The sequence below is a fragment of the Pleurodeles waltl genome, chromosome 2_2 (assembly GCF_031143425.1).
Source record: "Pleurodeles waltl isolate 20211129_DDA chromosome 2_2, aPleWal1.hap1.20221129, whole genome shotgun sequence".
Taxonomy (NCBI): domain Eukaryota; kingdom Metazoa; phylum Chordata; class Amphibia; order Caudata; family Salamandridae; genus Pleurodeles; species Pleurodeles waltl.
Window position 1 is genome coordinate 1,134,475,387 of NC_090439.1, and position 144,179 is coordinate 1,134,619,565.

Genomic DNA, 144,179 nt, shown 5'->3' on the forward strand with positions numbered 1-144,179 from the left:
AGGACATGGGGGCTGTAGTGGTCTGCATGGTGATTAGATTCCATGTAGTGATCGAGTGGGTGGTGTCTGTGGCTGGGCGGAGGTTGTTGAAGTTGAAGTTGGTGAGTTGGGGGTTGAAGTTGTTGTAGATGGTGGCTATCTTGCTGTGCAAGTGGTCTGAATAGGGTGTCGCAGAGTTCTTGGGAAGGGTGAACTGTGTTTTCGGTGGCTGATGGACAGGAGAACTATCTGACTATATTGAAGTGTTCCTTTGTGTGCTTAGCACTTGTTTCGACACAATTGGTGCTGCCAAGATGTATCATCTTGTAGCCTTCAGGAGTTGCAGTGGTAATGTTCCCGGGGGAAGAGGAGGAGTTGAGCCAGGTCTTGGCGATTAAGATCACATCAGAAGTGAGGGTGGTGATGGTGTTTGAGATTTCTGTGGCATGTTTGCAGAGGGACCAGGTGTTGAGCAGATCGCACTAGAGCAGTTCCGGGGTGTTCATGGTCTTTTGGGTGGGTGTGGCGAGGGGTCCTGTGCTGGCGGGCGGTCCTGCTTTGCATGTGAAGGGTCGGCAGGCAAATGGTCCTTCCGTAGATTGGGGAGAGGTGATGCCACAACTGTTGTTGCCCAGAGCTCGGCGGTGGAGCATCAGTGGGTGGTTGGAGGGCCAGGGTTCCTGGTGCTGGTAGTGGTCCTAGGAGACGAGCTTGCCTTCGACTAGATATAAAGCAATACTTGATCTTATGTGCATTTGTTTTCATGCACAGGTGTGAGTCAATCAAATACCTTCCTAGGAAGAAATGTCCACGACATTGCAGTACTCTGTGAGTGAGAAATAAGCAAATAATGATTGTTTTTGTGATGCACGGTGCCCCCACCACATCATTCGTTGTAACAGTAAACAGTATCTCACTACATAGTGTGTTGCAGTTCTAGAGCACTGATATAGGAGTCATGTCATGTTATTATAAAGTTTTGGGTAAATACTTTAGTAGTAATGCCAGGCTGCAGATCTCAAAGCGGTAAGACACCTGTTACTTTTTATTGTTCCGGGTCTGCAGGGTGACCAGCCCACCTTCGTTGCTTGGGGTCTGCAAGGGTTGTGCTATTCCTGGTCTCTCCCTTGGTTTTACCCCGTGTCTGGAGCTCATGGGTGGGCGCCATTCACCAGGCGTGGCTTCTGTTTTCACCACCCTGACGCCATCCTTTGCCCAAAACCCTGGTTTCAGGGTATTGTTGTCTGATTTGTTGTATTTGATGACGTAGAATGTGCGCAGTTCATTTGCGGATTTCTGGGAGTTGTAGTCCCCCCAATGGCTCTTACCATTTTTACAGCTAAATCAGCAGCATATTTGCAATTTGTCAGTCACCCTGTTATTGGATGTGGGGCTGTAGAAATGTGTTTAAATCTCCGCCAGCATTCAGTCTGAACAACATTTGTTCAGAAAAACTTGTATGAAAGGTTTCAGCCTCTTGTCCCCACGCCTTCTAATTCTAATCGTACTTCTGCAGACAAGAGTCTCGAACCTTTCATACTGTATTGCCTTGTGGTTTCCACCCGCAGAGCCGAGCTGCACCCAGCAAATCTTTATGTCTTTCGAAGAAATTGCACACTTAATAGAAAAGAGAGCCAGAGTTTTGGCTCACATACTAGAAGAAGCAGCCAAAATATATACATTGATCAAAGTAACAAAACACGTGGGTACGACAACTGTACAGAGCGCCAATATCTCAAACAATTGAAATACTTCATGAAACTAGAAATAAATCAAGATTGCATGCTGTTCCTCTAATGCAGTATCACAAGGTAGGATACATACCCAGGGGACTAACAGTGTCATTCAAACCCACCTTGAGTCCAACAAATAAATATAGAAAGGCGGCACGCGATTTTGAACAAATCTTCATTTAATTTGATTTTGTTGATTATAGAAGAATTGGAAAAGGTATTTGAAAACTTAGAGCAAGAACTAACACAAACCAAACACGAAATAGTGAAGCGTTTGGACGAGAATGAGTGGAGACGTCCTTGGGGGATTTCAGTGGAAAACTAGAAACATATAAAACAGAGATCAGTGATTACAAATTCAAGAAATTCAAGCAAGATACAATAGATTACAAGGTGGACGAAGTTTACACCTATGCAGAAATATACCCGAAACAAACAGAAAACAAAATACAGAGACATAAGAAGATAACAGAGCGTCTGAAGAAGAAACAGGTCTCATCAAACAAAAAACAGACACCCCTGGGAATAGTGTACCAATGGTATCAGGTTCGTCCGAACGTGGAACTAAAACGAATAAGGATCCTACTTTTTTAGTAATAATTCCAGCTGCAAACCACGAGCAAGAAACAAGAGAACAAGAAAAACAAGGCGTGGAAGAAGAAAGACAAATAAATGAGAGAAACCTATGGTGCAATACTAAAGTTTAGTAATAAGCATTTCACGCTGTGAATTCAATGAATATCAAATGACAATTTTATCCAAAGGAACATCATTTGTGCTAACTTATAAATCAAATCCTCTAGAAACTGAAATCAACATATTCAAGTTTATGAGAAATGTACAACTGAAATATTTTTTCAAAACTCTGGTGTAGGAAAGTACCCTCTTTTTGCCATGGCTACCCCCATTTTCTGCCTGTTGTCAGTGTGAATGACTGTTTTCACTGGGATCCTGCTAACCAGGACCCCAGTGATTATGCTCTCTCTCCTTTAAATTCGGTCGTTGCATACTGCTACCCAGTATTTCACCCACAATTGACATACTGGTGCTCCCTTATATGTCCCTAGTATATGGTACCTAGGTACCCAGGGCATATGGGCTCCAGGGGATCCCTATGGGCTGCAGCATATCTTTTGCCACCCATAGGGAGCTCATGCAAAGCCTTCTGCAGGACTGCTATTGCAGCCTCAGTGAAAAGGTGCATGCACCCTTTCACTGCCATTTACACTGCACCAGGTCACTTATAAGTCACCCCTATAACAGGCCCTCCAGTCCTGAGGGCAGGGTGCAAACTATCTGTGTGTGAGGGCACCCCTGCACTAGCAGAGGTCCCCCCGTGACCTCCAGGACACGTGTACTGGACGTAGGTCACTACCTAGGTGTGGGAAAGTACCATCTTGCCTGGCATGTTACCCCCATATTTCACTGTATATATGTTGTTTTAGTTGTATGTGTCACTGGGACCCTGCCAGCCAGGGCCCCAGTGCTCATAAGTGTGCCCTATATGTGTTACCTGTGTGATGACTAACTGTCTCACTGAGGCTCTGCTAACCAGAACCTCAGTGGTTATGCTCTCTCATTTCTTTCCAAATTGTCACTAACAGGCTAGTGACCAATTTCACCAATTTACATTGGCATACTGGAACACCCTTATAATTCCCTAGTATATGGTACTGAGGTACCCAGGGTATTGGGGTTCCAGGAGATCCCTATGGGCTGCAGCATTTCTTTTGCCACCCATAGGGAGCTCTGACAATTCTTACACAGGCCTGCCACTGCAGCCTGAGTGAAATAACGTCCACGTTATTTCACAGCCATTTACCACTGCACTTAAGTAACTTATAAGTCACCTATATGTCTAACCTTTACCTGGTAAAGGTTGGGTGCTAAGTTACTTAGTGTGTGGGCACCCTGGCACTAGCCAAGGTGCCCCCACATTGTTCAGGGCAAATTCCCCGGACTTTGTGAGTGCGGGGACACCATTACACGCGTGCACTATACATATGTCACGACATATGTATAGCGTCACAATGGTAACTCCGAACATGGCCATGTAACATGTCTAAGATCATGGAATTGTCACCCCAATGCCAATTCCATGATCCCCGGAGTCTCTAGCACAGACCCGGGTACTGCCAAACTACCTTTCCCGGGGTTTCACTGCAGCTGCTGCCAACCCCTCAGACAGGTTTCTGCCCTCCTGGGGTCCAGCCAGGCTTGGCCCAGGAAGGCAGAACAAAGGACGTCCTCAGAGAGAGGGTGTTACACCCTCTCCCTTTGGAAAAAGGTGTCAGGGCTTGGGAGGAGTAGCCTCCCCCAGCCTCTGGAAATGCTTTGATGGGCACAGATGGTGCCCATCTCTGCATAAGCCAGTCTACACCGGTTCAGGGATCCCCCAGCCCTGCTCTGGTGCGAAACTGGACAAAGGAAAGGGGAGTGACCACTCCCCTGACCTGCACCTCCCCTGGGAGGTGCCCAGAGCTCCTCCAGTGTGCTCCAGACCTCTGCCATCTTGGACACAGAGGTGCTGCTGGCACACTGGACTGCTCTGAGTGGCCAGGGCCAGCAGGTGACGTCAGAGACTCCTTCTGATAGGCTCTTACCTGTGTTGCTAGCCTATCCTCCTTCCTAAGTAGCCAAACCTCCTTTTCTGGCTATTTAGGGTCTCTGCTTTGGGGAATTCTTTAGATAACGAATGCAAGAGGTCATCAGAGTTCCTCTGCATCTCCCTCTTCACCTTCTGATAAGGAATCGACCGCTGACCGCGCTGGAAGCCTGCAAAACCGCAACAAAGTAGCAAAGACGACTACTGCAACCTTGTATCGCTGATCCTGCCGCCTTCTCGACTGTTTTCCTGGTGGTGCATGCTGTGGGGGTAGTCTGCCTCCTCTCTGCACTAGAAGCTCTGAAGAAATCTCCTGTGGGTCGACGGAATCGTCCCCCTGCAACCGCAGGCACCAAAAGACTGCATCACCGGTCCCCTGGGTCCCCTCTCAGCACGACGAGCGTGGTCCCTGGAACTCAGCAACTCTGTCCAAGTGACTCCCACAGTCCAGTGACTCTTCAGTCCAAATTTGGTGGAGGTAAGTCCTTGCCTCCCCACGCCAGACTGCATTGCTGGGTACCACGTGATTTGCAGCTGCTCTGGCTCCTGTGCACTCTTCCAGGATTTCCTTTGTGCACAGCCAAGCCTGGGTCCCAACACTCTAACCTGCAGTGCACGACCTCCTGAGTTGTCCTCCGGCGTCGTGGGACCTTCCTTTGTGACTTCGGGTGAGCTCCGGTTCACTCTTCTTCGTAGTGCCTGTTCCGGCACTTCTGCGGGTGCTGCTTGCTTCTGAGTGGGCTCCTTGTCTTGCTGGGCGCCCCCTCTGTCTTCTCACGCAATTGGCGACATCCTGGTCTCTCCTGGGCCACAGCAGCATCCAAAAACCCTAACCGCGACCCTTGCAGCTAGCAAGGCTTGTTTGCGGTCTTTCTGCACGGAAACACCTCTGCAAGCTTCTTCACGACGTGGGACATCCATCCTCCAAAGGGGAAGTTCCTAGTCCTCTTCGTTCTTGCAGAATCCACAGCTTCTACCATCCGGTGGCAGCTTCTTTGCACCCTCAGCTGGCATTTCGTGGGCATCTGCCCACTCACGACTTGAGTGTGACTCTTGGACTTGGTCCCCTTGTTCCACAGGTACTCTCGTCTGGAAATCCATCGTTGTTGCATTGCTGGTGTTGGTCTTCCTTGCAGAATTCCCCTATCACGACTTCTGTGCTCTCTGGGGAACTAAGGTGCACTTTGCACCCACTTTTCAGGGTCTTGGGGTGGGCTATTTTTCTAACCCTCACTGTTTTCTTACAGTCCCAGCGACCCTCTACAAGGTCACATAGGTTTGGGGTCCATACGTTATTCGCATTCCACTTTTGGAGTATATGGTTTGTGTTGCCCCTATACCTATGTGCTCTCATTGCAATCTATTGTGACTGTTCATTGCTTGCATTGCTTTCTATTGCTATTACTGCATAATTTTGGTATTGTGTACATATATCTTGTGTATATTTGGCATCCTCATACTGAGGGTACTCACTGAGATACTTTTGGCATATTGTCATAAAAATAAAGTACCTTTATTTTTAGTATATCTGTGTATTGTGTTTTCTTATGATATTGTGCATATGACACCAGTGGTATAGTAGGAGCTTCACACGTCTCCTAGTTCAGCCTAAGCTGCTCTGCTAAGCTACCCTTTTCTATCAGCCTGAGCTGCTAGACACCTCTTCTACACTAATAAGGGATAACTGGACCTGGTGCAGAGTGTAAGTACCCTTTGGTACCACTACAAACCAGGCCAGCCTCCTACATTGGTTGTGCAGCGGTGGGATAAGTACTTGCAACTACTTACCACTTTGTCATTTTGTACTTTTCATAAGGGAAAAATATACAAAACAAGTTCAGTGTATGTACACCTAACCAAAAAGTTTTGCTTTTCTTCTCTTACTCCTTTGCTAAGTGCTGAAAAGTACCTCTAAAACTTTCAAAAAGTTTCTTAAAAGTTTAACAAGTTTTTTTTCTGTACCTTAAAAAGTTCTGAAACTTTTTCTTTCTTTTTCTGTCCCTTAAACCTTTTTCTATCATGTCTGGTACAGGTCAAACTCTGGATCTGACCAGCACTGCTTATGACCACCTTAGCTGGAAAGGTGCAAGGAGTCTCTGCATTGATAGAGGTTTAGGGGTAGGGACGAATCCCTCTAGAGAATTGTTAGTTAATATGCTCATTGAACATGATAAGACCATAGCTGGCACATCTGGTGAGAGATTAGCTGATGGTTCACACTCTGATTCTGGGGTACCCCCAGTAAAAGTGTTAGATGGGACCCTTCCCAACCTGCCCCTTAGCAGGCCACCTAGCAGGGCTGGTACTGATGTGAGTTCTCATCATAGTATAGAGGTTACTCCTTTAGGCCAGGTTGTTAGAGTGCCATCTGTTAGGGACAGGTCTCCCTCTGTCCATTCACACCATTCTTCTGTGTCAAGGCATGCCCAACCCACCCTCCCTGAAGACAGAGTGTTAGAAAGGGAACTCAATAGATTGAGAGTGGAAGAATCCAGGCTGAAGCTCAAAAAGCAACAGCTGGATTTAGACAGGCAGGCATTTGACTTAGAAAAAGAAAGACAGAGGTTGGGGTTTGGACCCCATGGTGGCAGCAGCAGTATTACAGATAGTAATCCTGTAAAAGAGCATGATTCTAGGAATCTGCGCAAGATAGTTCCCCCTTACAAGGAGGGTGATGACATTAACAAGTGGTTTTCTGCACTTGAGAGGGCCTGTGTTGTACAGGGGGTCCCTCAAAGGCAGTGGGCTGCTATCCTATGGCTATCTATCAGTGGAAAGGGTATGGATAGGCTCCTTCCTGTGAAGGAAAGTGATGCCAATAATTTTACAGTTCTTAAGAATGCACTCCTAGATGGTTATGGCTTAACCACTGAACAGTACAGGATCAAGTTCAGAGAAACCAAAAAGGAGTCTTCACAAGACTGGGTAGACTTTGTTGACCATTCAGTGAAGGCCTTGGAGGGGTGGTTACATGGCAGTAAAGTTTCTGACTATGAAAGCCTGTATAACTTAATCCTGAGAGAGCATATTCTTAATAATTGTGTGTCTGATTTGTTACACCAGTACCTAGTGGTCTCAGATCTGACCTCTCCCCAAGAATTGGGAAAGAAGGCAGACAAATGGGTCAGAGCAAGGGTGAACAGAAAAGTTCATATAGAGGGTGACAAAGATGACAAGAAGAAGGATGGTAAGTCTTCTGACAAGGGTGGGGACAAATCTAAAAATGAGTCTTCATCAGGCCCACAAAAACACTCTGGTGGGGGTGGTGGGCCCAAATCTTCTTCAAATCAAAATCAAGTAAAGAAACCATGGTGCTATTTATGTAAATTAAAAGGCCATTGGACAACTGACCCCAGTTGTCCAAAGAAAAGCACCAAGCCTCCCACTACCACAAACCCTACTGCTACAACTAGTGCCCCTAGTAATAGCAGTGGTGGTGGGAGAAACCCTACTAATAGCCAAACCAAGGGAGTAGCTGGGCTCACTTTTGGTAATTTAGTTGGGGTTGGTCTTGTTAGGGAGACCACAGAGGCTGTGTTAGTCTCTGAGGGGTCCATTGATTTGGCCACCTTGGTTGCTTGTCCCCTTAATATGGATAAGTACAAGCAACTTCCCCTAATAAATGGTGTTGAGGTTCAGGCCTACAGGGACACAGGTGCCAGTGTTACCATGGTAATAGAGAAACTGGTCCACCCTGAACAACACCTACTTGGTCACCAGTACCAAGTGACTGATGCTCATACCAACACTCTTACCCACCCCATGGCTGTTGTGAATCTCAACTGGGGGGGGGTTACTGGTCCAAAGAAAGTTGTGGTTGCCTCAGATTTACCTGTAGACTGTCTACTAGGGAACGATTTAGAGACATCAGTTTGAGCAGAAGTGGAGTTGGAGGCTCATGCAGCAATGCTGGGCATATTTATGCTTTAACAAGGGCTCAGGCCAAAAAGCAAAAAGGACAGGGTGACTTGGATCCTGGAAGAATGGGCCAAGTGCTCCCTAAAGCTAGGGTTAGTAAAGGTAAAACACTACCTACTATCCCTCCCTCTACAGTGGATTCAACTTCTGAGGAAGAAGAATTTCCACCCTGTGCAGAACCTTCACCAGAGGAGCTGGAAGCAGACACTGCAGAGCTTTTGGGTGGAGGGGGGCCTGCCAGGGAGGAGCTGAGTGTGGCACAGCATACCTGTCCCACACTAGAGGGTCTAAGACAGCAAGCTGTCAAACAGCAAAATGGGGATTTCAGTGACTCTCACAGAGTTTACTGGGAGGACAACCTCTTGTATACTGAAGCAAGGGATCCAAAACCTGGAGCAGCCAGGAGATTGGCGATTCCTCAGCAATACAGAGAGTTCCTCCTAACTCTAGCCCACGACATTCCCTTGGCTGGACATTTAGGGCAAATGAAAACTTGGGACAGGCTTGTCCCCTTGTTTCATTGGCCTAGAATGTCAGAGGACACAAAGGAATTTTGTAAGTCCTGTGAAACCTGTCAAGCCAGTGGCAAAACAGGTGGCACTCCAAAGGCTCCCCTTATTCCACTACCTGTGGTTGGGGTCCCCTTTGAAAGGGTAGGGGTTGACATAGTTGGCCCCCTTGACCCTCCTACTGCTTCAGGCAATAGGTTTATTTTGGTGGTAGTGGACCATGCCACCAGATATCCTGAAGCAATTCCTCTAAGGACCACTACAGCTCCTGCAGTGGCAAAGGCCCTCCTGGGGATCTTTTCCAGGGTGGGCTTCCCAAAAGAGGTGGTATTAGACAGGGGAAGCAATTTCATGTCTGCTTACTTAAAGGCCATGTGGAAGGAATGTGGTGTGACATACAAGTTCACCACACCCTATCATCCACAAACAAATGGACTGGTTGAGAGGTTTAATAAAACTCTCAAAGGAATGATAATGGGACACCCTGAAAAACTCTGCAGGAGATGGGATGTCCTGTTACCTTGCCTCCTTTTTGCTTACAGGGAGGTACCCCAAAAAGGAGTGGGCTTCAGCCCCTTCGAACTCCTATTTGGACACCCTGTGAGAGGTCCTCTAACACTTGTGAAGGAGGGTTGGGAACAACCTTTAAAAGCTCCTAAGCAAGACATAGTGGACTATGTACTTGGCCTAAGATCTAGGATGGCTGAGTACATGAAAAAGGCCAGTAAAAACCTTCAGGCCAGCCAAGAGCTCCAAAAGCATTGGCATGACCAAAAGGCTCTTCTGATTCAGTACCAACCAGGGCAAAAAGTGTGGGTATTGGAGCCTGTGGCCCCAAGAGCACTCCAAGACAAATGGAGTGGTCCCCACATAATTGTTGAGAAAAAGGGAGAAGTCACCTACTTGGTTGACTTAGGCAATGCCAGGAGTCCCCTTAGGGTGCTCCATGTCAATCGCCTGAAACCCTACTATGACAGGGCTGATCTCACCCTGCTCATGGCATCAGATGAAGGACAGGAAGAAGAGAGTGACCCTCTCCCTGATCTCTTCTCTTCCACAGAACAAGATGCTCTAGTGGAAGGTGTAGTTCTGGCAGATTGTCTTACTGCTGAGCAGAAAGACCACTGCATAAATCTCCTGGGTCAGTTTTCTGAACTCTTTTTCTACTGTGCTAGGCACCACTTCTTGGTGTGAGCACACTATAGATACTGGAGACAGCTTGCCTGTCAAAAGTAAGATCTATAGGCAGCCTGACCATGTCAGGGACTGCATAAAACAAGAGGTTCAGAAAATGCTTGAACTGGGAGTGGTTGAGCACTCTGAAAGTCCATGGGCCTCTCCTGTGGTACTTGTACCAAAACCTCATTCCAAAGATGGAAAGAAGGAAATTAGATTTTGTGTAGAGTACAGGGGTCTCAACCAAGTAACTAAAACTGATGCTCACCCTATACCCAGGGCAGATGAGCTAATAGATACACTGGCATCTGCCAAGTATCTAAGCACCTTTGATTTGACTGCAGGGTATTGGCAGATCAAGTTATCAGAGGATGCAAAAGCAAAAACTGCATTTTCTACCATTGGAGGGTACTACCAATTCACAGTAATGCCTTTTGGGTTGAAAAATGCACCTGCCACTTTTCAGAGGTTGGTGAATACAGTCCTGCAAGGATTGGAGGCTTTTAGTGCAGCATATCTAGATGATATAGCTGTCTTTAGCTCCACCTGGGATGATCACCTGGTCCACCTATGGAAAGTTTTGGAGGCCCTGCAAAAGGCAGGCCTCACTATCAAGGCTTCAAAGTGCCAGATAGGGCAGGGGAAAGTGGTTTATCTGGGACACCTGGTAGGTGGAGAACAGATTGCACCACTTCAAGGGAAAATCCAAACTATTATAGATTGGGTTCCCCCTACAACTCAGACCCAGGTGAGAGCCTTCTTAGGCCTCACTGGGTATTGCAGGAGGTTCATAAAGAACTATGGCTCCATTGCAGCCCCTCTTAATGACCTCACATCTAAAAAAATGCCTAAAAAGGTATTATGGACAGCTAGCTGTCAGAAAGCTTTTGAGGAGCTGAAGCAGGCCCTGTGCTCTGCACCTGTCCTGAAAAGCCCCTGTTACTCCAAAACATTAATTGTCCAAACTGAAGCATCTGAATTAGGGGTAGGGGCAGTCTTATCACATCTTAATTCTGAGGGCCAGGATCAACCTGTTGCTTTTATCAGCAGGAGGTTGACCCCTACAGAAAAGCGTTGGTCTGCCATAGAGAGGGAGGCCTTTGCTGTGGTCTGGGCACTGAAGAAGTTGAGGCCATACCTGTTTGGCACTCACTTCATTGTTCAGACAGACCACAAACCTCTACTTTGGCTAAAACAAATGAAAGGTGAAAATCCTAAATTGTTGAGGTGGTCCATATCTCTACAGGGAATGGACTATACAGTGGAACATAGACCTGGGAGTACCCACTCCAATGCAGATGGACTCTCCAGATATTTCCACTTAGACAATGAAGACTTATCAGGTCATGGCTAGACTTATTGTCCTTCGTTTGGGGGGGGTTGTGTAGGAAAATACCATCTTGCCTGGCATGTTACCCCTATATTTCACTGTATATATGTTGTTTTAGTTGTATGTGTCACTGGGACCCTGCCAGCCAGGGCCCCAGTGCTCATAAGTGTGCCCTATGTGTTACCTGTGTGATGACTAACTGTCTCACTAAGGCTCTGCTAACCAGAACCTCAGTGGTTATGCTCTCTCATTTCTTTCCAAATTGTCACTAACAGGCTAGTGACCAATTTCACCAATTTACATTGGCATACTGGAACACCCTTATAATTCCCTAGTATATGGTACTGAGGAACCCAGGGTATTGGGGTTCCAGGAGATCCCTATGGGCTGCAGCATTTCTTTTGCCACCCATAGGGAGCTCTGACAATTCTTATACAGGCCTGCCACTGCAGCCTGAGTGAAATAACGTCCACGTTATTTCACAGCCATTTACCACTGCACTTAAGTAACTTATAAGTCACCTATATGTCTAACCTTTACCTGGTAAAGGTTGGGTGCTAAGTTACTTAGTGTGTGGGCACCCAAGTGCCCCCACATGGTTCAGGGCAAATTCCCCAGACTTTGTGAGTGCGGGGACACCATTACACGCGTGCACTATACATATGTCACGACATATGTATAGCGTCACAATGGTAACTCCGAACATGGCCATGTAACATGTCTAAGATCAGGGCTTGGGAGGAGTAGCCTCCCCCAGCCTCTGGAAATGCTTTGATGGGCACAGATGGTGCCCATCTCTGCATAAGCCAGTCTACACCGGTTCAGGGATCCCCCAGCCCTGCTCTGGTGCGAAACTGGACAAAGGAAAGGGGAGTGACCACTCCCCTGACCTGCACCTCCCCTGGGAGGTGTCCAGAGCTCCTCCAGTGTGCTCCAGACCTCTGCCATCTTGGACACAGAGGTGCTGCTGGCACACTGGACTGCTCTGAGTGGTTAATTCGTTTTTCTTCATCAGTTATAGCAGGCTCTTTTTTGAGTGGTTTATAGATTGAGAACCTAAGTACAATGAAAAAGCAGGGCATTCAATCATGTAGTTGTGGTCAGACTTTTAGAAGACGATTTAATGACATCAGGACAATTCCCCTTAACTCACTTGCGCGAAAAAGTGGACAGTTTTTTTACTGTGTGGTTTTTTTTACTGTGTGGGTTATTTTAGTTGCAGGGAGGTGTTTTTGTAAAGAATTTATAGCTGAGACATGAGTTGCGTTTAAATTGGTTGTGGTAATCGAGTATAACAGTTGGTGTTAACAGTAAGGGAGGCGTAGTACTCTATTCCAAGATGGCGGCATGTTCGTCTAACGAAGTTAGATCATTCTCCCATAATCCTATGGGAGCGGTTACTAGTAGAGACGTTGGCCCGGTTAGAGCGCGGTTTGTCACTAGGCAACGGGCGTAATATGGCGGCTCGATTTTCCTAAACGAGCATGTAAGGAAGGCAGCTCCAGCGGCGCACACGGATAAAACGGTAATACGATCACGAAGTATTACAGGTCAATGACCTTGAGGAATGTTAATATGAAATCCACGAATGGTTACAGCAGCGTTGCGTTTCGCTTTTTTATGACAGGGAGCCGAGTGGTAGAGACGTTGGCCCGGTTAGAGCGCGGTGTGTCACTAGGCAACGGGCGTAATATGGCGGCTCGGTTTTCTTAAACGAGCGTGTAAGGAAGTCAGCTCCAGCGGCGCACACGGATAAAACGGTAATACGATCACGAAGTATCACAGGTCAATGACCTTGAGGAATGTTAATAAGAAATCCACGAATGGTTACAGCAGCGGTTCGTTTCGCTTTTTTATGACAGGGAGCCGAGTGGTACAGCACTCAGCGGACTTGAAATGAGTGACAATAAACAGCTGTGAACAGCGTGGCAGTGGTCTGATGAAAGAATAGACTCTGGTTGTCTGATTTAAACCCTTGGCATTAAGGTAAAGAGATGAGATTGGTTTAAACCTATAGTCTTAATGAAATAGAGGAGATACAAAAAGAATTGAGGGTATCTCTAGAGATAGTGCAATAGTTATTGTTGAGATAGCAGACATTAAATGAGTCTGGAAAGATTGTGCAAAGTGAGTGATACCATCTAATAAAGTGAATATTGTTTCCTAATAAATATAGAGCTTATTAAATATCATATAGTCTGGAGGCATGTACATATATATATTTTTTAACTGTTATATTTATTATTTATTGAAATGGGGATTTGCATGTTTTTGTTTTTAGAACCATTATTGCCCTTTTTCCAGTCCTGAGGAGGCCTTAAATCAGCAGGCCGAAACGCGTCGACCTTTTTGTTTTTGCAAGTGTATTGGGCTTGTTAAATAATGCATTTTACTGTAAATATTTGAGATGAACTTTATCATGTTTGTGGGAAAGAAATGCACAAATTGTTGATAAATGTTTGCATGGAAAAAAGCCTAGTCACTGAGCATATAAAAGTGGATCACATGTGAAGTTAAAACAGTGACTACTATTCAAATTTAGAGGGCATCAGTTCAAGATGTGTCTTAATGTGATAACTCCTAGGGTGGGTTTATTATGTGTATGTTGTTAAGTATCATTTGTTGTAATGTTATTTTTGTTAGATACGTATTTGTTTTGTGTCACCATTATTCCTTTTTCGCTCTTTGAAGTATTTGATTGAAATGAATTTGGAGAAAATAATAAACTCAATAATAACAGAATACAGGTCTGTTCTTATATAATTCATTTTTGAATTGGTCCCTACCTGCCACGTCTGTTTTTTCTACATTCTGAGTGGCCAAGGCCAGCAGGTGACGTCAGAGACTCCTTCTGATAGGCTCTTACCTGTGTTGCTAGCCTATCCTCCTTCCTAAGTAGCCAAACCTCCTTTTCTGGCTATTTGGGGTTTCTGCTTTGGGGAATTCTTTAGATAAGGAATGCAAGAGCTCATCAGAGTTCCTCTGCATCTCTCTCTTCACCTTCTGCCAAGGAATCGACTGCTGACCGCGCTGGAAGCCTGCAAAACCACAACAAAGTAGCAAAGACGACTACTGCAACCTTGTATCGCTGATCCTGCCGCCTTCTCAACTGTTTTCCTGGTGGTGCATGCTGTGGGGGTAGTCTGCCTCCTCTCTGCACTAGAAGCTCCAAAGAATTCTCCAGTGGGTCGACGGAATCTTCCCCCTGCAACCGCAGGCACCAAAAGACTGCATCACCGGTCCCCTGGGTCCCCTCTCAGCACGACGAGCGTGGTCCTGGAACTCAGCAACTCTGTCCAAGTGACTCCCACAGTCCAGTGACTCTTCAGTCCAAGTTTGGTGGATTTAAGTCCTTGCCTCCCCACTCCAGACTGCATTGCTGGGTACCGCGTGATTTGCAGCTGCTCTGGCTCCTGTGCACTCTTCCAGGATTTCCTGCAGTGCACGACCTCCTGAGTTGTCCTCCGGCGTCGTGGGACCTTCCTTTGTGACTTCGGGTGAGCTCCGGTTCACTCTTCTTCGTAGTGCCTGTTCCGGCACTTCTGCGGGTGCTGCTTGCTTCTGAGTGGGCTCTTTGTCTTGCTGGGCGCCCCCTCTGTCTCCTCACGCAATTGGCGACATCCTGGTCCCTCCTGGGCCACAGCAGCATCCAAAAACCCTAACCGCGACCCTTGCAGCTAGCAAGGCTTGTTTGCAGTCTTTCTGCATGGAAACACCTCTGCAAGCTTCTTCACGACGTGGGACATCCATCCTCCAAAGGGGAAGTTCCTAGTCCTCTTCGTTCTTGCAGAATCCACAGCTTCTACCATCCGGTGGCAGCTTCTTTGCACCCTCAGCTGGCATTTCGTGGGCATCTGCCCACTCACGACTTGAGTGTGACTCTTGGACTTGGTCCCCTTGTTCCACAGGTACTCTCGTCTGGAAATCCATTGTTGTTGCATTGCTGGTGTTGGTCTTCCTTGCAGAATTCCCCTATCACGACTTCTGTGCTCTCTGGGGAACTAAGGTGCACTTTGCACCCACTTTTCAGGGTCTTGGGGTGGGCTATTTTTCTAACCCTCACTGTTTTCTTACAGTCCAAGCGACCCTCTCCAAGCTCACATAGGTTTGGGGTCCATACGTTATTCGCATTCCACTTTTGGAGTATATTGTTTGTGTTGCCCTTATACCTATGTGCTGTCATTGCAATCTATTGTGACTGTACATTGCTTGCATTGCTTTCTATTGCTATTACTGCATAATTTTGGTATTGTGTACATATATCTTGTGTATGTTTGGGATCCTCATACTGAGGGTACTCACTGAGATACTTTTGGCATATTGTCATAAAAATAAAGTACCTTTATTTTTAGTATATCTGTGTATTGTGTTTTCTTATGATATTGTGCATATGACACCAGTGGTATAGTAGGAGCTTCACACGTCTCCTAGTTCAGCCTAAGCTGCTCTGCTAAGCTACCCTTTTCTATCAGCCTGAGCTGCTAGACACCTCTTCTACACTAATAAGGGATAACTGGACCTGGTGCAGAGTGTAAGTACCCTTTGGTACCACTACAAACCAGGCCAGCCTCCTACACTAGGTCCAGCTACATAATGGTAACTCCGAACATAGGCATGTTTGATATCAAACATGTTGGAATCACACCCCAAGGCTTTTGCAAGCATTGGTTGTATGATTCCATGCACTCTATGGGTCCCTTATAGGAGCCCCAGTAGGTGGTAGACTGAAGTGGTCCCTATGGTCCTGAATCTTACTGTCCAACTTTGGTGGAGGTAGGAGCTTTCCTCCTTACGCAAGACAGTACTCATGTGCACCGCATGTTTTGCAGTTGCCAAGGCTTGTTGACCTCCTTCCACGAAGTTCTTCATGCACTGTGCAGCTCCAGCCCCCAGCACTCTATCCTGCGAGGCACATCTTCCTGAGTGGTTTTCCGGCGGCGTGGGAGCCTTTGTCGTAGTGCTGCATGGGCCTCCTTTTGCTCCTTTGTCCCCGTGCTGTGGGATGCCTGTTCACGTTGCCTGGTCTTCTGTGGGCTCTCAGGGTTGCTGAGAGCCCCCCTGAATCTCCCTCCTGGGTAGAGTCCACCAGGTTCCTCTTGGTCCCAAGCAGCGCCATTTTCCACTGACTGCAAGCTTTGCATGTGCCAAGGCTTGTTGGCCGATTCCAGCGACGCAAACCAGACTGCAGTCCTCCATCCGGTGTGGGACATCATCTGCACCAACCATCTTCTTGGGTGCAATACTGACTGTTTTTCCTCACCTGTGGTTCTTCTTTTGCACCTTTATCCAGGTTAGCAGGGGCTCCTGTTCTCCCTGGACTCCTCTGTGCTTCTTGGACTTGGTCCTATTCTTCCACAGGTCTTCAGGTGAGTTTCTCCTGGTTCTTGCATAATCTGCTTTCTCGTGTCTCTGTGTGTTCTGGGAACGTTCCTGTACTTTACTCCTGCTTTCCTGGGCTCTGGGGTGAGTTTTAGTACTTACCTTTGGGGTTTTCTAGTACTTCCAGCGACCCTCTACACACTACAATTGCCTAGATGGAAAACCGACATTCGCATTCCACTTTCTTAGTATATGGTTTGTGTTCACCCAGGCCCATTTCTAACTATTGTGATTTTCACTATTTGCACTGTTTTCTGTTTTTACTCCTGTTTTTGCATACTAGTGTATATAATTTGTGCATTACTTACCTCCTAAGGGAGTATAGCCTCTATGGTATTTTTGGCATTTGTGTCACCAAAATAAAGTACCTTTATTTTTGTAATACTGAGTAGTCTTTCAGGTGTGTGAGTACTGTGTGACTAAAGTGATATTGCATGAGCTTTGCATGTTTCCTAGATAAGCCTTGGCTGCTCAGCTACAGCTACCTCTAGAACGTCTGGCTTCTGGACACTGCCTACATTTCACTAATAAGGACTGGACCTGGTATAAGGTGTAAGTACCATTGATACCCACTATAAACCAGGCCAGCCTCCTACATTGGTAGTGCCGGGTGGGATAAGTACTTGCAACTGCCTTATCTACAGGAAAGACAACACTATACCTAGAGCTATACAAATATACCTAGTACAGGGATCTAGTCTCTTACTTTCCTTTCCTAGAGATTAGAGGTTAGGTAGGTTAGGTTCACCCTGCACCACCCAAACACACACAGCGTGTCTACTGCTGGCCCTAGCTCTGAGGTCATGGGTACTCCCTGTGAGGGCATGACCTTCAAGGAATTGAAGGGGCTTTGTGCAGACAGAAAACTAGATGTGGGGAAGAATCCAAACAAGAATTTCCTTTTGAACCTCTTTCTTCAGAATAACCAGGAGCATGCTGATGGCCAGAGGGAGGAGGAGGGAGATTCTGACCCCATTGAACTAGATAACAATCTTCCAGGTTCAGGGTTCTTCCAAGGATCTTATACCTAGCAGACCCACTAGTGTAGCTGGTAGTGGGAGAGGAAGCCACACAGTTAGGGTTACCTTTACACCTAGATGTCAGATCACTAGGGTCACAAAAGCTAGGGAAAGATCCACCTCTGCCCATTCCCATATCACCTCAGAGTCTGAGAGATCCAATTGCACAACTCCAGGAGATGACTCCATAGATAGGGAGCTGAGGAAGCTGAGACTGGAGGAGGCCAGACTGAGGCTGCAGCAGCAACAGCTACCCCTACATAGGGAGGTCTTGGCAGTGGAGTGGGAAAGGCAAATGTTGGGGTTAGTATCCCATGGTGACAGCAGCAGCAGTTTCAGGGATTATAGAGTCAGGAAGGACTCCATTGATTCCAGGAACCTGCACAAAACGATTCCACCATACAAGGTGGGGGATGACATCTGCAAATGGTTTGCTGCACTTGAGAGCACCTGTAATGTTCAGAGGGTCCTTCAAAGGCAGTGGGCTGCTATTTTCTGGTTGTCCTTCTCTGACAAGGGGAGAGATAGCCTTCTCACTGTCAGAGAAAAAGATTCAGATAACTACAGTGTTCTTAAGACATCACTCTTAGATGGTTTTGGTCTCACCACTGAACAATACAGGATAAAGTTCAGGGAGACAAGAAAAGAGGCCTCACAGGACTGGGTTGACTTTGTGAACTGTTCTGATAAAGGTTTAGAAGGCTGGTTAGATGGCAGCAACGTGTCTGACTATGAGGGCTTGTATAATCTTCTCTTGAGAGAGCATATTTTAAATAACTGTGTGTCTGACTTGTTGCACCAGTACTTGGTAGACTCAGAACTGACCTCTTCCCAAGAACTGGGAAAGAAGCCAGGCAAATGGGTCAGAACAAGGGTGAGCAGAAAAGCTCAGGACAAGAAGAAGGATGGTAAGTCTCATGACAATGGTGGGGACTAAGATAAAAACAAAGTTTCTTCATGAGGCCCACAAAACTGTTCTGGGGGTGGATCTAAATCCTCTTCTAACAACCATCAGAACAAAAAGCCTTGGTGCTGTATCTGTAGGAATAAAGGCCATAGGGCAGGAGACAGTTCTTGCCCTAAGAAAAGCACCAAGCATCCCACCACCACAACCCCCACTGCTTCAACTAGTGCCCTTAGCAACAGCAGTGGTGGTGGAAAAATAACACTACCAACAGTCAATCAAAGGGTGTAGCATGGCTCACTCTGGGAAGTGTAGTGGGGTTGGTTTAGTTAGGGAAACCACTGAGGCTGTTTTAGTCTCTGATGGTGGCATTGATCTTGCCACCCTTGTCGCATGTCCCCTTAATATTGATAAGTACAAGCAACAACCCCTAATAAATGGTGTTCAAGGTGAGGCCTACATCAACACAGGTGCCAGTATCACAATGGTGACTGAAAAACTGGTGCTCCCTGAGCAACACCTACTTGGTCATCAGTACCAAGTTACTGACGCTCATAACAAAACTGCTAGCCACCCCATGGCTGTTGTGAATCTCAACTGGGGGTCCTGAAAAAGTTGTAGTATCCACTGACCTACCTGTAAAATGTCTACTGAGCAATGATTTGGAGACTTCAGCTTGGGCTGAAGTGGAGTTGGAGGCCAATGCAGCAGTGCTGGGCATTCCAGGGCACATCTTTGCTCTTACCATGGCTCAGGCCAAGAAGCAAAGGGGACAGGGAAACTTGGATCCTGGAACAATGGACCAAGTGCTCCCAAACCTAGGGGTAGAAAGGGCCAACCCTTGTCCACTATCCCTCCCTCTCCAGAAGATTCCCCTTTTCATGAGGAGGAGTCAACTCCTTGTGCAGAACCTACACCAGAGGAGCTTCAGGCTGACACAGCTGAACTCTTGGGTGCAAGGGGGCCTGCCAGGGAGGAACTGAGTGTGGCACAGCAAACCTGTCCCACTCTAGAGGGTTTAAAACAGCAAGCTGTCAAACAAGAAGCAGGGGATATCAGTGTCACACACAGAGTTTATTGGGAGAACAATCTCCTTAATACTGAGGCAAGGGACCCAAAACCTGGTGCTACCAGGAGACTGGTCATTCCCTTGCAGTATAGGGAATTCCTCCTAACTCTTGCACATGATATTCCCCATGCTGGACATCTGGGGCAAAGTAAGAATAGGGACAGACTGGTCCATCACTTTCACTGGCCTCACATGTCAGAAGACACAAAAGAGTTTTGTCGCTCTTGTGTCACTTGCCAAGCCAGTGGCAAGACTGGTGGCACCCCGAAGGCCCCCTTAATCCCACTGCCTGTGGTGGGGGTGCCCTTTGAAAGGGTAGGGGTTGACATTGTTGGCCCCTTGACCCTCCAACTGCTTCTGGAAACAGATTCATCTTAGTGGTAGTGGACCATGCCACAAGATATCCAGAAGCCATCCCCTTAAGGACCACTACAGCCCCTGCAGTGGCAAACGCCCTCCTGGTAATATTTTCCAGGGTGGGCTTCCCTAAAGAGGTAGTATCAGACAGAGGCAGAATCTTCATGTCTGCATACTTAAAAACAATGTGGAAGGAGTGTGGTGTAACCTGTAAATTCACCACACCCTATCATCCACAGGCAAATGGACTGGTTGAGAGATTTAACAAAACTCTCAAAAGCATGATCATGGGACTCTTTGAAAAACTCAGAAGGAGATGGGATGTCCTTCTGCCATGCCTCCTTTTTGCTTACAGGGAGGTACCCCAGAAGGGAGTGGGCTGCAGCCCCCTTGAGCTCCTTTTTGGTCACCCTTGTTAGGGGTCCACTTGCACTTGTCAAAAAGGGATGGGAGCAACCCTTGAGGCACCCTAAACAAGACATTGTGGATTATGTGCTTGGCCTACGATCTCGAATGGCCGAGTACATGAAAAAGGCAACTAAAAACCTTCAGGCCATCCAAGAGCTCCAAAAGCAATGACAAGACCAGAAGGCTGTCCTGACTGGGTACCACCCAGGACAGAAAGTGTGGGTATTGGAGCCTGTTGCACCAAGAACACTCCAGGATAAATGGAGTGGTCCACACCTTATAGTGGAAAAGAAGGATGAGGCCACCACCTAGGCACTCCAAAAAGTCCCTTAACCGTACTTCATGTGAACCGCCTGAAACTTTACTATGATAGGGCAGACTTGACCCTACTCATGCCCACTGATGAGGGCCAGGAAGAAGAGAGTGACCCTCTCTCTGACCTCTTCTCCAACACTGCAGCTGGTGGCTCAGTGGAGGGGGTTGTTCTTGCAGACTGCCTTACAGCAGAACAAAAGGAGGACTGCAAAAACCTCCTAGGCCAATTCTCTGAACTCTTTTCACTTACACCTGGTCAGACAATCTGGTGTGAGCATACCATTGATACTGGAGACACTTTACCTGTCAAAAGTAAGATTTATAGGCAGCCTGACCATGTCAGTGACTGTATTATTAAATATGAAGTTCAGAAGATGTTGGACCTAGGAGTGATTGAGTACTCAGATAGCCCCTGGGCCAGCCCAGTGGTGCTTGTCCCCAAACCTCATAGTCAAAATGGTAAAATGGAAATTAGGTTTTGCATAGACTACAGAGGGCTCAATACAGTTACAAAAACAGATGCTCCCCCTATACCCATGGCAGATGAGCTGATAGATACACTGGCATCTGCCAAGTATCTGAGCACTTTTGATTTGACTGCAGGGTATTGGCAGATCAAATTATCAGAAGATGCTAAACCAAAAACTGCTTTTTCAACCACTGGGGAGCATTATCAATTTACAGTTATGCCCTTTGGTCTGAAAAATGCAACTGCCACTTTCCAAAGGCTGGTGAATACTGTCCTCCAAGGTCTGGAAGCTTTTAGTGCAGCATATCTAGATGATATTGCTGTCTTTAGCTCCACCTGGGATGACCACCTGGTCCACCTTTGGAAATTTTTGGAGGCTCTGCAGAAGACAGGCCTTACTATCAAGGCTTCAAAGTGCCAGATAGGGCACGGGAAGGTGGTTTATCCGGGACACCTGGTAGGTGGAGAACAGATTGAACTACTCCAGGGGAAGATCCAGACTATCTTAGACTGGGCTCCCCCCACAGCACAGACCCAGGTCAGAGCCTTTCTTGGTCTCACTGGGTATTACAGGAGGTTCATTAAGAACTATGGCTCCATTGTTGCCCCTCTTAATGACCTCACTTCCAAGAAAATGCCCAAGAAGGTATTATGGACAGCCAGCTGTCAAAAAGCTTTTGAGGAGCTTAAGCATGCTATGTCTATTGCACCTGTCCTAAAAAGCCCAAATTACTCAAAAAAGTTCAGTGTCCAGACAGATGCTTCTGAACTGGGGGTTGGGGCAATGTTATCACAACTAAACTCAGAGTGCTAGGATCTGTTGCTTTTTTCAGTAGGAGGTTGACCCCTAAAGAAAAGCGCTGGTCAGTCAAAGAGAGGGAGGCCTTTGCTGTGGTTTGGGCTCTGAAGAAGCTTGAGACCCTACTTGTTTGGGACTCACTTCATAGTTCGGACAGACCACAAACCTCTCTTATGCAATTGAAAGGTGAAACCCCAAAATTGTTGAGGTGGTCCATTACCCTACAGGGGATGGACTTTACAGTGGAACATAGACCTGGGAGTAACCACTCCAATGCAGATGCACTCTCCAGATATTTTCAGTTAAACAATGAAGACTCATCTGGGCATGGTTAACCTTATTGTCCCTTGTTTTGGGGGGAAGGGGGTTGTGTAGGAAAGTGCCATCTTTCTTGGCATGTTACCCCCAAATTCTGCCTGATGGTCAGTGTGTTTTGACTGTGTCACTGGGATCCTGCTAGTCAGTACCTCAGTGCTTATGGTTTGTGCCCTGCTTGCCACTGCACTTGCACTGTTTTCTAAATTGTCACTGGAGTCCTGCTAATCAGAACTCCAGTGCTCATGCTCTCTTTGTTCTAAATGTATCACTATAGTCTAGTGACTCCATATTCCACTCCAAATTCCACACCAAATTGGCATAATGGACCCTCTTATAAGTCCCTAGTATATGGTACCTAGGTACCCAGGGCATTGGGGTTCCAGGAGCTCTTTATGGGCTGCAGCATTTCTTTTGCCACCCACAAGGAGGTCATACAAACACTTCTTCAGGACTGACATTGCAGCCTGAGTGAAATAGTGTAAGCACTATTTCACAGCCATTTCACTGCACCAAGGGTCAGATGTAAGAAAAAAGCCTTTTGCGAATCGGTAAATAGTAAATTTTGAGAAATTGCTATTTCTGATTCGCAAAATGCTATGTATCATATTTGCGATTTGGTAATAGCGATTTCTTAAAAATCGCAAATGCTATTACCGAATCGCAAATTGCGATACAGCCCCTATTCACCCCTATGGGCCTGTAGGGCCATATTTGCGATTTTTTTGCATTTCCCAAATAGCGAATTTCTAACTGGAATTCGCAATTTTGGAAATGCAAAACTCCAGGGTGCTGCTCTGCAGCACCCCAAAAAGTTTTTGGGACATGTAAGGATACACATGCCAAAGGGGCATGTGTGCGTTACATGTCAATTTTAAAAATGCATTTTTAAAATTTGCACATGGTTACCACCAAGTTTTACTTGGTGATAATTGTGATTCCTTAATGCCAAATTCGCATTAAGGAATTGCTTGATACATGTGGTTTAGAAATCATAAATAAGGATTCCTTATCTGCGATTTCTTATTTAGAGAATCGCAATTTGCGATTCTGTAAACGGGGTCGCAAATTTAAGGAATCGCTATTTTAGCGATTCCTTAAATTTGCGTTGCAAATGACTTTCATAAATACTTAAAGGCAATTTTGCATTCGCAAACGGGCATTTGCACCGTTTGCGAATGCAAAAAGGCTTGATACATCTGGCCCTAGGTCACTTTTAAGTCACCTATATTTCTTACCTTCAGACCCCGTAGGCTAGGGGCATAGTACCTGTGTGTGAGGGTACCCCTGCACTGGCAGAGGTGCCCCCACTTCGTCCAGGCCCATTTTCCCAGACTTCATGAGTGCGGGGACGCCATTCTAAGTGTGCACTGCATATAGGTCAATACATATATGTAGCTTGACAATGGTAACCCTGAATATGGCCATGTGAGGTGTCAAGGAACTGGAAATTGTACCCCCATACCAATTCTGGTATTGGGGAAGCCAATTCCATGCACCCTGGGGGCTCCACCATGGACCCCCAGTACTGCCAAACCAGCTCTCTGAGGTTTCCACTGCAGCCCCAGCTGCTGCCACCTCACAGACAGGCTTCTGCCTGCCTCGGGCTTGGGCAGGCCAATCCCAGGAAGGCAGAACAAAGCATTTCCTTTGGGATAGGGGCGTTACACCCTCTCCCTTTGGAAATAGGTGTTACTGGCATGGGAGGGGTTTCCTCCCAGAGCCTCTGGAAGTACTTTGAAGGGCACAGTTGGTGCCCTCCTTGCATAATCCAGTCTACACCAGTTCAGGGACCCCCAGTCCCTACTCTAGCACGAAACTGGATGAAGGAAAGGGGAGTAACCACTACCCTGTCCTTCACCACCCCAGGGGTGGTGCCTAGAGCTCCTCCAGAGTGTCCCTGAGTTCTGCCACCTTGTTTTCAGGATGTTCAGGGAACTCTGGGAGCATCTGAGTGGTCAGGGCCAGCAAGTGACGTCAGAGACCCCTCCTGATAGGGCCATACCTGGTTAGGTGACCAATCCCCCTATAAGGGCTATTTAGGGTCTCTTCTGTGGGTGTTTCCTCAGATTCGGATTGCAAGACTCCAGCAGGACTCCTCTGCATCCTTTGCTTCACCTTCTACCATCGGATCAACTGCAGAACTGCTCCAGGAACCCTACAACTTGCAACAAAGTATCCACGTGGCTACTGCCACAGCTGCAACAGTTTCCAGGTTGTGCACGCTCTGAGGACTGCCTGTCTTCATCCTGCACCAGAAGAACTGAAGGAATCTCCCATGGAGCGATGGAGTCACTTCCCTGCTTCAGCAGGCACCTTACTGCAGCTACGACCGGTACTCTGGGTCCCCTCTCCTGACAACGAGCGTGGATCCTGGAACACAGGTGGTGGGATCCCTTTGTGTAGTGCTGTGATGACTGCCATTCGCAACTCCTTTGTCCCCATGTCCTGGGACTGCTGTGGTTGCTTCCTGGTCTTCTGAGGGCTCTCTGAAGTGCTGAGAGCCCCCTCTGTTGCTTCAGTCTGCGTTGAGACCCCCAGGTCCCTCCTGAGCCCAGATAGCGCCTTTTCCTGCCAAACGTGTCTTTTGCGTGAGCCAAGGCTTGTTGGTGGAATCCAACGATGAAAACCAGCCTGCATTCATCTCTTCTACGTGGGACATCTCTTACACCAAGAAGTAACCCGCAGCTGTCTTCTTTGGTGCATTTCTGACTTTTTCTTCCAACCAGAGGTTTCATTTTTGCACCTTCATCTGGGTTAGCAGGGGCTATTGTTCTTCCTGGACTCTTCAGCTGTTCTTGGACTTGGTCTCCTCTCTCCACAGGGCTTCAGGTCCAGGAATCCATCATTGGTGTATTGCAGTCTTGAATGTTTTTTGCATTACTCTCTATCACGACTTCCAGAGTGTTCTGGGAACGTTTCTGTACTTTACTCCTACTTTCCTGGGCTCTGGGGTGGGTTCTATTAATTACCTTTGGGGTTTTCTAGTACTCCCAGCGACCCTCTACACAGTACACGTGCCTAGGTGGGAAACCGACATTCGCATTCCACTTTCTTAGTATATGGTCTGTGTTCCCCCAAGCCCATTTCTAAATATTGTGATTTTCACTATTTGCACTCTTTTCTAACAGTTTTACACCTGTTTTTGCATGCTAGTGTACATAATTTGTGTATTTACTCACCTCCTAAGATTCTCCATGGTATTTTTGGCATTTGTGTCACCAAAATAAAGTACCTTTATTTTTGTAACACTGAGGCCCTTATTGCAACCCTGGCAGCCGGTGATAAAGCGGTGGTAACACCGCCAACAGGCCGGAGGTAAAAAAAAAAAATGGAATTATGATCACGGCGGAAACCGCTCACACAGACAGCCATTTTAACACACCGACCGCCACGGCAGTAGCAACAAGAACCACGGCGGGAACCGCCAACAGCCAGGCGGAAGACAATGTACCACTCACAGTAATATGACACACCTATCCAAGACCTTTTACGGGGCGGTACCAACAACATCAAAAGCACGACGGAAACAGAACACAGAAGGGAAACGACTCACCTCTGGACACTCAGGGAAGAACCACGCCGCCATGGAGCCCAAATTGCAGATGTTCCCAATGCAGGTCTACCTCCTTCTTCACCATGAATACCAACGCCAGCGAAGACGACCACGGTGAGTACTGCCGCCTAGCACACAAAGGAGGGGGGGAGGAAAAAGAGAGTGACACACACGAAACACACGACACCCCCACCCCCAAGACCATACACTCAAACAGATGCAATAACATTACATATCCACCCCGTAGCCCTCAGAAATAATGCAAGGACAAAAGGAATAGATTCAAGTGAGTGTAATAAGATAAAATACTAGAAATACGTCCTTCAAAATCAAAACAGTATATACATATATACAAATGGAGGGACACTGCCCAGTCCACAATGTCCGTCGGCCACAGGGCCACATCACATAGGCAAAGGCCCCACTTGACTCCTGCTTCAACACGGAGACAACACTGCAGGGGCATCAGGTCAAAAATACACAGGCTCCTCAGGGAGACAGGGAACGGGGGCACCTCAACCGGAAGATGGTACAACACCATTGGTCCTGGAGGGGCCAACATGCCCAATACTCTGTCCTGGGGAGGGCAAAGCCACAGTGTCCCAAGTGGGTGGTTTGCCCACTGCTTGGTCCTGGGGAGTGCAAAGCTACAGTCTCTCAATTGGGTGGTTTGCCCACTGCTTGGTCCTGGGGAGTGCAAAGTCACAGTCTCTCAAGTGGGTGGTTTGCCCACTGCTTGGTCCTTGGAAGTGCAAAGCCACAGTCTCTCTAGTGGGTGGTCTGCCCACTGGTTCTGGAGGGGGCTTTGTGCCTAGTGTGCTTCATCCTGGCAAGGAGGGGGTGAGTGGATGCCTTCTTCCACTGGTTCTGGAGGGGGCTTTGTGACCAGTGTGCTTCATCCTGGCAAGGATGGGGTGAGTGGATGCCTTCTTCCACTGGTTGTGGAGGGGGCTTTGTGCCCAGTGTGCTTCATCCTGGCAAGGATGGGGTGAGTGGATGCCTTCCTTCACTGGTTCTGGAGGGGGCTTTGTGCCCTGTGATGCAGATCTTGGGGAGTGCAAGGTCACAGTCTCTCACCTGGGTGTCAGATCCACAGGATTTGCAGGGGTCAGGATGCATTGCAGTCCATGGAGGCAGGACTACACACTGCCCAACAGCTGCTCAGTGGTGGCAGTGGCGGTGCTGGTGGCGGTGCTAGCAGTGGTGGGAGGAAGCTCAAGCCCATCCCCTGCAGCCTCGGATGGCTGCCCACTGGGGCTGCTGCTGCTGGCACTGCTGCAGGCAGTGATGCTGGTGTCGGTGCTGGTGTCGGGGATGCCAGTGGTGGGGGACTCTCCAGCCCTTCCGCTGCTGAACCGCCATGGTTGGTGGTGGGGGCTCAGAATCAGTCCCAGCACCAGGCCTCCTGTCCTTCCTGCCTGCAGGTGCAGGCCCTTTGCCCTTCCCCATGGCAGCTGGTGGTGCATCCTTGCCCTTTCCCTTGGCAGCTGGAGCAGGCACACTGCCAGTGCTGATGGGTGGTTCCCTGGAGCCTCTCACACCTGCAGTGGCTGCCAAACTACTGTGGCCGTGGACTGGGTGGCTGAGGTGCTAGCCTGGGTTCTGACCACCCTGGCCTGAGATGAAGGACAGGGGCAGGGGTAGGGAAGAGGTCAACGGAGGAGAGGAAAAGCTTCTTAGGGAAACTGGGGTGGGAAGAGGGTGAAGGTTTGGGAGTGGAGGAAGAGGGAGTTTTTGTTGGAGGTGTCTGCTGTGTTTGGGTGCAGGTGCATGGGCTGGATGCTGGATGCTGTGGTGAGGTGGATGGCTGTTGGGTGTCTGAGTGTTTGCGTTTGTGTACTTTATGAGGAGGGGGCACAGACACAGTGGGAGAGTGTAGGAAAGTACCATCTTGCCTGGCATGTTACCCCCATATTTCACTGTATATATGTTGTTTTAGTTGTATGTGTCACTGGGACCCTGCCAGCCAGGGCCCCAGTGCTCATAAGTGTGCCCTGTATGTGTTACCTGTGTTATGACTAACTGTCTCACTGAGGCTCTGCTATCCAGAACCTCAGTGGTTATGCTCTCTCATTTCTTTCCAAATTGTCACTAACAGGCTAGTGACCAATTTTACCAATTTACATTGGCATACTGGAACACCCTTATAATTCCCTAGTATATGGTACTGAGGTACCCAGGGTATTGGGGTTCCAGGAGATCCCTATGGGCTGCAGCATTTCTTGTGCCACCCATAGGGAGATCTGACAATTCTTACACAGGCCTGCCAGTGCAGCTTGAGTGAAATAACGTCCACGTTATTTCACAGCCATTTACCACTGCACTTAAGTAACTTATAAGTCACCTATATGTCTAACCTTTAGCTGGTAAAGGTTGGGTGCTAAGTTAATTAGTGTGTGGGCACCCTGGCACTAGCCAAGGTGCTCCCACATTGTTCAGGGCAAATTTCCCGGACTTTGTGAGTGCGGGGACACCATTACACGCGTGCACTATACATAGGTCACGACATATGTATGGCGTCACAATGGTAACTCCGAACATGGCCATGTAACATGTCTAAGATCATGGAATTGAGACAATTCCATGATCCCCCGAGTCTCTAGCTCAGACCCGGGTACTGCCAAACTACCTTTCCCGGGGTTTCACTGCAGCTGCTGCTGCCAACCCCTCAGACAGGTTTCTGCCCTCCTGGGGTCCAGCCAGGCTTGGCCCAGGAAGGCAGAACAAAGGACTTCCTCAGAGAGAGGGTGTTACACCCTCTCCCTTTGGAAAAAGTTGTCAGGGCTGGGGAGGAGTAGCCTCCCCCAGCCTCTGGAAATGCTTTGATGGGCACAGATGGTGCCCATCTCTGCATAAGCCAGTCTACACCGGTTCAGGGATCCCTCAGCCCTGCTCTGGCGCGAAACTGGACAAAGGAAAGGGGAGTGACCACTCCCCTGACCTGCACCTCCCCTGGGATGTGCCCAGAGCTCCTCCAGTGTGCTCCAGACCTCTGCCATCTTGGAAACAGAGGTGCTGCTGGCACACTGGACTGCTCTGAGTGGCCAGTGCCATCAGGTGACGTCAGAGACTCCTTCTGATAGGCTCCTTCAGGTGTTGCTAGCCTATCCTCTCTCCTAGGTAGCCAAACCTCCTTTTCTGGCTATTTAGGGTCTCTGCTTTGGGGAATTCCTTAGATAATGAATGCAAGACCTCATCAGAGTTCCTCTGCATCTATCTCTTCACCTTCTGCCAAGGAATCGACTGGCACTCTAACCTGCATTGCACGACCTCCTGAGTTGTCCTCCGGCTTCGTGGGACCCTCTTGTGCAACTTCGGGTGAGCTCCGGTTCACTCCACTTCGTAGTGCCTGTTCTGGCACTTCTGCGGGTGCTGCTTGCTTCTGAGTGGGCTCTTTGTCTTGCTGGACGCCCCCTCTGTCTCCTCACGCAATTGGCGACATCCTGGTCCCTCCTGGGCCACAGCAGCATCCAAAAACCCTAACCGCGACCTTTGCAGCTACCAAGGCTTGTTTGCAGTCTTTCTGCACGGAAACACCTCTGAACGACTCTTCACGACGTGGGACATCCATCCTCCAAAGGGGAAGTTTCTAGCCCTTGTCGTTCTTGCAGAATCCACAGCTTCTACCATCCGGTGGCAGCTTCCTTGCACCCACAGCTGGCATTTCCTGGGCATCTGCCCACTCCCGACTTGATCGTGACTCTTGGACTTGGTCCCCTTGTTCCACAGGTACTCTCGTCAGGAAATCCATCGTTGCTGCATTGCTGGTGTTGGTCTTCCTTGCAGAATTCCCCTATCACGACTTCTGTGCTCTTTGGGGAACTTAGGTGCACTTTGCACCCACTTTTCAGGGTCTTGGGGGGGGCTATTTTTCTAACCCTCACTGTTTTCTTACAGTCCCAGCGACCCTCTACAAGGTCACATAGGTTTGGGGTCCATTTGTGGTTCGCATTCCACTTCTAGAGTATATGGTTTGTGTTGCCCCTATCCCTATGTGCCCCCATTGCATTCTATTGTGACTATACATTTTTTGTACTGTTTTCTATTGCTATTACTGCATATTTTGGTATTGTGTACATATATCTTGTGTATATTTGCAATCCTCATACTGAGGGTACTCACTGAGATACTTTGGCATATTGTCATAAAAATAAAGTACCTTTATTTTTAGTATATCTGTGTATTGTGTTTTCTTATGATATTGTGCACATGACACTAGTGGTACTGTAGGAGCTTCACTAGTCTCCTAGTTCAGCCTAAGCTGCTCTGCTAAGCTACCTTTTCTATCAGCCTAAGCTGCTAGACACCCCTCTACACTAATAAGGGATACCTGGGCCTGGTGCAAGGTGTAAGTACCTCTTGGTACCCACTACAAGCCAGTCCAGCCTCCTACATTGGTTGTACAGCGGTGGGATAAGTACTTGCAACTACTTACCACTTTGTCATTTTGTACTTTTCATAAGAGAAAAATATACAAAACAAGTTCAGTGTATGTACACCTAACCAAAAAGTTTTGCTTTTCTCCTCTCACTTCTTTGCTAAGTGCTGAAAAGTACCTCTAAAACTTTCAAAAAGTTCTTAAAAAGTTTTAAAAGTTTTTTTCTGTCCTTTAAAAAAAAGTTCTGAAAACGTTTTCTTTCTTTTTCTGTCCCTTAAACCTTTTCTATTATGTCTGGTAGAGGTCAAACTCTGGATCTGTCCAAGACTGCATATGACCACCTTAGCTGGAAGACAGCAAGGAGTCTCTGTGTTGAAAGAGGTTTAGGGGTAGGGAAGTATCCCTCTAGAGAACTATTAGTTAACATGCTCGTTGAACAAGATAAGACCGTAGTTGGCACTTCTGGTGAGAGATTAGCTTACTCTTAAAGAAAGTGATGCCAATAATTTTACAGTTCTTAAGATCTTAAGAATGCACTCCTTGATGGTTATGGCTTAACCACTGAACAGTACAGGATGAAGTTCAGAGAAACCAAAAAGGAGTCTTCACAAGACTGGGTAGACTTTGTTGACCATTCAGTGAAGGCCTTGGAGGGGTGGTTACATGGCAGTAACGTTTCTGACTATGAAAACCTGTATAACTTAATCCTGAGAGAGCATATTCTTAATAATTGTGTGTCTGATTTGTTACACCAGTACCTGGTAGACTGTGATCCGACCTCTCCCCAAGAATTGGGAAAGAAGGCAGACAAATGGGTCAGAACAAGGGTGAACAGAAAAGTTCATACAGGGGGTGACAAGGATGGCAAGAAGAAGGAAGGTAAGTCTTCTGACAAGGGTGGGGACAAATCTAAAAATGAGTCTTCATCAGGCCCACAAAAACACTCTGGTGGGGGTGGTGGGCCCAAATCCTCTTCAAATCAAAACAAAGAAAAGAAACCATGGTGCTATTTATGTAAAATAAAAAGCCATTGGACAACTGATCCCAGTTGCCCAAAGAAAAGCACCAAGCCTCCTACCACTACAACCCCTGCTGCTACACCTAGTGCCCCTAGTAATAGCAGTGGTGGTGGGAGCAAACCTACTAATAGCCAATCCAAGGGAGTAGCTGGGCTCACTTTTGGTAATTTAGTTGGGGTTGGTCTTGTTAGGGAGACCACAGAGGCTGTGTTAGTCTCTGAGGGGGCCATTGATTTGGCCACCTTGGTTGCTTGTCCCCTTAACATGGATAAGTACAAGCAACTACCCCTAATAAATGGTGTTGAGGTTCAGGCCTACAGGGACACAGGTGCCAGTGTTACAATGGTAATAGAGAAACTGGTCCACCCTGAACAACACCTACTTGGTCACCAGTACCAAGTGACTGATGCTCATAACAACACTCTTAGCCACCCCATGGCTGTTGTGAATCTCAACCGGGGGGGGTTACTGGTCCAAAGAAAGTTGTGGTTGCTTCAGATTTACCTGTAGACTGTCTACTAGGGAACGATTTAGAGACATCAGCTTGGGCAGAAGTGGAGTTGGAGGCTCATGCAGCAATGCTGGGCATTCCAGGGCATATTTTTACTTTAACCAGGGCTCAGGCCAAAAAGCAAAAAGGACAGGGTGACTTGGATCCTGGAACAATGGACCAAGTGCTCCCTAAAGCTAGGGTTAGTAAAGGTAAAACACTACCTACTATCCCTCCCTCTACAGTGGATTCAACTTCTGAGGAAGAAGAATTTCCACCCTGTGTAGAACCTACACCAGAGGAGCTGGAAGCAGACACTGCTGAGCTTTTGGGTGAAGGGGGGCCTGCCAGGGAGGAGCTGAGTGTGGCACAGCATACCTGTCCCACACTAGGGGTCTAAGGCAGCAAGCTGTCAAACAAGCAAATGGGGACGTCAGTGACTCTCACAGAGTTTACTGGGAGGACAACCTTTTGTATACTGAAGCAAGGGATCCAAAACCTGGAGCTGCCAGGAGATTGGTGATTCCTCAGGAATACAGAAAGTTCCTCCTAACTCTAGCCCACGACATTCCCTTAGCTGGACATTTGGGGCAAATGAAAACTTGGGACAGGCTTGTCCCCTTGTTTCATTGGCCTAGAATGTCAGAGGACACAAAGGAATTTTGTAAGTCCTGTGAAACCTGTCAAGCCAGTGCCAAGAAAGGTGGCACTCCAAAGGCACCCCTTATTCCACTGCCTGTGGTTGGGGTTCCCTTTGAAAGGGTAGGGGTTGACATAGTTGGCCCTCTTGACCCTCCTACTGCTTCAGGCAATAGGTTTATCTTAATGGTAGTGGACCATGCCACCAGATATCCTGAAGCAATTCCTCTAAGGACCACTACAGCTCCTGCAGTGGCAAAGGCCCTCCTGGGAATCTTTTCCAGGGTGAACTTCCCAAAAGAGGTGGTATCAGACAGGGGAAGCAATTTCATGTCTGCTTACTTAAAGGCCATGTGGAAGGAATGTGATGTTACATACAAGTTCACCACACCCTATCATCCACAAACAAATGGACTGGTTGAGAGGTTTAATAAAACTCTCAAAGGAATGATAATGGGACTCCCTGAAAAACTCCGCAGGAGATGGGATGTCCTGTTACCTTGCCTCCTTTTTGCTTACAGGGAGGTACCCCAAAAAGGAGTGGGCTTCAGCCCCTTTGAACTCCTATTTGGACACCCTGTAAGAGGTCCTCTAACACTTGTGAAGGAGGGTTGGGAACAACCTTTAAAAACTCCAAAGTGGACTATGTACTTGGCCTAAGATCTAGGGTGGCTGAGTACATGAAAAAGGCCATTAAAAACCTTCAGGCCAGCCAAGAGCTCCAAAAGCAATGGCATGACCAGAAGGCTGTTCTGATTCAGTACCAACCAGGGCAGAAAGTGTGGGTCTTGGAGCCTGTGGCCCCAAGAGCACTCCAGGACAAATGGAGTGACCCCACATAATTGTTGAAAAGAAGGGAGAAGTCACCTACTTGGTTGACTTAGGCACTGCCAGGAGTCCCCTTAGGGTGCTCCATGTCAATCGCCTGAAACCCTACTATGACAGGGCTGATCTCACCCTGCTCATGGCAACAGATGAGGGACAGGAAGAAGAGAGTGACCCTCTCCCTGGTCTCTTCTCTTCCACAGAACAAGATGCTCTAGTGGAAGGTGTAGTTCTGGCAGATTGTCTTACTGCTGAGCAGAAAGACCACTGCATAAATCTCCTGGGTCAGTTTTCTGAACTCTTTTCTACTGTGCCAGGCACCACTTCTTGGTGTGAGCACACTATAGATACTGGAGACAGCTTGCCTGTCAAAAGTAAGATCTATAGGCAGCTTGACCATGTCAGAGACTGCATAAAACAAGAGGTGCAGAAAATGCTTGAACTGGGAGTGGTTGAGCACTCTGAAAGTCCATGGGCCTCTCCTGTGGTACTTGTACCAAAGCCTCATTCCAAAGATGGGAAAAGGGAAATGTGATTTTGTGTTGACTACAGAGGGCTCAACTAGGTAACTAAAACTGATGCTCACCCTATACCCAGGGCAGATGAGCTAATAGATACACTGGCATCTGCCAAGTATCTAAGCACCTTTGATTTGACTGCAGGGTATTGGCAGATCAAGTTATCAGAGGATGCAAAAGCAAAAACTGCATTTTCAACCATTGGAGGGCACTACCAATTCACAGTAATGCCCTTTGGTTTGAAAAATGCACCTGCCACTTTTCAGAGGTTGGTGAATACAGTCCTGCAAGGGATGGAAGCTTTTAGTGCAGCATATCTAGATGATATAGCTGTCTTTAGCTCCAGCTGGGATGATCACCTGGTCCACCTATGGAAAGTTTTGGAGGCCCTGCAGAAGGCAGGCCTCACTATCAAGGCTTCAAAGTGCCAGATAGGGCAGGGCAAAGTGGTTTATCTGGGACACCTGGTAGGTAGAGAACAGATTGCACCACTTCAGGGGAAAATCCAAACTATTATAGATTGGGTTCCCCCTACAACTCAGACTCAGGTGAGAGCCATTTTAGGCCTCACTGGGTACTACAGGAGGTTCATAAAGAACTATGGCTCCATTGCAGCCCCTCTTAATGACCTCACATCTAAGAAAATGCCTAAAAAGGTATTATGGACATCAAACTGTCAGAAAGCTTTTGAGGAGCTGAAGCAGGCCATGTGCTCTGCACCTGTCCTGAAAAGCCCCCGCTACTCCAAAAAATTCATTGTCCAAACTGATGCATCTGAATTAGGGGTAGGGGCAGTCTTATCACAACTTAATTCTGAGGGCCAGGATCAACCTGTTGCTTTTATCAGCAGGAGGTTGACCCCTAGAGAAAAGCGTTGGTCTGCCATAGAGAGGGAGGCCTTTGCTGTGGTCTGGGCACTGAAGAGGTTGAGGCCATACCTGTTTGGCACTCACTTCATTATTCAGACAGACCACAAACCTCTACTTTGGCTAAAACAAATGAAAGGTGAAAACCCTAAATTGTTGAGGTGGTCCATATCCCTACAGGGAATGGACTATACAGTGGAACATAGACCTGGGAGTACCCACTCCAATGCAGATGGACTCTACAGATATTTCCACTTAGACAATGAAGACTCATCAGGTCATGGCTAGTCTTATTGTCCTTCGTTTGTGGGGTTGTGTAGGAAAGTACCATCTTGCCTGGCATGTTACCCCCATATTTCAATGTATATATGTTGTTTTAGTTGTATGTGTCACTGGGACCCTGCCAGCCAGGGCCCCAGTGCTCATAAGTGTGCCCTATATGTGTTACCTGTGTGATGACTAACTGTCTCACTGAGGCTCTGCTATCCGAACCTCAGTGGTTATGCTCTCTCATTTCTTTCCAAATTGTCACTAACAGGCTAGTGACCAATTTTACCAATTTACATTGGCATACTGGAACACCCTTATAATTCCCTAGTATATGGTACTGAGGTACCCAGGGTATTGGGGTTCCAGGAGATCCCTATGGGCTGCAGCATTTCTTGTGCCACCCATAGGGAGATCTGACAATTCTTACACAGGCCTGCCAGTGCAGCCTGAGTGAAATAACGTCCACGTTATTTCACAGCCATTTACCACTGCACTTAAGTAACTTATAAGTCACCTATATGTCTAACCTTTAGCTGGTAAAGGTTGGGTGCTAAGTTACTTAGTGTGTGAGCACCCTGGCACTAGCCAAGGTGCTCCCACATTGTTCAGGGCAAATTCCCCGGACTTTGTGAGTGCGGGGACACCATTACACGTGTGCACTATACATAGGTCACGACATATGTATGGCGTCACAATGGTAACTCCGAACATGGTCATGTAACATGTCTAAGATCATGGAATTGTCACCCCAATGCCATTCTGGCATTGGGGAGACAATTCCATGATCCCCCGAGTCTCTAGCTCAGACCCGGGTACTGCCAAACTACCTTTCCCGGGGTTTCACTGCAGCTGCTGCTGCTGCCAACCCCTCAGACAGGTTTCTGCCCTCCTGGGGTCCAGCCAAGCTTGGCCCAGGAAGGCAGAACAAAGGACTTCCTCAGAGAGAGGGTGTTACACCCTCTCCCTTTGGAAAAAGGTGTCAGGGCTGGGGAGGAGTAGCCTCCCCCAACCTCTGGAAATGCTTTGATGGGCACAGATGGTGCCCATCTCTGCATAAGCCAGTCTACACTGGTTCAGGGATCCCTCAGCCCTGCTCTGGCGCGAAACTGGACAAAGGAAAGGGGAGTGACCACTCCCCTGACCTGCACCTCCCCTGGGAGGTGCCCAGAGCTCCTCCAGTGTGCTCCAGACCTCTGCCATCTTGGAAACAGAAGTGCTGCTGGCACACTGGACTGCTCTGAGTGGCCAGTGCCAGCAGGTGACGTCAGAGACTCCTTCTGATAGGCTCCTTTAGGTGTTGCTAGCCTATCCTCTCTCCTAGGTAGCCAAACCTCCTTTTCTGGCTATTTAGGGTCTCTGCTTTGGGGAATTCCTTAGATAACGAATGCAAGAGCTCATCAGAGTTCCTCTGCATCTCTCTCTTCACCTTCTGCCAAGGAATCGACTGCTGACCATGCTGGAAGCCTGCAAAACTGCAACAAAGTAGCAAAGATGACTACTGCGACCTTGTAACGCTGATCCTGCCGCCTTCTCGACTGTTTTCCTGGTGGTGCATGCTGTGGGGGTAGTCTGTCTCCTCTCTGCACTAGTATCTCCGAAGAAATCTCCCGTGGGTCGACGGAATCTTCCCCCTGCAACCACAGGCACCAAAGAACTGCATCACCGGTCCTCTGGGTCTCCTCTCAGCACGACGAGCGAGGTCCCTTGAACTCAGCAACTCTGTCCAAGTGACTCCCACAGTCCAGTGACTCTTCAGTCCAAGTTTGGTGGAGGTAAGTCCTTGCCTCCCCACGCTAGACTGCATTGCTGGGAATCGCGTGTTTTGCAGCTACTCCGGCTCCTGTGCACTCTTCCAGGATTTCCTTTGTGCACAGCCAAGCCTGGGTCCCCGGCACTCTAACCTGCAGTGCACGACCTCCTGAGTTGTCCTTTGGCGTCGTGGGACCCTCTTTCGTGACTTCGGGTGAGCTCCGGTTCATTCCACTTCGTAGTGCCTGTTCCGGCACTTCTGCGGGTACTGCTTGCTTCTGAGTGGGCTCTTTGTCTTGCTGGACGCCCCTTCTGTCTCCTCACGCAATTGGCGACATCCTGGTCCCTCCTGTGCCACAGCAGCATCCAAAAACCCTAACCGTGACCTTTGCAGCTAGCAATGCTTGTTTGCGGTCTTTCTGCACGGAAACGCCTCTGCACGACACTTTACAACGTGGGACATCCATCCTCCAAAGGGGAAGTTTCTAGCCCTTGTCGTTCTTGCAGAATCCACAGCTTCTACCATCCGGTGACAGCTTCCTTGCACGCACAGCTGGCATTTCCTGGGCATCTGCCCACTCCCGACTTGATCGTGACTCTTGGACGTGGTCCCCTTGTTCCACAGGTACTCTCGTCAGGAAATCCATCGTTGTTGCATTGCTAGTGTTGGTCTTCCTTGCAGAATTCCCCTATCACGACTTCTGTGCTCTTTGGGGAACTTAGGTGCACTTTGCACCCACTTTTCAGGGTCTTGATGGGGGCTATTTTTCTAACCCTCACTGTTTTCTTACAGTCCCAGCGACCCTCTACAAGGTCACATAGGTTTGGGGTCCATTCGTGGTTCGCATTCCACTTCTAGAGTATATGATTTGTGTTGCCCCTATCCCTATGTGCCCCTATTGCATTCTATTGTGACTATACATTTTTTGCACTGTTTTCTATTGCTATTACTGCATATTTTGGTATTGTGTACATATATCTTGTGTATATTTGCTATCCTCATACTGAGGGTACTCACTGAGATACTTTGGCATATTGTCATAAAAATAAAGTACCTTTATTTTTAGTATATCTGTGTATTGTGTTTTCTTATGATATTGTGCATATGACAATAGTGGTACTGTAGGAGCTTCACTCGTCTCCTAGTTCAGCCTAAGCTGCTCTGCTAAGCTACCTTTTCTATCAGCCTAAGCTGCTAGACACCCCTCTACACTAATAAGGGATACCTGGGCCTGGTGCAAGGTGTAAGTACCTCTTGGTAACCACTACAAGCAAGTCAAGCCTCCTACAGAGAGGACACAGGGGACGTGTGCATGGATGTGGGGGTGGTGACTGCCAGTGATGGGTGTGTAGTGATAGGCATGCTGGTGATGGAGGTAGTGGATGAGGATGTAGTGCATGCAGGTGTGGGTGGAGACACTACTGGGAGGGGGGTGGACGAGGAGGAGGAGGGGGACACAGTGGAGGCAGTGGATGTTGGTGCGTCTGCATCTGGATGGTGTTTGTGTGAGTGCCTGTGGGATGATGTGTGCTGCTTGTGTTTGCCTGCGCCACTCCTGTGTGTTGTCCTGGGTGCATGCTGATCTGAATGTGTGCTTGGGATAGGTTGGGGTTGAGGGGAAGAGGACTGGGCAGAGAAAGTTGGAGGGGGGAGGCTAGAGACAGGAACAATGGCTGCCATCAGGGAGGAGGTCAGAGCCTGGATTGATCTCTGTTGGGCCGCAATGCCAGAGTGAATGCCATCCAGGAATGCATTTGTTTGTTGCAAATAGCCTGCCAGCCCCTGGATGGCATTCACTATGGTTGACTGCCCAACAGAGATGGATCGCAGGAGGTCAATAGCCTCCTCACTCAGGGCAGCAGGGCTAACTGGGGCAGGGCCTGAGATGCCTTGGGCGAAGGAGATGCCCACCCTCCTGGGTGAGCGGGCGCAGGGAAACTTGCTGAAGGGCTGCTGGGAGGGCGGTGCTGGTACAAGGGGTGGTGGCTGTACCTGTAGTTGGGGTGTCCACCACCACCAGGGTAGTTTCCATCGGAGGAGGTATCACTATCCGAACTGTTCCCTCCTGTCTCCACCCTGGGGCTCCCCTCATCCTCTGTCCCACTGGTGCCCTCGCCATTGGTGGATTCGGCCTCATGGGCCCTGTGGGATGCAGCTCCCTCCGTCGCCGGTGCCTCTGCTCCTCCTCCAGATGATGCTAGTGCACATAAGGACAAGATGACAAAACAAAAAGTGGGGGGAAGAGACAGAGGATACACTTGGTCAATGGCAGCAACAACACCTCTGTTGGTGTACACAACACACACACACAGGGAACATCCCTACGCACTAGGCAATGCACTACCAGTCACAATGCTAGTCACCAGGCCATGGACTAGCGCCAATTGCAGCATACCTGAGACCCACAGAGCCCTACCCAGTAGTGGATGCCTACTAGCTTGGTTGGAGGTGGTGTTTAACAGAACCTACCCACCATGGCACCTAACCTGCAATGTCCGCCCTGGCCTAGGGGCACCCACAGGCCCACATCTCCCCCCTCGAAGACCAATGTGAAACTGTACTCACCCCCTTGTGGTTGCTGTGATGCCCTCAAGCGCCCATCCATATCCGGATAGGCCACTGCCAGTATGTGGACAATCAGGGGGGTCAGGGTTCGACGGGCACCCCTTCCTCATTGGGAGGCCATCCACAGCTGGGCCTCTGCCATCTTCCGTGCCCAGCGTCTCCGGTCCTACCACTGTTTCCGACAGTGGGTGCTCCGCCTGCCATAGACCCCCAGGGTCCGCACATCCTTGGCAATGGCACGCCATATACCCTTTTTCTGGCGGGCGCTGACCTGCAGAGAAATAAACATAGAAAAAATGTATCAGTCATACCGTCCGGCCTGTTACACTCATGGCCCACCATATCCCTCACCTCCCCTTATGCACAGACATTGCCCACCATACATGCAGCACGCTGCCCAGGACCCTTCCACCCCCCTCTTACACGAGGCCCTCACACACAGCACTCCATGCATTCATGCCCCATGCATCATGCTCACAGTGTTCTCACCTGTTGGTCTGGAAGCCCATACAGCATTCGGTACTGGGGTAGGACCCCATCCACCAGACTCTCCAACGCCGCAGCGGCGAAGGCAGGGGCTCTTTCCCCAGTGACACGAGCCATGGTCCGTTCCAGACACAGGTCACAGCAGCACCTGCAGTGTAGGTCCTCTCCTGTTGAAGGTCAGGTAGCAAGTAGTGAACAGATAGAAAATGGCGGTCACGTCCGCAGCGGTGCGTACCGTCACCGTCGGCGTACATCACCATTGGCCACTGTAACCCATAGGGCACATAGACAACCAATGAGGAGTTGCACGGCGGTACTTGTCCGCCTACCGCAACGGCGCACAACGTCAGCGGCATTACCTCATTTCCACCTGTTCATCCACACCGGACTGGCGGACGCCATTTCAGGGGGGGACAGGCCATGGCACCTAACTGCGTCACAGAAAACTTAGGCACCATTTGGGCCTATCCAACAACATACTGTTTCAGTCACAACATGCAATGCAGTGTACATTTTGGAAATGTGGAATACTGACAAGATGCCAAGTAATACACAGGGTCCCTAAATTGATAAGGGGAGAGATCTAGGGAAAAGTACCAAAGGTAAGAAACATCTCTCTCCTAAATCCTACAAAAAACTCAGCTCAGTGCCAATGATCACAAAACTGTAATATCAAAATCCAAATTTAATCACAATATTCATAAATATCTAAACTTATACATCTATTGAAATCATTGTTCAACATAACACCCCACTATAATTAAGTCAAACAAACCTTAATCTAAGACAGACAAGACCATACAACAAACACATTGACATAAATCACGTACACATATCACGTAACATATCAATTCAAACATAGGAACATAGTTAAACTATAATTCAAATCATAATAAATGTCTCAAGGAATAAAAGAAAGCAAGAACAACATATATACAAGTACTCATGATCGTCCTTCAAATGTTGACTGACTTAATTTGCTGATGTTAGTTCTACGAAAGTTCACAGACTTTATTCAATCCACTGCATCTTGAGAGCGAGAGACCTTTCGAACTCCCACTCTCAATTCAACATAATTAACATCCAAGTGGTTTAGAAACCACCTGTTGTTCTTGCTTTCTTGTAATATAGGGGATGGCTTTAATCATGTTTTTTCAGTACGTTTTTCTGTTCCTTTATTATTCGATTAGATTCATTATATATTTTTTTCAGATATCCTTTAATAAATTGTATTGAATATTTGTTGCTTGTATATGTATTGTTTTTTGTCCGGTTTTGTTTTGTCTTTTGTGATTAGCTCTGTATTCAGAGCTGAATGGGGATTCTGGTTATTCTGGAACCCATAGCATGAAGCGGGGTTGTTTTCTTCTTTATTTGGATTCATTGTCCCCTGTCCCACTTCATATCATATGTTGTTTGGGGAACCCGGAGTTTTCTTGGAATTTGTTCCCACAGCAGTGCTGTTTAGGGTCTGATTTTGATTGCTGTACGTGTTTTGTGTTTGTATCTGTTTCTGTTTTAGTTAGTGTGCCTTTTTCTCTCTTGGCTTCTTTTTTCTCTCTTTCTTTGCCTGGTTTTCTCTTGGCTTTCCTGGCCTTTTTTCCATCATGGGCTCCTTGAAAACATTTGGTTTTTCAGACGACCAATTTTTAGCGTTGGTTGGTAAAGAGATGGGTGATGATTTCACCAGTAAGGTAACTGGGAAACAAGATGAGGATGGATTTACATTGGTCAATCTTAAAAAGAAAATGAAGAGGATTGAAGCCCATGCCAATTTCATTTTAGAATATCTAAAGGCTGGTGTAATCCCAATGGGTCTTAGAGTGAGGAACATCCATGGGATCTTTGCAGAGATCCGTAAGTTTCTGGAGAAATGGTCTCTGATAGCGATTCATTGCTCTAGGGACTGGATGATGCTGATCATAGAAACAGCAAGAGAAATGATCAGTGCTATTGAGAATTAAATCCAAGAGCTCAAGACTAAAATCAAACAAAAATGCTCCTTCGAAGAAGCTAAAGCCAGCTTAGAAAAGATAGAGATGGGAATAGAAACATTTCAGGACTATTTGATCAAAAGAAAGACAGACAAATTTAGAAAGGATTTACGTCTTTTCTCACAAGAAAGAGCTTATCCATATTTGAAACAAAATTTTTATACAGAGGAGCCCAATGATGGCTTTAATACCAACACCCCTGTATATAGAAATCAGAGAGTCATGTTTTCGGATACCTCTGAATCCGATGGTGAAGGAGGCTCTAACAGGCATGACCTTACACAAGACAAGGCAATAAGAACTACTGATTTTTTAGACAACCGAGGGAGGTGGAATGGCCCCAGGGGGAGATCACAGAACAGACGGAGGGGAAGAGCTTACCATCAGCGAGACCAGTCGCATCAGTTTCTGCAAACACGGAGACATCAGTATTGGAAAACCTAAATGTAAATAAGTCATTACCCATCTTCAATCTTTCTAATTTTCAGTTACAACAAGTAGACTTGGATCTCCTCAGCAAAGGGCTTTCTTTTGTTCCCAGTCAGAGAATTGATAAATTCGAAATCACAAAAGACATCCAGGCATTTTGTAGGAAAATCAGGCTTAATAAGTTTTCAAAATAGAGAGCGCACAGATGACCACAGCCTAGTGAAATTTAAACCTTTTACGACATTTACCTCAAGTTTAGACCAAATAGGTCCTGAAGTAGCTATTTTTTAAAGAATTATCTATGATAAAATCAAAAATGTCCTTAGATATGTTCCACCTCCCGTGGATAATCTTACTTATACACAAAGAGAATCCATTAAGAATCTGCAGCGGAACAAAGACATTACAGTCAAGCCGTGTGACAAAGGAGGAGGTATTGTACTCTTGGATACGGAGCATTACAAACAGAAGATGAAAAAGATGTTGGCTGTACCGGAACACTAAAAAAAAATAACAGATAATTCCCAAACACGGATTGGTCATAAAATACAGGCGGTCTGTGAAAGGGGCATTAGAGATGGGAGCATCTCCAAATGTGAAGAGGATTATCTGATAGTGAGTAAACCCAAATTACCGGTGATATATGGGGTACCGAAGACCCATAAACAAGTCCATGACCCCCCTCTTAGGCCTATTGTGTCCACCATTGGCTCGGCCACTGAAACCTTACCTAAATATATTGATTTTTTCCTTAAACCATTGATTATCCATTTTCCCTCATACGTCAAAGATACTGGCCACATGATAACACAAGTTGAAGGGCTTGCCTTCAATCCTGCAAGTTCGTTTTTAGTTACTTTGGATGTAGAAGCCCTCTAAACAAACATCCCACAACGGGAAGCTTATAAGACGGTCAAAAATCTTTTGACAGAGACTAATTCTGTAGTCCCTGTAGACTTTGTTCCTAATTGTTTAGAGATAGTCTTGCAGGAAAATGTTTTTGAGTTCGATGGAACTATATATAGGCAAATTAAAGGAGTCAGCATGGAAGCGGCGTGCGCTCCTAGCAATGCGAACATTATATGGGTCAATTTGAGACAAAACGTATATACAATGAAATGGCTCCTTTTTTTGAAAACATCTCTCAATGGGGCCGATGTATAGATGACATCTTTTTCATATGGACAGGTGAAGTAGACCTCCTTCAGGAATATATTGAGTGGCTTAATGCATGCGATAATAAACTTAAATTCACTCCGCATGTTAACAACAAAAGGATTGAATTTCTGGATATCCTCATATTTGAAAAAGAGCAACATCTTCAAGTCACATTATACACCAAGCCTAAAGCTAGAAATACTCTTCTGCATTTCAATAGTTATCATCCGAGCAGTCAACAACAGAATATTCCATTTAGTCAGTTCCTCAGGATTCGTAGGAATTGTAGTACCATGCATGAATATGACAGGAATGCCATGACCATGAAGGATAATTTTCTGCAACGGGGTTATCCCCATAGGTTCATTCGTGATGCATATAAGAGGGCTAAATATTACAACTGAGAAGCCGTCTTTGTTCCACATCAAAAAGTCAAATCAGACAGGATGGTGTGTGTTATCAGACATTCTAATATGAACAACAAGATACAAGGTATCGTAAACACACACTGGAACATCTTCAATACTAACAAAGAACATGCTCCCCTTATGAAACCCATGTTTGCCTACAAAAGGAACTCTAACCTGAGGGACAAGTTGGTTCAAGCAAGGCCTAATAAAGGCAGTGAGTTCTTACAAAGAAGCATTTCAGAAATCAATCCCATCTTAGGAAATCATCGATGTGGGGTATGTCATGCCTGCGCGCATGCCGTAGTATCAGACTCTTCGTTATATAACAAAAAAGTGCAAACATCATATATCTAATCTTGTGCTCTTGTGGATTAGGATATGTGGGTGAAACAGGCAGACAATTCAGGCAACGATTTAGTGAGCACAAATCAGCCATCAAAAATCATCGTTCCCAAGCTCCATTAGTAGATCACTACTGGGAAAAGGGTCACCAATTTGATGACCTAAAATGGACCATTTTAGAAAATATTTCAATGTCCCAGGGTTACTCTGATAAATATAGAAAGAAACGAGAGGTCTTCTGGATATTCCTGTTAGATACTGTGAATCAAGGACTTAACGAGAGGATCCCGTGGGAAAATGCCTTCTTTTAAGGTCTCTTCCTAATAGCACGATTATTATTGGCACACAGTGGATTCCTAGGTGCTTTTTTCTGTTGCTATACTCTTTTTTAGTTTTTCATGTAGTTATTGTATGATTCATGGTCTATCTGGCTTTCATGTTTCAGTATCTGTACAAGTTGAATATTTGATAAAATTTTTCTTGGTAGTGTTTATTATTTAAGTAATTTTCCTCTACACAGACAGAGTGCTCACATTTGGCTTATTAGTTCCTGGTCACTGAAAGATGGCGACCATGGATTCTTTTAGTCTTCTCTCTGGCAGGACGTATTTTGTCCGCCTTCGTTTTCCATATACGTGTTGGTATTTTGGAAGCGTGCCAGCTGCTCTGATAGTTGAGTTATGTTTTTTCAAGTAAGGTATTTTTAGCCTCCTGGTTCACTTTCCATCATATTATATTTACCGCATAGATATGGCGGTATCATTATTAGTCCAGTTCTAGCTTTTGTCCTGCTTTAAGATGGCGCCTATGTAGTTTCTTTATCTTTTCAATGGTAGGACGCACTTTGTCCGTCTTCGGTTTCTATCTATTTGACGGCACCCCGGAAGCACGTTTGTAGCTCTAAGAGCCGGATAATCGGTTTTAAAACAGTTCCGCTGCTGCCTTTCCTTTTTCTAATTCCACTGGGATCCAGATCTACGCAGCGATAACTTTAACAATGGGGCCCATAATACCAATACATTCTGGCATATAATGTGAAGCAGGTGAGGTACCTTCGACCGCTTTCGTGGTTATTGCCATGTTTATTTATTTTCTTTGGATTTGTGATTAGCTTGGAACACATTTTCCTTTTAGATTTACGGCGTCTATTGTATTTTAGACTAGGTTATTTTTAACTTGCCTTCGTGATCGAACAATACCTCTCCTACGTGCATATCACTACCTCGAGAGAATTACACGTGGGATTTCAGCGATAAAAAGGAAATGCAATGAGGTTTAGGTGAGATATTGCTGCCTCAAAATTATTTTGTTAGTTTCTGTGAGGATGAGGCATAGAACATACTTGTATCATCCTCGTTTGATATTTTTCCTTTTGTAGACACTGCAAGTCCCTCTGATAGGAGACCCCTCAATCAATATTTGTTACATCCATAATGGAGCTATAACAGCCTCCCAAGTAAGACCTCTTGACTCTTGTCCTGGTACTCCTATGTGTTATTATGCATGTTCACCCAGGTGACATCTTCTTTGGAATAACAGGAGCCACTTTGGGACACTATGATTATCATTTCTGTATTACCCTTTGGTTTTCCGGATTTTTTCCACTCAATGGCAAACACACTTAATCATGAGATTGTCTCCTTGACTATTATGATTCTGCACATTGCATGATCATCGTGGTTGTATTAGATATGGCTGACACATACACTTTTGAGATCAATATTCTTAGTGGAATTTCATGTTTTTTCTTTTTTCTTTTTCTCACTTTGTATTGGGTTTATTCATTATTTTGTTGTGGTTTCTTTTCTGTTTTGTTCTTGTCTTTTTATTGTTGTTATTGTTGTCTATCTCATGGCTGTCTGGTCTTTAATGTTCAGTCAATTTATATAAGTATTTTTATTTAAAATATAATAATTTGTTTATCATAGGTATTTAAATGAGAATTGCAATTGTCCCCCCCCCCCGGGATAATTATTGATATTTAAATCCGCTGTGTGCCCTGATGAAGGTGCGTGTCCTGTTTAGGTCACTCTTCACCGAAACGTACGTCGGCACTTGCACACTGGGACCAAGATTTCGGATTGGATGGATGTTCCACCACAGCTATAAAAGAAATTAATCTAAGAGACTTTACATCAATGTACAAAAGAAATATTGTTTTTTTGTCACTATACTTGATTTGCAGTTTATAATTTTGATTAATATTACTAGGAGAAACATTGTTACGCTTCTGTTTTCGTTTGACCCTTCTTAGTATTTACGTGTATTTTTATAGTGTGATTGAGCTAGTATGATTGTGAATTTCTCATGTTTTTTAATATAGGGGGTGGCTTTAATCATGTTTTTTCAGGACGTTTTTCTATTCCTTTATTATTCGATTAGATTCAATATATTTTTTTTTCAGATATCATTCAATAAATTGTATTGAATATTTGTTGCTTGTATATGTATTGTTTTTTGTCTGGTTTTGTTTTGTCTTTTGTGATTAGCTCTGTATTTAGAGCTGAATGGGGATTCTGGTTATGCTGGAACCCACAGCATGAAGTTGGGTTGCTTTCTTCTTTATTTGGTCCCTGTAATGGTGAACACACTGCTGATTGATGTGTCCTGGGGAGGTATGGGACTGTGCCTGGGTAACCTACTGTCTGGAGGTCCCTGATGGGCCAGGTTGGTCATCCTGATCCAGGCATGCAGAGCTGCTGTCATCACTGTGGGCCTCTTCTGGTGGGGGGGTGGATGTTGCTGGCACCTCCTCTCCGGTGACGTTGGATGGGGAACCTGTGGGGATGTAAATGCAGTGTTTTGTTTCTGCGTGTGACATCTTGTGCATGGGTGTGTTGCCCTGTATGGTTGTTATTGCCCTGGCAGCTTCGGCTTGTGTGAGTGGTGATTTGGTGGGCTAGGTGATTGTCTCAAGTGTGCATGCTTTGGTGATGGGTGTCCATGCAGGTCTGTGATGGGTGTCCATGCTTTGGTGTTGCATGCAGGGCTTGGTTGTGGGAGGGGTGGGTTGTAATGGTGGGGTGTGTGGGAGGTGGTGGAGTGATGGGAGTGAGGGTGAGGTTGAGGGTGGGGTATGTGATGGCATGCAGGTAGGAGGGTGATAGTAATGGAGAGTTGACTTACCAGAGTCCAGTCCTCCTGCTACTCCTGCCAGGCCCTCAGGATGCATAATTGCCAAGACTTGCTCCTCCCATGTTGTAAGTTGTGGGGGAGAAGGTGGGGGTCCACCGCCAGTCCTCTGTACTGCTATCTGGTGTCTTGCTACCACAGAACGCACCTTCCCCCATAGGTCGTCCCACCTCTTCCTGATGTCATCCCTTGTTCTTGGGTGCTGTCCCACGGTGTTGACCCTGTCCACTATCCTCCGCCATAGCTCCATCTTCCTGGCAATGGATGTCTGCTGCACCTGTGATCCTAATAGCTGTGGCTCTACCCGGATGATGTCCTCCACCATGACCTTAGCTCCTCCTCAGAGGATCTGGGGTGTCTTTGTTGTGCCACGGGTGTAGTGTGAGTGGTGTGTGTGAGGGTGCGTACGGTGATATGTTGGGGTGTGTGCTGTGAGGTGCGTGGATGGTGTATGGGTGATGGTGTTCTGTGGCTCTGGTTCTGTGGGTGCTCTTGGTGTGTCTCTCCCTCAGTTGTCAATTTTCTTGAGTCGTAAAGGGTTGTGGGTAATGTGTGTGTGTGTTTTATAGTGGTGTGGGTGTGTGGGTGTGGTGTGTGTATGTGTGTCAGTTGTGTGTTATTCAAAATGTCCAATGTGGTGTTGTTTTGTTAGTGTGTGTGTATTTTGAGCGCAGCAGTATGTACCGCCAATGGTTTACCGCGGTTGAATGTCCGCTGCAGTGATTCGTGGGTCATATTGCTGTGGGCGTAGTTCTGTTGGCGTAACTGTGTGGGTTTTGCTACCGCGAGTTTTTCACTGACCTTAGGGCTGGTGGACTTGTGTGTGTGTCTGTATAGTGTCGGATTGCTAAGTGTGTGTCATAATATCGATAGCGGTAAACCGCGGCTGTGGCAGTATGTTGGAGGCAGTCGGCATGGCGGTAAGTGGGACTTACGGCCAATGTCGTAATGAAGGCCTGAGTGTTTTCTTTCATGTGTGTGAGTACTGTGTGACTACAGTGGTATTGCTTGAGCTTTGCATGTTTCCTAGTTCAGCCTTGGCTGCTCAGCTACAGCTACCTCTAGACAGCCTGGCTGCTAGACACTGCCTACATTTCACTAATAAGGGATAACTGCACCTGGTATAAGGTGTAAGTACCATAGGTACCCACTACAAACCAGGCCAGCCTCCTACGTCTGTAGGGACAACAAATCCTAAAATATGATTTGGAATATAAGGAATTAAGGGCCTGATTTGGATCTTGGCGGACGGGGTTACTCTATCACAAACGTGACGGATATCTCGTCTGCTGTATTAGGATTCCATTATATCCTATGGAAATTGTAATACGGTGGACGGAATAAGTGAGGTATCATTTTTATCGGGAGACTTGGGGGAACGCTGGGTAGAAGGAAATTTGTGGCTCCTCTCAATAACGGTAATGCTTGTGACAGCGTAACCAATCTACTGAGATCTAAATCAGGCCCTTAAGTCTTAACCTCTTAGCTGCTGGGCCTTCCCCCCCCCCCGTGCTGAGCCCTTTTTTGGCTATTTGGGGTAGTTCGCGCTTAGGCCTTCATAACTTTTTGTCCACATAAGCTATCCACGCCAAATTTGCGTACTTTTTTTCCAACATCCTAGGGATTCTAATGGTACCCAGAGTTTGTGGTTTCCCCTGGAGGAGACCAAGAAAATAGCCAAAATACAGTGAAAATTTCGTTTTTTCCCAAAAAAAGGAAAAAAGGGCTGCCGAAGAAGGCTTGTGGTTTTTTCCCTGAAAATGCCAGCAACAAAGGGTTTCTGGTGCTAAAATCACTATCTTCCCACCTTTCAGGAACGGGCAGACTTGAATCAGAAAACCAAATATTTCAACACAAATTTGGCATTTTACTGGGACATACCCCATTTTTACTATTTTTGTTGCTTTCAGCCTCCTTCCAGTTAGTGACAGGAATGGGTGTGAAACCAATGCTGGATCCCGGAAAGCTAAACATTTCTGAAAACTAGACAATATTCCGAATTCAGCAAGGGGTCATTTGTGTAGATCCTACAAGGTTTTCCTACAGAAAAAGACAGCTGAAATAAAAAAATATTGAAATTGAGCTGAAAACAAAAGCCATTTTTCTTTATGTTTTACTCTGTAACTTTTTCCTGCGATGTCAGATTTCTGAAAGCAATATACCGTTTTGTCTGCTGGACTCTTCTGGTTGCGGGGATATAAAGGGCTTGTAGGTTCATCAAGAACCCTAGGTACCCAGAGCCAATAAATGAGCTGCACCCTGCAATTGGTTTTCATTCTATACTGGGTATACAGCATTTCATTTGCTGAAATATGAAGAGTGAAAAAGAGGTATCAAGAAAACCTTTGCATTTCCAAAATGGGATCAAGATAAAGTTTTGAGGAGCAGTGGTTATTTGCACATCTCTGAATTCCGAGGTGCCCATACTAGCATGTGAATTGCAGGGCATTTCTCAAATAGACGTCTTTTTTACACACTCTCTTATATTTGGAAGGAAAAAATGTAGAGAAAGATAAGGGTCAATAACACTTGTTTTGCTATTCTATGTTCCCCCAAGTCTCCCGATAAAAATGATACCTCACTTGTGTGGGTAGGCCTAGTGCCCGCGACAGGAAATGCCCCAAAACACAACGTGGACACATCCCATTTTTTGATAGAAAACACAGCTGTTTTTTCCAAAGTGCCTACCTGTAGATTTTGGCCTCTAGCTCAGCCGGCACATAGTGAAACCTACCAAACATGTGCATTTATGAAAACTAGAGACCTAGGGGAATCCAAGATGGGGTGACTTGTGGGGCTCTGACCAGGTTATGTTACCCTGAATCCTTTGCAAACCTCAAAATTTGGCTAAATAAACACATTTTCCTCACATTTCGGTGACAGAAAGTTCTGGAATCTGAGAGGAGCCACAAAGTTCCTTCCACCCAGCGTTCCCCCAAGTCTCCCGATACAAATGATACCTCACGTGTGGGTAGGCCTAGCGCCCGCGACAGGAAATGCCCCAAAACACAACATGGGCACATCCTATTTTTTTCACAGAAAACAGAGGTGTTTTTTGCAAAGTGCCTACCTGTGGATTTTGGCCTCTAGCTCAGCCGCCACCTAGGGAAACCTACCAAACCTGTGCATTTCTGAAAACTAGAGACCTAGGGGAATCCAAGATGGGGTGACTTGTGGGGCTCTGACCAGGTTTTGTTACCCAGAATCCTTTGCAAACCTCAAAATTTGGCTAAAAAAACACATTTTCCTCACATTTCGGTGACAGAAAGTTCTGGAATCTGAGAGGAGCCACAAATTTCCTTCTACCCACCGTTCCCCCAAGTCTCCGGATAGAAATGATACCTCACTTGTGTGGGTAGGCATAGCGCCCGCGGCAGGAAATGCCCCAAAACACAACGTGGACACATCCCATTTTTGGACAGAAAACAGAGGTGTTTTTTGGAAAGTGCCTACCTGTAGATTTTAGCCTCTAGCTCAGCCGGCACCTAGGGAAACCTATAAAAACCTGTGCATTTTTGAAAACTAGAGACATAGGGGAATCCAAGATGGGGTGACTTGTGGGGCTCTGACCAGGTTCTGTTACCCAGAATCCTTTGCAAACCTCAAAATTTGGCTAAATAAACACATTTTCCTCACATTTCGGTGACAGAAAGTTCTGGAATCTGAGAGGAGCCACAAAGTTCCTTCCACCCAGCGTTCCCCCAAGTCTCCCGATACAAATGATACCTCACTTGTGTGGGTAGGCCTAGCGCCCTCGACGGGAACTGCCCCAAAACACAACATGGGCACATCCCATTTTTTCACAGAAAACAGAGGTGTTTTTTGCAAAGTGCCTACCTGTGGATTTTGGCCTCTAGCTCAGCCGCCACCTAGGGAAACCTACCAAACCTGTGCATTTTTGAAAACTAGAGACCTAGGGGAATCCATGATGGGGTGACTTGTGGGGCTCTGACCAGGTTCTGTTACCCTGAATCCTTTGCAAACCTCAAAATTTGGCTAAATAAACACATTTTCCTCACATTTCGGTGACAGAAAGTTCTGGAATCTGAGAGGAGCCACAAAGTTCCTTCCACCCAGCGTTCCCCCAAGTCTCCCGATACAAATGATACCTCACGTGTGGGTAGGCCTAGCGCCCGCGACAGGAAATGCCCCAAAACACAACATGGGCACATCCTATTTTTTTCACAGAAAACAGAGGTGTTTTTTGCAAAGTGCCTACCTGTGGATTTTGGCCTCTAGCTCAGCCGCCACCTAGGGAAACCTACCAAACCTGTGCATTTCTGAAAACTAGAGACCTAGGGGAATCCAAGATGGGGTGACTTGTGGGGCTCTGACCAGGTTTTGTTACCCAGAATCCTTTGCAAACCTCAAAATTTGGCTAAAAAAACACATTTTCCTCACATTTCGGTGACAGAAAGTTCTGGAATCTGAGAGGAGCCACAAATTTCCTTCTACCCACCGTTCCCCCAAGTCTCCGGATAGAAATGATACCTCACTTGTGTGGGTAGGCATAGCGCCCGCGGCAGGAAATGCCCCAAAACACAACGTGGACACATCCCATTTTTTGACAGAAAACAGAGGTGTTTTTTGCAAAGTGCCTACCTGTGGATTTTGGCCTCTAGCTCAGCCGCCACCTAGGGAAACCTACCAAACCTGTGCATTTTTTAAAACGAGAGACCTAGGGGAATCCAAGATGGGGTGACTTGTGGGGCTCTGACCAGGTTCTGTTACCCTGAATCCTTTGCAAACCTCAAAATTTGGCTAAATAAACACATTTTCCTCACATTTCGGTGACAGAAATTTCTGGAATCTGAGAGGAGTCACAAATTTCATTCCACCCAGCGTTCCCCCAAGTCTCCCGATAAAAATGATACCTCACTTGTGTGGGTAGGCCTAGCGCCCGCGACAGGAAATGCCCCAAAGCACAATGTGGACACATCCCATTTTTTCACAGAAAACAGAGGTGTTTTTTGCAAAGTGCCTACCTGTAGATTTTGGCCTCTAGCTCAGCCGCCACCTACGGAAACCTACCAAACCTGTGCATTTTTTTAAACTAGGGACCTAGGGGAATCCAAGATGGGGTGACTTGTGGGGCTCTGACCAGGTTCTGTTACCCTGAATCCTTTGCAAACCTCAAAATTTGGCTAAAAAACACATTTTCCTCACATTTCAGTGACAGAAAGTTCTGGAATCTGAGAGGAGCCACAAATTTCCTTCTACCCACCGTTCCCCCAAGTCTCCGGATAAAAATGATACCTCACTTGTGTGGGTAGGCATAGCGCCCACGACAGGAAATGCCCCAAAGCACAATGTGGACACATCCCATTTTTTCACAGAAAACAGAGGTGTTTTTTGCAAAGTGCCTACCTGTAGATTTTGGCCTCTAGCTCAGCCGGCACCTAGGGAAACCTAGCAAACCAGCGCATTTTTGAAAACTAGAGACATAGGGGAATCCAAGATGGGGTGACTTGTGGAGCTCTGACTAGGTTCTGTTACCCAGAATCCTTTGCAAACCTCAAAATGTGGCTAAAGTAACACGTTTTCCTCACATTTCGGTGACAGAAAGTTCTGGAATCTGAGAGGAGCCACAAATTTCCTTCCACCCAGTGTTCCCCCAAGTCTCCCGATACAAATGATACCTCACTTGTGTGGGTGGGCCAGGTGCCTGCAACAGAATAAGGCCCTAGAGATAGAGGGGATAGCACAGCGAGTTGATAAGGACATATTCCTCTTTTATACATCTTTAGGCTGACTCTGCTTTGGGGACCTACACAAGTGAGGTGTCATTTTACTTGGGAGACTGAGGGGAATGCTGGGGAGTAGGAATTTTGTGCTGGAGCGGTGATCGTACAAACGAAAGTCAGGAAAATATTCTTTTTTAAGCAAATTTTGAGGTTTGCAGAGGAGTCTGGGTAAGAAAATGTTGGGGATCCACGCAAGCCACACCTCCCTGGACTCCTTGGGGTGTCTAGTTTTAGAAAATGCCCAGGTTTGGTAGGTTTCCCTAGATGAAGGCCGCACCCAGGACCAAAAACATAGGTGCCCCCCAAACACAGGTAGTTTTGTAGTATATCATTTTGATGTGTCCACATACGTCTGTGATGTGCCAAACACTAAAATTGTGAAAAGAAACGCACTTAGGTTATGTGAAAAAGACCCCTCACCCACCAACCAAGTTGGTGGCATGCTTCATCGTCGGGGTCCCACCCGAGGCAGCTAGCGTGTCACAGGTGTGTTGCGACGCCTGATTACAGTGGAGCAGGTTTTGTCATTTTTACCACACATACTGGTTGGATTTGGCACGAGGGTGAGAGATGGTTCAGTGGATCAAATAAAAGAAACAGGCCCATCTGCCCCCAAGGGGGGCAGAAATGGCCAACAGTTCAATGCCCCCCTTGGGGGGGTGCCCCTTGCCCAAGGGGACGCCCCCACATAAATAAACCCTGGTGTTCTAGTGGTTTCTGCCCCCCTTGGGGCAGATCAGCCTAAAAATATTAGGCTGATCTGTCCCTAAAGGGGGCAGAAATGGCCTTGGTACAGGTGCCCCCAAAGGGGGGGGTGACCCTTGCCCAAGGGGCCGCCCCCCCCACTAACACACACACACACACACTATCCCTGGTGTCTAAGTGGCTTCTGCCCCCCTTGGGGGTAGATCAGCCTAAAAATAATAGGCCGATCTGCCCCCAGAAATGGCCACAATAAAGATGCCCCCAAAAGGGAGCGACCCTTGCCCAAGGGGCCGCTCCCAAATACAAGCATTTACAAAATAGTTTTAAAAAAAAATAATCCCTGGTGTCTAGTGGATTCTGCCCCCCTTGGGGGCAGATCGGCCTAAAAATAATAGGCAGAAATGGCCACAATAAAGATGCCCCCAAAAGGGAGCGACCCTTGCCCAAGAGGCCGCTCCCCGATGCACCACTTTAAAAAAAACACCAACAAAAAAATCCCTGGCGACTAGTGGGCATTCCTGCTGCCCGATCGCAATGCGATCGTGCAGCGGGAATGCTCAAAGAGACACCGGGGGAAAGGAAAAGCCTTTCCTTTCCCCCGGTGCCTCTTTGGCCCAAACTCCCCACCCGCCGGAGGAGAAACTTACCTGTTTCTCCGTGGATCGCACTGGAAGCAAATGGCTTCCAGTGCGACTGGCACTGGGTAATGAGGTCAGCGCGCGATCGCGCGCTGATGTCATTACGGGGGGTGTGGGTGGAAGGGGAAGGTCTTCCCCTTCCATCCCCGCCTTGGGGGGGTGGGGGCGAACCCCACGGAGTTAGCACTGTGCCGCGGGACGTAACCATTACGTCCGCGGCACAGTAGGGGTTAAGATAATGAGGTCTACTTGAAATTGCATTATAACCTTACCAGAGTTCCAAAATGTTATTGGAACATTTTTGGCTCAATCATTGAATGACAGATGGATCACTGAAAAACCTGAAAGTTTTCTACTAACTACACATCCAAAAAGACCACGGGCCTGATTTAGAGTTTGGGGGTCGGGTTACTCCATCACAAATGTGATGGATAGCCTGTCCGCCGTAATATGATGTCCACAGGATATAATGGACTTGTAATACAGCGACTGGGATATCCGGCACCTTTGTGACAGAGTAACCCCCCCTGCCAAACTCTAAATCAGGCCCCACATTTCTACATGTTACCTAAAGTGCATCAGAACCTTAACAACCCTCCTTTCAGATCAATAGTAGCTGTATGTGGATCTATATGTGAACTAATGGAAAGATATCTTGATTGGTTTTTGCAACCAGTTGTACAGAAAACTAAATCATACATAAAACATACACCAGATTTCCTACACAAACTACAGTCTATCAGTTTCACCAACGAAAGGGAGACCTGGTTTTATATTATTGATGTAAACTCTTTGTAGATATCGATACCACACAACGAGGGAATTGAAGCAGTGGAATGAGATTTACTGCAAGCAAACAGTATTAGAGCTAACAATTATTTTACTGGAACTTTTAAACACTTTACATTATTCCACAGTTACTTCCAATGGCAAAATGAATATTACCTACAACACAACTGCATTTCAATGGGGATACCCCAGTTATGCTAATATTTTCATGTCCAAATTGGAGCAATAATTTATTTTCAACATGGAGAATTGCATGGGACATTTAGTAATGTGCGTAAGATTCACAGATGATATATTCAATGTTTGAAATGGAAAATCTCAAGGACTGGAGAAATGTAGAACTGACCTAAATGAAAAACATCACAGTATCTAATCCACCTATTAACAATGCCAAATGTCTTTCTAAGATAAGTTAATAGTGCTGAAAGGGGACAATTTAAGGACTGTATCTTCAGGAAACCAATGAACAGGAACAATGTTTTACATTACTAAAGCCTTCACCCTAAACCCTTAAAAATACATTGGCCGGTCTCCCATTCACTAGACTAAAAAGAATGACATCAGACCTTGTTTTTTTTTTCGGAGATGGAACAGATACAAGAAAAGATTTCACATAGTGCTTATCCTGATCAGATAATGAATAAATTCAATCGATGAGAGTAACCACTAAAAACAGAACACAATTCCTGGAAAAGTCTAATAAAGAGACCAAATTCAGATTTTCTATGAGTAGTTTGCACAGCAAGATAATTTTCAACAGAAGGTGGGTAACGCTACAAAAGGAACAAGACTTTTGCAACCTATATAAAGACACCTAATTGTATGCTTTTCAAAGATCACACAATATCAGCAAAATGTTTGGTCTTTGGTCAACAAACAAAAAATACTACACATCCAAAGAGTTTAAAGGTTCCAAAAGAGTTCAAACTGTGTGTACTGCAACAACATGATACACGGTAATAATGTGGTCCATCCACAAAAAGGTTATCAGATATCCCTTTAACAGAATGTGGAAGGTGACACTACAAACTAGATAAACACACTTAAATGCCCATGCAGACTGTTGCACGTGGGCAAAACCGAATGTAAAATGAAGACAAGAATTTCAGAATATAAGAGAAACATAAGGAACATTAACAATAAATCAAGTGTGGCCACACATTTCAAGGACAAAAGGCACAATGGTACACAAATACAATTTCAGATACTGGAGACAGTCGAATATGCAGATAGCATTGCTTTGACGAAGAAACTATTCTCGAGGGCAATGTCGCTGAAGGGCCTTCACACTACAACCAAAGGAATGAATGACCATATAGAAATAACCAGTTTTATAGGAAAAACAGCAGGCAACTTGAACATTGTATGGTGTCATTGAAATGTTAGCCAGAACATGTTACAAGAATTAATTGAAATGTTTTGTTCAGCCAATTTTACTATAATACAACTAAGTTTGTAGTAGTAACAATACTTTGATGATGTAAGCATAAATTGTCAACAGGCACTCATTCACTCTAGGTTTCATCTCATATTAAGATACATTATGTAGGAATACAACTAAGTAATATAACTAAGTAACCAACAATCATGAGGACAACATGAACACAACACATGTTGATAAATGTGATCGTTGTTGGCATTCCTGTTTCCAGGTTTGGTACCTAGGTAGAAACTATCATATACACACACACAGTCTTTTTCCAATAGGCCTAACAGAGTTTGTTCATCATTTCAATATGGCCACTATGCTATGGTGATGCTGTATTGACACATTACATTAGGATGCGATTCTACGATGCACATCGGAAGTGATGCATGAACCACATGGAATGCATGTTTTTAGGTTGAGCGCCCAAGCGCTCTGACGTGTTGTAATCTAGCTGTGGGCTTCTAACCACACCCACTGCATGCCCATCACTATCACTCATTCATGGGCTTGCCTTTCAAAAATCCTTTGTTATCATTGGTAAATGGTTTACGTTTGACCCTCCTTGGGGCAGTTTTGTTACCGCTTTGGCCATCGACCCTGTTACATGGATAATTGCATGTTTGCTGATAAGTTTGACTGCAAGCAAACTTCTTTTTCCTTTTGTGTGTGGACGTAGGAAGAAATGTTAACCTTAACATTTAGCAATACAGTTATACTATGATGCTAATAGTGTGACACTGTTACTCACGCATATTTGCCTATGGTGCATAGCTATGTCCTATTGACACATATGTTACTTGAAGTCAAGGTAATAAAGGTGCTAACTACAGAAATACATAAAATTGAAGTGGTGTTGTCATTACTTACATCAGAAATGGTTGCGCGTGATCCCAGCACGTCTTAGCCTGCCCTCTGCAGCACTGCTCCTGTCTACTGAATGAAGGGGTGGTAAGGGATCACCATCCACATCTGAGTCCGGCTCCGTAGGTTCCACAGGTATGCCCCTCGTTGTAGCAATGTTGTGCAACATAGCACACGTAGCCACAATTTTGCAGGTTGTGCACCTCCACTCTTATGGATGCAACTGAAGTGGCTCTTGAGCAGTCCGAAGGTCCTCTCCACCACACTGCGGGTTGCCCTGTGTACAGCATTGTACCTCCTCTCGGCTGGTGTTGCAGGGCTCAGGTAGGGCATCAGTATATAGGTCCACACTGCATAGGCACTGTCTCCTGGAATGAAAAAGAGAGTAAAATGAGTACTTGTGATATCTGACGTCACATTTACATCAATGCAACATTGTCAACTATCAAATTACCCAGTAGATATTCTTCGCCAAACTCCCCAGCTAGTAGTCTTGTGTGAATTCCGCTGTGGCAAAAGATGTAGGAGTCATGTGTGCTACCTGGGTATCTGACCACGAGATCGGTTATGATGTTGGAGGCATTGCTAATCACTTGTATGTTCATGGAATGATGGTTCTTATGGTTCCGATTAACATACTCGGTAGCCGATGGGGGACACATTGCTACATGTGTCCAATCGATGACACCTATGACGTGGGAATTGGGCAATCTGGTAGAAATCAAATTTTGTCTGTAGTAATCCCTGTGGGGTGTTGGGGAATCTTATGTGCTGTTGTATTTTGCTCACATAGAATTGAGGAATGCAGTGAAAAATCGTGAGAGAGCACTCTGTGAGACCCCTCCTGCTGCTGCTATGACCCCTTGATAGCTCCCTGAGGCTAAAAGGTTCAGGGTGCATAATACCTGCACATGAGTGGGTATGCTATTGGTCCTGTGTGTGTTGTGCTGCAGTATGAGTTGTAGATCAGCTATCAGGTCAAGTATCATGGCTGAGCGCACCCTGTACTTATCATATATCTCCTCCTTTGTCTGGTCACAAAGAGTAATGCGCACTCTGAAAATGCGCTCCTGTCTCCTCCTCCCTCTCCTCAAATCTTCCAGGATCCTCATCCTCCTCGCCATCACATAGAATGCAGCCATTGTGGAAAAGAGGCTGAGTCATTCTGGGCCTCTTTATATAGGTTGCACCTGGTTACCACCTGATTTCAATTTGTGGTAAATTGCATGTGCAAAAGGCCATTCTGCGAATATTCGCTATTTGCACATTTTTGATGCATCGCATTAAGACATGATTTTGCGTGTCGCAATCTGCGTATCGCAAATAACAACATGATTTTGCGAATCGCCATCTGCCATTCGTAAGTCTAGGTCGGAATTTTCATAACGCGGATAGCGATTCGCTAAATCATGCCACTATTTGCGATACGCAGATTGTGACACACAAAATCATGCCGCAGTCGCAAGGAAGCGCTATTTTAGCGATTCCTTATTTTCGCACTGTGAATGTCTTTCATACATCGTATTTGCCATTTTTGCATTCGCGAATGGCCGATTTTTGCGATTTGCATCGTTCGCAAATGCAAAAAAGATTGATACATGTGGCCCGATATCTCTGATACAAAGCGCAATCAAGCATGACAGGTGTTTGACTCGTTAAAACTGATGCTTGAGTGTTCGACTTTTGATGACTCCAGTTGAAGCGGAATGTGTAGTAAACTTATATACAAGGAACAGTTTAAGTATAAAGCATGCCACCCGAGGGGCAGTGTAAATGCACATGGCAGTTAGTGAAGTATTAGAGGGCCTATTCGAGTTGGCCTTGGCCAGTTAGGAAGAGGAGCGTGCCAGTATTTAAATCATATGTTGTCATGTCATACAGCATAACAAGTGAGCAGGCAGCAACCCGAAATGCTGTAAGTGAACGCTTTAAATACTTGTAAAACTCTACAATACTGTACATGGTAAACATAGACAAGATGTTTAGGTGAAGATAAGTACTATTTTTAAATGATGTGTTATATAGTATTGTTTTGTGATTTGATCAATGTACCCATAGTGAAAATTGTTATTGATTTTGGTTTGATTTAGTTTGTACTGTAGGACCAGTGTTGCCCCGAAATGCTTTGTGGCACTGGTGTAACAAAGGTCCCCGCAGCCCCCGATCCAAGGGGACCCCCTCAGCACACTGTGTACAGACCCTGGCCTGAGAGCTCCTGACTGAGTCCAGGGGGTGGTGGGGCCCTCATGTACTTTGCAGGGGGGAGGCCTGAAGTTTCATTACACCACTGCTTTGGGGCATAAAAGAAAAGCAGTAATTTGACAAATTGTTACGACTATGGAATTATGCTCAATAATGATGTATATAATTATTTTGAGGAGATGCAGTGACATTGTTTATTTGTGTTACTATGTAAGCCCTAAGCATCCTAAAAATAATTCACCACTCCCCATTGGCTGCCGTCCATTATGATGTATGTGAAAGGAATATCATACTAAGGAAAATAAATATTGTACTGAGGAAAATGAATATTGTTCTGAGAAAAATAAATATTGTACTGAGGAAAATAAATATTGTACTAAGTAAAAGGAATATTATACTGAGGAAAATAAATATTGTTTGAGGAAAAGAAATATTGTACTGAGGAAAATAAATTAACTCAAAAAGAACGGTCACCCGGGGTGGTGCCAGCTGGAGAATGATCAGTGTTGTTGACCATTCCTAAAAATTGATTGCAGCAAAATGTTACTGATTTCAGATACTTTGTTTAGCTCAGTTTCTGCACGATGCAGAGGTAGGGTCATATGTTCATCGGGTAGGTTTGATTCCACATCGATTTTGAAGGTTATAACAAGTATAAGGATTGTCCATTTGAGGTCAGCTACTGTGTGGTTGTCTCCTAAAAATGTCTCACCCGTGGGGTGTGTTGTAGTGTGTGGCCGTGCAAGCCTGACCTATCCGGTCGCCTGGTGCCAATGCAACCCCTCCCTTGTGGGCACGAATGTTAGACTGATGATGGTTTGAACATTGAGCCAATCAACTGTGGACCGTCTGCTTGTTCACCTGAAGTTCTGAAGTTCACTGTCCCAGCATTCTGGGGGTGATTTGACCAACCTTGGAGCTGAGGAGCTCCTCCTGTTCCAGTTACTACTTGAGTCTCTGCTTTCTTTTCAGTTCTTCAACTGATGAGCAGTGAACAGAGGGGAGCTTCCCGTGCTTATGGAAAAGCGTCCAACAATTAAAGGTCCTATTCTGAATCAATGACATGTTTTTACTTTAACCCCCGACATCGGTGCTGTTGGTATCCACCTATGGGTGCGCTTCTTCAGACCATGATTTTGTAAGGCATTTTCCTTGGGGATGTGATGCATGAATTATTGTTTATGAAACATGTGTATTGTATGTATTTTTTAACGTTGTGGCACTTGCATGTATAGTTTGCAGTGATTTTAACTAATCGTCCAAATACATTTTCTAATCTAAATTAAAGTCTCAGAATTAATAAACATGGGTGATCCACACAGCATTTTCTAATTTTCACATACAAACTGTACATTATTTCAACATGCATTCCCCACTATTGGGAAGTCTTTAAAATTGAGGCACATAGGTGATGTGTATACCACCTAACAATTGATATTTACAGGGAAATATATGTCCACTCACCAATTCAATCTGGAGGCTGATTACTTAAAGTAATCCTACTGCTAATGTATCTTGCAACACAAATCATTAATGCTTACATAACTGTAATCTTTTTTGTTGTTTGCTACTTGCGGGTAGCTTTATTATACATTATATGTAGCCATTATTTTGTTTTTTGCATATTGTCATTTTTATCTTACTTGGTATCCTTTCCTTCACCATGCAAGGTGTACATCCTCCACCTCATATCTTAGGCTTACCAGGCAAACCTCTGGTGGAATGGTACAGGTTTCTCAATGTTTATCTTGGTGCAATTGATGCTCAATGTTACAGCAGAACAGGAGAGATTAATTTGGAAAATTGCTTTGGAAGAGCAGGATATTAAGAATATGGGCACCTTCCTGTGAATTCGACACTTTCACAGGTCAACTTATAGCTGTCAAGTGTCACAACAAAGCGACCTAGGAAAAACTTCTTTCATTTAAAAAGCTTTATCTGAAGCAACTCACGCTGCTTCAACAAAAGAGTCGTCGCTGGCAGAGGTAAAGTATTAGAAAACATTCAGAGGAGTCAGTTCTCTATATCAAAAGCAAAATTCAGGCCAACAACACATTATGGGCCTCATTATGAGGCTGGTGGTCTTCAGACTGCCAGCCCTGCGGTGGCGGTCAGGACCACCTCTGCTGTGGCAGTCCAACTGCCATATAAAGACCCTTGTGGTCAGACCGCCTGGGTTCCTTCAGCACCGCCGGGATCGGTGATCCTGACAGCCTGGTTGACGGGGAGATCGTAATCTGCCAGGGCAGCTCTGCATGCAGCACTGCCCTGCGGATTATGACCTCTTTCTCCACCAGCCTTTTCATGGCGTTTTCACCACCATGAAAAGGCTGGCAGAGAACAGGTGCAGGAGGCCACAGGGAGGCCCTGCAATGCCCATGCACTGGGCATGGGCACTACAGGGGTCCCCCTGCCTGGCATTGTCACAATGTTCACTGCCAGCCAGACAGTGAACATTGCGAGGGTGCTGGTGCACCCTGCGGGATACAGCATTGCCGCCGGCTCGATTACAAGCCGGAGACAATGGTGTAGCCTAGCGGGACAGCCCTGATAGGTCCGGCAGGGTGGTCACCACTATGGCGGTGCCACCCTGTCGGGAGTTTGGCAGACAGGCTTTCCCATCCGCCAAACTCACAATAGGGCCTATATTCCTCAACTAAATCTGAAGATCATACCACTCCTAACAGATTTCATGCCTGCTTCTGTTGTGGATCTCCTCGTCATGCTGCAAAGTTAAAGTTTAGTCCATCAATTAGGAAAGTGTGTAACCATTGTGGGGCTGTTGGTCACTTTTCTAAAACTTGAATGAAAAATAAGTTTTAAGTAAATGAAGTTGAAGAAGCCCCTGAAGACAATCAATCAATCAGGAATTTGTAAAGCGCACTCCTCACCTGTGAGGGTCTCAAGGCGCTGAGGAGGCGGGGAGAAGGTGTGGACTACTATGAACTACAAACCAGCCTTAAGGATTTGGTGTTGAATATTGGCTCATCTGACTTAAAATCCTTTGACAATCCTACAGCTGATATAGTTTTAGGAGACCATGTGATCTAATTATTCATGGATTCTGCAGCTAGAGTCACCTTCCTCACATACAGCATTTTAGAAAACGCTTGGAAGAATGAACACCTTGAGAGACCTGATATCAGAACTGAATTCTTTCAAGGCTCTAAAATTGATTTCACTGGTTATTTCTATTCTGCTATACTGTATCATAACAACTGTATCACTGGCAATGTCACCCTCACAGTTCAGATTTCATTTACATACTGGATGTTCTATAAAAATATTGCTGCAAAGGCATTGGAGGGTTTCTCACATACTCTGACAGCATGACTAGAGCATGAATGGAAGAAAGTCTTGAATCAAAATCATTGTGCAAGAGAAAGTAGATGCCAAATATCGGGCAAGATGACCACTTTTTGTCTAAGATATGGTTGTCAAAAGGGGAGGGCATAATGTTCCGTAATAGGTGCTCTTTCAAGACCCACAGTTAGCAGCCCACACAGGGGCAATCCTGGAGACAAGCAGAGATACCAAGGCCACACTGCAACACAACATTGCTGCAGTGGCTCTGAACTTGGGGCCTTGGTGGGTTGACCCTAAGAAGCTTACGGAGAGGGTTGGTGAAATGGAGTCCTCACTGGCCCACTTGAAACTTGCACTTTCAGAGGTGAGTGATTAGGTACGTAAGATGGAGAGAATCATGGCCCACCTCAGTATCGTGTGGAAAATGCAGAGGGCAGGTCTTCGCACAATAACATGAGACTGGTGGGGCTTCTGGAGCGCGTACACGGACCAAACATGGAACTAGTTCTGGAAAACTGGCTCTTGTCTACAGTCCTAGAGGGCAAGGCCTCTATTATGTACACTGTTGAGAGAGTCCACAGGGTTCCAGGCTGGGCTGCAGTGGGTGGGGTGCCACTTTGACCGCAAGACTGTTGAACTTTCGAGACGGTGACAACATTTTACAGGTGGCATGTGCCCATGGACCCTGGACACAGTGGTTCTATGAATATGCATCTGGATGAAACCGACGTGGTGCAACAGCTGAGAAAACCCTTTCTTGCAGTGAAACACCACCTGAGAACATTAAACCCTAAGTACGTCTTATTCTTCCTAGCCAAGTTGAGTAGAATCATTGACTGGGATGGTTCCCATTTTTTCAACATTGGCTGCAGAGGTCTGGAGCTGTCTGGAGGCAATGGTATACCCCACCCAAGAGAAAAAGGAGTAGGACAGCCCAAGGGAGTGGCAGAGAGTGTAGCCTAACTGGAGACCTCACAGGCACTTATCTCTGGCCCTGTCGAGGAACCATGCCGAGACAGAGCGGGTCAAAGTCGTGGCAGAAATCCAACAGAGACAATCACTGGCGAGAAGCAATAAATGGGCCCCATTGCTGAAAGACTCGGAGTGCTAGGGGAGTGATACTGGGGACTCCCAGTGGGACTTAGAAGAAGCAGTGCTCCCAATTGTCACCCCATTGATGGCAAACATATTGGGTTAATGAATCTTGGACAGAAGAGGGCCCCAGGGCTGCAAAGACTTGGAACAGGCCCAGGGCCATGACTGGTGAGCAACTAGTACTATTCACTCCACAGGGTCATGCCCCCCATTGGTTGTATCCTTGTAGCAGTGTGAATTGTTGGGTGCGATTTGTTCTAAATAGTGTATGATTTCATTCATTTGTGGCAACAGACCACCTTGGAACATTGGGGTGGTGGGTATTTTTAAGCCTGCAGCTCAGGAGTGTGCAGAGGGGGCTTTGTGAGCGGCTGTGGGAGACACAATGGCTCAAGATCACTCTAAGGAAGGTCTAGGGGGCTGGCAACTTTTGGCACAACCCAGAAATAGCGGAATGCACACGTTCTGAGGACCTTGGGTTTAACCTTAACAATACTCTCCTGGAACTTGAATGGCATGGCTAGTAAGCAACAATGGGGCAAGATGTGGAAGACATCTCTAGACAAGATCCAGATATTGTCCTAATGCAGGAAACCCATCTTGTGGGCAATTGCTGTGGCTTCCTGAATTGGGGCAGATACAGGTCATTAGCTCATGTAGGGTTTGTCAGAGGGTCTAGAGGGGTGGGAATCCTGCCTGCAAGCCCCTCCTGCTACATGTCATGCAGTTATAGGTGGATGACCTGGTGCGCTGGATTCTGGTGCGCAGGTCCTGTGCTCACCGTCACTGGAATGAAGCTATCCCTGCCTGATGAGCCCCAAATAAGCACTAAACTGGTCCTGGGTTGCTTGTGTTCTGGTTCAGGGAGGACCTGAGCTGGCAGCTTGGGGTGACTGGTCCCATTTCAGCAGGGTCAAGACTGATTTGCATATGGCTTGGTCGAAATGGAGGGGGCATACTGGGTGAAAAACGATGGACGAGGATATGGCCTGAGTGCTTGCCAGTGACTGAGATTAATTCAAGCATTCCATCCATCACTTTGGTTTTGAAGCCCTTGTTTTTGACATAGCAAATGATGAAAGTGTTGATACATCCTCCCCAGGCAGGGGAAGCATATTGCCTATATCCCTGAGCTGAATCACGTAGCCCCTGACACAGAAGTATGGCGGGAGGAAAAAAGATTTTCCCTTAGACATTTAGGGGGTCATTCCGACCCTGGCGGTAAAAACCGCCAGGGCCGGGGACCGCGGGAGCACCGCCAACAGGCTGGCGGTGCTCCCTTGGGCATTCTGACCGCGTCGGTACAGCCGCGGTCAGAAACGGAAAACCGGCGGTGTACCGCCGGTTTTCCGCTGCCCTGGGGAATCCTCCATGGCGGCGCAGCTTGCTGCGCCGCCATGGGGATTCCGACCCCCATACCGCCATCCTGTTCCTGGCGGTTTTGGCCGCCAGGCACAGGATGGCGGTATGGGGTGTCGTGGGGCCCCTGGGGGCCCCTGCAGTGCCCATGCCAATGGCATGGGCACTGCAGGGGCCCCTGTAACAGGGCCCCACCAAGATTTTCAGTGTCTGCCATGCAGACACTGAAAATCGCGATGGGTGCAACTGCACCCGTCGCACCCCTTCCACTCCGCCGGCTCCATTCAGAGCCGGCATCCTCATGGAAGGGTGTTTCCCGCTGGGCTGGCGGGCGGCCTTCTGGCGGTCGCCCGCCAGCCCAGCGGGAAACCCAGAATAGCCACGGCGGTCTTTTGACCGCGCAGCGGTATTCTGGCGGTTCCAGCCAGGCCGGCGGCTTCCGCCGCCGGCCGGGGTCAGAATGACCCCCTTAATCTATTTAGCATGAGCAATGACATTTGGGTGGTGATTGGGAAATGGGGATGAGTCAGGAGATTTAGGGCTCGAATACGAGTTTGGCGGGCGGACCGCTAGACCGCCGCGGTGGCAGTCCCAGGACCACCAACGTCATAAGCAGGCTCTTAGTTGCTGAAGGGACAGCAGTCTCTAGGCAGACTGGGCCTTTTGCCTTCACTTGAGTGGTCCATCCAGGAAGCCTGATGAGCACCAGTTGCAAAGCGTTACGCTCATTATACTTGTGTTATGGGTACGCCTGCTTGGAGCCATCTATACAGGCATTTAAACAATGACTACATTTAATATTAGAGACTGACGGACAAAGAGAGTGTAGATGGAGCTGTTTGAATGGTACGCTTGATCACCACGTTTTCAGTATAGAAAATCCATGTTTTCTGACCCAGTTCAAACTAACATGACAGCCAAAGAAAACCACACCTACAGGGAAGGTGAACTTATGGAGAATTATCTTGAATGGAAGAACATGAAAGTAGCCTCAGGTTCCAGGCTTCAGTCTGCTCCTGAAAGGGAGCATTGTTTGCAGTTTTTGTAGCAAAGCAGGAGCCCAGCAAAAGTGACCCCTCCTCGCCCATTATTAATAAAGGTATTTAAGATACCAGTGCAGGGATGGAGTTAGACACATGGACCGGTTGCTGAGGTGAGATGCTAAAGAGCTGAATTCCGACTACTGACCCTATGACAGCATAAGGTATGTGGGAAAGATTGGCATAATGATAGCTACAACCATTACATACTTATTGGGTAGAGAGTAGAGGAACAGATTAAGGAAGTGTGAGGAAATAATACTGGGGTCTTTTTAACCTTTGCCCTACTTTGAATATTATATGCTGAGTTGTTTATAACAATCATAATCAGTCTCAACACTTCTTATGTAGGAAATTAATGATTAATAAATAATCACAAAACTGTAAAATACCAACTTTGGGTGCATAGTGATTTGTGAGTGAGGTTGCAGGATTTCATCGCCACCTGCAGATGGGAAACAGATTCCTTTACTACGAGTGCCTTTTTTCACACACATTGATAAGTATAAGTAAGTATCGGTAAGTGTTTGTTTTCCCTTTTTTTATTTATATTGTATTTTAAATGTATTTTTCGACATTAATTTTAAATATATTAAAGTGTTTTACATATATATATATATATATATATATCTCAATAATTGAGAATGAGATTTTAGGAGTGAGATGTAAGGGATATAGGGGTCATGGGTGGGGAGGTTTAGTAATATTCGGGTTTCAACTGTGATAGCTGAGTATTAATATGTAATCATTTGAAAATAATTATAATATTAGTGAAATAATTCATGCAAATTAATTTAAAAAATATCAACATTATGTTTAAGGAGTGGGATGTAAGGAATTTAGGCATATCGGACAGGGAAGTGTATAAATACTCAGGCATAAACTCTAATACCTGAGTATTAAATATGTCATCAATTTAAAAATAATTTTATATTATTATGTGCAAAATAATTTTAAAAAAATCAAAATAACGTTTTAGGAGTGGGATGTAAGGGATCTCGGGGTTATAAATGGAGAACTGTATTAATACTTGGGTATCAACTGTGATAGCTGAGTATTACTATTACATATATATAATCTATTTAAAAACATTTTTAATGTTTTTAAAACAATATTAGCAAATTATTTAAAAAAAAAACAAAATAAAGTTTTAGGAGTGGGCTGTACGGGGCATGGGGTGATGGGTGGGGAAGTGTATTAAATCTCAGGTATCAACTGTATCAATATTCTAGAGTATTTACAAATATATATATAAAAAAATGTAAAAACACATACAGGGTGATAAATAGTACAACGGGAAAAAAAATCCCAAAAATTAAAAATCAATGTAAAGTTGTGATATTTCAAATAAGATTAAAAAACACAATTCATTTGTAGTAAATGCTTTATTACAATTACTAACTTTTAATAACAATATAAACAAAATATAATATTATGTATATATATTTTTTTAAATATAAAACTTTTTTTAAATGAAGTCAAGTATATTTGTTTACATAGTTAAAAACTTTCTGATGTTTTTCCATTGATTTAAATGAAACCTTTTGTCCTTTTCTTAGTTTTTACTTTTGCAGCTTTACGTAAACAGTTCATTGTCTGTTTCTATAGTTAGTAGAGCAACACAGTCAAGATTGGAAGCAAGAAGGAACTGCAGTCAGGTAGGAACAATTTAAATTACTTTTTTAGACATACTAATGATGAAATTTATTGTAACGAGAGTTGGGGGAATGAGATAGATGTCATTTATGAACACGATATAGGTTCTTTGAGTTTTAAACAGTTTTATGCCCCAGTACAGGTTGTTTTCGTATGATCAGGACGGTTGTTTTTTTTTTTTACATAGTTTTAAAAAAGGGAGGAAAATCATGCTGACAACTGTTTTAAATCTAGTTGAATCTAGTTGAATCAAAAGCAACTTTATACATTGTTGGTGTCATATTTGTTATCGTTTTTCAATTTTCAAACAAGAAGACCATGTTTCTGACACAAAAAATCTGGAATATTGATTTTGTTTTTGTTTATTCATTTCATGAAAAAAAAATGTTTGATTTTTATTGATAACATGAACAAAGGAAGTCACATCATAGTCAGCATAACAATACATTCCCTTTTTTTTCTTTCTGTTCTTTATTATATTTGGTTTGTTTACAACTTTTTGATTCAGTAGCACCACCTTTGCCACTCATAGAACAACCGGAGTTGTACAGGTTTTTGTTGTGGGTAGACATACATCTCATAGTCATATGCTGTCTTATCTAACAAGTATCCATCAAGGGGTCGTAGATTTGCAAGTTGATAAGTGTCACAACTAAATATGTTTGTGACTGAGTACGAGGATGACTAACTGGGGGAAGAGAGAACTGGGGGAGGAGGGAGTCAGGGAGCACCAGCGTACAGCATGGAGAGAGCGTGGAAGCAGCATTGAGATGGCGGTGTACACATGCCTGCATGTGGGTCAGGTAGAAAAGACCAATCTTTTCTAAATTCGTTAGCCTTCAGATAAATCCTTGGTTCATCAGTGACAATTAAGTCTCTCGGGCCGCATTACCCCTAAGATAGTCAGTCATTATTGCTCCATGGAGTATAGTTTTTGTTGGACCTGGCTTTTTGACAGGGACATCCCCAAACTTTTTGCCTCCTTCCTCCTATTTTTTCTGACCTGTTGTTGTTGGCTTTTGACCTCTGGGCACTTTACCACTGCTAACCAGCGCTAAAGTGCATATGCTCTCTGTGTAAATTGTACTACTGATTGGTTTATCCATGATTGACTATTTAATTTACTTGTAAGTCCCTGGTAGAGTGCACTAGGGCAGGTAGATTAAATGCTACTAGTGGGCCTGCAGCACTGGTTGTGCCACCCACCTCAGTAGCCCCTTAACCTTGTCTCAGGCCTGCCATTGCAAGGCCTATGTGTGCAGTTTCACTGCCACTTTGACTTGGCATTTAAAGGTACTTGCCAAGCCTAGAACTCCCCTTTTTCTATACATAAGTCACCCCTAATGTGTGCCCTAGGTAACCCCTAGAGCAGGGTGCTGTGTGGGTAAAAGGCAGGACATGTACTTGTGTGGTTATATGTCCTGGTAGTGTAAAACTCCTAAATTCGTTTTTACACTACTGTGAGGCCTGCTCCCTTCATAGGCTAACATTGGGGCTGCTCTCATACATTGTTGAAGTGGCAGCTGCTGATCTGGAAGGAGCAGGAAGGTCATATTTAGTATGGCCAGAATGGTAATATAAAATCCTGCTGACTGGTGAAGTCGGATTTAATATTGCTATTCTAGAAATGCCACTTTTAGAAAGTGAGCATTTCTTTGCACTAAAACCTTGTTGTTCCCTTCAATCCACGTCTGGCTAGGTTTAGTTGACAGCTCCTTATGCATTCACTCAGACACACCCCAAACACAGGGTACTCAGCCTCACTTGCATACATCTGCATTTTGAATGGGTCTTCCTGGGCTGGGAGGGTGGAGGGCCTGCCCTCACACAAAGGACTGCCACACCCCCTACTGGCACTCTGGCAGACAGGATTGAACTGAAAGGGGGCTTGGTGCATTTCTTAGACACTCTTTGAAGTCACCCCCACTTCAAAGGCACAACTTAGTATAAAACAGGGCCTCTGCCCTACCTCATCAGACACTTGCTGGAGAAGAAACCTGAACCAGAAACTACATCCTGCCAAGAAGAACTGCCTGGCTGCTCAAAGGACTCACCTGTCTGCTTTTCTACAAAGGACTGCTGCCTTGCTGTTGGCCTGCTGCCTTGCTGAACTCTTGTCTGGCTGTAAAAGTGCTCTCCAAGGGCTTGGATAGAGCTTGCCTCCTGTTCCCTGAAGTCTCAGGACCAAAAAGACTTCTCTCGTCCTCTTGGATGCTCGGTGCGCCGAACTTTTCGACACACAGCTTGTTCCACGGCAAGAAAAACGCCGCACACCGATGCTGATCGTCGCAACGTATTCGGGACGACCGAAACTTTGACACACGGCCTCGCAAGGACAACGCCGCCCGACTTCCCGGGAGAAATCGACGCGACGCCTGCCGTGAGATCAAAACTTTGACGCACGGCCTCGCAAGGACAACGCCGCCCGACTCCGCAGGAGAAATCGACGCGACGCCTGCCGTGAGATCGAAACTTTGACGCACGGCCTCGCAAGGACAACGCCGCCCGGCTTCCCAGGAGAAATCGACGCGACGCCTGCCGTGAGATCAAAACTTCGACGCACGGCCTCGCAAGGACAACGCCGCCCGACTCCGCAGGAGAAATCGACGCGACGCCTGCCGTGAGATCGAAACTTTGACGCACGGCCTCGCAAGGACAACGCCGCCCGACTTCCCAGGAGAAATCAACGTGACGCCTGCCGTGAGATCAAAACTTCGACGCACGGCCTCGCAAGGACAACGCTGCCCGACTCCGCAGGAGAAATCGACGCGACGCCTGCCGTGAGATCGAAACTTCGATGCGCAGCCCCGCAGAACGACACGCAGCCGGAAAACAAGCAGGAAAATCCACGCACAGACCCGGGACATCTGGTACTCCCCGCGAACCACAGAAAGAGACTGTCCGCGCGCCGGAAAACGACGCACGACTCCCCGCGTAGAAAATAACGACGCACGTCCGTGTGTGCTGAGGAGAAATCGACGCACACACCAGTTTTCCACGTATCTCTTCTCCTGTGGCCCTCTGAGGAGATTTTCCACCAGAAACCAGGTACTTTGTGTTTGAATGAGACTTTGTTTACTTTCTAAAGACTTAAGACACTTTATATCACTTTTCAGTGATATCTTTACAAATTCATATTGCAACTTTGATCGTTTTGACCTGAAGATACCCAGATAAATATTATATATTTTTCTAAACACTGTGTGGTGTATTTTTGTGGTGTTATGCTATGGTGTTGTATGATTTATTGCACAAATGCTTTACACATTGCCTTCTAAGTTAAGCCTGACTGCTCGTGCCAAGCTACCGGAGGGTGAGCACAGGCTGATTTTGGATTGTGTGTGACTTACCCTGACTAGAGTGAGGGTTCTTGCTTGGACAGAGGGCAACCTGACTGCCAACCAAAAATCCCATTTCTAACATTGGTGATCAGCGGTGAAAATAGGATTTGTGTTTGTGCAGTGACATACAATAGCTAAGTATTTCACTACCTACCCACAGTTGAAGGTCAACTTGATTTTTCATCTTTTTTTTGGCTTTTGGTTCTCTGATGTCCTCCTGGATATACTATTGATATTTTGGACTTTGGATTTTGGTTTTTGCTGATAAGATCTTATCAGAATGGGATTGTGTACCTACTCATTCTTTGTTCGTACTGACCACCTCACTAAGGCTGACCTAAGGAAGCTTTGCAGAAAATGGGGCCTTCCTGTAGCAAGGAGATCTACTAAGGCGGAGATGCTACATAACTACATAGTCTGGGGGGAGGAAAGATGGGCAGAGAGAGAGGCAGCAAGAAACCAAATGACTAAGTACCCCTCAGATGAGGAGGAGGACTACGCACATGAGGAGGAAGACTGCTCACATGAGGAGGAAGACTACTCAGGTGAGGACAGTGACCCAGAAATAGATGAATGGCTCCGAAGTCAAAGGTGACAGGAGCAACAATTAGAGGAGTATCTTGCAGAGGTTGAGGCAAAAAGACTCTTAGCCCTGGAAGAAGAAAAGATTGCAGCTCAAGAGCTGAGCTGTAAAGAGCTGAAACTGGAGGCCGGAAGGGCTGAGTCCAGTTCAGATGGTGGCAGCAAAAATCTTGCATCTAGTACTGCTGAAGAAGGGCACAAGCCCAGAGATGTGGTGCCCAACTTGAAGAAGGGAGTTGACACACCCCAGGCGGTTCAAGGGTATGAGGTAGCTCCCATTATGCACAGGGTCCCTGAGAAGGATTGGGGAACTGGCACAGGGAGTCATATTCCTACTGGGGGGAGGGACACTTTACTGACTCTAGCAGAGAGTGACACAGAAAAGGGTTCCCCCCTGGTGGACGTCCTGGATATAGAGTGTAGAGACATCCCAGAAGAGTATGGGTTGAGTGTCAGGGACAGACAGATACTGTCTCACCAGTCTCAGGAGGGTGAGGTAGAGTGCTTTTCCAAGGTTGAGTTACTGGGTGGTTGGGTGAAGGGTACTGTGGTTAATACATGTGAAGGGCAGAGTGATGTAATTGCTGGAGAGCATATGTCTGGTCCTTATTTTCCAGAGCTACGCCAACACCAGGTGGAGTGTGAGTTCTCTGACCCCAGGGAACTTACAATGGAGGCAGACTTCTGGGTGAGTACCAGAGAGTCTGAAGAGGCATTTGGGGGTGCTCCTGAAGGGAGTGGTCTAGGTGGTTCCCAACCGAGTGTGGTGGGAAAGGATTGTAGGTCCCAGGTCCTAGAGGGTTCCATGAGGGAACACCAGGAGGGAAGCCTAGCCTGTACCGTATGGCCACCTTTTGAGGGAAGCCCCGCAGTGTCAGAAGAACTTGGGGGGGTGACTGTAGCCAGCATCCCAACAGTTCTGGTGTCTGGCAGTACCCCTCCTAGTGAGGGGGTGCAGAAGTCCAGACATAAGGTTGAGAGGGGGTTGCAGACCCCAGTGGAGGACCTTGAGAGTCAGGGGACAGCTCTGAGAGCAGAGCCCCCCAGGAATGACCCAGGTGAAACCGTTTCTGGTTTGGGGGAAACCCAGACACTGCCGGATGGGCAGAGGTCGGGAGACCTGCGCCAACCAGACTCTTGTGTGGCCCTTGGGGTCGGTGTGTCCCTTGTGGGGGGTGAGAGTGCCCCCCAGGAAGTCCTGGCATGCCAGGCAAAGATTCAACCTCAGGGTGGTGACTCTGGGTTGGATACCCAGGTTCAGAGGTTAAACTCTGACCTGGTGGGAGGTAGATGTGCCTCCCAAGAAGTCCTGCTGTGCCAGGCAATTGTCCAACCTCAGGGTGTTGACTCTGGGTTGGATGACCAGGTTCAGAGGTTAAACTCTGACCTGGTAGGGGGTAGGCGTGCCCCCCAGAAAGTCCTGGCCTGCCAGGCAATTGCCCAACCTCAGGGTGGTGACCCTGGGTTGGGGAACCAGGCTCAGAGGTTAAACTCTGACCTGGTGGGAGGTAGGTGTGCCTCCCTGGAAGTCCTGGCCTGCCAGGCAATGGTTCAACCTCAGGGTGGTGACTCTGGGCTGGCTAACCAGGTTCAGGGGATAAACTCTGACCTGTTGGGGGGTAGGTGTGCCCCCCAGAAAGTCCTGGTGTACCAGGCAGTTGTCCAACCTCAGGGTGCTGACTCTGGGTTGGATAACCAGGTTCAGAGGTTAAACTCTGACCTGGTGGGGGGTAGGTGTGCCCCCCAGAAAGTCCTGGCATGCCAGGCAATTGTTCAACCTCAGGGTGGTGACCCTGGGTTGGAGAACCAGGTTCAGAGGTTAACCTCTGACCTGGTGGGAGGTAGGCGTGCCTCCCAGAAAGTCCTGGTGTGCCAGGCAGTTGCCCAACCTCAGAGTGGTGACTCTGGGTTGGATACCCAGGTTCAGAGGTTAAACTCTGACCTGGTGGGAGGTAGGTGTGCCTCCCAAGAAGTCCTGCTGTGCCAGGCAATTGTCCAACCTCAGGGTGTTGACTCTGGGTTGGATGACCAGGTTCAGAGGTTAAACTCTGACCTGGTGGGGGGTAGGTGTGCCCCCCAGGAAGTCCTGGCGTGCCAGGCAATTGCCCAACCTCAGGGTGGTGACCCTGGGTTGGGGAACCAGGCTCAGAGGTTAAACTCTGACCTGGTGGGAGGTAGGTGTGCCTCCCAGAAAGTCCTGGTGCGCCAGGCAATTGTTCAACTTCAGGGTGGTGACTCTGAGTTGAATGGCCAAGTTCAGAGGTTAAACTCTGACCTGGTGGAGGGTCAGTGTGCCCTCCGGGAAGTCCTGGAGTGCCAGGCAATTGTTCAACTTCAGGGTGGTGACTCTGAGTTGAATGGTCAGGTGCAGAGGTTAAACTCTGACCTGGTGGGGGGTAGGTGTGCCTCCCAGAAAGTCCTGGTTTGCCAGGCAGTGATCCAGTCTGAGGGTACAGACCCTGGGCTGGAAGACCAGGTTCAGGGTGTCCCCCCGCACCTGGAGGGAGGGGCTACTGATAACAGTGCCCCTACCATGTTGTCTTCTGAGGAGGCCACTCCTAGTTGGAGGGTGCTGGACCCCAGAAGGGAGGGCAGGGGGAGGGAAGCCTCACCCCGGGCCCTAGTCCTGTCGCGTGGGCTCTCATTATCCTAAATGAGACTACTGGATTTCTAGGCAGCAGGATCGATAACGGTGTGGGGGACTGAGTCTGACCCACGTGTAAGGAACTCTGTCACCCTAAATCCGGTTGTTGCTCCAGCAAACTAGCAGTGCCTCATTTCTCCCACGGGGAAGAAATGATTGGGCAGCCGAGCGCATGACATCTTTGGAACTTCTCAGGGAAGTCGTGGTCACTCAGATCCAAACCAACTCTCTCATTCACAATATGGTCTCATATACAAATGACAGAGACAGTATAAGTTTTATATAATATTTTAATAAAACGACTGTATTTTAGATATTAAGGCGTGAGCCGCAATAACCAGAACAATACAACATAGTAGGATTGATATAGTAACCAGGAGAGTAAAACATAGAAATAAAGCTATCATAATTCCTAACCGTTTCTACTCTCCCTCTGCTTGTTCTATTTAGAGCACAGCATGTTAAGCTTTCAGCTTGCCTTTCTGTATCACTAGGAAGACGGACACACTCATACCTGAGCAAAGGCCTGTGATCTGGTTCAGCATCTGCAACGAGGCTTTCAGCGTCTAGTTGTGGTTCCCTGGTCGGAATCTCCCTCTTGCATGTATTGGGACAAGGAAGTGATTTTATAACTAACATGTCATTGTGATCACAAAATGTTCCTACGCAGGAATGGCAAGTCTAGACTCCTACCACGTCTATCGGCAATGTACCAGACTGTATCCTTGACTAAAGCACAGAGTGAATATGTTATGAAGAACTCCAGTGCTGAAGTAGGCAAAACAGTGTGATATGAATAAAAAACAACACCGTAGAACTGGCTATTCTGTAAAATAACAGTACGAAGCCTAATAGAAAGCATTTAGAGTAAAGTGCACAGAGGCTCTAAGCTGTTAGCAAATGAATAAAATATATTTAGGGCAAAGTGCACAGAGGCCTAAGGCCTGAAGCTAATGCGCAAAATATACGTAAAACTGACCACACTACACCCTCCCCTTGTCGGTAGCAAGTGGTTCTAACAACATAAAAAGAAAACATGACCTAAATTTAAACCCAACATTTCGACAAGATGAGAAGACAACAAAGTCATAAATTTAGGAAACATGTGACGATAGAGCGAATTGCAATATAGTGTCAATTTAGTCGGGAGAGAAAGAAAAAAAAATCCAATTGTCAGACAGAAGCAATAGAACGTAGAAGCTCCTCCACTTCGAGATATGTCAATATCGGAAGATCCACGCCACAAAGTACCATGGAGCAGGTGTGTTCCAAAGCCCCAAAACCATTTAGGGCGGCACCCCGTGTAGTGCCAAGGAAAGAGACAAAACCATCTTCCTCCAGGAAGGGAATCTCATAATCCGCTTCACGAAGCAAACGCAACCGTAGTGCACAAGTCTGGGAATGAGCCCTAATCGGGAACATCAACAGATCAAGATCAACCACTGGAGAGCGCTGCAGTGAGAGACAGAAAGCCAGTGCATGTTCAAACGAGCACCAAAGGCATCGAAACACGGGTTGCACACAATCCAAAACCGGTCGGAACGACAAAGACCAGTCACACTCCAAAGGAGCCAGGAGTGTTGCTCCAAAACGCTGCATCATGCGTTCACGACACAGCTGCGCTGACGGGAGCAGCAATACAGGATCTCGTTGCGGCGGGACAGCCATTGCGAAAAAATAGCAACAACAGCAAAACTCCAGCCAATAAAGCCAAAGTAATTGGGAAACCCCCAAAAATGCTTCCGAAAATAGAGTGTATAGCCGAAGGTATCAAACCGAATATGGAAGAGAAGGTGTGAACGAAACCAACACCAACGGCTTTGAAAAAATGAGCAATACCAGCAGTGCTGGATGCATTAAATATACGTCCCACAAGTTCACCGAAGTGACTCGGAAAGTTAGTATTCAAAAGGGACTGTATCTCCGCCGATGACCTTGCCACTTGAAGTGCGTAGGTCTCGCTAGCAGATGTAAGGGCCACATGCTTTTGAAACAATAAAGCTTTCAGCCGACTCAACTTGTCGAAATCAACCTTGGAAGTAGCAATATGAGGCCAGATGTCCGCTACCTCCCTAAATTCAGTAGGGGAAACAACACATTCCCGCAGCACGTAACAGCCTTGTTGACGACAACGACGTAAACTATTCCGGCACGCATGCCACAGCAGCGTTCGCTGTTAAGAACAATGTAACTGCCGTTAAAAAGAACCTGGAAAGTGTTTTTAATTACCGGGACCGGAACTCCCTTCAGATAACAAGCTAAGTTAGCAATCGAAGCATTACACGCTCCGTGCAAGGACAGCTGTTTACAAACCATGGAATGGCTAACAGAAGCTTCGCATTCGCTACCGCTAAGAAAAACTTCCCGCAAACCATTAACACATCTGTACTGAAAAGGAAGCTCCCACACCTCGTGTATGTAACTGTCACCCAATAGTTCATATCTACCCACCGGAATGTGCTTCAAACAAGAAGTAAATTGCAGAGTGGAGATAGGCAAATTAATAACCCCATGAATCAACCACTCAGCTGACGGAATCTCAGCCACCGTAAAAGGCAGTTTCTCCAACTTTTCAATATTTAACATAACATACGTTGCTTCCTTCTTAGCCATCAATTGTTGTTGACGAGTTAAATTAAAGGAGATAAAGATCTCTCTGGCACGAATGTGCTGCCATGGAACGCGACCCGCCTTCAAGGTCTGAAGAGTCCAACCCAGCTGCATGATAGATCGTGTCTGACTCTGCCCATGATATAAAGAAGACATGTCTGATTTTAAAATGTCAATAGCAGAAGAGACAATGTTGTCAATCGTGTAAACACGGTCAGAAAGGGTATGCATGCCATTATCAACAACAGACAAAGTCTGCAGCAGATTTTCCTGATCAATCTGTCTTAACCGGGCTGCAGCCTCCTGCTGGGAAAGTTTCCAAAACTCATTATACACTTCGTATAAGAACCGTTTTCTCCGGGGCACCTTGGGACCCGATAAGAAATCTTGTAAATCAGTACCATTAGACAGTAACTTGAGGTGTGACTTAACTGCACCCAGCGTGGAGTACTTCAACCACTGCTGACAAAGTTTCCCCACACTGTATGTAGTTATTATATCAGCATGTTCTGGTGAAATGTAACAAGGGTCTGCCCTACTAGTCCTGAACCCCCCAGAAGAGGTAACAAAACATTGATGACACTGATTAGTGTCTACAGGCCACAATAACCACCCGCCCGGATGTAACGATGAAGCGTTAAGCGTACCATTCTGGACCCAATGCATAAATTCACTAAAAGTAGCATTCACATAGTGCTGCCAGTTATTTAATTTAGAAGGGACAGGTATACTAAGCAAAGTCAATTCTCTAATCGACGCCAAGCCCAAACAACTAGTCGTTTGTACTGTGCCATTGAGGAAAATCATTTGCACAGGGATAATGCATGCTCGAAATAATGTATCTCTGCCTTGCATCTGCCAATTTTTCGTACCCCAAACACTTTTCAAGTCAACAGTCTTCAACCAGTATTCATATCCTTCGACCGAAAGTTTAGATACAAACGAATTAGAATACAGTAATTTAGTATCGGTCAACAAAATTTGCTTATTAGAATACGGTGTCACTTTAAAATAGTAAGACTTAGCATTTTGCTGATCATGCCCAGAAAAATATGCAAATTTATCATTATACGTTTTCGAACTCCCTTGTGGGGGAGTCGAGCAATGTTCCCATTGTACATAATTAAAGATGGACTTAGGGCTACTCGCTTTGTGAATAAAGTGGTGTCCATAATAGGTGTAGCAAAACATATCACCATGATTATCTCTAAATTGGTAAGTATCTTCATCGTCATAGACAGTATAATATTGCAAATCTTTTAGCATAGCATCTACTGTCTTCACATCCCAATCATCAGAAACAATGCCTGGAATAACAATATCATTCATTGATAACTTAAGGACATACGGTATTTGAATCAATTCAGTGGGACCATATATATCAAACATTACTTTATCCCACACAATCCCATCCGGAATTGGTATTGCAGAAATGTTCACATTGGATAAGTCTCTTCGAACCATATGAGACGAAAAATGTGGTCTCAACACAGTCTCCACGTGCTCAATGTCTGATCGATCAGGAAGAAAATGACCATGTATTACCAGAAAAAAGGTAACCACAAATCCCAACCATAAAAAAAAAAGTCAGTACAGCCATAAAAAGCCACAAATAGTTCCAAGGAACAACAAAATATGTACGTTTAAGCCAACTGAGTAGCTTACGTGGACCTCGGATTGAAGACAGCGAAGACGAAGAGCTGGATACAGCCGCATCTGCGTCGTTGAAGCAGCCAGAGGCAGTTCTTGCAAAAGGTGCAACAGTGAACAAGGAAGCTGATGGAGGTTCTCTCCTAGGTACGCTATAAATCACATGTTCAGAAACATCAGTAGAACGTACAGAAACTTGAGAAAAAGAATCGATATCAATCGTTGACTGTGGAACAATCGCAAGATCATCTTCCACCCTCCCCAAGCTCGGAGAGGAAACAGGGTCGGTGCAAATCACCTGCAGCGGGACTTCTTCCCCAGTAGTGAGAGGGATGCCGGAACTACTGGGTGTCCCTCTTGGTCTGCTGTGCAGAATCGGCCACATGTTGTAACTTGACATTATCAATGGAAACAAAACGATTTCCTTTGGCCCCTTGCAGCGGCGGCAAAATCACAGTTCTCGTGCCGCTCACCCCCAACACCGAGACAGGTGCTCTATAAGAAGGACCAAATTCTTTCTTTACTGCGACCTTTTCACGCACTAGATCCCCAATCCTGGGTATCCAACCAGTAGGTGTTACTGGCTCATCCTTAATTCCAGAGGAGGCAGCACTCGCAGAAGAGTTATCTTCACGAAATTGGTGTAAATCCTGCAAAACAGTGACACGATCATTTATGTCAAAGGGCGTATCTGCCGCCTCCACACCAGGACCATCTAGATCAGGAACATACATTCGTGTTCCGAACAGGCACTCATATGAAGTACGACCCCCCAGTGACCTTCTAGGCAAGTTATTAAGTGCTCTCTGTACTCCATACAGGTGGGCTAGCCAACTACGACCCGTACCTATAACCCTGGCTGTTAAGGATTGCTTTAAATCACAATTTAAACGCTCCACGACAGAATTTCCCTCGGGATGAAATGGAGACGAGAATTGGAGTTGGACCCCCAACGAAGCCATGGTGTCCCTGAATGCCTTAGAGGCAAAAGCAGGGCCCTGGTCCGAATGAAAAGCCGCAACTGCAAATGTATCGACAAAGATACGCAAATCTTTAATAACAGTCCGAGCGTCAGCCGAGCGCTGTGGCCAGACCCACACAAATCTGGAGCACGAATCTACAGCAACCAATATGTATTTGTATGCACTATCTGGTGTCAGTGGACCACAATGGTCCAAGTACACACATTGTAATGGTCTATTTGATATCAGAAGAGGAGTCTGCTGCGGGCGTCTAGCCGACGATGCTTTAATTTGTTGACAGACGTCACAACAAAGGACATACTGCTTTGTCTCCTTACAGAGACCAGGCCACCAATAACGGGCCTGTAAAAGTGAAATCGTGGCAGCCACACCAGCATGCGCAGATGCCACCCCCTCATGTGCTGCAGAAATTAATCGAGGTCTCTCAATCTTATTCGGTAACTCACGTACACCAATGCCTGGAATATTAACAACAGCATTTAGTGCACCACTCAAGCAGTAACTATATTTAGAAGGGAATCCTTTAGGAAATTGTAGGAGGCTGGACTGGCTTGTAGTGAGTACCAAGGGGTACTTGCACCTTGCACCAGGCCCAGTTATCCCTTATTAGTGTATAGGGTGTCTAGCAGCTTAGGCTGATAGATAATGGTAGCTTAGCAGAGCAGCTTAGGCTGAACTAGGAGACGTGTGAAGCTACTACAGTACCACTTAGTGTCATATGCACAATATCATAAGAAAACACAATACACAGTTATACTAAAAATAAAGGTACTTTATTTTTATGACAATATGCCAAAGTATCTTAGAGTGTACCCTCAGTGAGAGGATAGGAAATATACACAAGATATATATACACAATAGCAAAAATATGCAGTATAGTCTTAGAAAACAGTGCAAACAATGTATAGTTACAATAGGATGCAATGGGGAAACATAGGGATAGGGGCAACACAAACCATATACTCCAAAAGTGGAATGCGAACCACGAATGGACCCCAAACCTATGTGACCTTGTAGAGGGTCGCTGGGACTATTAGAAAATAGTGAGAGTTAGAAAAATAACCCTCCCAAGACCCTGAAAAGTGAGTGCAAAGTGCACTGAAGTTCCCCTAAGGACAAAATAGTCGTGTTAGAGGAATAATGCAGGAAAGACACAAACCAGCAATGCAACAACTGTGGATTTCCAATCTAGGGTACCTGTGGAACAAGGGGACCAAGTCCAAAAGTCACAAGCAAGTCGGAGATGGGCAGATGCCCAGGAAATGCCAGCTGCGGGTGCAAAGAAGCTTCGACTGGACAGAAGAAGCTGAGGTTTCTGCAGGAACGAAAAGGGCTAGAGACTTCCCCTTTGGTGGACGGATCCCTCTCGCCTTGGAGAGTCGTGCAGAAGTGTTTTCCCGCTGAAAGGACGCCAACAAGCCTTGCTAGTCGCAAATCGTGCGTTTGGCGTTTTTGGACGCTGCTGGGGCCCAGGAGGGCCCAGGAGGTCGCAAATTGGACCTGAAGAGAGAGGGGACATCGAGCAAGACAAAGAGCCCTCACTGAAGCAGGTAGCACCCGGAGAAGTGCCAGAAACAGGCACTACGAGGATGCGTGAAACGGTGCTCGCCGAAGTTGCACAAAGGAGTCCCACGTCGCCGGAGACCAACTTAGAAAGTCGTGCAATGCAGGTTAGAGTGCCGTGGACCCAGGCTTGGCTGTGCACAAAGGATTTCCGCCGGAAGTGCACAGGGGCCGGAGTAGCTGCAAAGTCGCGGTTCCCAGCAATGCAGCCCAGCTAGGTGAGACAAGGTCTTACCTCCACCAAACTTGGGCTGAAGAGTCACTGGACTGTGGGGGTCACTTGGACAGAGTCGCTGGATTCAAGGGACCTCGCTCGTCGTGCTGAGAGGAGACCCAAGGGACCGGTAATGCAGCTTTTTGGTGCCTGCGGTTGCAGGGGGAAGATTCCGTCGACCCACGGGAGATTTCTTCGGAGCTTCTGGTGCAGAGAGGAGGCAGACTACCCCCACAGCATGCACAAGCAGGAAAACAGTCGAGAAGGCGGCAGGATCAGCGTTACAGAGTTGCAGTAGTCGTCCTTGCTACTATGTTGCAGGTTTGCAGGCTTCCAGCGCGGTCAGCAGTCGTTTCCTTATCAGAAGGTGAAGAGAGAGATGCAGAGGAACTCGGATGAGCTCTTGCATTCGTTATCTAAAGTTTCCCCAGAGACAGAGACCCTAAATAGCCAGAAAAGAGGGTTTGGCTACCTAGGAGAGAGGATAGGCTACTAACACCTGGAGGAGCCTATCAGCAGGAGTCTCTGACGTCACCTGGTGGCACTGGCCACTCAGAGCAGTCCAGTGTGCCAGCAGCACCTCTGTTTCCAAGATGGCTGAGGTCTGGAGCACACTGGAGGAAATCTGGACACCTCCCAGGGGAGGTGCAGGTCAGGGGAGTGGTCACTCCCCTTTCCTTTGTCCAGTTTCGCGCCAGAGCAGGGGCTAAGGGGTCCCTGAACCGGTGTAGACTGGCTTATGCAGAATTGGGCACATCTGTGCCCAAGAAAGCATTTCCAGAGGCTGGGGGAGGCTACTCCTCCCCTGCCTTCACACCATTTTCCAAAGGGAGAGGGTGTCACACCCTCTCTCAGAGGAAGTTCTTTGTTCTGCCATCCTGGGCCAGGCCTGGCTGGACCCCAGGAGGGCAGATGCCTGTCTGAGGGGTTGGCAGCAGCAGCAGCTGCAGTGAAACCCCAGGAAGGGCAGTTTGGCAGTACCAGGGTCTGTGCTACAGACCACTGGGATCATGGGATTGTGCCAACTATGCCAGGATGGCATAGAGGGGGCAATTCCATGATCATAGACATGTTACATGGCCATATTCGGAGTTACCATGGTGAAGCTACATATAGGTAGTGACCTATATGTAGTGCACGCGTGTAATGGTGTCCCCGCACTCACAAAGTTCAGGGAATTGGCTCTGAACAATGTGGGGGCACCTTGGCTAGTGCCAGGGTGCCCTCACACTAAGTAACTTTGCACCTAACCTTTACCAGGTAAAGGTTAGACATATAGGTGACTTATAAGTTACTTAAGTGCAGTGTAAAATGGCTGTGAAATAACGTGGACGTTATTTCACTCAGGCTGCAGTGGCAGGCCTGTGTAAGAATTGTCAGAGCTCCCTATGGGTGGCAAAAGAAATGCTGCAGCCCATAGGGATCTCCTGGAACCCCAATACCCTGGGTACCTCAGTACCATATACTAGGGAATTATAAGGGTGTTCCAGTAAGCCAATGTAAATTGGTAAAAATGGTCACTAGCCTGTTAGTGACGATTTGGAAAGAAATGAGAGAGCATAACCACTGAGGTTCTGATTAGCAGAGCCTCAGTGAGACAGTTAGTCACTACACAGGTAACACATTCAGGCACACTTATGAGCACTGGGGCCCTGGAGAACAGGGTCCCAGTGACACATACAACTAAAACAACATATATACAGTGAAAAATGGGGGTAACATGCCAGGCAAGATGGTACTTTCCTACACAACCCCCCCCCCCAAACGAAGGACAATAAGACTAGCCATGACCTGATGAGTCTTCATTGTCTAAGTGGAAATATCTGGAGAGTCCATCTGCATTGGAGTGGCTACTCCCAGGTCTATGTTCCACTGTATAGTCCATTCCCTGTAGGGATATGGACCACCTCAACAATTTAGGATTTTCACCTCTCATTTGTTTTAGCCAAAGTAGAGGTTTGTGGTCTGTCTGAACAATGAAGTGAGTGCCAAACAGGTATGGCCTCAACTTCTTCAGAGCCCAGACCACAGCAAAGGCCTCCCTCTCAATGGCAGACCAACGCTTTTCTCTAGGGGTCAACCTCCTACTAATAAAAGCAACAGGTTGATCCTGGCACTCAGAATTAAGTTGTGATAGGACTGCCCCTACTCCTAATTCAGATGCATCAGTTTGGACATAGAATTTTTTAGAGTAACAAGGGCTTTTTAGGACAGGTGCAGAGCACATGGCCTGCTTCAGCTCCTCAAAAGCTTTCTGACAGCTTGCTGTCCATAATACCTTTTTAGGCATTTTCTTGGATGTGAGGTCATTAAGAGGGGCTGCAATGGAGCCATAGTTCTTAATGAACCTCCTGTAATACCCAGTGAGGCCTAGGAAGGCTCTCACCTGAGTGGTAGGGGGAACCCAATCAATAATAGTTTGGATTTTCCCCTGAAGTGGTGCAATCTGTTCCCCACCAACAAGGTGTCCCAGATAAACCACCTTACCCTGCCCTATCTGGCACTTTGAAGCCTTGATAGTGAGGCCTGCCTTTTGCAGGGCCTCCAAAACTTTCCATAGGTGGACCAGGTGATCATCCCAGCTGGAGCTAAAGACAGCTATATCGTCCAAATATGCTGCACTGAAAGCTTCCAGCCCTTGCAGGACTGTGTTCACCAACCTCTGAAAAGTGGCAGGTGCATTTTTCAAACCAAAAGGCATTACAGTAAACTGGTAATGTCCTCCAATGGTAGAAAATGCAGTCTTAGGTTTAGCATCTTCTGATAATTTGATCTGCCAATACCCTGCAGTCAAATCAAAAGTGCTTAGATACTTGGCAGATGCCAGTGTATCTATGAGCTCATCTGCCCTGGGTATAGGGTGAGCATCAGTTTTGGTTACCAAGTTGAGACCTCTATAGTCTACACAAAACCGCATTTCCTTCTTTCCATCTTTAGAATTGGGTTTTGGTACCAGTACCACAGGAGAAGCCCATGGACTGTCAGAGTGCTCAACCACTCCTAGTTCCAACATTTTCTGAACTTCTTGCTTTATGCAGTCCCTGACATGGTCAGGCTGCCTATAGATCATACTTTTGACAGGTAAACTGTCTCCAGTATCTATAGTGTGCTCACACCAAGAAGTGGTGCCTGGCACAGTAGAGAAGAGTTCTGAAAATTGTCCTAGGAGATTTATGCAATGGTCTTTCTGCTCAGCAGTAAGACAATCTGCCAAAACTACACCTTCCACAAGAGCATCTTGTTCTGTGGAAGAGAAGAGATCAGGTAGAGGATCACTGTCTTCTTCCTGTCCCTCATCAGTTGCCATGAGCAGGGTGAGATCAGCCCTGTCATAGTAGGGTTTCAGGCGGTTGACATGGAGCACCCTAAGGGGACTCCTGGCAGTGCCTAAGTCAACTAAATAGGTGACTTCTCCCTTCTTTTCAACAATTGTGTGGGGACCACTCCATTTATCTTGGAGTGCTCTTGGGGCCACAGGCTCCAAGACCCACACTTTCTGCCCTGGTTGGTACTGAACCAAAACAGCCTTCTGATCATGCCATTGCTTCTGGAGCTCTTGGCTGGCCTGAAGGTTTTTACTGGCCTTTTTCATGTACTCAGCCATCCTTGATCTGAGGCCAAGTACATAATCCACAATATCCTGCTTAGGAGCTTTTACAGGTTGTTCCCAACCCTCCTTTACAAGTGTGAGTGGACCCCTAACAGGGTGTCCAAAAAGAAGTTCAAAGGGGCTGAAGCCCACTCCTTTCTGGGGTACCTCCCTGTAGGCAAAAAGGAGGCATGGTAGAAAGATATCCCAACTCCTGCGGAGTTTTTCAGGGAGACCCATAATCATGCCTTTGAGAGTGTTATTAAATCTCTCCACCAGTCCATTTGTTTGTGGATGATAGGGTGTTGTGAACTTGTACGTTACACCACACTCCTTCCACATGGCCTTTAAGTATGCAGACATGAAATTGCTTCCTCTGTCTGATACTACTTCCTTTGGGAAGCCCACCCTGGAAAATATTCCCAGGAGGGCCTTTGCCACTGCAGGTGCTGTAGTGGTCCTTAAAGGAATTGCTTCAGGATATCTTGTGGCATGGTCCACTACCACTAAGATAAACCTATTGCCTGAAGCAGTAGGAGGGTCAAGGGGGCCAACTATGTCAACCCCTACCCTTTCAAAGGGAACCCCAACCACAGGCAGTGGGATAAGGGGTGCCTTTGGAGTGCCACCTGTCTTGCCACTGGCTTGACAGGTTTCACAGGACTTACAAAATTCCTTTGTGTCCTCAGACATCCTAGGCCAATGAAACAATGGAACCAATCTGTCCCAAGTTTTCATTTGACCCAGGTGCCCAGCTAGGGGAATGTCATGTGCCAGTGTTAGGAGGAACTTTCTGTACTCCTGAGGAATCACTAATCTCCTGGCAGCTCCAGGTTTAGGATCCCTATGCTCAGTGTACAAGAGGTTGTCCTCCCAGTAAACTCTGTGAGAGTCACTGACATCCCCATTAGCCTGTTTGACAGCTTGCTGTCTGAGACCCTCTAATGTGGGACAGGTTTGCTGTGCCACACTCAGCTCCTCTCTGGCAGGCCCCCCTTCACCCAAAAGCTCAGCAGTGTCTGCTTCCAGCTCCTCTGGTGTAGGTTCTGCACAGGGAGGGAATTCTTCTTCCTCAGAAGTTGAATCCACTGTAGAGGGAGGGATAGTAGGAAGTGGTTTGCTTCTACTAGCCCTAGCTTTAGGGAGCACTTGGTCCATTGTTCCAGGATCCAAGCTTCCCTGTCCTTTTTGCTTTTTGGCATGAGCCCTTGTCAAAGCAAAAATATGCCCTGGGATGCCCAGCATTGCTGCATGGGCCTCCAACTCCACATCTGACCAAGCTGATGTCTCCAAATCATTCCCTAATAGACAGTCTACAGGTAAATCTGAAGCTACCACAACTTTCTTTGGACCAGTTACCCCCCCCCCCAGTTGAGATTTACAACAGCCATGGGGTGGCTTTGTGTTATGTTGTGAGCATCGGTTACTTGGTACTGGTGTCCAAGTATGTGTTGTTCAGGGTGCACCAGTTTCTCAATCACCATTGTGACACTGGCACCTGTGTCCCTGTAGGCCTGGACCTCAACACCATTTATTAGGGTTAGTTGCTTGTACTTCTCCAAGTTATGGGGGCAAGCAACCAAAGTGGCTAAATCAATAGCCCCTTCAGAGACTAAAGTAGCCTCTGTGGTCTCCCTAATCAGACCAACCCCAACTAAATTACCAAAAGTGAGCCCAGCTACTCCCTTGGATTGGCTATTAGTAGGTTTGCTCCCACCACCACTGCTATTAGTAGGGACACTAGGTGTAGCAGTAGGGGTTGTAGTGGTAGGAGCTGTGGTGCCTTTCTTTGGACAACTGGGATCTGTTGTCCAATGGCCTTTTATTTTACATAAATAGCACCATGGTTTCTTTTCCTTGTTCTGATTAAAGGAGGATTTGGACCCACCACCCCCACCAGAGTGTTTTTGTGGGCCTGATGAAGACTCATTTTTAGATTTGTCCCCACCCTTGTCAGAAGACTTACCATCCTTCTTTTTGTTGCCATCTTTGTCACCCCCTGTATGAACTTTTCTGTTCACTCTTGTTCTGACCCATTTGTCTGCCTTCTTTCCCAATTCTTGGGGAGAGGTCAGATCAGAGTCCACCAAGTACTGGTGCAACAAATCAGACACACAATTATTAAGAATATGCTCTCTCAGGATTAAGTTATACAGGGTGTCATAATCAGTAACTTTACTGCCATGTAACCACCCCTCCAAGGCCTTCACTGAATGGTCAATGAAATCAACCCAGTCTTGTGAAGACTCCTTTTTGGTCTCTCTGAACTTTATCCTGTACTGTTCAGTGGTTAAGCCATAACCATCCAGGAGTGCATTCTTAAGAACTTGGAAATTATTAGCACCATTTTCTTTCACAGTAAGGAGCCTATCCCTACCTTTTCCACTAAATGATATCCATAGGATAGCAGCCCACTGCCTTTGAGGGACATCCTGTACAACACAGGCCCTCTCAAGTGCAGCAAACCACTTGTTAATATCATCCCCCTCCTTATAAGGGGGAACTATCTTGTGCAGATTCCTGGAATCATGCTCTTTTGCAGGATGACTATGGGGAATACTGCTGCTGCCACCATGGGTATCTAAACCCAACTTCTGTCTTTCCTTCTCTAATTCAAAAGACTGTCTATCCAAATCCAGCTGTTGCTTTTTAAGCTTCAGTCTGGTTTGTTCCACCCTCAACTTATTGAGTTCCCTCTCTAACATTCTGTCATCAGGGTTGGTGGGAGGGACATTTCTAGAAACAGAGCTATGATGGGAATGAACAGAAGGAGACCTGTCCCTTACAGAAGCCACCCTAACAGCTTGGTTAACAGAAACATTACTACCAGTATGGTGAGAATAAATGCTTTTGCTATGATGTGAGACAACACTATTTATATGGTGTGGCTCATCATCATTACCATCTATGCTAGACTGTCTAGTAATGGGCAGGCTAGGAAGTTTATTTCCTGAATCATTTCCTGGGGGAGTCCCTGAATCAGATTGAGAACTATTAGGTACTTTTTCAACAGATGAGGCACCTATGGCCTTATCCTGTTCTTTAAGCATATTAAGTAACAGTTCCAAGGAAGGATTCTTCCCTACACTCAAACCTCTCTCTATACAGAGACTCCTTGCTCTTTTCCAGCTAAGGTTGTCATATGCAAGTTTGGACAGATCAATATTTTGGCCTGTGCCAGACATTTTTAGAGAGAGTTAAAGTGATAGAAAAAGAGAAAAAAGTTTTCAGAACTTTTTGGAAAGACAGAAAAAAAACTTTTTAAACTTTTAAGAACTTTTTGAAAGTTTAGGAGTACTTTTCAGCACTTAGAAAAGAGTGAAAAGAGGACATGCTAAACTTTTTGGCTATGTGTATATACACTGACCTTGTTTTGTATATTTTTCTCTTATGAAAAGTACAATGACAAGAGTGGTAAGTAGTCTCAAGCACTTATCCCACCACTGCACAACCAATGTAGGAGGCTGGACTGGCTTGTAGTGAGTACCAAGGGGTACTTGCACCTTGCACCAGGCCCAGTTATCCCTTATTAGTGTATAGGGTGTCTAGCAGCTTAGGCTGATAGATAATGGTAGCTTAGCAGAGCAGCTTAGGCTGAACTAGGAGATGTGTGAAGCTACTACAGTACCACTTAGTGTCATATGCACAATATCATAAGAAAACACAATACACAGTTATACTGAAAATAAAGGTACTTTATTTTTATGACAATATGCCAAAGTATCTTAGAGTGTACCCTCAGTGAGAGGATAGGAAATATACACAAGATATATATACACAATAGCAAAAATATGCAGTATAGTCTTAGAAAACAGTGCAAACAATGTATAGTTACAATAGGATGCAATGGGGAAACATAGGGATAGGGGCAACACAAACCATATACTCCAAAAGTGGAATGCGAACCACGAATGGACCCCAAACCTATGTGACCTTGTAGAGGGTCGCTGGGACTATTAGAAAATAGTGAGAGTTAGAAAAATAACCCTCCCCAAGACCCTGAAAAGTGAGTGCAAAGTGCACTGAAGTTCCCCTAAGGACAAAATAGTCGTGTTAGAGGAATAATGCAGGAAAGACACAAACCAGCAATGCAACAACTGTGGATTTCCAATCTAGGGTACCTGTGGAACAAGGGGACCAAGTCCAAAAGTCACAAGCAAGTCGGAGATGGGCAGATGCCCAGGAAATGCCAGCTGCGGGTGCAAAGAAGCTTCGACTGGACAGAAGAAGCTGAGGTTTCTGCAGGAACGAAAAGGGCTAGAGACTTCCCCTTTGGTGGACGGATCCCGCTCGCCTTGTAGAGTCGTGCAGAAGTGTTTTCCCACTGAAAGGACGCCAACAAGCCTTGCTAGTCGCAAATCGTGCGTTTGGCGTTTTTGGACGCTGCTGGGACCCAGGAGGGACCAGGAGGTCGCAAATTGGACCTGAAGAGAGAGGGGACGTCGAGCAAGACAAAGAGCCCTCACTGAAGCAGGTAGCACCCGGAGAAGTGCCAGAAACAGGCACTACGAGGATGCGTGAAACGGTGCTCGCCGAAGTTGCACAAAGGAGTCCCACGTCGCCGGAGACCAACTTAGAAAGTCGTGCAATGCAGGTTAGAGTGCCGTGGACCCAGGCTTGGCTGTGCACAAAGGATTTCCGCCGGAAGTGTACAGGGGCCGGAGTAGCTGCAAAGTTGCGGTTCCCAGTAATGCAGCCCAGCGAGGTGAGACAAGGACTTACCTCCACCAAACTTGGGCTGAAGAGTCACTGGACTGTGGGGGTCACTTGGACAGAGTCGCTGGATTCGAGGGACCTCGCTCGTCGTGCTGAGAGGAGACCCAAGGGACCGGTAATGCAGCTTTTTGGTGCCTGCGGTTGCAGGGGGAAGATTCCGTCGACCCACGGGAGATTTCTTCGGAGCTTCTGGTGCAGAGAGGAGGCAGACTACCCCCACAGCATGCACAAGCAGGAAAACAGTCGAGAAGGCGGCAGGATCAGCGTTACAGAGTTGCAGTAGTCGTCTTTGCTACTATGTTGCAGGTTTGCAGGCTTCCAGCGTGGTCAGCAGTCGTTTCCTTATCAGAAGGTGAAGAGAGAGATGCAGAGGAACTCGGATGAGCTCTTGCATTCGTTATCTAAAGTTTCCCCAGAGACAGAGACCCTAAATAGCCAGAAAAGAGGGTTTGGCTACCTAGGAGAGAGGATAGGCTACTAACACCTGAAGGAGCCTATCAGCAGGAGTCTCTGACGTCACCTGGTGGCACTGGCCACTAAGAGCAGTCCAGTGTGCCAGCAGCACCTCTGTTTCCAAGATGGCAGAGGTCTGGAGCACACTGGAGGAGCTCTGGACACCTCCCAGGGGAGGTGCAGGTCAGGGGAGTGGTCACTCCCCTTTCCTTTGTCCAGTTTCGTGCCAGAGCAGGGGCTAAGGGGTCCCTGAACCGGTGTAGACTGGCTTATGCAGAATTGGGCACATCTGTGCCCAAGAAAGCATTTCCAGAGGCTGGGGGAGGCTACTCCTCCCCTGCCTTCACACCATTTTCCAAAGGGAGAGGGTGTCACACCCTCTCTCAGAGGAAGTTCTTTGTTCTGCCATCCTGGGCCAGGCCTGGCTGGACCCCAGGAGGGCAGATGCCTGTCTGAGGGGTTGGCAGCAGCAGCAGCTGCAGTGAAACCCCAGGAAGGGCAGTTTGGCAGTACCAGGGTCTGTGCTACAGACCACTGGGATCATGGGATTGTGCCAACTATGCCAGGATGGCATAGAGGGGGCAATTCCATGATCATAGACATGTTACATGGCCATATTCGGAGTTACCATGGTGAAGCTACATATAGGTAGTGACCTATATGTAGTGCACGCGTGTAATGGTGTCCCCGCACTCACAAAGTTCAGGGAATTGGCTCTGAACAATGTGGGGGCACCTTGGCTAGTGCCAGGGTGCCCTCACACTAAGTAACTTTGCACCTAACCTTTACCAGGTAAAGGTTAGACATATAGGTGACTTATAAGTTACTTAAGTGCAGTGTAAAATGGCTGTGAAATAACGTGGACGTTATTTCACTCAGGCTGCAGTGGCAGGCCTGTGTAAGAATTGTCAGAGCTCCCTATGGGTGGCAAAAGAAATGCTGCAGCCCATAGGGATCTCCTGGAACCCCAATACCCTGGGTACCTCAGTACCATATACTAGGGAATTATAAGGGTGTTCCAGTAAGCCAATGTAAATTGGTAAAAATGGTCACTAGCCTGTTAGTGACAATTTGGAAAGAAATGAGAGAGCATAACCACTGAGGTTCTGATTAGCAGAGCCTCAGTGAGACAGTTAGTCACTACACAGGTAACACATTCAGGCACACTTATGAGCACTGGGGCCCTGGGTTACCAGGGTCCCAGTGACACATACAACTAAAACAACATATATACAGTGAAAAATGGGGGTAACATGCCAGGCAAGATGGTACTTTCCTACAGAAATGGCGTGCCATCAGCCGTAGCTTTTATGGCAGCCGAAATCTCTATGTCTGGTTTTGAACTCGAACGAGTCACTGCGGCTACAGTGGCGATAGCCACTGCCGACTTTGCAGCCTCATCAGCCAAAGTATTCCCAGCAACGTGTATTCCGACGCGCTGGTGTCCAAGTGTATGTACAACATGGACTTTAGGAAGCGTTTCTTTCAGACCCGCAACCTTACCCCACAACAATTTATGTTTAATGGTGTTGCCTTTAGAATTTCTGAACCCATTCATTTTCCAATAGTGCAGATATTCATTGAAGGATTGCACACAGTAGTAGGAGTCACAGACCAGCAAGGTCAATATCGCCGGCTCTGCATGCTCCAACGCTAACAAAAGAGCTTTGAGCTCAGCCAGCTGCGCCGTGCAATCTCCCAAGGTTTTAGTTTAAGTATGTCGGGGGCAGAAGACTTCCCCCTCCATAGTCCCGCTCACCACCGCACATGAAGCAGAATACTGTTGTTTAGTCCCAACCGCCGGTTGCGCAGAGCCATCGGTATACATGACCACTTCATATTGGTCAATAGGCAATGTGCCAGCAGGAACTGGGTACTCTATTTCATATTGAAGAAATTCTTGAGTCTGCAGCTTAGGGTCAAATATGTAATCCACATCAGTGGCCGTCAAAGACGTAGCCCATTGTATCCACCGCGGGTGTAAAGCTTTCGAATTAGGAACACTCGCTTTTGTAACAGCCTCTAAGGCCGGAATTGGGGAAACGACAATAATGCGTTGGCCCTGGGCTAGCGGTCTTTCTTTGATCACAGCCATCTGTACTGCAGTGAGAATTTTCTCAGTCTGTGCAAAACGTTGTTCTGCAGCAGAATACAAGTGGGACTTGTATGCTATCGGGACTGTCTCCCCTTCATTAAAGGTGACATACGTAAATCCAACAGCCCCAGGAATCACCCTGATGACCAAATTAGTTTTATTGTCCCGTGTGTGTAAATGTTTAACCGCTAAGAGATCAGTCTGCAACTCTCGCAGTATGTGTGTATGCTCAATCGTCCAAAATCTACTTGAAAAATTCGGGCGAATCAGTTCATATAAGGGTTTTATACGTGTAGCATAATCAGGAATGTAAGTTCTGCCAAAATTCAGAAACCCCAACAATGACTGGAGCTTCCGAACCGTATTAGGAGGCTGCAGTAACGCACATTTCTCCAAAAAATGTGGTGCCAGGCTCTTGCCCTCACTCGATAACTCATATCCCAGGAAAATAACACTGAGGAAGGCAATCTTCGATTTCTTAAAATTAAACTTATAACCAATATCAGCAAAACCCACAACAATGCGCGATACGCGACTGAGATGTTGTAGAATCTCATCGTCCGTCAAATAAATGTCATCAACATATGATAACGCCTCAGGGTCCAACTCGTGCAGAAGTTCAGTCACACGAGCCGAAAACAGTCCTGGGCTATTCTTATACCCCTGAGGTAAACGACAAAACTTTTTCTGAGAGCCAAACGCACTGAAACTGGTATAGTCCCGACTTTCGGGTGCTATATTCTGGCAGAAAAATCCATTCGAGATATCCAAGGTTGTTTTGTATTTTTTACGCACTATATTATTCATAAGCGCAGCGCTATGTGAATTCTGTATTGCATATGTGCGTGTATGACTATTCAAATGTCTGTAATCCACCACTATCCTATAGGAATGGTCCGGTTTAGCAACCGGAAATAAGGGATTATTCATCGGCGAGACACAAGGCTCAATCACACCTTGGTACTCCAATTGTGTAAGAATTTTCCGAACCGATGCCCTTGCTTCAAATTTAATAGGATATTGCGGCTGTGGCTGAGGTTCTCCTTTAATGGGAATGACATGATAAGGTGATTGTTTATCCCACCCCACAATATTTCTATATAGGGCGGGGGCTTGTGCTAGAGCCCATGATTTACCATAGGACTCCGCTAGTTCTCTCGGAACAAGTGGTAAAAAGGAAGGCGCAATAACCTTCTCCCCAACCGGACAGTCGCGAACAAAGTCAGGTGGCCAATCTTGTTCGGCCAACAGGACATCATATGATTTCACCACATGGTCCCAAAAGATGGCGTGTACAACGCGGTCAATGTCCCCTTCTAATCGTAGAGTCACAAGATATACTTGATCAGGATCAGAGACTCGCATATCCGCCGTCTCGACTTGTATGAAGTCATCAGTTGCTTTCGCCTCCAGATGCTCTAGAAGACTCCGGCGAACTATTGTGACCTCTGCCGCGCTGTCTAACAGCGCTAACGCCCATGTCTTGTTCGTCAAGAGAACCCTCTTCTTGAGTGGCATGTCTAACTGAGACTGCTGCCACTTTTTTCTTTTTAAATTGCTGTTTTTGTTGCAGCGGTTTCTCTTCTTGTTTAATAGAAACCTCCGCTGAGCGTTGTGAATCCTGTCTCGGTTTCACGTACTCCGTCCTCCGCTCTGACCGCCCACCTCTCTCACTTCTTTTCTCCGAGGAGTCCTGAAAGGAACGAGATTGGCGCGTATCAGTATATTGATATCTATCAGGCGTCTTCAAAGTATCCCTATTCCTGAGATTATACTTATTTTGTGGGGTCTCCGGTTGCGGAGACTGCCCACCATCTTTCTTAGGTGTTTGCTGTTTCTTATCCCAGCGCTTTTTCGCACCCTCAGGTTGCTGTTGCTTAGAATTATCCTTATTATTTTTACCCTGCAATTGTGGCTTCTGCGGTCGAGCCCCTAGGCTATCACGACCAATACTAGAATAGGTTTCAGCTATTATTCTCGGAAGTTCCCGCTCCTGATTAATCTGCGGAACGTCCCGAAGACGCATTCGCACTGCCAGTGCTACAGCCTCCCCTTTGAGATTACTCAAAATAATAGAAGAAACCGCGTCAAAATTACCCATCAATTGCATGCCTAAATCTAAGGCAGGGGCAGCCCCATATTCATCCTGAATTTGTTTAAGCACCTCCGGCAAATTAGCCAAAGTCGGTGTACCGTGTGCTGTAGTATAGAGTGCGGCAAACACCGTGCCCCAAGTATTACAAAGATCCACCGTAGGAACCATCCCATACGGCAAACACATCGTCAAAATTCTATGCTTATCCTGAGGTCCCGTATGGGGAAATACTGCTTCCAGCGTATTAATTTTTTGCGCCAGCCAAAATGGAGTCGCCTCACGTTTAGCCGGTACTTTGCCCATTACAGAGTGTACAGTGGCTGGATTTATTCCCGGTACCACCGCATGTGGGTGAGCTGGAGCAGCACGCGCTGCATTAGTATTCAATGCCTGCATCACAAACTGAACTAATCGTCTGTATGTTGCAGTTAATTCCACATATAAACGACGCACTTCAGCCACTGCCACATTTGCCACTCCAGGATATGGTGTATATGTAGCCAATAAAGGCCAGGTCGGACCATCATTACTCAACGGACCTAACCTTACTGGTGTTACTGAATGTGGGAGGGCGCCATCAAGCCAATTATGGTGTTCTTGATAAGATAATGGTATTTCTAAGTATGCATAAGCCCTGTATTGTCCAGGGACATTCGCAACAGTATATTCGTGAAAAGTATTTGTACCCCCATCAACTGCTGGAAATACGACCCAAGAATAAAAAAGTTCTGTTCTATAGGCTGCATGGGCGTCCACCACAAAAGTGACCGGACCCCCCTGGACCGTCAGTCCATGTGCTATCAGATGACCCGTGAGCGGAAATCGCATATTAAGCGGTATATTTACTACAACTGGATTCGCCATTAGTATTACAATAATAGCTCTAGGACAGAGAAGGCACACCAATATCGGGGTATTTCCTTTCAAAGTTCAAGCTTGAACAACCAACCACAAAGTATTAGGATGTACCCAGCCTGTGGTGGCGGAAACCCTCAGCCCCACGGACGTCTCCGTATACGGAACCAAGGAGTCAAAATATATACGAGACCGAGAGAGTCAGTCGGACCCAAACATTAGAGCCAGACCAAACGTTGGCGGCGCCATGTCGCGTGGGCTCTCATTATCCTAAATGAGACTACTGGATTTCTAGGCAGCAGGATCGATAACGGTGTGGGGGACTGAGTCTGACCCACGTGTAAGGAACTCTGTCACCCTAAATCCGGTTGTTGCTCCGGCTAACTAGCAGTGCCTCATTTCTCCCACGGGGAAGAAATGATTGGGCAGCCGAGCGCATGACATCTTTGGAACTTCTCAGGGAAGTCGTGGTCACTCAGATCCAAACCAACTCTCTCATTCACAATATGGTCTCATATACAAATGACAGAGACAGTATAAGTTTTATATAATATTTTAATAAAACGACTGTATTTTAGATATTAAGGCGTGAGCCGCAATAACCAGAACAATACAACATAGTAGGATTGATATAGTAACCAGGAGAGTAAAACATAGAAATAAAGCTATCATAATTCCTAACCGTTTCTACTCTCACTCTGCTTGTTCTATTTAGAGCACAGCATGTTAAGCTTTCAGCTTGCCTTTCTGTATCACTAGGAAGACGGACACACTCATACCTGAGCAAAGGCCTGTGATCTGGTTCAGCATCTGCAACGAGGCAGTCAGCGTCTAGTTGTGGTTCCCTGGTCGGAATCTCCCTCTTGCATGTATTGGGACAAGGAAGTGATTTTATAACTAACATGTCATCGTGATCACAAAATGTTCAATCGGCAATGTACCAGACTGTATCCTTGACTAAAGCACAGAGTGAATATGTTATGAAGAACTCCAGTGCTGAAGTAGGCAAAACAGTGTGATATGAATAAAAAACAACACCGTAGAACTGGCTATTCTGTAAAATAACAGTACGAAGCCTAATAGAAAGCATTTAGAGTAAAGTGCACAGAGGCTCTAAGCTGTTAGCAAATGAATAAAATATATTTAGGGCAAAGTGCACAGAGGCCTAAGGCCTGAAGCTAATGCGCAAAATATACGTAAAACTGACCACACTACAGTCCAACCTGAAGGTACAGACCCCAGGTTGGAGGGCCAGTTGCAGGTTAACAGCCCTGCACTGGTGGAGGAATGGTACAGGGCGACTTCTGTAAGCACCCTGACCATGTTGGACTCTGGGGGTACCGCTCCAGGAGGGAGGGTACAGAGCCCCCGAGGGGAGGACCAGGTTCAGGCTGTCATCCCTGACCTGGTGGAAGGGAGAGTGGTTAAAGGGTGCCCAGCACCTGGGGCTACCGCCCCCGCTCTCCACAGCCACAGTGGTTGGAGAGCTTTGAGAGGCCTGGGGCCTGGCTCTCATCCCTGGCAGCTGTCAGTAATCACTGTGGCTTGCTGTCCGGGTGGACAGAGTTATCCCTGGGGAGGGGACAAGTGTCACACCCCGGGGGTAGAGTGGGCAACACCACTGTGTTGGTCATGGTGGTACTATCCTGCTCCTGGATACATCTGTGAGCAAAGTAAGGTTAGGTGCTGCACAGATGGGATCCGCAGGTAAGGAGAAAGGTTCCCCATGTGTTGGCTTAGTGGGCCCTGAGAGTATGGACAGAGGGATCCAATTGGAGTCAGGAAGGCGAAGAACTAGAGCATGCCCCTGCTGTTGTGGGCCTGGGTCCTTGTTCTGTCGCCTCAAACAGGGAAGTACATCAGGATAGTGATTGTTCTCCCCTAGCTTTAGGCTGGTAGGGGGTCATGTTGGACCTGGCTTTTTGACAGGGACATCCCCAAACTTTTTGCCTCCTTCCTCCTATTTTTTCTGACCTGTTGTTGTTGGCTTTTGACCTCTGGGCACTTTACCACTGCTAACCAGCGCTAAAGTGCATATGCTCTCTGTGTAAATTGTACTACTGATTGGTTTATCCGTGATTGACTATTTAATTTACTCCTAAGTCCCTAGTAGAGTGCACTATATGTGCCTAGGGCCTGTAGATTAAATGCTGCTAGGGGGCCTGCAGCACTGGTTGTGCCACCCACTTCAGTAGCCCCTTAACCCTGTCTCAGGCCTGCCATTGCAAGGCCTGTGTGTGCAGTTTCACTGCCACTTCGACTTGGCATTTAAAGGTACTTGCCAAGCCTAGAACTCCCCTTTTTCTATACATAAGTCACCCCTAATGTGTGCCCTAGGTAACCCCTAGAGCAGGGTGCTGTGTGGGTAAAAGGCAGGACATGTACTTGTGTGGTTATATGTCCTGGTAGTGTAAAACTCCTAAATTCGTTTTTACACTACTGTGAGGCCTGCTCCCTTCATAGGCTAACATTGGGGCTGCTCTCATACATTGTTGAAGTGGCAGCTGCTGATCTGAAAGGAGCAGGAAGGTCATATTTAGTATGTCCAGAATGGTAATATAAAATCCTGCTGACTGGTGAAGTCGGATTTAATATTGCTATTCTAGAAATGCAACTTTTAGAAAGTGAGCATTTCTTTGCACTAAAACCTTGTTGTGCCCTTCAATCCACGTCTGGCTAGGTTTAGTTGACAGCTCCTTGTGCATTCACTCAGACACACCCTAAACACAGGGTACTCAGCCTCACTTGCATACATCTGCATTTTGAATGGGTCTTCCTGGGCTGGGAGGGTGGAGGGCCTGCCCTCACACAAAGGACTGCCACACCCCCTACTGGGACTCTGGCAGACAGGATTGAACTGAAAGGGGGCTTGGTGCATTTCTTAGACACTCTTTGAAGTCACCCCCACTTCAAAGGCACAACTTAGTATAAAACAGGGCCTCTGCCCTTCCTCATCAGACACTTGCTGGAGAAGAAACCTGAACCAGAAACTACATCCTGCCAAGAAGAACTGCCTGGCTGCTCAAAGGACTCACCTGTCTGCTTTTCTACAAAGGACTGCTGCCTTGCTGTTGGCCTGCTGCCTTGCTGAACTCTTGTCTGGCTGTAAAAGTGCTCTCCAAGGGCTTGGATAGAGCTTGCCTCCTGTTCCCTGAAGTCTCAGGACCAAAAAGACTTCTCTCTTCCTCTTGGACGCTCCGTGCGGCGAACTTTTCGACGCACAGCTTGTTCCGCGGCAAGAAAAACACCGCACACCGACGCTGATCGATGCGACGTCTTCGGGACGACCGAAACTTTGACGCACGGCCTCGCAAGCACAACGCCGCCCGACTTCCCGGGAGAAATCAACGCGACGCCTGCCGTGAGATCAAAACTTTGACGCACGGCCTCGCAAGGACAACGCCGCCCGACTCCGCAGGAGAAATCGACGCGACACCTGCCGTGAGATCGAAACTTTGACGCACGGCCTCGCAAGGACAACGCCGCCCGACTTCCCAGGAGAAATCGACGTGACGCCTGGCGTGAGATCAAAACTTCGACGCACGGCCTCGCAAGGACAACGCTGCCCGACTCCGCAGGAGAAATCGACGCGACGCCTGCCGTGAGATCGAAACTTCGACGCGCAGCCCCGCAGAACGACGCGCAGCCGGAAAACAAGCAGGAAAATCCACGCACAGACCCGGGACATCTGGTACTCCCCGCGAACCACAAAAAGAGACTGTCCGCGCGCCGGAAAACGACGCACGACTCCCCGCGTGGAAAATAACGACGCACTTCCGTGTGTGCTGAGGAGAAATCGACGCACACAGCAGTTTTCCACGTATCTCTTCTCCTGTGGCCCTCTGAGGAGATTTTCCACCAGAAACCAGGTACTTTGTGTTTGAAAGAGACTTTGTTTACTTTCTAAAGACTTAAGACACTTTATATCACTTTTCAGTGATATCTTTACAAATTCATATTGCAACTTTGATCGTTTTGACCTGAAGATACCCAGATAAATATTATATATTTTTCTAAACACTGTGTGGTGTATTTTTGTGGTGTTATGCTATGGTGTTGTATGATTTATTGCACAAATGCTTTACACATTGCCTTCTAAGTTAAGCCTGACTGCTCGTGCCAAGCTACCGGAGGGTGAGCACAGGCTGATTTTGGATTGTGTGTGACTTACCCTGACTAGAGTGAGGGTTCTTGCTTGGACAGAGGGCAACCTGACTGCCAACCAAAAACCCCATTTCTAACAGTTTTTATCTGAGTTTTCTTAAGTTCTGATAGTGAATCCCAGTCGTTTATTTGTGTCAGTGTCTGTGCCATAGTTGTGTCTCCCAGAAAGGAAGGTGCTGTTAAAATAGATAGCACGTCTTCATCGTCAAAGGCGAGACTTGCCATTTTTGTCCAAAATAAGGATCAAAAACTCAAGTAATCAATTGCTATAATTGGCACTGTTGTATTGGACAAAGTTTCTCACATCTACTAGCGGTGCCCAAACTATCTCTAACACTAAAGGAGAAAAGGAGTCTGGTTCAAAAGTCATATCTTTCAACTTATTGAGAATGTCTTTGGTGTCGTTCAGATAAGATAGCATTTCACTTACAAGGGGTTTCAGAAAGTAGTCACAAAATTGTGATAGTGTTTGTGATAGTGGTTCTAATGCTAAACCTATCCCTGAAACTATTGGGCGACCAGGTGGCAGATGTATGTTTTTGTGTACCTTTTGGCAATATATAGAAATAGGGTGAAGAACTCCCTCAGGGCCTTTCGAACTCCCTCAAAGCAGTCCAACCTGAGGTTGAGTTGCCCTGGTAGTATCATCTTACCAAGGTGGGACTAGATGGCTGAAGATGAAGCATGTTAAGTGAGTGAGCCCACCTCATCCAAGTCTTGGAATCACCAGGACTGAAATTAGGGTAGGAAGGACAGATTGTAGGGAGACAGATTCTTTGAAGGGCATTTGGAAATTACCAAAGGGGTCATTAGAAGTTTGGCAGATGGAAACATTTGTCCCCCAAACTCCCAACGTGGATTCTACTGGCCCCATTACAGCTTTCCCACTGAGCTGACCGGCGGCCAGTGGGAAAGGAGCGGCAGCATTGTTCCTGGCTCATAATAGAGCTGGTGGCAAAGCTGCTGCACACAGGGTGCACCAGCAACCCTTGAAATGCGCACTGTCTGCACAGCAGCCAGTGTGCATTTCAAGAGTGCTGGGCAGGGGGAACCCTGCACTGCCCATGCCACGAGCAGGGGCAGTGCAGGTGCCCATCTGTGGTCCCCTGCACTTGTTCTCCACCAGCCTTTTCATGGAGGTTAGACTTCCATGAAAAGGCTGGCAGAAAACAAGGTTGTAATCAACCAGGACCACTGTTAGACTGTTGGGATCTTGAATTCTGGTGGGGACGGTGGTAGGTTGGCGGGTAAGCCCACCAACCTTGTAATCTGGCGGTCGGACCGCCACAGCTGCAGCGGTCTGACCACCATGGAAGTCTGGTAGTCCTGTGACCGCTAGACTTGGAATTGGGCCCCAAATGTTCCCAACAGGTCACCCTGTCATTTAGGCCCTCATTACGAACTCGGCGGGAAATCCCGCAGAGTTCGGTGCTGGCGTTCAAACAACGACCGCCAGCACGTTGAAGACCCCGCCGGCCAAAGAAACAACATTCCGCTGGGCTGGCGGGCAGAAACACTGTTTCCACCAGCCAGCCCAGCGGAATGCAGGGCCTGTCCATTGCCGACGGCTCCACATGGAGCCGTTGGCAATGTAGCAGTGCGGCGGGTGCAGCAGCAACCGTTGCGCATATCATTGCCCGTAAATCGGGCAGGGACATGCGCAACGGGGCTGTGTACGGGGGCCCCTGCACTGCCCATGCCAAGTGCATGGGCAGTGCAAGGGCACCCATTCCACCAGCCTTTCCCTGGTGGCCTAAACTGCCAGGGAAAGGCTGGGGAAAACAGGTTCATTATCTGGCGGGCAGCGCTGCTTGCAGCGATGCCCTGTCGGATAAGGAACTCCACCATCGCCAGGCTGTCTGGTGGCGGTAGCCTGGCGGTGGTGGAGTTCCGCCTGTGGCGGTCTCCCCATGTCCATTCTATGGTGGTCCGGACCGCCATGCCGGTGGCGTAGTTTCCGCAACCGCTGGCATGGCGGTCCGGACTGCCATGTTCATATTGAGGGCCTTAGTGTGTGATCATCGTTTTTTCCTTTAGTGTTAGAGGTAATCCATCAATGTCTTGGCAAAATCACGGGGGAGTTCAGGAAAACAGAATGTACTACAGGTGTCTGCCAGGTTTCTAAGGTGGTCTGGTGTCATCATGCAGGGGATATTGAAAGTGGGCGAGTATCGTGGCCCAGTGATGCGGAACTGGTTGCCTACGGAGGCTGCTTAGCTCCTCACTATGAAGCGCCTTCTCCTCATCCACACCTGATTTACATACTGCCCCATCCAAGCTGCGATGGGAGGAGGGGAAGACGAGCGCCAATGCAAAGCGAGTGGATGCTTGGCCAGTAGAAGCTCCAGGGTTGCAAAGCACGAGTGGACCTTATGACTTTTCTTCTGTTTAAATATGCCTAGTGTGCAGACATCCCAAATTTGTAGGTCTGGTATATCTGCAACCTCACGTAGTATGTCAAGCTCTGAGGACCAATACTGGTGTAAGGAGGGGTAGGACCATAGCATGTGGCAGAAATCAGCTCCTAGGGTAAAGCAGCATGGGCAGGTGAGCTGTGCTGCGGGGAAGTAACGGTTTAGGCGTGCTGGGGTGATATATGCTCTATGCAGTAGGTAAATTGAATGTTCTTGAAGCAGGAGTTGCATGAAACTCACTTTGGATGGGACAGCACTATTTCCCATTCTTTGTTCCAAGGCGGTCTCCCTATGTCTGACTCCCATTTTCGCCACAGGGTGTCAAAGGGGGGATTGGTGAGTTTGTGGACAGCTCTGTTGAGCCAGGTTAGTAGGTGGTGGCCCATGCCTATTGTGACGACATGTATGACAGGGTGTGCAGGCGGTTCAGGGTAAGTGGCCCCCCAGAGCGTTCGAGCCATGTTGCAAAATTGTTGATATGTGAGAAATTGTCCCGCAGACTGACAGCCCTCCGCAGTGAGGTGCGGAAAGGGGTGTAGGTGGCCATCAGCATACAGGTCTCCCACTGTGTGGATGGAGCTCGACATCCAGCTTCTCGGCTGCAGCGCCAAGTAGAAACCGGGAAACCAAGACCTACTGAATGTTGGGGGCATAGCACGGATTCCCTATTGAAAACCTGTGTATGCGGAGCATGCAAGTCCGCTCTGTCATCACCTGTAAGGGCCAGGGGGAGGCACGCAATACCCTGGAAAAGAACAAGTTGCAAAGTTGGGCCCAGGTAAGGCTGCAGCAAGAGTCAGTTGCCTGTCTCATATATCGCCCGGCCGTCCAATGCGACAGCCACTGCAGTTGATCTGCCAGGAAGTAAGCCTCGAAGGAGGGGGCACCAAGTCCATCTCAGCTGGGAGCTGTAAAGTTCTGAGGCCTACCCGATGACGATGGGCACCCCGATGAAGGAGGCCCCGATTGGGGGCAAGGGTGAGCGATTTCTAAAATGTCATCTTTTTGCGTGTTACAGCAAGGACCATGGGGATGTTGCCCTCACAAAGATCAGATTGGGAATGACATAGGCGTATCCCTACATAATGGACCGCCTCCGCATTCCATTGCAAAGACGTTCCCCTGAGGGTAATGTCACTTTGTGGGCACCCTGTGTGTAGAGGGTATATCACCGACTTAGCTGCATTTACTCTCAGACCGGAGATCCCCGCAAAATTCATAAGTACTGCACATAGCAGGTCCAGGGTTTGACGTACGTCTTTAATGTAAATAAGCAGGTCATCAGCGGAAAGTGAAACTGTGTGGACTCTGGTCTGTAAGGGGTATGCCCCACAACTGTTCTTCCGCCCGTAGGTGGATCACCACTGGTTCCACGGCAAATAGTTGAGGAGAGAGCGGGCAGCCCTGTCTGGTGCCTCTTTGCACTGGGAAGGAGTCCGTAATCAGAGGGCCTAGGTGCACTCTGAATGACCGGGCCATATTCAGCAATTGAGTGTAGGCTAGTAGGCCCCTCCCAACACCTGTGCAGACCAGAACCTGGAATACGTAGCTGAATGCCTTTTCCACATCCAGGACAAGGCAGGCCACATGAGGAAAAACATCCTGACCTGACCCTGCATGTGAAACAGGAGCCTGATGTTTTGTGAGGTGATCTGAGACAAAGCCATTCTGGTCTTCATGGACCAGTAATGGGACGATCTGGGAATAGCGGTTTGCTAGGATTTTACTCAGGATTTTATAATAAAGTATTGCTATGGGTTGCTAAGAGCCTAATTGGGTCGGGTCTCAGTCGGGCTTCAAGATTGAGACTAGCCTAGTAGTGATTCGCAAAGGGAGGGCAGGAGAATCCCTAGATGTAGGGCTTCCTCATATACCTGCAGCAGATGTGGGTGCGAATGCGGAGTAATATTCCAAGGAGAGTCAGAGGGTTCTCATTATCACAAAGTAGAAAAGGTTTGTAGTAAAAGAAACAGTAAGCGCAAGGGTGAAGGTAATGTCAGAGTAGGAATGAGGAGTTGCTCTTTGGGGATTACTCACCTGGTTATTTCGTTGAACCATCCTTCATAAATTAGGAACCATTGACACTCTACTAGTACTGTTGATGGGGGTGTTCTGGGCTACCTCCCTCAAAACTGATCCACAGGATTCATTGAAGGTGGCCGCAAGGGACTTTATTTGCTGAATATTTTCCCTTACTTCAATCTCCATTTCAGAGGCACAGTGGTTATGCTCTAGGGTTCTTCCTGCTGCGTCACCAAGAGTAACTGCTCTGCTTTTGTACTGGAATGAAAAATATTCAACACATCTATGTTGACTCCTGGGTTCAGTTAATCTGTCCTTACAAACAAATATAACCTCCTCATTTAGATAGATGGATAGAATATATGTCGCTTCACATGCATTTTCCATTCTTGAAAAATCTGAAAAAATTTGAAAAAATGTATTATGAGCATGATATAATGAAATTGGTTATTTTTCTAATTTGTTCGGTCAGTTCTTATACTGAGGGAATTTCTTGGAACCTGTCGAGAAGAAATGTTATTTAATGCTGACTTAACTGTGGAAAAACATCTGTGTTTGTATCCTGCTTTGAAAAAAGAAAGTGATGATTAAATTGAATTTCTGTTTATAAGTGGATTTACCTGTTTTATTGGTCTTTGTGGTTTTGGCGTCAAGCTTTTGGAAATTTACTTTTGGTTTTCTTGAGGTGGTGTAGCTTGTTTGATGAATATCTAAGATCAGAAAGACATTTAGATACCACTGTTGAGTTTGTCTTCCATCACTCAATTTATTTGTGAGTATCTTATGCGCTTACATTGTACTGTTTAATATTTTTACCTTATTTATAGTGTCTTTGCTGTGGGTTTGAGCAATGGTTTTAGTTCTCCTTTTAGTTGTTGAACAGTCTTTTTTTCCTATAATTTGTTTGGCTTTGTTATAGTCTAAAAAGAAGAAAAATATGTTATTAGATTTGTCTCACAAGCACTATCCAGCACCTCCCTGACTAGGTGCATGGCTGAATTCCAATAATAAATCTTGCCCCCCAGTCACTATCCAGTTCTTTTCCTGAGGTAACACGACACCTGGCGGAGTTACGATAGTCAATCTGGCCACTGTCCAGAAACTTTCCTGAGGTGACACTTGGCGGAGTTAGAATTGTAAATCTGCCCCTGGCCACTGTCCAATGTCTTCCAGAAGTTACACTTGGTGGAGTTTGAATATTAAATCTTACCCCTCAGTCACTATCCAGTACTTTCCCTGAGGTAACATGGCACATTGCGGAGTTACAATAGTCAATCTGGTCACTGTCCAGCACCTTCCCTGAGGTGACACCTGGCGGATTTAGAACAGTAAATCTTCCCCCAGTGATTGTCCAGTACCTTTCCAATGTATACCGTAATTCTTTTTTATTTTGAAAAAAGTAAATTTCAACATTCTCAATGCTGTGGAAATTCCATAATTTAAATTAAAAAAATATCTTTGTTCATTTACTTACATTGTAGCCTAATTAGAAAACCTTCACAGTCTGATTTTTTTCAATATCCAGTGCAAAGATGTCTGAAAATATAACTCAAATATCGTATAGTATACCAAATATTGTATAGTATACATTGCTATTTTTCATATATATATTGTGCAAATTATACTTATATTCAAAGTTAGATGGCTGTCCTTTTCAGTATGTCTTACTCTCCTGTAATCTGGTGCGTGCGGTCATGTCAGAAGGCAGTGTACCTCTGACCACAAAATGGTGGATCACTATATTTATGTTTTAAGTGGTACAGCATGATTTACATTGTAATAAGTGTTGCAAACTATGGGCCTCATTACGATCCTGGCAGTCATACCGCCAGCAGACACTGCCATTGCCAGGATCATAGATCCCGACGGGTTGGCGGCGGTCAAGTTGTGGGCAGCCACATCGGTGCTCATGGCGGCACTGCTGTGCTGATCACGACTTTGCTTTCCGTTGCACCGCCATGGAAAGGCTGGTGGAAAGCCAGTGCTGGGGGCCACAGTGGGGTCCTTGCACTGCCCACGACCATGTTGTGGGCAGTGCAGAGGCCCCCTGCCAGCACCCTTGGAATGCTATGCAGACAGTGCGCATTCCGAGGGTGCATGTGTTAACGGCAATGGCCTCGGCTACCTAAGGGAGCGTAATACGACGTTTGCAACGGTCAGCCCATCATAGTTGGACTCTTGCTTTAGGCAATGACTGCTGGTTTAAATATGACAGCCCTTTTGCTTGTAGGTTACTATGCCAATCCTACAACAAATCGCAACTGTCAGCCCAACCCTCCCGACTCACATGCAGTACTTCGCCAAAAACCCAAACAGTAAAAGGTGATTTGTGGCAGCCTTCATGCATGGACTCAGGAGAGTGACATCTCAGGGGAGTTGTGGTTAAATGAGATTACCCTTTTCTCACATGAGCAACAAGTCTTTTTCACACACAGACAATGAAGGAGATGTAGTAAAGTTTTCAATAGGTTTTATTAACAAGACTGCAATCTACTATAAAATGCACGGGCTGCAATTATTAGGATAATGAACAATGCAAGATACAGGATTGTAAGAACGAGAGTCATGAACATAAAGACCCCCACCATCTTGCAATAACATGAAATGTAAAATAGGCCCTAATACCCTAGCATGATGAACCTAATATCTAACCTAAAGAGGGCTAAGTGTGTTAAACCTAATCTGCCAGTCCATATCCATGACAAGAGCCCCCAACCCTCGTTACCTTGGAATGAGATCTCTAGATCACACTCCGTGGTGATGCGAAGGCTGGGTATGCATCAAGGCGATGCGTAGCATGGATAGCGTTGATGGCATCTGGTAGGAATCCGCATTTAATGGCCTTGTCTGTGTAAAATGTGATCAAACAGATCTGGTAGGATCCCTGACGCAGGTATGTTTCCAAACAATAGATAAGAAAGCATGCTTGGGGCAGCAATTATACAAACAATTTCCTGAAAAGTACATTATGTTACTGTCACACGTAAGTGGGAAAGTACATGCTGTGGATACCTACGTCTATCACTTGTTCTTTGACGCTGACAGTAACGCTTTCACAGACTGACACTGATAAATTGAAATCAAAACATCTTCCTAATTATAAACATCGCAGCCATTTTGGAAAAAATAATTAAATAAATAGGCTAAGATAGAGCAAGCTAAGTAGGTTAAAAGTCACTGAGTGACGGGGGCACAGGCCTGCAAGCCAGAAGGCTAAGCTGTCTCCTGTTTCCCATTAAAACTAAATAGGATCCACTGCAAGCCTGGTGAAAGCATCGTTATACGACCGGGTGAGGCTGCCGGCTTGACAGCAGCCTCACACCCACTGTATTTAGATCATAATAAGGCCCTATGTTTTTTTCTGAAAGAAAACACGACTGAACTTATAATTATTTCTTTGGTGAAATGTACCCTGTATTTGACCTTCTCACAGTTTATCTGCCATCTTGGTTGGGAGCAGGATGTTTGCTTATGAAGAAATGAAAGAAAGTCAGAACCTGTAAGTGTAAATAGTGTTTGACTATTCTAGAACATGTTTGTGCCATGTGTGATGTGTTGTTCTTTTATATTTATTTTTGGGAACATTTGTGAAGCGTTACAATGTTTTGAATTGAGTTGTGTCAATATATAATGATATTTCAAAAATGTGTGTAGTGTTGCGTTCCTTTGCATTGTGTTGCGTGGTAGTTTCATGTTCAAAATATCTGCAAAGGGTAAGGGTTGTGATGCATCGTGTTAACTTGCGATGTGTTGCATTGTGTCCTGTTCTGCTGCATGGAGATGCACTTAAAAAAGGTACTGTTTTCCTAAATATGGTGCTAAAAATGTGATATGTTAAATTATAATTATATATTCTACGTAGGTATTATTTTCATTTTGTTAAAACATATTTATTACCAGTTTTTATATTAAAGTATTTCGTGGTAAAAGTCTGTGTGGAAATATATGCGTGGTAATGGTTAATATAATGTAGTTCTATGTAAGTTTGTGGTGTCGACATGCATGGTAAAGACTTGTGCGGTAATGGTATATGCATGGTAAAGGCATGCGTGGTAAAGGCATGACGTCATACAACCCTGCTGATAAGTGGCACTCTGACATGGCTTGCCTTGCGCCTAACACTCCTTGTCTAACAGAACATAACTCTTTAAAGGAGGAATATCCTCGATAATATTGGAGTAATGAATCATTCAATTTGAATAAATAACTTTTTATGGACCCTCCTAATAACATTTTAATGTGAAATATTGGCAGTATGTGCCGCCTTCCTATGTCCACCACCTGAAACCCTAAATTTCACCTTGATTCCTCAGTGTGCTGGGCAGCTGCCCCTTTAAAGTTCGACTGACCGTCAGGTGAAACTTTTCTTTAGACTGATGTCTGACAACAGTACCACTGCTCCCTCTTACCGTTTATTTCAGGTGCCCTAGAAGACATAACTGGGGAGTCACTCTTACCCTGGCACGTCAGTGAGATGCAATGCTCAGTCTAGGCTTTACTCCGGCTAAACAGATGGAGGAGTGATATGAGAGGTGCCCTAAGGTCTTGTGTTAGATTATGTTTTTATGCAATTAACTCATTCTGAGAACATACTCCGGACATAGGGTGACCGGAACTCCAAACATTATCTATAAGTTTATTATAATATTTTTAAACATCGCCCATGGTGGGCACCATTGATGAATGGAATCAGCGGGCACTAACTGTGCTGGAACTGGATAAAACATTATTTCTGATTCTCTTCTGAAATGGTTACCCCCTCCACTTTCCCCCAAAAAAGACATAAGTGGCCCAAAACTTGTCAGTCCCTGGATATTTCCCCAAATCTGGCTCTAGGTGCTAACTCTCTTAGATGTATAATTATTCAAAAGTTTGCTGTGCATGATCTTATCACCAAACTGACCAACTTTTCCTTCTATCAACTTCATCTGCTCATGAAGCTGAATCCATCCATTGCACACTTGGATTTCAGAGCCCTGGTACCAGCGATTGTTCTCGTACACCTTGAGGGAGCTGGTCTCCACAAACCGTCTACTCCAGCTCTAGAAGCAGGCCCACATGCCCCTGCCTAACGGGTTCCAGACTCCCCAAAACATCAGACCACATCCCACCCTCCCTAAAACGACTTTACTGTCTGGATGCTAGAACTGACTTCAAGATTGTGTGTAGAAATAACAAAAAACTCAAACTGTTCTATCTTCTTCTTAAATAAAGCACTTCTTCTCACAAGGAGCCGGTGCACAAACAGAAACAGAGATCAACTCATTCTCAAGGTTCCAACCTCACAGCAAGCCTTTCCGTGCCTTGGTCCTACACACTGGCCTTCTATCCCTGATGACACTGGATAAAACACTGGTCTTCTTGCTGTTGTGATATGGGAAGGCACCTTGGATAGGTGTCATAGAGCTGACAAGTCGGTGTATGATGGAGTAATAGCACTTTCAGACACTAAAAAATGTTACTTGGCCACCCAGTTGGAAACGATTAATGACTGTGTGTTTGCATCACAGGATGAACACGCAATTAAGTTTGACGGGCACGCAGTGCACGCACGGGTTACCCACCAGCGCTATGTAGACATTCACCTGCAAATTTACCTTCCCACACTCAGACAGGGGTAACAGTTTGGAATGAAGCCACAGGGTACATAGACTTGGTGTCGGTGGGGGGGGCCTTAAGAGGGACACTCCCTTGTGGAACCATGACTTGTTAGCTGAGGTGAGCAAACAGAAGGGACTTCCAGGTTGGGACGTTATAGGAATCATTAAACTGGAAGACAAATGCTCGAGTGATTAGATGATGCCCTTGGTGCCCTTAGACAGGGATATTAGATGCCTGACTCCAAACCCATTAGGTATATTCAGTTCAAACCTGCCCTATCACGCTTCATCAACAGGGCACACTGATGTGCAAACACCCCTTCTGGAAGGGAGGGTATTGAGTGAACCGGTTTGTGAAATTGCTGCCTCTTTGATCTTCTATGAATAACTGATTCTCCAGGTATCCTGCAGACACTACAAGAGTCCTGGGAAGAAGATGTGGGAGGCCTGAGGAGGAAGGGTGGGAGAAGGCGCCCAGAGTGCCTCGAGAAGTGGCCATGCAGTCAGGCTTTAGAGGTCTGCTGATGCATCTCTTGTGTCAGATGCATCTCTTGGGTAGGTTGCAATGCTCTTCAATGGTGCAGAAAAGACTGGAGAGAGTTGGCTCAGACGACTGTGTCGGGGGATGTGCCCAGGTGGGATCCTTTATTCGTGCCTTGTGTCTGTGCCCCAATTTAGAGCACTACTGGAAGGAGGTAAGAGGGTGTGTGAGGTTGGTGACAGGAAGTCAAATGATTCTTGGAGGAGTAGTTGCAAAACAAAATGTTGCCAAATTCTGGAGGCTGATAATGCGGAAGCAGGGTTCGGATTGGTGCATGCCAGCAGAAAAGCTGATCTAGGGAGATAGAGGATGCCCTAAGAAATGGACAGAGGTTTGGGAAGCCTGGCAATTAGACTGAGGTCTGCATGTAACTATGTACAGGATATGACTCAGAATCAGTGTGGAGGGATATGATGTGTGGAGCAGATCCAATGGTGGAATCATCAGGTGTGCCCTGGGGTACATGAACCATGCTACATGCTGCCTACTTGTCGTCTGTGATGTCGCTGGTGGCAAATTGTTGGTCGTATGTGCCGATAAAAAAACAATTACAAATATATAAAACCATGATTTTCTTGCTTTGTTTATGAACCTAAAAGTCCACATCTTTGATCCTCCCTTCTATGCTCCTTGCTTATCTCATTATCCTCTCATCACTGCCTGTTAAATGATTCCATGGGACTCTGATATATCTATAGCCCTCCTCTCTGGGACTCCCCAGGTTTCTGTTATGTTCTTCTGTTAAAATGATGCCATGATGTGTTATATGTAACAAGCTTGGGCGTCCTCCAGACTGGTTCTCAGCCATATAAAACCCTCATGTAAGTAACATCACTAACATAACTGGGTAACTGGATTCTTCAGGTGGGGCAGCTCTTCTGAACTGATGCAGGTGTTTGAACAATTGTTACAGTCATGTGTAAAGATGGGTTTGTACACAGAGGGGTGCCAGTCTCCCTCTGTAGGGGAGCAGGAAGCCCCCTCACTTTAGGGCCCTCCAGAGATGCTCCACCAATGTATGGTTCTTACACACACCCGCCTCTTATTTCTTCGGCTGGGTAGGATGACTTTTATTCCAACAACATACAAAGGTGCTTCTGAGAAGCAGGTCTGCGTGGAGTGCTTTGAACTAATCTGCATAACTGGTAATTGCCCTGGGCCGCATTCCAGTCCATTGTGTTGTTGCTCACTGAACCTCACCATCCTCTTCAACAATAGCCTTGCTCCAGATGGAACAGTCCAGCCTGACCTGCCAAACAAAGCAGCCCCAGACTGGAGTGACTACTGGGATTTACACCCATCACTTCTGTGTTTCCTTATCTCAGCTCTCTTTCCAGGAGTTTAAACAGCCCTAGGCACTACAAGGCAGAAGGTGACGTCTGCCTTTTATTGGTTTGACACATTGCCTACATGTATACTTTGGGCTTTTTTCTGTTAATATTTATAGTTGTATGTCACTGTGTAGGCCTCGTTTTGCTTGTGCTCACAACACAAACTCACAATCTGCTGCTGGTTAACCACAAATCTGCCTAAGATAGTAGATTCCACTGTTATTCTTTGGAAGCATTTCTGTTAAAAACGTTGCGGCAGATAAATAAATCCATAAATGAATTGTGTGTTCATCAAACTTTAGATTTCTTTTCTCCACCAGTAAGCACCTGCATTAGGCAGCCCATGACCCCCATCCTCTCTCCAGTTCTCAGCATCTCCTAGCCGCGCATGTCCCGCCTTGGCAGGCATTTTTGTAAATAGATTTTATTGAGGTATAATGAAGTTGTAATAAAATAGTACATCCAGTACCAACGCCGATAGCACAGTACACTGCTTCTCATTGCGAGCATCCTGGCACTGAATTAGGTTGCAAAATCCAGTCATGAAAGGCAACCCTCATGCAAAGTATATATGTATTCTCCATGTCAATTTAAATCACGCATATACATATGCAATTGATAATCATCTCATTGCAACAGTGTATGGTGTGTGAGCCAAAAGGATCCAACAATAGTAAGCAAATACACATTCATGGCACATTCAGTGGACTCGGCCAATAATCGTAACACTGTCTGTAGACCAGTAATGGGCAAGGTTGGGGCAGCCCCACTACATATGTAGAAGGTCCCCTGAGAAAACTCTGAAGCGCGGGTAGTCGGGAGGGGTGAGGGAAATATACACCAAGTTTTAAGGGAAAACATAATAATGTATTAATTTAAAACAAAGCATTGTGGAAGTTTTTTGGGGCCATTGTCCACATCAATGTCCAGTCGCCTTTCAAAATAGGTGTTCCTATGTCTTCCTCCCATTTATCCTGCAATCCTGCTAGTGGGGCACAGGCATTGTCTCTCAGCGCGATACAGGCCTAAAATCAGGCTACTAGTTAGGTATGTGTCACAGCGAAAGCGACTTGGGGTCCATACCGCAGTTGCCCCAGATTGTTTGTATGGCAGCTGTCAGGGTACCGTATACTAGAAATGTCCCCACGGAAATACCGTAATCTGCGCATAGTTCTTTAAAAGGTCATAGCACACCATCGCTATCGCATAACTATCAACTCCCGCTGCCTCCCATTCTAGTAGTCGATAACCCTCCAACCCCTGCACATGAGGCTCAGACAGGCACAACAACCGCAGAGCCTCTCGTCCTGTAGTTAAGACTATGGGGGTCATTCTGACCTCGGCGGTAAAAGTCGCTTACCGCCGGCCAGAAGTCCGCCATAACACCGCCGCGGCCGCGGTAAACCGCCACGGTCATTCTGACCCACAACTGCCAAACCGCCAAAAACCCGACCTCCACTGAAGGCCGCCACATCAGCGGTCAGCGATAAACTGGAGATGACCAAACCTCCACCGTCACGCCAACAGAAATACGCCCATGCCATTCCGACCCACGAATCCACGCGGCGGTCTTTCAACCGCGGTATTCCATTGGCGGTACACACCGCCGCGGTCAAAATACACACACACTTACAAAACACAGCCACATTGGACAATTTAAAATACACACACCTGATACACATACAAACACCACTCCCACACAATCAATACGATATAAAACACACACCCACATCACCCACAAACCCCCACAAATCGAAATTCAGAGACAAGGCGCAATATACAGAGAGAGAGCACAGGGAACGCAAACCACAACACACACAGGAACCCAACATCATCACCCACACCACATCTACGCACAAAACACCACACACCACCACACTCATCACCACAAACACCACCCCACAACTCATCCACACCACCCCATGGCACCCCAAAGACACCCCAGGTTCTCGGACCAAGAACTCAGGGTCATGGTGGAGGAAATAATTAGGGTAGAGCCCCAGCTCTTCGGCACACAGGTGCAGCACACCACAATAGCCAGGAAGGCGGAGCTATGGCAAAGGATCGTCGACAGGGTCAACGCTGTGGGACAGCATCCCAGAAATCGGGAAGACATCCGAAAGCGCTGGAACGACCTACGGGGGAAGGTGCGGACGATGGTGTCAAGACACAACATCGCTGTGCAGAAGACTGGCGGCGGACCCCCCCCCCACTCCACCCGAATTCACAGCATGGGAGCAAGAGGTCTTGAACATCCTGCATCCTGAGGGCCTCGCTGGAGTAGGCGGAGGAATGGACTCTGGTAAGTCTAATCTCAACTACTTCATCCCCCCCAACCACCAGCATGCCAACCCACACCCCCACCCTCACCCCCAACCCCGCAGCACACATCCTCCCTGCTAATGTCTCACCATCACAACCCACCCAACCCAACACCAACCCCTGATTTCCAACACAAACCATGGACACCCATCACCTAAGCATGACCACTGCACATACCCATCCCCCCCCACAAACCACCCTCACAACTCCTCCCACAAGGGAATGCCAGCACTGGGGGACAAGGGCACCCACAAATCGCACGCCATGGCACACACAGAAGCAATAACCATACTCTTTTACCCCTGCAGGGCCCGAACGCCAACACACTGGCCAGGAGGGTCCAGAATTGTCCATCCCACCCCCAGAACAGGCCCCCAGTGATGACAGCAGCTCTGTCGACCTAGAACCTGATGACCAGCCCGGACTATCGGGGACCTCCGGACAGTCGGTTCCCCTCAGGCAGCCACAGGCCACAGCAGACCTACCCCCCTCTGGAAACACCAGCACAGCACCCACCCAGCGGGCCCATGCCTCTGTCTCCAGGACAGGTCAAGCAGCGGTGTGTCTACCACTACAGGGCACCCAGGGTAACCCACCACCCCAACAACAACAGGGACCTGGGGGCAGTGGTAGTGGGCACACCGTCCAGGGGACAGAGGCCCAGGAACAAAGGGGAACTGGGAGGGCTGCTGTGCGACAGAGGGAGGACAGGCCTAGGGAACCCACTGTCCAAGAGGCCCTCACCACCATCATGGGAGCATACCACCACTCCCAAGAGACGATGGCGATGGTCCTGGCCAGGTTCCAGGAGATCCAGGCCATGCAGGAGGAACAGTACATGGGGTTCCAGGAAGAACTGCGCAGCATCAGTTCCACAATGGGTACAATCGTGGTGGCACTCAACCAGATTGTCACCACATTGTGGGACCATGTGGCCCCCCAAAGGGCCCCTGCCACTAGCATGGAGGAAGAACAGCCCACCACCTCCGCCGGCGCTAGTGGTCAGGAGGCCCCGACCCAACAGCAACGGCCCACCCGGACCCCACCCCCTGCAGAACAAGAACCACCCCGCAAGAAAGGCCTGAGATCTAGGAAGAAGACAGAGTAGGATGTCAAGACCCTCGCCATGCACGGATCCCCCCAGATGTCATCCCACTGTAACACTTGTTCACCCTGTCCAACCTTGAACTGCCCCTGCTCCACCTTCCACAGGCATATGGACAATGCACCTGTGCAAACGAGAGTCTGGACTCTGCTATGGACATGCCTCCACCATCACCCATCACCCTTTTTGAACTATACACCAATTTTTCCACTTCAATAAACACAATTATTGCACAAAAACCATCTGGAGTCTGCTATTTATTTTTTTTAAACCAAATGTATTCGATATAACCAACCAAAAATGTCCAATTACATTGTGATGACAACATACCAGTGTCACACAGCGGTAGTCGATGGGGAAATAAACCAGAGGGCACTTCGTGGGGACCAGATCACTGAAATAGGAAGTGAAATACACAACTAAGTTACCATACATTGGGGTGAAAGGTCAGACAGTAGAGAGCCAGTACTGTTACAGATATAATAAAATGCAGGAGTAGATTCTTACCTGTGTGTTACTGGAAATACTGCAGTATCACTCTGTCCCTGTTGTCTGTGTCGTCCTCTTCGTCTTCCTCCTCTTCACTCTCCGCAGGCTCCACAGCGGCCACAACACCACCATCTGGACCATCCTCCTGCAGGAAAGGCACCTGGCGTCGCAAAGCCAGGTTGTGAAGCATGCAGCAGGCCACGATGATATGACACACCTTCTTTGGTGAGTACATTAGGGATCCACCTGTCATATGCAGGCACCTAAACCTGGCCTTCAGGAGGCCGAAGGTCCGCTCAATCACCCTCCTAGTACGCCAATTGGCCTCATTGTACCGTTCCTCTGCCCTTGTCCTGGGATTCCTCACTGGGGTCAATAGCCAAGGCAGGTTGGGGTAACCAGAGTCACCAATTAGCCACACACGGTGTCTCTGTAGCTGTTCCATCACATAAGGTATGCTGCTATTTCGCATGACGTACGCGTCATGCACTGACCCTGGGAACTTGGCATTTAAATGGGCGATGTACTGGTCAGCCAAACAGACCAACTGGACATTCATCGAATGATAACTTTTTCGGTTCCTGTACACCTGTTCATTGTCTTTTGGGGGGACCAAAGCCACATGGGTACCATCAATGGCACCAATGATATTGGGAATGTGTCCAAGGGCATAGAAATCACCCTTCACTGTAGGCTAGTCACCCACCTCAGGGTATATGATGTAGCTCCGCATGTATTTCATCAGGGCAGACAACACTCGGGACAATACCTTTGAAAACATAGGCTGAGACATCCCAGATGAAATGGCCACTGTAGTTTGAAATGATCCACTAGCCAAAAAATGGAGTACTGACAGCACCTGCACTAGAGGCGGAATCCCTGTGGGTTGGCGGATGGGTGACATCAGGTCTGGCTCCAGCTGGGCACACAGTTCCTGCATAGTGGCACGATTGAGTCTGTAGGTGAGTATGACATGTCGTTCTTCCATTGTCGACAGGTCCACCAGCGGTCTGTACACAGGAACATTCCTCCGTCTCCTCGCAAGTCCCAGCGGACGGTGCCTAGGAAGGACAACATGGAGCACAGAGTCAATCAACCCACAGGTAAGTTCCCACAGCTTGCACAGTACACGAATCTCTCTGGATTGAATGGCTTGTATGATTGTCGATGCAAGGCCTAGCCATGTGTGACGCAGTAGGAATTAAGCCATGTGGGCCCTTGAAATGGCGGCTGCCTGACCTGTGAAGTGTGACAATGTGAAGTGAGGTCATTGCACTGGCGTGGCACACCGTGGCGGTAGGCGGTCGCAGTCCGCGGCGCAAAGCCGCATTGGACAACATTGAACCCTATGGGTTTCAGGAGCCAATGGCGATGAGTGCCGGCGGTCGCGGTACGCACCGCCGTGGTACGCACCGCCGCGGCCGTAACCGCCATTTTCTCTCTGCTTAATCACACGAGACCTGAGCATCCACAGGAGAGGACCTGTACTGCAAGTGCTACTGTGACCTCGGACTGGAAGTGACAATGGCTGCTGCGACTGGGGAAAGGGCCCCCGCCTTCAGTTCCGAAGAGTTGGAGAAGCTCGTGGACGGGGTCCTCCTCCAGTATGCGCTACTCTACGGTCCTCCAGACCAACAGGTGAGTACACGGGGGCAATGCATAGTGGGCAATGCCTGTGATGAGTGAGGTGGATGTACGATGGAGGGGAGGGGAGCTAATGACGAATGCATGGCACGACAGATGAGAGCATGTGCCACATGGCAAGTTTGGGGAGGGGGGGCCACTCACATCGAGCATGCTGAAAAGTGATGATGTTTCTTTTCCCCCCCTGTACATGTCACATAGGTCAGCGCCCATCAGAAGATCGACATTTGGCGTGCCATCGCCAAGGACGTCCGGGCCCTGGGGATCCACAACAGACGGGGCACCCACTGCCGCAAGAGGTGGGAGGACATCCGCCGCGGGAGCAGGAAGACCGCCGAGGCTCGGCTGGGGATGGCCTCCCAACCTAGGAGGGGTGCCAGTCGTACCTTGACCCCCCTGGTGTCCCGGATCCTGGCGGTGGCCTACCCCGATTTAGATGGGCACTTGAGGACATCACAGCAGACACAAGGGGGTGAGTACCAGCACATTCAGCTATATTTGCGCGCAGTGGAGGTGCCTGGGTGGGGGAGGAGGGCTGTGGGTATCCCTAGGCCAGGGCGATTTCTGTAGGCTAGGCCCCTCCGTGAGGTATGGTCCTGTGCCCCCGCCCCCCACCTCTGTAGGGTGCCTAGTAACGCTATTCATGGACCTGTGTATTCTGTGTGGGCAGTTGTCGCCCATAGGCTTGTAGGGCATGTCCCAGTGAATGAGTAGTGTACCCCAAGTGCGCAGCGTAGTGCAGGAAGCTTCTGTGTCTGTCCTCTCAGCCAACGGTGTCCCCAATGCATGCACTCAACTTGTCTTTATTTTTCCACCCCCCCCCATTTTCTTTGTTTTTCTGTGAATGTGTGCATTAGCATCATCAGGCGGAGGAGAAGTGGCATCGGCGCAAGAGGGAGCTGCATCTCACATGGCCCCGGAGGGCCATGCAACGGACTCCGACATGACCAGTGAGACGGAGGGCGAGGGGGGCTCCACCACGGGGACCCGTGCAGACGTCAGTGACACCGACACGTCCTCGGATGGGAGCTCCCTTGCGGTGGCGGCAACATCCGTGCCCACCGATACTACAGGTACAGCCGCCACCCAGCGCACCAGCTCTGCCCTCCCAGCAGCCCCTCGGCCTTCGGCCCGTGCCCGCACGGCCAGGAAGGCGGCCATCTCCTTCGCCCCAGGCACCTCAGGCCCTGCCCCAGTCACCCCTGCTGCCCTCAGTGAGGAGGTCATTGACCTCCTGAGTACCATCATTGTTGGGCAGTCTACCCTTTTGAATGCCATCCAGGGTGTGGAGAGGGAGGTGCATCAAAGCAATGCATACCTGGAGGGCCTTCATTCGGGTCAGGCTGCCCAGCAGCGATCGTTCAACGCTCTGGCCTCAGCACTGACGGCAGCGATTGTCCCTGTCTCCAGCCTCCCTCTTCTAACTCCCTCCACCCAGTCCCACTCCCCTGTTCCTCTGCCTATCCCATCCACACCTACAGACCAGCCTGCACACGCCTCAACACCCAAGGGAAGCTCATCCAGACATAAGCACCACAGAACACACAAGCATTCACCCAAGCAACATCCAGATGCAGACATGCCAACAGCCACTACCTCCTCTGTGTCCCCCACCTCCTCGTCTCCCTCCTCCCTCCCTGTGACGTCTACACTCACACCTGCATGCAGACCACCATCAGCCAGTACAGCCATCACCAGCACACCCTCCAGACCAGTCCGCACACGTGCAGTCACCACCCCCACTGCCATGTACACGTCCCCTGTGTCCTCTCCCAGTGTGTCTGTCACCCCTGCTTCCAAACCACACAAACACAGGCAGCCACCCACCCAACAGCCATCCACCTCACCTCAGCCTCCAGCCCAAGCACCTGCACCCAAAGACACCAGACTTGACTCTCCTACAACCACATCCTCTTCCTCCACTCCCATACCCACTCCAGCTACCCTTCCCATTGCTCCGAAAAAACTATTCCTCTCTAAACTGGACCTCTTTTCCTCACCTGACCCACCCCCTCCATCTCGTAAGAGTTCCACAAACACCTCAGCCACCACCAGCCCAGCAACTCCCAAGAACGTCGTGCCTGGTTTTTGGAGTCCGCCCTTTCCTTGGGCAGGGACATCGGCCAGCAGCAAAGGCACAGCCAGCCCCCCCCCCCCCCCCCGGGAAGAGGAGCAAAAAACTGAAGGGCAGGCGCGACAGGCCTGATACACCTGCCCCCAAGGAGGGTAGCCTTGCACCGTCACCTGCCACATCGGGTAAGGGAGCCAAGGGCCACGGAGAGTCTGCCAAGGAGGGCAAGGGCAGCAAAGCGCAAAAGGCAGGGAGCAGCCGACCTGGCCATGAGGGCCCCACCAGCCCCATTCCGGGGGTATCGGAGGAGACCCAGGGCCCCAGGACTCCATCACAGGAGGGCCCCGCAACGGAAAGGTCCGATGCTGACTGAGCGGGAAGTATTGGCCAAGTGTGGTTCACTCGAAACACAAGACAGGCACCGCTGAACATGGCCCCGCCATGAGAAGCACCGCTGAACAGGGCTCCGCCGTGAGGAGCACCGCTGAACAGGGCCCGCCGTGAAGAGCACCGCTGAACAGGGCCCCGCCAAGACAGGCACCGCTGAACAGGGCCCGCCGTGAGAAGCACCGCTGAACAGGACCCCGCCGTGAGAAGCACCGCTGAACAGGGCCCGCCGTGAGAAGCACCGCTGAACAGGGGCCCGCCAAGACAGGCACCGCTGAACAGGGCCCGCCGTGAGAAGCACCGCTGAACAGAGGCCCGCCGTGAGAAGCACCGCTGAACAGGGGCCCGCAAAGACAGGCACCGCTGAACAGGGCCCGCCGTGAGAAGCACCGCTGAACAGGGCCCCGCAAAGACAAGCACCGCTCCGCTGGGCCCTCATCTCAAGCACCGTTCCGCTGGGCCCTCCTGTCAAGCACCGCTCCGCTGGGCCCTCATCTCAAGCACCGCTCCGCTGGGCCCTCCTGTCAAGCACCGCTCCGCTGGGCCCTCATCTCAAGCACCGCTCCGCTGGGCCCTCCTGTCAAGCACCGCTCCGCTGGGCCCTCCTGTCAAGCACCGCTCCGCTGGGCCCTCATCTCAAGCACCGCTCCGCTGGGCCCTCATCTCAAGCACCACTCCGCTGGGCCCTCCTGTCAAGCACCGCTCCGCTGGGCCCTCCTGTCAAGCACCGCTCCGCTGGGCACTCATCTCAAGCACCGCTCCGCTGGGCCCTCCTGTCAAGCACCGCTCCGCTGGGCCCTCCTGTCAAGCACCGCTCCGCTGGGCCCTCATCTCAAGCACCGCTCCGCTGGGCCCTCCTGTCAAGCACCGCTCCGCTGGGCCCTCATCTCAAGCACCGCTGGCCCATTGGCAGGCCCGGTTCTGTGTCGGGCAGGGCTTCACGAGGCACTCTGCCCACCATGCCTCCTCCATGACCAGTGGACTCTGTAATCCACCTGATGGACTGTGGCTTTGCACCCCCCAGGATGGCACAGTGGGCAGTCCACCCACTGTAGAGACTTGAGAGACTGTGGCTTTGCACTCCCCATGATGGCACAGTGGGCAATCCACCCACTGTAGAGACTTGAGAGACTGTGGCTTTGCACTCCCCAGGATGGCACAGTGGGCAGTCCACCCACTGTAGAGACTTGAGAGACTGTGGCTTTTCACTCCCCAGGATGGCACAGTGGGCATGGAGGCCCTTCGTGGATCTAGCGTCGTGGACTCATGTGGCTGAGGTGCCCCCCCTTCCCCCTGAGGTGCCAGTATTTTATTTTTGTGATGCCCCAGCAGTGTTCTCTCCAATGGACTCGATCTCGTGTGTGGGCTTTGCCCATGTGTTGCTGCACATTGGCCCACGGACATTTGAACTTTGCAAGACTGTGCCGGACTTTTGCTACTTGTATATATATATAGTTCTAGATGTGTAATAATTCTTTATATATTGCTAAGTTCGCTATACTTAATTATTGCTATAATATAGTTCTATTTTTACAATCATTGCCTTTTGTCTTTGCATTTTTGTTTTGGGGGTTTGGGGGTGTCACTCTGACTTTTTAATCTGCATTGGTGTGTAGGTATTTCGGTGGGGGTGAGGGTGGGGGTGGGTGTGTCACGTATGTGTGTGCCCGTAACCTTTCCTCCTCCCCCGTCCCCTGTGTCGTAGGTGCAGTACTCACCGTTGTCGTCTGCGGCGACGTTCGTGATCCTGGAAGAAGAGCAGGAAGGCAATGGCTGGGAGGATGTGGAGTTCCGGTTCCATGCTGTCCCGATTCCGCGTGGAGTGTGTCGAGGTGAGCGTTTTCCATTGGAAATGTCTGTTTCCGCCGTGTTTTTATCGGCGGGGCTCCCGCCCCGGAAAAGGTGGCGGATTGGTGAGTCGTGATAGGGTGGGCGGTACATTGTCTGCCGCCTGCCTGTTGGCGGTGACCGCCGCGCTGTTTGCTTGTGCCGCCGTGGCGGTCGGAGTGTTAATGCGGCGGCCTGTGTTGGCGGTTCCCGCCAGGGTCAGAATTCCATTTTTCTGACCGCCAGCCTGTTGGCGGGTTGGCCGCCGCTTTAACACTGACCGCCAGGGTCAGAATGACCCCCTATATGTCGACGACCCTTGTTCAATATGAGATCAACAAGGATGGAGTTGCACGTGGGATCATCAAGGGGAGTACCACAAAAAGTACAGGAGGCAGGGTTGCACCACCATCTTAACCACCGCTATGTGGCCTGCACTAGAAAGGGTCCTGAGACAACTCCTGGTGGCTTGTGGTGCTTGGAGCCCCCCACACCAACCAATCACGCACCCACGCAACCTCTGCATCAACCTCGACTACTTGCTCTCAATAAACCACCAAATCAACGCCGTCTCATCCTCCTGCTTCCACATGCTCTGAAAGATCTTCAGGTGGATCCCCATTAAATCCAGAAGAATGGTCACCCAGGTGCTCGTCAGCAGCAAGTGCGACTACAGCAACGCACTCTATGCTGGCACCACTCAGAAGTTCCAAAAAAAGCTGCTAAGAATCCAGAACACCACCACCAGGCTTATCCTGTCACATCTTCGGACACCTGAGAGACTTCCACTGACTCCTGATGAACAAGAGAATCATCTTCAAGCTCCTCACACACACCTACAAGGCCCTCCACAACATCAGACCTGCATACCTCAACCATGACCTCACCTTCTACTTCCCCATCAGACAACTCCGCTCGGCCCATATGGCCCTGGTCACGATCCTACAGATCCGCAAATCCACGGCCAGAGGAAGATCCTTCTCATACCTCGCTGCTAAGGCTTGGAACTCTCTTCCTCTTCATCTCAGGCAATCTCCCTCACTGCCTCAATTCAGGAAGTACCTCAAGACCTGACTCTTCGATTGAAACCAGCCATCAAGCTCATCGATCGAACTGCAGATCCCCTCCCCTGTGCCTTGAGACCCTGAAGGGTGATCAGCTGTGCTTTACAAGAACCCTGATTGATTAATTGATTGATTGATTACTGAGGACAGCGTGTTCAAAAATAGAGCCTGGTCTGTGTTGGGGGCGTATATATTGACCAGGGAGATATCACGGCCATCCAAGCAGTCCGTTAGTACCAAATACCTCCCGTCCACATCCACCAGACTATTGGTAAGTTGGAACGGGACCCCATGATTCTCCCAAATGAATGTTTCTCATGCAAAGGCTGAATAGACAGTGCAAATAAGCCTTCAGGTGCCACATTCTCCCATAGCCATGTTTCCAGGAAGGTTACCATGTCCTCACCTTCCATCTTCTTGGGCATGCCTACCACCCGCATATTGTTCCTACGCGAATGGCCTCAGTGTCTTCGGATTCGCCCCAGGGAGTCGTGCATCTGTGCAGAGAGGGCTGTAAACTTAACACAACGGGAGAGGTGGGGAGAGAGGTATGAGACCTCATACTGCCTTCCCTGAGCACGCTTCAAACTCCTGGACCATCAGTGTGTCCCAGACCCCAGGACTTGTTCATATGGTTGTGGTTAGGGAGCCGTAAAAAGAGGTTGAGGGGAGGGCCGTAGTCACATTTGTCAGTTCTTGCAATGTGAGCTCAGTTGTGGAAATACGTTCTTCCGGTTTGAGGTGATCCTCTCGGAGCAATCACAGGTCTACCACCACTGTATGAATCTTATGTTCAAGGGTGTCCTTGGTATCCTTAATGGCCAGGAAAATGGAATCCAGTTTGTCTCGGAGGCAGTGCAGGGTCAACAACAGCTCAAGCACTATCTAGAGATGCAACAGGTGCCCCCTGGCTCTGTGTATCTTTCCCATGGGTAGAGCGAGGTATGATGAGGGACGTGCGCTAAGTAGCTAGGGTGGCGGGACAGATGCCTCAATACCTGATGTATCGTGTCTTGTCTATTGTAGGGTGGGCACGCCTATGGGCCTCAAGGGTCGGTGGGGGTCACCTCGCGAAGTGCAAGTGGTATAAATGAGAGCACAAGGAAGGCCAGCAAGTATAGGAAGTTTGCTAGCATATCGTTGAGGACACTTCAATGCCCAATGAAGGCACAAGGAATCCGCCTCGCCCAGTGATCCCCTTGAGTAATGTGGGAGAGCTGGCAAGGGTAGTGCGGGCCCAGAGCAGGGTGCATGTGGGTAGTGAGCTATAGGACCCCTCTTGTAACAGTTGCCCAATAGATTAGGGGGCCCTCTAGAAACAGGAACAGGGTAGCTTCCCTTAGTTCCTTTGCTGGTGCCCACAGTTAGGTGTGTCAGTGGTGTCTCCCCCCAGCTCCCCCCAGGTTGCTCACAGGTGTGTGTATCAAAATATCAGGGGTCTAAGGCTGCCGTTGTGCACAGGAGTCCTCCATTCATGTGTTCAGGCCCAGGAGAGCAGTGCTGAAAGCATAGACCAGGCCCCAGGCCTCTCCAATCTGAGCAGTTTCTTCTGCGATGCAGGCAATCGTGGGGACTGGCTGTGACAGTCCAGCACTCCCAGTGGGAACTGTTAGGGCAAGAAACGCAGGGCAGGATTCCAGAGGGACCCACAAGGTTCTCAGTCCTCCTCGGAGTCAGTCCTCAGTGCATCGGCGTGTAGTAAGCCTTTTACCTGTAGTAACAAGGGGTAGAAGCAGGCAGGTCTGTGCAAATAGGGCCCGTCGACGGCTAGAAGGGTCCCAGTGGCACATAACAAACATACTGAAAACATAGGGTTTTCACTATGAGCACTGGGCCCTGGCTAGCAGGTTCCCAGTGAGACAGTGAAAACACCCTGACATATACTCACAAACAGGCCAAAAGTGGGGGTAACAAGGCTAGAAAGAGGCTACTTTCTCACACAACCCCCCCAAACGAAGGACAATAAGGCTAACCTTGGCCAGTTGAGACTTTATTGTCTAAGTGGTGATAAGTAGAGAGTAGCTCTGCAATAGACTGGTTACTCCCTTTATCATCCACTATATGGTTACTTCCCTGTGGGGATGTAAACCACCCTGTTTAAAGTTTTTTAGCTAAGCAACAATGTGAAGATATATTTTCAGAGTTTCTATCAGTAAGTTTTAGTTTAGAACAGTGGGAATTGTCCACTGGACCTATTTCTAGTGATGAGAATGCCAGACAGGGATGCTGTCTCAGTAAAGCCATAGCTGGGCAAAACCTTTATCCATATGGCTGGAAGAGAGAACAGGGATGCTGTTTCTCTTGAGTTGGAGCAGGGCAGAGATGCTGTCCTATGAGCTCCACACTAGGGCAGGGCTGCTGTCCTACGTGTTGTGAGGCAGTGCAGGGTTTCTGCACTAAAGTTTCTCTGGGAGGGTTGGAGGGATGCTCCATGTTAACTAAAATGGTGCTCTTTTTCTCACCAATATGAGTTATCCCACAGAGAGGTACTTCCACCTCAGGGAGTACAGCTATGCCAGCTGATGATTCCCTTGGAACAGGTGCCACCCCAGGAGAGGTTTCTCCCACCACAGGAATGGTATCCTGATTGGCAGGGTGTTTAGGGGATACTGTGATACCCTTTTTACCTGTTGTTGGAGAGGGATCCTGAGTTTTCAGGCCGCCTTCTCTCCTTTGCTTTTTCATTTCAGTAGAAATGAGAGGGAACAATTCCTCAGGGATACCCAGCATGGCTGCATGGGTATAAAACTCTACCTCAGCCCAACCTGAGGCCTCTAGGTCATTACCTAAGAGACAGTCTACAGGTAAGCTAGGTGACACTACCACTTGCTTAGGGCCAGTAACTCCACCCCAACTAAGCTGAACTATAGCTAAGGGAAGAAACTTAGTGGAGTTATCGACATCAATAATCTTGTACTGTTGTCCAATGATGTGTTGCTCAGGGGCCACCAGGTTTTCAGTCACCAAAGTGATACTGGCACCTGTGTCCCTGTAGGCCAAGGCCTCAACACCATTTATTGAAACTGTCTGCCTGTACCTATCCATTGTAAGGGGACAAGCAGCCAGTGTGGCAAGGCCAATGCCACTAGGTGTGACAGAAACTGTCTTGGGACTGACTACCCCAGTTTCTACTATGGACCCATAAGTGAACCCAACTACACCTTTAACTTGACTGTTGCCAGCAGTCCCACCACTAGTACCACTACTGCTAGGGGCACTAGAGCTTGATGTATTAGTGGTGGTAGGCTCAGGGGGTTTACCTGGACAGGACTTATCCCCTTGCCTATGGCCTCTATTTTTACACACAAAGCACCAAGGCTTTTTAATGTGTGTAGGCTGTGAAGAAGAAGATGAAGAATTTGTTTTATCCCCACCCCCTGAAGAGTGTTTAGGATTTGAAGAAGGGTCTTTGGTGTTACCCTCATCCCCATGCTTATCCTGAGATTTCTCACCATCTTTCTTCTTGCCATCCTTGTCACCCCCTGTTTGAACTTTTCTGTTCCCTCTTGTTCTGACCCATTTGTCTGCCTTCTTTCCCAATTCTTGGGGAGAGGTCAGATCTGAGTCCACTAGATATTGGTGTAACAAATCAGACACACAGTTATTCAGAATATGCTCTCTCAGGATCAGATTATATAGGCTTTTATAGTCAGAAACTTTACTGCCATGTAACCACCCCTCCAAGGCCTTCACTGAATAGTCAACAAAGTCTTGTGAGGACTCTTTTCTGGTTTCTCTGAACTTAATCCTGTATTGTTCAGTGGTTAAGCCAAATCCATCCAAGAGTGCATTCTTCAAAACTGTAAAATTATTGGCATCACTTTCTTTAACAGTAAGGAGCCTATCCCTACCCTTTCCACTGAAAGATAGTCATAGGATAGCAGCCCACTGCCTTTGAGGGACCCCCTGTACAACACAGGCCCTCTCAAGTGCAGCAAACCACTTGTTAATGTCATCCCCCTCCTTGTAAGGGGGAACTATCTGATGCAGATTCCTAGAATCATGCTCTTTCACAGGATTACTATTTGGAATACTGCTGCTGCCACCAGTTGTTGCTGTTTAAGCTTCAGCCTGGACTCTTCCACTCTCAATCTATTGAGCTCCCTTTCTAACATTCTGTCATCAGGGTGGGTGGGTTGGTCATGCTTTGACACAGAAGAATGATGTGAATGAACAGAGGGTGAATTGTCCCTAACAGTTGGCACTCTAACAACCTGGCCTGCAGGAAGAACATCCCTACTGTGATGAGAGCTCACATTAGTACCAGTTATGCTAGGTGGTCTGCTAGGGGGCAGATTGGGAAGGTTACCATCTAACACTCTTACTGGGGGTGCCCCAGAGTCAGAATGTGAACCATCTCCTAACTTCTCAACAGATGTGCCAGCTAAGGCCTTATCATTTTCAACGAGCATGTTATTTAACAGTTCTCTAGAGGGATTCTTCCCTACCCCTACACCTCTATCAATGCAGAGACTCCTCAAACCTTTCCAGCTAAGGTGGTCATAAGCTGTGCTGACCAGATCAAGAGTAGGACCTGTGTCAGACATGATAGAAAAGGGTTTAGGGACAGAAAAAAGAAAGAAAAAGTTTCAGGACTTTTTAAGGAAACAGAAAAAAATCTTTTTCAACTTTTTAGAAACTTTTACAAAGTTTAGAGGTACTTTTCAGCACTTAGCAAATAGAGTAAGAGAAGAAAAGCGAAACTTTTTGGTTAGGTGTACATACATTGAACTTGTATTGTATATTATTCTCTTATGAAAAGTACACAATGACAAAGTGGTAAGTAGTCGCAAGTACTTATCCCACCGCTGCACGATCAATGTTGGAGGCTGGCCTGGCTTGTAGTGGGTACCAAGGGGTGCTTACACTCTGTACCAGGTCCAGTTATCCCTTATTAGTGTAGAAGAGGTGTTTCTAGCAGCTTAGGCTGATAGAAGGTAGCTATAGCAGAGCAGCTTAGGCTGAACTAGGAGACATGCAAAGCTCCTACTATACCACTGGTGTCATATGCACAATATCATAAGAAAACACAATACACAGAAATACTAAATATAAAGGTACTTTATTTTTATGACAATATGCCAAAAGTATCTTAGTGAGTACCCTCAGTATGAGGATAAGAAATATACACAAGATATATGTACACAATACCAAAAATATGCAGTAATAGCAAAAGGAAGTAATGCAAGCAATGTAAAGTTACAGTAGATTGCAATAGGAGCACATAGGTATAGGGGCAACACAAACCATATACTCCAAAAGTTGAATGCGAACCACGAATGGACCCCAAACCTATGTGAGCTTGTAGAGGGTCGCTGGAGCTGTAAGAAAACAGTGAGGGTTAGAAAAATAGCCCACCCCAAGACCCTGAAAAGTAGGTGTAAAGTGCACCTATATTCCCCAGATAGCACAGAAGTCGTGATAGGGGAATTCTGCAAGGAAGACCAACACCAGCAATGCAACCAAAGTGGATTTCCGGACTAGAGTACCTGTGGAACAAGGGGAAAAAGTCCAAGAGTTGCGACAAAGTCGAGATTGGGCAGATGCCCAGGAAATGCCAGCTGAGGGTGCAAAGAAGCTGCCCCCTGATGGTAGAAGCTGTGGATTCTGCAAGAACGAAGAGGGCTAGAAACTTCCCCTTTGGAGGATGGATGTCCCACGTCGTATAGAAGCCTGCAGAGGTGTTCCCATGCAGAAAGAGCGCAAACAAGCCTTGCTAGCTGCAAGGGTCGCGGTTAGGGTTTTTGGATACTGCTGCGGCCCAGGAGGGACCAGGATGTCACCACTTGGATGAGGAGACAGAGGGGGCGCCCAGCAAGACAGGGAGCCCTCACAGAAGCAGGCAGCACCCGCAGAAGTGCCAGAACAGGCACTACAAAGAGGAGTGAACTGGAGCTCACCCGAAGACACAAAAGGGAGTCCCACCACGCCGGAGGACAACTTAGGAAGCTGTGCACTGCAGGTTAGAGTGTTGGGGACCCAGGCTTGGCTGTGCACAAAGGAAATCCTGGAAGAGTGCACAGGAGCCGGAGCAGCTGCAAATCACGCGGTACCCAGCAATTCAGTCTAGCGTGGGGAGGCAAGGACTTATCTCCACCAAACTTGGACTGAAGAGTCACTGGACTGTGGGAGTCACTTGGACAGAGTTGCTGAGTTCCAGGGACCACGCTCGTTGTGCTGAGAGGGGACCCAGAGGACCAGTGATGCAGTCTTTTGTTGCCTGTGGTTGCAGGGGGAAGATTCCGTCGACTCACGGGAGATTTCTTCAGAGCTCCTAGTGCAGAGAGGAGGCAGGCTACCCCCAGAGCATGCACCACCAGGAAACAGTCGAGAAGGCGGCAGGATCAGCGATACAAGGTTGCAGTAGTCATCTTTGCTACTTTGTTGCGGTTTTGCAGGCGTCCTGAGCAGTCAGCGGTCGATCCTTTGGCAGAAGGTGAAGAGAGAAATGCAGAGGAACTCTGATGAGCTCTTGCATTCGTTATCTAAAGAATTCCCCAAAGCAGAGTCCCTAAATAGCCAGAAAAGGAGGTTTGGCTACTTAGGAAGGAGGATAGGCCAGCAACACAGGTAAGAGCCTATCAGGAGGAGTCTCTGACATCACCTGCTGGCACTGGCCACTCAGAGCAGTCCAGTGTGCCAGCAGCACCTCTATTTCCAAGATGGCAGAGGTCTGGAGCACACTGGAGGAGCTCTGGGCACCTCCCCTGGGAGGTGCAGGTCAGGGGAGTGGTCACTCCCCTTTCCTTTGTCCAGTTTCGCGCCAGAGTAGGGCTGGGGGATCCCTGAGCCGGTGTAGACTGGCTTATGCAGAGATGGGCACCATCTGTGGCCATCAAAGCATTTCCAGAGGCTAAGGGAGGCTACTCCTCCCCAGCCCTGACACCTTTTTCCAAAGGGAGAGGGTGTAACACCCTCTCTCTGAGGAAGTCCTCTGTTCTGCCTTCCTGGGCCAGGCCTGGCTGGACCCCAGGAGAGCAGAAACCTGTCTGAGGGGTTGGCAGCAGCAGCAGTTGCAGTGAAACCCCGGGAAAGGTAGTTTGGCAGTACCCGGGTCTGTGCTAGAGACTCGGGGGATCATGGAATTGTCTCCCCAATGCCAGAATGGCATTGGGGTGACAATTCCATGATCTTAGACATGTTACATGGCCATGTTCGGAGTTACCATTGTGACGCTGTACATAGGTAGTGACCTATGTACAGTGCACAAGTGTAATGGTGTCCCCGCACTCACAAAGTCCGGGGGATTTGCCCTGAACGATGTGGGGGCACCTTGGCTAGTACCAGGGTGCCCACACACTAAGTAACTTAGCACCCAACCTTTACCAGGTAAAGGTTAGACATATAGGTGACTTATAAGTTACTTAAGTGCAGTGTAAAATGGCTGTGAAATAATGTGGGCATTATTTCACTCAGGCTGAAGTGGCAGGCCTGTGTAAGAATTGTCAGATCTCCCTATGGGTGGCAAAAGAAATGCTGCAGCCCATAGGGATCTCCTGGAACCCAATACCCTGGGTACCTCAGTACCATATACTAGGGAATTATAAGGGTGTTCCAGTATGCCAATGTGAATTGGTGAAATTGGTCACTAGCCTGTTAGTGACAATTTGTAAAGAGAGAGCATAACCACTGAGGTTCTGGTTAGCAGAGCCTCAGTGAGACAGTTAGGCATCACACAGGGAACACATACATATAGGCCACAAACTTATGAGCATTGGGGTCCTGGCTAGCAGGGTCCCAGTGACACATAACAAACATACTGAAAACATAGGGTTTTCACTATGAGCACTGGGCCCTGGCTAGCAGGATCCCAGTCAGACAGTGAAAACACCCTGACATATACTCACAAACAGGCCAAAAGTGGGGGTAACAAGGCTAGAAAGAGGCTACTTTCTCACACAACCCCCCCAAACGAAGGACAATAAGGCTAACCTTGGCCAGTTGAGACTTTATTGTCTAAGTGGTGATAAGTAGAGAGTAGCTCTGCAATAGACTGGTTACTCCCTTTATCATCCACTATATGGTTACTTCCCTGTGGGGATGTAAACCACCCTGTTTGAAGTTTTTTAGCTAAGCAACAATGTGAAGATATATTTTCAGAGTTTCTATCAGTAAGTTTTAGTTTAAAACAGTGGGAATTGTCCACTGGACCTATTTCTAGTGATGAGAATGCCAGACAGGGATGCTGTCTCAGTAAAGCCATAGCTGGGCAAAAACTTTATCCATATGGCTGGAAGAGAGAACAGGGATGCTGTTTCTCTTGAGTTGGAGCAGGGCAGGGGTGCTGTCCTATGAGCTCCACACTAGGGCAGGGCTGCTGTCCTAAGTGTTGTGAGGCAGTGCAGGGTTTCTGCAGTAAAGTTTCTCTGGGAGGGTTGGAGGGATGCTCCATGTTAACTAAAATGGTGCTCTTTTTATCACCAATATAAGTTATCCCACAGAGAGGTACTTCCACCTCAGGGAGTACAGCTATGCCAGCTGATGATTCCCTTGGAACAGGTGCCACCCCAGGAGAGGTTTCTTCCACCACAGGAATGGTATCCTGATTGGCAGGGTGGTTAGGGGATACTGTGATACCCTTTTTACCTGTTGTTGGAGAGGGATCCTGAGTTTTCAGGCCGCCTTCTCTCCTTTGCTTTTTCATTTCAGTAGAAATGAGAGGGAACAATTCCTCAGGGATGCCCAGCATGGCTGCATGGGTATAAAACTCTACCTCAGCCCAACCTGAGGCCTCTAGGTCATTACCTAAGAGACAGTCTACAGGTAAGCTAGGTGACACTACCACTTGCTTAGGGCCAGTAACTCCACCCCAACAAACTTATGAGCACTGGGGTCCTGGCTAGCAGGGTCCCAGTGACACATAACAAACATACTGAAAACATAGGGTTTTCACTATGAGCACTGGGCCCTGGCTAGCAGGATCCCAGTGAGACAGTGAAAACACCCTGACATACAATCACAAACAGGCCAAAAGTGGGGGTAACAAGGCTAGAAAGAGGCTACTTTCTCAAAGTCTGTGACCCCCAGGGCGCAGGATATCAGCAGGATAAGTTCAGGTGCAAAAGGCCCTGCCAAGAGCTCAGAGGATGGTGTCTCACTCCATTGGCCGCGGGCCAGCCCCACCTTGCCAGACATAGTTAGAAATCTTCCCAAACTGTGGGTGTAGTAAAAGCTTTATGCAAAAGTAGTGAGTGCAATGTGATGTGAATAATGTTCTTAAGTGGCAGCTGAGCATTTTGCAGGCAGTGCTTTTCACACCATGGGTGTATGCTTGATTGTAAACAGTAGGGATTATGCACATTTTGAGTGGTCTCAGCCCCATGCATGTGGTACATGCTCTATCCACCTATTGCAGAGTTTTATAGAGCAGTGAAACCTTGAAAAGAGCTAGGTTAGGGTGTTAGTAAGGGTAGGTAGAGAGTGAATGAGGTAGAACCTATTCTGATGTGATTTAGTTGTGACTGCTTACAAAAGTCAATTGAAGACAAGTTTGCAACTTTCTGTCAACAACTGCCTTCTAAACTGCAAGTAATTTGATTCATCTCTCCTTTGGGGTACAGGGCGTACGACATATACTACTACAAATTCTTGGCTTTTGTAAGCCACCTGGGTGCTTTAGGGTTTGATGACACAATATTGAGGTAAACAATATCAAACTCCACAAATATTGCCATAAACTATTGATTGGCCCGCCATTCACAGTTTTTTCGTCTGAAAAGTCACTGCAGATATTACATTGATATTATCAGTGATGTTATAAAAGATGTCATGAGTGGCGTAATTTGTGGTAATTAGCAGTGCATGGCGAGGGTGCGAGTTATAGTTACCTTAGAACTCAGGGCACGAGTTATAGTTACCTTAGAACTCAGGGCACGAGTTATAGTTACTTGAGATAACTCTGACTAGTGAATTTCTATGATTTCGTACGTTTAAAATGTGAGCCCAACTATAACATTCCTGTAACATTTGTTTTTATAAGTGAATTTCTATGTTTTTTTAAATTTTATTTCCTAACTATAACGTACCTGTAACCTTTGTTTTTTTCACTGAATTTATACGTTTTTTCTAATGTAAAGTAATTGTCATTGCTATACGTTAATCCAGCCACCGGCACACACACCCAAAGGGCATGCGCAGTGGCAGTTGGCCACAGGACCTGTAGCCAGACTCTGCAGCCAACTTCCCTAACCACCCAACCCACACTGTGTATGGCCCTTTGGCTGTGCCTGGCAGGAGTTGGTCACGGCCTGTCTGTCTGTGTGTGAGGATAGGTGTGAGAGGGTATATCTGGGGGTGAGAGTGGCTGTGACAGTGTTTGTCTGGGTGTGAGAGTGTGTGCATCAGTGTCTTAGTGAGTGCTTCAGTGTCTGGGTGTGTCTGTGAGTGTGTGCATTGGGTCTCAGTGGGTCTGTGAGTGGGTGTGTGAGAGTTTGTGTGAGACTGTGAGTAGGTCCGTGGGTGTTTGAGTGGGTCTGTGAGTGGGTGCGTGAGGGTGTCAGTGGGGCTGTGAGTGGCTGCACAAGGTTCTAGGTGGGTCTGTTAGTGGGTGCATGAGTGGGTCTGTGTCTGGGTGCGAAGGGTCTGAGTGGATGTGTGAGTGGGAGAAAGATTGAAAAAAGAGAAATTGAGAGAAAGAGAGCGAAAGGGAGATAGTTTTTTAGGTTTTGGTGAATGATATACTTAGAATGAGATATTTCTCGACATATTGAAAATAAAAATGTATTTGTCAATTAAAGAGTGAGATCCCCTATTATTTTGAACCTTAAACATTTACATTTGAAAATGATTTAAAGTAGGGTAATGACTACAGACAGACCTTGATAAGAACCCTCAACTTTCAATGTAAAGGTTTGACACCTTAACCATTTTGCCACAGGTGACTTCTTCCTGTGCTGTCTCTTTCTGTGAAGTCATTGCATAGAGAGACCATTGTAATGACTATCTCTCGTCTCTTTTTTTCCGTTCCATTATGCGATGGAAGAGAGAGAGACAGCGAGACAGACAGAAAGTAAGAGGTTGAGAGACAGAGAGAGAAATTTGAGCAAGAGATTGACAAAGAGAATTTGAGAGAGAGAGTGGGGGGGAGAGAGGTTTTTAGGCTTTGATGAATTAAATACGTAGAATGGGATTGTTTAGGACAAATTGAAAAGAAAAGTGTATTTGTCAATAAAATGAGTGAGATCACCTTTATATATGAATCTTAAAAAAAGTTGAAAAGAAATTAAAAGAGGGAACTGACCTCAGCTGCCCTGGACTAGAACCCTCATCTGTAAGTGTGAGCATCTGAGACCTTAACCATCAGGCCATGCATGACTCAACTCCTTATTATGCTTTGTTCAGACATAACTATTACATTCAGCCCACACACTTTGAGAGGAACAAGACATGAATGTTCCATTACTAGGAATTAACAGCCCCACTGCCTTGAGATACTAGGTTTGAACCATCAACCTACTGAGTGACAGTACAAGAACTCTGCCAGTGGGTCAGAAGAGACCATGCAATGACAATCTCTCTCTCTTTTCCATCCCATTATGGGAAGGAAGAGAGAGAGTGACAAGACCGAGGGGGAGCCTCAAGGCCCAGCGGTCCTACGGCTCCCCATGTCCTGTCCGGGGAGCTGCTTTTAATAGTAGCTCCCTGCTTGTGGCAGCAGTGTTTTCATCTATCTTTCCCACATGCATATGTGCATGCAGAAAAGACAGATGAAAACTCCGCTTTCTGACAGCGGGAACTGTTTGACAGCTCTAGCTGTCAGAACACAGACTTTGTTTGCTTTTGCTTGGTGGGAGCTGTGAGCTCCCACCAAGCAGAAGCAAACAGCTATGTCTTGGGGTGGGCACCCTGTGACAAAGCAGAACCCAGCCCTGGGGGTGGTTGACCCCAGGGCCATTAATGGCTCCTTGAGGGGGGCGTGCAGCCACTTTCAATGAGTATAGCCCCAGAGAAGTGGTGGTCCTCGGGACTGCGTGGCCCCCCACATTGAATTACATTGTAGCCCTATGGAGGTGGTGGATCCCGGGCTGCGGGGGCCATGTGGCCTCCCTACATTGTTTATAATTATAGCCCCGTTGAGGTGATGGTCCCCAGGGCTGCGGGGGACCACAGGGCCCCCTCGCCCAGTTTATAATTATAACACGGGCGAAAGTTAAAATAATTAAACAAACTAAAGTAAAAAAATGAAACTAAAAATGCATAGTTATAATAATTACTTAATATAGCTTACTTATATTCTCTAAATACAGATATGTTAAAGTCTTCCAAACTGAAAAGAAAGCATAGTTGGTGGCACCCCCTTCTCTGCCCTATTACAATGTTCCCGCCGGGCTGACCAGTGGGAACATTGTAATAGAGCGTTCCAGCCGGTCAGTCCAGCGGGATCAGAGCCACAGAGGGCACAGGGTCCCTGCCATGAAAAGGCTGCCAGAAAGTGAGGTTGTAACCAGCCAGGTCGCCATGGCTGGTTACAAGCCCTACCGCTGTCCCCCCACTGAGATCTATGATCCTGGCGGGGACAGCGGTCTTTAGGCAGGTCTGCCCACCAAAGTTGTAATTGGGTGGTCGGACCACCTGGAGTGTGGTACTCCGACCGTCAACATGAGTGTGGCTGTCCTCAGACTGCCACACTCGTAATGAGGCCCTAAATTAATTTTTACTACGGTGAACTAATTCTACCATTTTTTTCAACAGTTCAAAAGAGACGCTTGTGGCAGAATCCATCAAATTAACAAGTGATTAAAGTAAGGTTTCCAAACATCACCAAAAACACCTAGAAATGATTGATTTGTTAGGATTTCAGGCAATGCAGCACTACAAGGGAAGTTCCTGCTTGAAAGTTTCACTGTAGTGGGTCCTATTTAGTTTTAATGGGACTCAGGAGTTTAGCTCAGCATTTTGGCTTGCAGGCCTGTGTCCCAGTCACCTAGCGACTTTTAACCTACTTAGTTTGCTTTTTTTTAGCCCACTTATTTTATTATTTCTTTTGAAGTGGCTGCCATGTTTATAGTTAGAGAAAGGTTTTGATTGTACCTTATCAGTGACACTCTGTGAAGGCTTCACTATCAGCGTCAAAGTCAAGTGATGTATGTAGGTATTCACATCATCTCCATTTCCCACCTACGTGTGACAGGAACATAAAGTACTTATGGAGGGAATCGTTTACATAATTGCCGTCACAAGCATGCCTCCTTATCTATTGTTTGGGAACATACCTGTGTCAGGGGTCCTACAAGAACTGTATAAATACATCTCACGTAGACAAGGTTATCAGAAGGATGCCTACCAGATGCTATTGATGATATCTATGCTACACGTCGCCTTGTTGTAGAACCAACCTTCATGTCACCACGAAGTCTGATCTAGAGATCTCATTCCAAGGTAATGAGGGTTGGGGGGCGCTTCTCATGGACATGGTACTGGCAGATTAGGTTTATCACACCTAGCTCTCAGGGTAGAGATTATCTTCTCCATGCTAGGGTTTTTAGGTATTTTACATTTTATGTTCGTTTAAAGATGGGGTCTTTGTATTCACGACTCTCATCTTCACAGTCATGCTTCTTTTTTATGAATTATCCTAATCATTGCAGCGTATGCATTTTATCGTAGATTGCAGTCTTTTCAATGAACCTACTGAAAACTCTCCTGCATCTCCTTCATTGCCTGTGTGTTACTGAGGCCCTCATCACGAGTCTGGCAGTCCCAGGACCACCAGACTCATGGTAGCGGTCCAACAACCACATTATGACCGTAGCAAAAGCACCACAGTTCGACCACCAGCACTGCCACTCTTTTTGCCAGCCAACAGCCTGGCAGTGCCGGCAGTCTTAATTCACCAGGGCATTGCTTGAAGCGCCGCTGCCCTGGGGATTACGACTCCAGTGTCCACCAGATTTTGTATGGCAAATGCTGGTGGAGACTATGCACTTGGCAAGGGCAGTGCGGGGGGCACCATGGGCAGCCCCGTCGCACTTTTTACTGCCTGAATTACAGGAAGTGTGAAGCGTGACGGGTGCTGTCGCACCGGCGCACCACAACATTGCCTCTGGCTCGATTATGACCCGGCGTCAATGTTGTGGGTAGTTTCCCACTGGGCCAGTGGGAAAATCCTAATAGGGCCAGCGGGTGGAACATCAAACTGGCAATCTTGCAACCTAACAAGTTTGGCGGGCGGTGAGAAAAAAGGTAATCTCCATTCCACCACGACTCCCCGGGATGTCGCATTCTAGAGTGCATGTGTAAAGGCTGCCAGAAATCACCTTTTACTGTTTGGGTTTTTCGAGAGGTATTGCTTGTGAGCTGGGAGGGTTGGGCCAACAGTTGTGACTTGTTGTAGGATTTGGCTTAGTCTCCTACAAACAAAAGTGCTGTCATCCCTAAACCAGCAGTCTCGCCTAGGAGTGAGAGTCCAACTACGACACACATGAAAGGGACAGCACAGGAGTGCACATATTTACACAGTTATGCTGCAGTTCAGCTCTCTGCTTGTGCTAAGACACTTTGGGCTGCCTAGTGCCACTACTGTCACCCTTGCTGCAGCACAGGATGCCTGCCTTGTGGTCAGGATCATTTTTGTGCAGAAAGCTATGCCTTCCTCCACAAAAACTATCCTTTCAGGCTATTTCCTCTTTGCATTTGCGCTGCTGAATGCAGCACACACGCAAATAGGAACTAACGAGGGAAATAAGGATAGTTCTCTCTGTTACCCCAGCCTCAGGTAGGCACAGCATTTTCGAGCAAATCTATGGGGGGTTATTACAACTTTGGAGGAGGTGTTAATCCGTCCCAAAAGTGACAGTAAAGTGGCGGATATACCACCAGCCGTATTACGAGTCCATTATATCCTATGGAACTCGTAATACGGCTGGTGGTATATCCGTCACTTTACTGTCACTTTTGGGACGGATTAACACTCCTCCAAAGTTGTAATAACCCCCTATGTTTATAAAGCTTTGTAAATATAGGTTTGAGTCCAAATCTATGTTTGGACGCATTGGAGTGCCCATGCACCACCCATGGAATGCCTCCCAGATGCAATGTAACAAAAGGCAGTGCTATACGGTACCTCACGCTACTTTTTGTTTACAAAGTCATTAAATATCCATGCAAATCAGTATTTGTGTGGCTTTGTAATCCCCAAAAGAATTTTGCATCCGGGCTGCATAAATAATGACCTAGTAAAATTACAGTTATTACTGGTGTCTTAATAATATAATATTATATAACAAACAGATAAAAATGCCTGACAAAGCAACAAGATCTCAGAAAAGAAAATTATTATTGAACCACATGGGATACATGTGAAGCAACCAAAGTACAAGTAGTGAGAGAACACTTTGAAAATGTACAAAATATTATTCTAATGCATGACACAGGAGAACAACTGCAATAAATGAAATTGCTGAAAATGTTAGCGAACATAATCATCCCCACAGCTTTACGGGAACTGAAGTAAGAAATGTACCTCAAGAACTCAGGAAATGTAGTGCCAGCTCACAGGCTCCCTTCGACTCCCAATTAAAAATGGCTTATAACCAGAACTGGGAAAGTAACCAGAAAAACACATGCTGCTCCAAAAAGATACAAGGATATAAATATCCCTGAAAACATAACCTTAACACAAACAAATGACACTTTCTTTTTATATGACAATGAGCGAAGAATAATTATATGCTACTGACTAGAACATACTAAAGCTTAACCAAAGAAACATGTGAATTATGAATGGCATGTTCAAATTGTGCCCTCCCCGGTTCACTCAAATCTACACAATCCCCAGAAAAAACACAAACAACAATATCCCCTTAGAGTACACACTTTTTCCATATGAACAAAGTGCAGCATATTAGGAACTATTAAATTAAATAAAATCCAAAAATTTACGATCCACAACAAAATACTCCACAAATGCAAAATTTGCCCATGAAAGTTAAAAAACTCATTGCCTTAGCATTCATTCAGGTAACTGAAGTATCAAAAAATTACAACCTAGTAACAGAATCACCTCACTGCCAAAGAATGAAAATTAACTTCTCTAATTGACTACTTTGAAGAAAATTGCATTGGCAGAATGAACTGTTCTGGTGGCAGACGATAAACCTAAATATCATATACAGCAGTGGAAAATGTATGACAGTACCATGGCAAAACAGGCCAAATGTATGTTTTGTGAAGAAATTGTAAAAAAAATTATATGCATTTAAAAAAACTCTTAAAAAGTAAAATGTTCAATTTGTTTTTTAATACAGGGTGTAAAAAAAGAAATACATGTTTAAAAATGTTCATGTTGATAAATAGGTACCTGGCAATTATGTTGAAAATAATGTATAACAAGGTATGTTGAAAGGCAAATGAATATAAAATTAATAAAAACATAAGAAAGACACATATGTATATGCTACTAAAATGACTACAATTAATAAACAAAACTTACCTTCCGAAAACAGTATGTCAGTCTTGAATTTTTACTTCCTAACCTAAAATGAAATTAAGAAAAAGTCATGGATAGAATGATTGAATTCATCTCAGTCGCTCCTAATTACTTGGGAACGCAGTCCAGCCCATCATTCTTTTGGCCACATTGCCAACTCAGATTAGACCCAGCTACATGCAAATCAGTCTTTTTCCTGCTCAGATAGGAACAATCTTGACCGAACTGCCAGGTGTAGTCCTTTCTTAACCAGAACAGGACCAGCTCATGACCGGTTCCTCCCTCGCGGGGGCCCTTCAGCCAGGTCTACCTTGGTTCCAGTGGCAAAGTGAGCATAAGACCCATGTCTAGGCATACTCGTTGCACATAAGTCGTTGCACTGAAATAAACAAAAATTGAAGGGTGTTATGCTTGAATTAGTCTCAGCCACTGAGAATTACATGAGCCACTTTCCTGTGCATCTTTTTTTGCTCACAATGCCACCTCAGATTATACCCAGTCAGCTTTGAGCCTGTTCAGAACAGTCCAGACTGAACTGCCAGGCAACGTCCTCTCTGAACTGGAACACAAGTACCAAATAGCAAATTGGTGCTACTCAGTTGGGTACAGCTGGGTTCCAGTGCCAAAGTGAGCACAGGACCCACGTCTGGGCCTACCCTTTGTATTTAGGGCGTGGCACTGATGTAAACAGTGGGTCTGCATGAACTAATCTCAGCCACTGAGACTTACTTGAGCCACATTACAGGGCTATGGTTTTTTCTCACAATGCCACCTCCAATTAGCACCGGTCATACGCATATCACCCTTAATCCTGCTCCAACAGGACCAGTCCAGCCCAAACTACCAAAACAGGTACTTCCTGAACTGAAACACCAGCAACCCAATCCAAGACATGTTTCACCTTAGTTGGTACTTTTCACTTGGGTGCAGCGTGGTTCCAGTGGCAAAGTGAGCCCGGGCCCCACATCTGGACATACCCATCACATATAGGGTGTAGCAGTGAAGTAAATAAAAAAGTGATCGGTGTGATACTTGAATTAATCTCGGCTACTAGTAATTACTGAGCACTGCATCCCAGTCCATCGTTTTTTGCCCACAATACCACCTGAGGTTAAACCCAGCCAGACGCAAATCAGCCTTGATCCTGCTCTACTAGGAGAGGTCCAGCCCGAACTGCCAAGCCAGGTCCTCTCTGAAATGGAATACAGGGAATACAAGACCATACTTCACTCTTATGCATGCTTCAGTGCAACGCCATGAGAGCGATGGGTATGTCCAGACGTGGGTCCTGTTCTCACTGTGCCACTAGAACCAAGCGACACCCGACTGTACAGCCCCAGTCAGGGCAAAAGCCGTCTTGGGTTGTTTGTGTTCTGGTTCAGGAACATTATGCACTGGACATTGGTTCAAAGGTCCAGGTCGCAGTGGTGCAGCCATGCACAGGGCACCACACATTCACACATACAGCACATATTCAGTGGTACGTGTTGTGGAAAAGCCAGAGGTACCGTTTAGAGTGAGTGGTGGGACAAATGGAGCACCAACCTTTTAACTGTACAGTTTGCAGTGAGCCCGGAGGTACACGGGACACCAGTCATTCACATCGAGAGTCATTCACATGAGAGTAGGGATGCACAGGGCACCAGGCATGGAGTGGTAATGAGGCACCAGTCATTCAATGGTACAATTCAGTTACCTCTGAGATGCACAGGGCACCAATCACTCAGTGATACAGTTTAGTGAGCGCTGAGATGCACGAGGCACCAATCATTAAAAGGCACAGCTTACAGAGAGCGCTGGGCAGCACGGGGCACTTCAATGGCGCAGTTCACTGTGAACCCTGGAGTGTGCGATGTATCAGCCATTGAATGGTGCAGTTCACAGTGATTGCTTGGAATCACGCGGCACTGCAATAGTACAGCTCACAGTGGGCTCTGGGAAGCATAGGGCACCAATCAATGAATGGTACAGCTCAAAGGGGGCTTTGGGAAGCACGGGGCACCAATCAATGAATGCTACAGCTGACAGTGGGCTCTGGGAAACACGTGGCACCAATCAATGAATGCTACAGCTCACAGTGGGCTCAGGGAAGCACAGGGCACCAATCAATGAATGCTACAGCTCACAGTGAGCTCTGGGAAGCACGGGCGCCAATCAATGAATGTTACAGCTCACAGTGGGGGCTCAGGGAAGCACAGGGCACCAATCAATGAATGCTACAGCTCACAGTGGCCTCTGGGAAGCACTGAGGCACACCAATCAATGAATGCTACAGCTCACAGTGGGCTCAGGGAAGCACAGGGCACCAATCAGTGAATGCTACAGCTCACAGTGGGCTCTGGGAAGCACAGGGCACCAATCGATGAATGTTACAGCTCACAGTGGGCTCAGGGAAGCACAGGGCACCAATCAATGAATGCTACAGCTCACAGTGGGCTCTGGAAGCACGGGGCACCAATCAATGAATGCTACAGCTCAAAGTGGGCTCTGGGAAGCACTGAGGAGCACCAATCAATGAATGTTAAAGCTCACAGTGGGCTCAGGGAAGCACAGGGCACCAATCAATGAACGCTACAGCTCACAGTGGGCTCTGGGAAGCACAGGGCACCAATCAATGAATGCTACAACTCACAGTGGGCTCAGGAAAGCACAGGACACCAATCAATTAATGCTACAGCTCACAGTGGGCTCTGGGAAGCACAGGGCACCAATCAATGAATACTACAGCTCACAGTGGGCCCAGGGAAGCACGGCCACCAATCAATGAATGCTACAGCTCACAGTGGGCTCTGGGAAGCACAGGGCACCAATCAATGAATGTTACAGCTCACAGTGGGCTCAGGGAAGCACAGGGCACCAATCAATGAATGCTACAGCTCACAGTGGGCTCTGGGAAGCACAGGGCACCAATCAATGAATGTTACAGCTCACAGTCGGCTCAGAGAAGCACAGAGCACCAAGCAATGAATGCTATACCTCATAGTGGGCTCTGGGAAGCACAGGGCACCAATCAATGAATGCCACAGCTCACAGTGGGCTCTGGGAAGCACCGAGGAGCACCAATCAATGAATGTTACAGCTCACAGTGGGCTCAGGGAAGCACATGGCACCAATCAATGAATGCTACAGCTCACAGTGGGCTCTGGGAAGCACGGGGCACCAATCAATGAATGTTACAGCTCACAGTCGGCTCAGAGAAGCACAGGGCACCAATCAATGAATGCCACAGCTCACAGTGGGCTCTGGGAAGCACTGAGGAGCACCAATCAATGAATGTTACAGCTCACAGTGGGTTCAGGGAAGCACATGGCACCAATCAATGAATGCTACAGGTCACAGTGGCCTCTGGGAAGCACAGGGCACCAATAAATGAATGCTACAGCTCACAGTCGGCTCAGAGAAGCACAGGGCACCACTCAATGAATGTTAAAACTCACAGTGGGCTCAGAGAAGCACAGGGCACAAACCAATGAATGCTACAGCTCACAGTGGGCCCTGTGAAGCACAGGGCACCAATCAATGAATGCTACAGCTCACAGTGGGCTCAGGGAAGCACAGGGCACCAATCAATGAATGTTACGGCTCACAGTGGCCTCTGGGAAGCACTTAGGAGCACCAATCAATGAATGTTAAAGCTCACAGTGGGCTCAGGGAAGCACAGGGCACCAATCAATGAATGCTACAGCTCACAGTGGCCTCTGGGAAGCACAGGGCACCAATCAATGAATGCTACAGCTCACAGTCGGCTCAGAGAAGCACAGGGCACCAATCAATGAATGCTACAGCTCACAGTGGGCTCAGGGAAGCACGGGCCACCAATCAATGAATGCTACAGCTCACAGTAGCCTCTGAGAACCACTGAGGAGCACCAGTCAATGAATGTTACAGCTCACAGTGGGCTCAGGGAAGCACAGAGCACCAATCAATGAATGCTACAGCTCACAGTGGGCTCTGGGAAGCACAGGGCACCAATCAATGAATGTTACAGCTCACAGTCGGCTCAGAGAAGGACAGGGCACCAATCAATGAATGCTACAGCTCACAGTGGGCTCTGGGAAGCACAGGGCATCAATCAATGAATGTTACAGCTCACAGTGGGCTCAGGGAAGCACAGGGCACCAATCAATGAATGCTACAGCTCACAGTGGGCTCTGGGAAGCACAGGGCACCAATCAATGAATGTTACAGCTCACAGTCGGCTCAGAAAAGCACAGAGCACCATGCAATGAATGCTATACCTCACAGTGGGCTCTGGGAAGCACAGGGCACCAATCAATGAATGCTACAGCTCACAGTGGGCTCTGGGAAGCACAGAGGAGCACCAATCAATGAATGTTACAGCTCACAGTAGGCTCAGGGAAGCACATGGCACCAATCAATGAATGCTACAGCTCACAGTGGGCTCTGGGAAGCACGGGGCACCAATCAATGAATGTTACAGCTCACAGTCGGCTCAGAGAAGCACAGGGCACCAATCAATGAATGCCACAGCTCACAGTGGGCTCTGGGAAGCACTGAGGAGCACCAATCAATGAATGTTACAGCTCACAGTGGGTTCAGGGAAGCACATGGCACCAATCAATGAATGCTACAGGTCACAGTGGCCTCTGGGAAGCACAGGGCACCAATAAATGAATGCTACAGCTCACAGTCGGCTCAGAGAAGCACAGGGCACCACTCAATGAATGTTACAACTCACAGTGGGCTCAGAGAAGCACAGGGCACAAACCAATGAATGCTACAGCTCACAGTGGGCCCTGTGAAGCACAGGGCACCAATCAATGAATGCTACAGCTCACAGTGGGCTCAGGGAAGCACAGGGCACCAATCAATGAATGTTACGGCTCACAGTGGCCTCTGGGAAGCACTTAGGAGCACCAATCAATGAATTTTAAAGCTCACAGTGGGCTCAGGGAAGCACAGGGCACCAATCAATGAATGCTACAGCTCACAGTGGCCTCTGGGAAGCACAGGGCACCAATCAATGAATGCTACAGCTCACAGTCGGCTCAGAGAAGCACAGGGCACCAATCAATGAATGCTACAGCTCACAGTGGGCTCAGGGAAGCACGGGCCACCGATCAATGAATGCTACAGCTCACAGTAGCCTCTGAGAAGCACTGAGGAGCACCAGTCAATGAATGTTACAGCTCACAGTGGGCTCAGGGAAGCACAGAGCACCAATCAATGAATGCTACAGCTCACAGTGGGCTCTGGGAAGCACAGGGCACCAATCAATGAATGTTACAGCTCACAGTGGGCGCTGGGAAGCACAGGGCACCAATCAATGAATGCTACAGCTCACCGTGGGCTCTGGGAAGCACAGGGCACCAATCGATGAATGTTACAGCTCACAGTGGGCTCTGGGAAGCACTGAGGAGCACCAATCAATGAATGTTACAGCTCACAGTGGGCTCAGGGAAGCACAGGGCACCAATCACTGAATG

The 144,179-nt window shown here is 47.3% G+C and overlaps 1 long non-coding RNA gene across 1 annotated transcript; it reads right to left on the minus strand.

Annotated features, from left to right (window-relative positions):
* Positions 1-1,921: 1,921 nt before the first annotated feature.
* LOC138274831 (uncharacterized) lies at positions 1,922-104,844 on the minus strand. The gene is made up of 3 exons (XR_011200396.1): positions 104,742-104,844; positions 104,546-104,635; positions 1,922-2,033 (listed from the first exon to the last, which is right to left on the minus strand). It is a non-coding gene; the product is annotated as an uncharacterized lncRNA (long non-coding RNA).
* Positions 104,845-144,179: the final 39,335 nt, after the last annotated feature.